The 144,179-nt window shown below is 37.6% G+C and overlaps 2 protein-coding genes and 2 long non-coding RNA genes across 5 annotated transcripts in view; all 4 read right to left on the reverse strand.

Moving 5' to 3' along the window:
• Nucleotides 1–7,421: 7,421 nt before the first annotated feature.
• Nucleotides 7,422–39,394, reverse strand: LOC121400418. 2 transcript variants are annotated; one of them, XR_005965742.1, is made up of 6 exons: nucleotides 39,375–39,394; nucleotides 25,979–25,999; nucleotides 20,003–20,023; nucleotides 13,951–13,971; nucleotides 9,256–9,387; nucleotides 7,422–7,594 (listed from the first exon to the last, which is right to left on the reverse strand). It is a non-coding gene; the product is annotated as an uncharacterized LOC121400418 (long non-coding RNA). The 2 variants fall into 2 exon arrangements; XR_005965743.1 differs by lacking the exon at nucleotides 39,375–39,394 and adding an exon at nucleotides 32,784–32,798.
• Nucleotides 39,395–54,166: 14,772 nt separating this feature from the next.
• LOC121400379 (uncharacterized protein F54H12.2-like) lies at nucleotides 54,167–55,474 on the reverse strand. Its single transcript, XM_041583292.1, has one exon. It carries the CDS (start codon nucleotides 55,472–55,474, stop codon nucleotides 54,167–54,169), a length of 1,308 nt encoding a protein of 435 aa, XP_041439226.1.
• A 40,859-nt stretch (nucleotides 55,475–96,333) lies between these two features.
• LOC121400419 lies at nucleotides 96,334–112,929 on the reverse strand. The gene is made up of 7 exons (XR_005965744.1): nucleotides 112,904–112,929; nucleotides 111,961–111,981; nucleotides 99,224–99,247; nucleotides 98,423–98,440; nucleotides 98,262–98,282; nucleotides 97,299–97,319; nucleotides 96,334–96,355 (listed from the first exon to the last, which is right to left on the reverse strand). It is a non-coding gene; the product is annotated as an uncharacterized LOC121400419 (long non-coding RNA).
• Nucleotides 112,930–133,877: 20,948 nt separating this feature from the next.
• The window catches only part of LOC121400380 (integumentary mucin A.1-like), an 11,601-nt gene continuing 1,299 nt past the window's right edge, over nucleotides 133,878–144,179 (reverse strand). Inside the window, exons 2-4 of the mRNA XM_041583293.1 lie at nucleotides 143,432–143,566; nucleotides 141,866–142,012; nucleotides 133,878–133,921 (exon numbers count right to left, since the gene is read on the reverse strand). Coding sequence (XP_041439227.1) covers nucleotides 133,878–133,921; nucleotides 141,866–142,012; nucleotides 143,432–143,566 — 326 coding nt within the window. The remainder of the gene's footprint in view (nucleotides 133,922–141,865; nucleotides 142,013–143,431; nucleotides 143,567–144,179) is intronic.

Consider the following 144,179-nt stretch of genomic DNA (forward strand, 5'->3'; position numbering starts at 1 on the left):
GGTCTACTTGGCCTTTAAATTCACCGGAGGGCCCCTTACATATACGCTGACATAGTGACCATGGGAAAGATATATTTACCCATTTTTGATTTGCCAGAATCTGCTCTAATAATGTGTCATTTTCTATGGTAAACCTACAGTTAGTGTTATGTTTGTCCTTGAAATCAGAAGTATGCAGTTTTGTGGAGCTGTGCTTTGGAAATTTGGTAGTGTATTGCTTAGAGATTTTGATCGATACAAGTGAGAAATCTCCATAAAACTATATATATTTGGTATTGGTGTGTTCAAGAGACATAGAACTTTCCAAATCTGCTGTGTTCTCATGCATAAAATAAATTATATTTCTGATATGTGATTGTATTATGTAAAACATGATTTTTTTTATTTTTCCAGTTTATTAGACACTTTACAGAAGTGGAATTACACCAAAAGTCTAACATACAGTATATTGAAATATACTGTTTTCCTGGGTAAACTAAAAGACCCCCCCAGGAAAGGCCCTTAAAGTGAATGAGTACAAAATGTCTAAAAACTGCTTGGCAGTAGATGTTCACATTTAGGACAAATCGGCTGGCAGGCAAAGGGTTAAAGAAAAAGTGGCTTTTATTTAGGCCTGCAGCAACAAGTACAAAATAAAGGCAGTTTTTCTTTCCAAAATACAAAAATAGCTTTTGGCAGTAGTATTAGTTCAACAACAACAAAAAGGCAGTGCAATTACAGACCTTCCATACAGGTGACTGTGTTGCATAGGCATATGGGATTCTTTGTCATACCCCCCAACCGTCCCGTTTTCCGCGGGACAGTCCCGTTTTTGGGTGTCTGTCCCGCAGTCCCAAATAGTGGACTCATTTGCCGGCGGAGGGGAGGCGGCGATGGCACGATGGCCTTTGTTATGCGGCAACATGGTGGCGCACACGATAGAATCTCGGCTGCGCACTGAAGCAAACAAGGAAGGTGTTCTGGTTCATTTCCGGTACAGGCGGCACCGCCCACATGCTGGTTACGCGCACTGCTAAGCTTGCAATGAATAGTATGGGAGAATACGCTGGCTGGGATGTTTCGGTAACTGTTCTGTAAAATGTAAGGTTATGTGGTTATGTGGGTTATTTTGCTTAGGGAGCATTATAGAGCTAAAATATATGTATTAATTGGACTCAGTGTCAGATATAATATCAACCCTACAATGCAGAGTGTATAATGTGTGGATGTGTGTGTGTATGTATAATGTATGTGTATGATGTGTGTGTGTGTGTGTCACTGTCTCACTGTATGTATGTGTGTGTCACTGTATGTATGTGTTTCACTGTGTGTGTATCTGTCTGTATGTGTGTTTGTATGTGTGTGTTACTTATTTACAATTTGTAAAATGAACATGGTAATTAAGGGGTGTGGCCACAAAAAAATGGGCGTGGCCAAACACAACTTTTTGCCCCTCTTTTGATTTCCAAAATGTTGGGAGGTATGCCTTTGTGTCAAGATCCCAGACTCTCCCTATGTATCTCTACAGTTTCTCCCACTCAGAGCTTTTGAGAGACTGACCAGCCTGGGTTTTTAAGGAATACTGATTAGCCACCTGAGGCTGATCAAACCCAGCTGGTCAGCCTGTAGCACCTCACTCTACAGTGCCATTTAGATAAAATCAGCTTGTTGGATTTATACTCTGTTTATTCAGCATGGGGAGATCACAAGATACAAATGCAAATCTGTATATTACATACAGGGAAACCTTTGTAAAGGTGAAAATGGCACCTTCCCAGGTGGATTGTTTTGCATAAGCAAATTGACTAAATGTTTATCACAGTTTGTGTTCTCCTGAAAGTAAATAGACTGTACAGTATAGTTGTAAGTATCTGTTATCTACAGTGTATCCTGTGCCTTTTCTCCTTTTTCAGCTTTGAATGGCTGCCCCCATGGCTACACAGCAGCTTGTTTATATAAACTATAGTAGTACTTATCTGTTATCTACTGTATATCCTGTGCTTGAATGGCTGCCCCATGGCTACATAGCAGCTTGTTTATATAAACTATAGTAGTACTTATCTGTTATCTACTGTGTATCATGTGCTTGAATGGCTGCCCCCATGACTACACAGCAGCTTGTTTATATAAACTATAGTAGTACTTATCTGTCATCTACTGTGTATCCTGTTCTTGAATGGCTGCCCCCATGGCTACACAGCAGCTTGTTTATATAAACTATAGTAGTTCTTATCTGTCATCTACTGTGTATCCTGTGCTTGAATGGCTGCCCCCATGCCTACACAGCAGCTTGTTTATATAAACTATAGTAGTTCTTATCTGTCATCTACTGTGTATCCTGTGCTTGATGGCTGCCCCCATGGCTACACAGCAGCTTGTTTATATAAAGTATAGTAGAGTTTCTGCATAAAACACACCAGTTGTACCAGTGCAGGGCAATAGTACATTATATTGTCATTCCTTACTTTTTTTGTGTTACTATTCCTTTAATACAATATTTTACCTATAATATTGTATGTGTAAGACAGAAACAATAAGTAAAAGTTGAACAATTTATTGGGATTTAATCAAGGAAGAATTTCTTTACCCAGACTTGATTATATAAAACATGCAAAATTAAAACTTGTAAAATGTTGCATTCTGATGATATCTCAGCACCTCCAGTCCAGTCGATTTCTGGTACATTCATTATGGGTCAACTAGAAATGTAATAAAAATAGAAATAATTAATCTAAAATGAAATTAAAATATTGGTAGTTAGTAGTTTGTATTTATAACTAGGCAATTTGATGGTATTTTAAATTACTCAGTAAGACTAAGAGAATGTACATGGATTAATTGCACACAGCAATCTCATTACAGTATGTGGCATCTCTCATTTTGTACTGACAACATGTGAAGCGGCTGCTGCATCAGGGAGCGCTATATTGTACAGATCACCCCGCTCCCGAGTACAGAGTCTCGGGAGGAGCCTCAAACCCAGGCTCCCTCAGCCGCTCATAGTATTCTAGGGACTTGGCTGCACCTGTTTTCCCTCTGGCAGAGATTTCCCACTGATGAGCCCAAATTTCCACCTGTACAGAGCGCGATATACAAATAAGGGGGCTTTTCCGGGCGCTGGAGACCTGAATTTGGCTTCTTATTCTTGATGAAGAAGAGGAGGTGGTGTCCATGGATGTGGATTGCTGGCTCATCGGCGTGCTCTGTAGAGTCCCTGCAACGGAGTTGCTTCTCATAGGGGAAGCTGAAGATCGCCGGCTTGGGTTCTCCGTACAAGTCTGCATAACTCTCTATGCATTACTCTGCTTGCCCTATTCTCTTTGGGTGTGCCGTACTCTGCCTGCCCTATGGTCCCTGTGTATGCCAAAATCTGCCTGTGTTTACCATGCTTTGCCTGTTCAACATAAGCCTGGTATAGGTTCTGGGGGTTTGTTAGCATTTTAAAATTATTGTTGTTAGGGGCCTCTAAGGTGTTTAATCATGTGCTGGGGCGGGGTACTGTGTTATCTACAGGGGAGGATGAGTCATATGGATTTCAGGGTATGTCTTAATATGACTTAACTTTTTTCACATATGAGTGATGAGTGGTATCCCTGCAGTGAGCACCAACCATTTAGTTTTTTGGTGTGCTACCATAATTAATGTGGATACGGTCTTGTGGTAACAAGGGAGTGGTCAATACTGGCTTCCACTATGGCCTACAGCATGTAGGCCAGAAAAATTCCGGCCCTCGTTACCACAGAAGTTGGACAGCACTGCACTAGGGCAACAAAAACCTTGAATGTCAGAAAATCTAATTTTAGTGCCTTGAGTGCTAATCTTCAGAGCAAAGATTGGGGCGGCATGTTTTCAGCTAAAACACAGAACAGAATTGGTTTTAGTGGTTTTATTTAAAAAAATATTAAATCATTACTATTCTCATTTTATGTAAATGTAGAAGCACCAAAAATCACCCTATGTGGCTTAATATAGAAGTAAAGAAGTGAAAGGTTTTTAAAAACGACAAGTCTATGGGGGAAAAAGCTGCATTTAATGAGCATAAACGCTATAATAAATGTTGTAAAATGGCAATCTGGAAGGCAAAGTTAGAAAATGAGGAGCACATTGCGGCAGAGGTTAAGTAATAGTAAAAAGATTCAGGTTCAGAGTGTTGCTCCTTTAAATAATGGTACCAGTATGGTTTTAACAGATACAGAAAATGCAAATGTCCTAAATCAGTTTTTTTTCTTCAGTGTATACAATAGAGGAGTCAGAGTCACTTCATAGCTGCACTGTTGGCTCAGCTCAATCTAGTCAGTGGCTGACTAAAGATATGGTTCATAAAAATTAATGTAAACAAAGCCCAAGGGCCAGATGGGATACACCCCTGGTTCTACGAGAGCTTAGTTCAGTTTTAGACCAGCCTCTATTTCTGATTTTCTCAGATTCACTATTATCTGGTATGGCCCCTATGGGTAGGAGGAAAGCTGATATCATTCCAATAATATAGGCCAGTAAGTTTGACATTTGCAGACGGCAAACTATTTGAAGGCTTGTTTAAGGGATCACATTCAAAATTATGTCGTAGTGAATAGCATTATGAGCAGCAATTAGCATGGCTTTATGAAACATAGGTCATGTCAGACAAATTTGATTGCTTTTTATGATGAGGTAAGTAAGATGTTGGACAGTGGGGGAGCAGTAGATTTGGATTTTTCCAAAGCGTTTGACTCCACAAAGGACTGCTTTCTAAACTATGGTCTGTTGGACATAATTAAGCCATTTGCACATGGATAGGAAACTGGCTAAAGGATTGGGTACAGAGGGTGATTGTTAATGGTATATTCCCTACTTGGAGTAAAGTTCTTAGTGTAGTTCCTCAGGGCTCGGTATTGGGTCCTCTTTTATTTAACTTGTGCATTAAGGACTTATGGGAGAGTATTGTAAATAATGTATCAGTGTTTGCAGATGACACAATTATGCAGCCCAATTAATTCCATCCAGGATGTGGCACCCTTGCAACAGGATCTTGACAAACTGGCAATCTGGGCAGCTAAGTGGCAAATGAGATTCAATGTTGATAAATGTAAAGTCATGCACCTGGGATGTAAAAATATCCAAGCCACTTATACCCTAAATATGACTGCACTAGACAAATTCATAATGGAAAAGGACCTTGGAGTCCTTTTATATCATAAACTTGGCTGTAGCAAGCAATGCCAGTCAGCAGCATCAAGGGCAAATAAGGTCTTGAGCTGTATTAAAAGGGCATAGATTTGTTGGAGGAGAGGGTCATTTTTCCACTGTACAGAGTGCTGGTAAGGCCCCATCTAGAATATGCCATACAGTTTTGGTCTCCAGCGCTCAAACAGGACATTTTTGTATTAGAGAGGGTACAGAGAAGGGCAACTAAGCTGGTAAAAGATATGGAAAATCTCAGTTTTTAGGCAAGACTGGCCAAGTTGAGGTGATATGATAACTATGTATAAATATATAAGGATCATATAATAATCTCTCTAATGCTTTATTTACCAGTAGGTCTTTTTAGCTGACACAAGGTCACCCATTCCAATTAGAAGAAAGGAGGTTCTGGCTAAATATTCTGAACGATGAGAGCGGTGGAATTCTCTCCCTGAATCAGTCGTACAGGCTGAAACATTAGATAGCTTTAAGAAGGGTTTGGATGACTTTTAAGCAAGTGAGGGAATACAGGGTTATGGAAGATAGCTCATAGTACAAGTTGATGCAGAGACTGGTCCAATTACTATCTTGGAGTCATGAAGGAATTTCTTCCCCCTTTGAGGCAAATTGGAGATGCTTCCTTCCTCTGGATCAACTAGCAGTAAGGCAGGTTATATATTGTCAGGAGTGCCCAATGGCGCTCCCGTCTCCATCTGTACTGCTCCTGAGATAGCAGCGGCCATGGCCGACACGTGGGTAGTGGTGCTGGTGTGATGACGGCGTGATGACGTCACCCATCCGGCGTTATAATATAAAATAAAAAGACAACGATTATAGGATTTCCTTTAGTGTTTCCTAGGCGCTTCTAAAATTATTCCTAACTGTTTCCTGAACCTTTTGACCCTGCCTGGACTTTGACTTTGATTTTGCTACTCATCTGCCCGCCTATTGATCTTTGCCTGGAATTGACTACGATTACTCCTGATCCCTTATTGATTACCGCAAACTTGGACTTTTCACCCAAAGCTTCTTCCTTGGTCTGGACTTCTCCCGTTGGGAGCCGATAGGCCACCTGACATATATAGACTTAAAAGGTTGAACTTGATGGACATGTATTTTTTTTAAACCTAACTTATTATTTAACTATGTAATTATTGTACTCCAATTCCAGCAATGGCTTTTGTCTTTGATGTTTGGGGATCTAGTTTACCCCTAGCTGAACACTTATAATATAATACCATTTGTCTTGGTGTTGTAGTAAGCCATTACTCCAATCATAAACCAGGCCTCCCATCCAACAGTGTGTCCATGAAGCCTTAGAATTGTATCTAAGGATACCAGATGATGAAATAATAATTGTTGTCAATCAGAAGGAATTAACCAAAATGGACTCATAATCTTATAAGAACTGGCACAGAATGATGTTTAATAAAGAGCCAGGCCAAGATTTACTAGGACTGGGACTCAAGGATGTCTGCTTACCCATAACCCCTAAAAAGCTATAATACTTGTCCTTTAGTAGAATATAAAATGAGTTGACACCATTATAGGACAAGATATAAATCAAGAAATAATTTTCAAATATACTGGTTACAATACATAAAGTAATGGGATATCAAATCAAATTTTCAAGTATCATTTCCCAATGTGCCATTCTCCTTTGCAATTGGTCACAGGATGACATGATCTGCATTGTTTTAACTCAGTGATGCAATTGTTGGCTACTATAACCTTTAAATACTTATGTTAAGTTGGTTACAGGTTGTCAAGTAATGGAGTGATTTCAGATTTGAGGTGTTTGCTTTCTTACCCCTGAAATACAGCTATGTGGTTGGTTCCCTGGAAACAGATCGATGGTCACGGAAAGATATTTCTTAGCGAGGAGTGATTTTTGCTATTACATGCCAAAGCACCTATTTGCAGCAGGACATATTGTATATTTTGGACACATTAGACCCATATATTTTGCATATTAAAGAAGTTTGGATTTGGAGATATGTGGTCTTTTACTATAACTGTAAGAGCAGTAAAGGGCTCAAAATTGCAATTGCAATTTCAATTAAAACACTGTGCAAAAAAAAAAACCAGGATGTTCAGCACAAGCCCTATTCATTGCACTTACAGTTAAACAAGGTAGTATAAAAATGATAATAATATCAATATGTATACAATGATATATCAACAACTGATTTTAATGGAGAGTAACATAAGTGCACTTTTAAGGAATAGATTGAAACAACATTTTCCCAGTAAAATTGTAAATACAAGATAGAATCAATAAGTACATTTAGAATTTTTTTATTTTGGATTTAATCAATGATACAAATGAAGGAAGGATTCCATTAGACAGACTTGATTACATGTAATATACGGAATCAAAACTGAATCATAGTGAAATGTTGTGTTCTGGTGATCAGGTGATGTATATCCAGTCTTTTACGGTACATCCATCATACTAGAGATGTAAAAAATAGAAACAAGTAACTTAAAATGCAATGAGCTTCTTAATTTATAACTAAGCAGTTTGACTGTATCTCAAATTCCAAACAGATAATATTAGAACATAGACATATATTAGATATGCAATAGATCTCAGCATTCTTGTTATAGTGCATTGTAGTGAACTTTCAACCTGAATCTACTAGGGATGCACCGAATGCAGGATTCGGGATTCGGCCAGGATTTGGCCTTTTTCAGCAGGATTCGGATTCAGCCGAAGCCTTCTGCCTGGCCGAACCGAATCCAAATCCTAATTTGCATATGCAATTTAGGGGTGGGGAGGAAAATCACGTGACTTTTTGTCATAAAACAAGGAAGTAAAAAATGTTTTCCCCTTCACAACCCTAATTTGCATATGCAAATTATGATTCGGATCTGGTTCGGTATTCTCTTGCGAATGATTCGGGGGTTCGGCGGAATCCAAAATAGTGGATTCGGTGCATCCCTAGAATCTACCCAACCAGTGGTAAACCCGCATGTCACTACCAGGTAGATATCACTGTGCACTGGAGTCCTTTAGATTTTTGCCTTGATAACAGGTTTCCAGATAAGGGATCTCAAGCAGGTTCACACAGATTAAGGGGTTATTTATCAAAATCTGAAATTTTCTATTTTCTGAAAAATCTAATCTGCATGGATTTTTCCCCACTATTCAGCAATACTTTTTCATGAAAATTTCTTGTTCGGGAAAAGACATTAAAAATCGTGAAAAATCTGAATTGTAATGGAATGGAAATATTTTTTTATAAAAATTAGAATTAATTGCATAAAATAGACTCACTAAAATTGTGAAAAAATCTCAGTTGCACAATTTTTGCAGATTTGTTTCCCCAGTCCTGATAGGCAGTGGAGGGCATCTAGCAGTGTGTTCAGGGTGGGTGGAGGGATAGCGTGAGTCACTTGAGCAGTCGGTTATCGATTGGAGGACACCAGAAGAGGAGTGGTGGATGGGCCCTACTACACTTCGTACAATTTTTGGGCTTGCGCATTTGCACAGGCCTTGCTTGATGCTCTGGAACATGAATTTAGAGACTGTGTGCCAAGGAACTTTCTCATGCACCATGCAGTGCTTTATGGGCTATACACTCACATACTGTATATAAACTATATATACAGATATCTATACTCAGTCTAGATTTTAGTATCACAGTAGTTTTGGGTATCATGTGTCATTAGTGGGGACATAGTAATGGTGAAATAACGATGATAATGATCGTGAGGCATGGATCGGTAGGTCCAATGTGTACTGATATGGAAGGGACATAATTTAAATGCTGTAAAGGCAAAAACTAATTGTGACTTTTTTATGTGATCCTTGAATCATGCAACTTGTTTGATTTACATTATAAAATTAAAACCATGAAGGCAAGAAATATCCTCAAAGTGACATCTGCCTTTGAATTTTACATGATTTCGAAAGGTTTTTCAAATTTAGATTTTAGCAGCTTTGGAGCATAACAAATGTAGAGCACACCTTCTCACTGTTGATTAATTCATTAAAAACACAAGTGGCTGCTGTGGAATAAAGTGTAACACCTCTTAATCATAGGCTTCATTTTAACAGCACTGGCACATCATTACTATACAACAGACATCTCTTTCATTCTGTAGTCTTACTCCAGGTGCACGTAGTTTTGAAGTCTGAACAGCAGTCAGAACGGTTAACGCAATTTGCATCACAGTAGCATCTGCCTCTTCGGCACCTCATCCCTGCTTTACAGCACATTATAGGCAAAGCAGAACAGCGTCCTAAACAAAATAAAGTTATTGAAATTACATTTTACATATACATTGTAAGATTAATCCATTAACCAAGATATGAGTTTAATGTGTTCCATAACATTTAATCCCAGTTATATTTCTAATATGCAATCTATACTAGCGATGAGCGAATTTATTCGGAAGGCATGTGTTCTTGGTGAATTTCCACATTTCGCTGCCTGTGAATGTTTTCGAAACTGCTGCAAAAATTCGCCAACAAAAAGTCTGCCGCGACAAAAAAATTAGTTGCAGGTCTAAATTGTCTCATGCATAAAAATTGTTGTGCGTCAAAATTATTTGGACGTCCATTGACATTAATGCATTTGGACAAAATAGTCACGAAGGACAAAATGATCGCATTTCAAAATTATTTTGATGCCCATTGACTTCAATAAGTTACACCAATTTGCCCATCACTAATCTATACCCTCCAGCTCAGTGGTTGGTTATATTTTTTCTCGAAAAATGATTTTCCCGTTTCAAAACTGGACCAGGGTTTGTTTGCTCTAAATGTTTAAAGAAAGAAGACAGCACATCAGAGTGCCAAGACCAATTTATAAGGCATCTACTGTCAGGAACTCCCTGGTTTGAACCAGGGACCTGTTACATTCTAGGCACTGCTCCTTCTGCTTGAGTGCAGGAGGCATTGTGGTGGCAGCCTGGCTCTGATGGGATGCCTTTTGTTTTGCTGCCTCTGTGTCGGTTTTCCCTAGTCCAAACTCTCTATCCAGTTGAGGGCAAGTGCTCGTTTGAGGGCTATTTAATCCTGATTTTCAGATACCCCAGTGCTGGATTATTGGCTTTACCATTGACTCCAAGCCTCATAACAATCTTGATCTTTATCCTGTTTCAGTTCCTGTTCCTGTATCTGAATATGAATTTTGTCTTGTTCCTGCCCCGTTCCTGTCTGGTCCTTGTTCCCTTTGATATTGAACTCCCGGTTTTGATCTTGGCTTGCTTATTGACTCTGCATGTACTCTGCTTGTCCCAACATTTGGCCTGTCCCTGATACATTTGTCTGCCGCCTGCCTTTGACCCTTGTCCTGAACGCTTACTTGTTTTTGCTGCGTCTTATATCTCTCTGCAGAGATATGTGCACTTTTCTTTTTTTACTTATACAGTACATTGGCTCCTGTCAGTCAATCCTTACATCTGTCCATAATCTCAAGACTTTACAAGGTTAAAGGAACGGTAAAGTGCTTTAAAGTAATGACAATATAAAGCAGTGTTGCCCTGCACTGGTAAAACTGATGTGTTTGCTACAGAAACACTACTATTGTTTATATAAATAAGCTGCTGTGTAGCAATGGGGGCAGCCATTCAAAGGAGAAAAGGCTCAGGTTACACAGCAGATAACATCTGTTATATGTTATTTATTAGTTAACCTGTGCCATATAGCCGTTTTTCAATTTTATTGCTCCAGCAGCTTGTTTATATGAACTAAAGCTGTGTTTCTGAAGCAAACACATCAGTATTACCAGTGCAGGGCAACACTACATGATATTTTCATTACTTTAAAACACTTACATATTTTGGTGTTACTGTTCCTTTAAGGTATTGCTTATTGATCTATATTCTCTTACAGTTTTACAATAGAATGTTTCTAATTCTTTATTAGATTAGAATAAATCATATACAGTAAATAAGAGTTTGCCTCAAGAAATGTTTAGCATGTATTTCACAGCTTACATTTCCTTCAGACTGAATAGAAAGAATCAAAGAATAATATCAGCCAGTGAATATAAAAAGGAATTATGCATAGCCCTTACCTGGTGTAGTTGTTGATGGAGCTAGAATGATGAGTAAAGTAGTAGGGATGCACCGAATCCAATTTTTGGGATTCGGCCGAATCCCTGAATCTTTTGTGAAAGATTCCAGCCGAATCCCGAACCAAATCCTATTTTGCACATGAAAATTAGGGTCAGGAAAGGAAAAAGTGTGAACATTTTTTCACTTCCTTTTTTGTGATGAAAAGTCACATGATTTCCCTCCCCGCCCCTAATTTACATACGCAAATTAGGACTCAGACTCGGTTTTGCCAGATACAAGTTTTTGGCCGAATCTGTATCCTGCTGAAAAAGGCAGAATCATGGCTGAATCCCGAACCGAATCTTGGATTCGGTGCATCCCTATAAAGTAGTGATACCAATGAAGTTTATTGAAATAAACAATTCTCATGAAAATACGGTCAGGCACAAATCATTCTAAAGAAGGTGAAAGTTAATTCAAAACTGCACTGATGATGGACAGTTTCGAAATTACTTCATTAACAATGTTATTTTCAATCTTTAAGATTATAAGATTTGAGCAGGGCCCTCTCTACCTCTTGTATTGGTTGTATTTTTGTTTTCATACATGCTTTTATTGTACAGCATTTATGTTGCCACTGCCACCAGTTATTTTTAATAAATCATATGCAAATAAAAACAATACTACAGCACATACTGTAATTATAATTAAAATCAATGTTTTAATTCAAATTTAAAAATTAAGTGGTTATTTGCAAATCCAAGTACAATTATTTGAACACGGAGCACCAGCAGACTTTATAATCCGTAATTTATTAGGTCTTCATTTAAAAATTAGAGCAGAACATACATTCCCGGGCACGCTTGACGCATTTCGTGGGCTAAGCCACTTTCTGAAAAGCAAAATCCCATGCATAATTATTGGTAAAAAGGTTACTACTTCTGTTAGTTGCAGCCACAGCTTTTGATTCAATGTAGTAGTTTTTTGTGCCAGTGTCACTTGCATGTAATCTGTAAAATCTACTAAACTAGAAATAGCACAACACAATGTTTTATTTATTGGACATGTCACTCAAGGGTCGTACTGTCTGTCTGTGGTTGGAAAGTTTCATGGCTTTGCCAATGTTTTTAGCAAAATGAAACATTGCAAATTTGCTCATCACTAATTGTGAACAATTTTACAAGATTTCAGTAAGTGAGCTTTCTGTTTACAACCCACTTGCACCAATTAGTAATTCAATAACTTTTGTGTGTATAATTCCAACATACCCTGTAGGGCATTCCCCAACCTCTTCACTGTCAACTGAACCACCTATGCTGCTTCAAATGAAAGTTCCGCTGTGACGGAAAAAAAGGGACGCCGGCGTCAAAAAACGGTCACCGGCGTCAAAAAACGAGACGCCGGCGCCGTTTCGCAAATTTTTCACCGCTTAGCGAATTTCACTAATTTTTCGGCGAAGCGAAATGACGCAAATTCACCCATCTATAGTGGAAACCTAAAGCAAAAGCTTTGTCAAGCAAAAATGTATTTGAGTTCAGAATGGTTTTCCACATAAGGGATCTTTCTATAATTTGGATCGCCATACCTTAAGTCTGACAAAAAAATTATTGAAATGTTCAATAAACCCAATAGGATCATTTTGTCACCAATATGGAGTAATGATATGTTAGTTGGGATCAAAAAGCGATGGGAGGAGGCCAGAAAGGTAATGGTTACACTTGGCAAAGAAACTGGAGGCTCAAGACATGCCATGCTGTGGATAATAAACGCTTTTGAGACTGCCCCATTCTTATTACATATATCCTGCTATCTGTCTATAATGACCTCTAATGTACTTGTAATTATTTCCCTTGTAGGCACATTTTTATCCCAGAGAAAACAACTCCAACCGTTATATTATTATGCGGTTTAACTGTCAGAAGTGCTTTAGTAGTCATGTGCACAACATTGTGCATTGCGCCAGATGCAACTCTGTGGTCAGCCACAATGATGCTACAATGTAGGGAAATATATGGTGAACTGAAGTTCATTAGCAGTAAATGCAAGGGTAGGCAAAAAAATTAATCCTAGTTGTACACTTATTAGGCTTGGATTTGAGGCCTGTGTTGGCTCGATCTCTGGATAACTAACTATAGAAAGTCTTGTGTCTTCTTAAACTAAAAAATAGTTAAAATATAATTTGATCCCACTATAGATCCCTTGTTAAGCCTCATCCAAAGCACACAGTAGACATGTTTTGGACACCAAAAAGTTTAAAAACACAGTACTGTCCATAAGAGTTTTTCTCATATTACATACTTTGGGGGTAACAAGAAGACATATAGTTCTGTGAAGTCCTTAGTCTCATTCCTTTATATGGTCACGGTACTTCATGGTGATTTGGAAATTTTAGCGATGAACGAATCTGCTCCATTTTGCTTCGAGGAAAATTCGTGAAACAGTGAAAAAAAAATTCAAAATGGGCGAAAAATTTGCACATCACATTGAAGTCAATAGGCGTCAACATTTTTTATGCTTAATTTTTTTTCTCACTACAAATGCATTAAATTCAATGGGTGTTTTCCTTGTAGCGACTTTTTTGTCTCAGCAACTTTTTGGCCAAATGCAATAAAGTCAATAGGTGCTTTTTCTCATGACAACTTTTCATTAATGTTTTTGCACCGATTAGTTCAAGAAATAATAACCTTTAAATTTTTGTTGTCAAATGAACAGTCATACGACTTGAGGCAGACCCCCAAAAAATGTGGAAACCATGATGTAATGAAAGATCTTTACAAGAGACAAATTATGCATAACCCTTACCTGGAGGAGTAGTTTTTTTAGCTAGAATGATAAATAAAGTACAGATACAAATGAAGTATTGTTGAAATAAATCATTTTCAAATAAATATAGTTAGGCATTAAACCTTATCATTAAGGTTACAAAAATTCATTGTTAAGTTGGGTTGAAAAAAGACCAAAGTCCATACACTTCAACCCCTAAAATGAACCCCAGGACACATACACATACAGATATATCTATACATTCACATATACATATATATACATACATATATATATATATACATATATATATATATATATATATATACACATACATACATATATATATATATATATATATATATATATATATATATATATATATATATATATATATATATATATATATATATATATATATATATATATATATATATATATATATATAGTCAAATACAAGAGTCCTCTGCACTCAACCCATTATCAATATATTTAAGACAGCGACATTTTGTGCATACTGATACTAAAAAATGCCTTACCCTTTAAACAAAACAGGGATTGTTTGTCCATATATTGCAATATATTTAAGCTGGCCAACTACATCAAAGTCATCCCATATCTGGCCAGCCCTATGCTCAATTTTATCTGATTCATTAAGAATTCTATTGCTTCATTATACATTTTACAAAGGGACTTGGTTTTACCTGCAACTTAACTTGCTGCTTTCAAAGTAAACCTCCATACTTGGCTGCCCTTTTATTAGACACCAGTGGGATCACCTGACTATAGTCAGGTGATCCCACTGGTGTCTAATAAAAGGGCACAAATAGTCACAAACAGGCAGTATCAGGATTGGAGAGGATCAGGATAGTCAAGAAGGCAGGCAAGGTCAAACTCAGTAGATAAGATAGGTTTCAAAAGAATAAACACCCAGGAACTTTTTCTAAATAGAACCTAACAACGGGCAATGTGATTTTGCAAAAGCCCCTATAAATACTATTTGAATTTCGCGCCATTACACATGACGTCATCACGCCAGCACATAAACCAGGAAGCACGTTGGCACGCATCATAAGGGAACTATTCACTGAAGAGAAAGGAGCTGTGCAGCGGGCATCCACACCGAAGGAACGACAGTGAACCCGACTGCCAACTAGACCACTAGGGTAAGGTTTCCTTACATTACCCCCCTCTAGGAGGGGCCACTGAACCCTCAAGCTTACCAGGAGACCTTGGATGGGACGGTTTCCTAAGGTGGTCAACCCTGGCATCAGATTTGACCAGACTTTTCACCAACAATGGAGGAGGACATGATAGCTGGTGGACCTGCATGGCTGGTTTTAACACAGAAACATGAAACAGGTTAGACAACATAAATATCTCAGGTAACTCAAGACGGACAGAGGTTGGGTTCACAATTTCCACAATAGGGTATGGACCTATAAATCTGGGCCCCTGCTTAAGAGACGGAATTTTAAGCTTAATATTCCCTGTGGATAGCCAAACCAAGCCCCCAACCTGATATTTGGATACTTCCCATATGGGTCTTATCGGCTGCTCTTTTCTGAGAGGATGTAACTGCCTATAGGGAACTATGTACCCCAGAACGAGACTTAGAGCAATGCTCAACAGAAGAGAGTTTCTCTAGAGAAGTAACTGCCACCATTAGAGTGGAAGCTAGACATGAGTCTTCCGTCATTCAATACCAGAGATGGGCATTATGAGTACCTGGTAATGCCCTTCGGCCTTTACAACGCCCCTATCCTCTTCTAAGAATTTGTGAATGACATCTTCAGAGATTTTTTGGGGCAATCTGTAGTCGTGTACCTGGACGACATTTTAATCTTCTCCAAAGACTTGGAAACTCACCGAACCCGGGTGAAAGAGGTGCTTTCTCGTCTGAGACAAAACTCCCTATTTGCCAAGTTGGAGAAGTGGGTCTTTGAGGTCCCCAAGACTCCATTCCTGGGGTATATCATCTCTCAAGAGGGGTTCGAGATGGACTCTTCCAAGGTCACGGCAATCCAGGACTGGCCTCTCCCCACAAGTACCAAGGCCATCCAAAGATTTGTCGGTTTCACTAACTACTACCGACAATTTATCAAGGGGTTCTCTTCCCGTATTGCTCCTGGCTCCTGGCTCACATCCGGAAGGGAGGAAAGCCTAATGCCTGGCCTCCGCATGCTCTGGAGGCCTTCCAGTCTTCGAAAGATTTGTTTGCTTCGGCTCCTGTCCTTCGACATCCTGACCTTTTGCAACCCTTCTTCATTTAAGTAGATGCGTCCAACGTGGGGGCTGGTGCCATCCTTTCTCAGAAGCAAGTCGCAAATGGAAAATTGCGCCCTTGTGCGTATTTCTCAAAAAAATTCTCTCCAGCAGAGCAAAATTACAATGTGGGGAATCGTGAGCTTTTGGCAGGGAAACTTGCACTTGAGGAGTGGCGACATTTCCTGGAGGGAGCCCCTCAACCTGTGACCAATTACAACAATCACAAAAACTTAAGAGTTCATCCAGACTCTCAAGAGACTGAATCCCAGTCAGGCTCATTTGGCACTCTTCTTCACTCAATTTAATTTTGTCCTTACATATCGTCCTGGCTCCAGAAACCATAAGGCGGAGCCCTATCCACAAGTATTCACCCCGAGGGGCGCATCAATGTAGACCATGAGCCAATTGTTCCTCCTACAAAGATCATTGCTTCCCTATTCCCACAACTGGCCGGTCAGATCCTATCTGTCCAGTCATCTGCTCCTGCTGATATCCCCATTGGTATGGTTCATGTACCACCCGAACTCCGCATACTCATTCTTCAGCAAAGCCACTGTTCCAAGCAAGCTGGACATCCAGGTACTCAGAAGACCTTTGAGCTTATCAGTCGACTCCTCTGGTGGCCTTCCCTACAGAAGGATATGAAGGACTTTGTGGCAGCTTGTGCCATCTGTGCACCATCTAAATCCAGTCACACTCGCCCTAGTGGGCTGTTACAACCCCTACCCATTCCTTCTCATCCTTGGACTCATTTGGCTATGGACTTCATTGTTGAATTACCACCTTCCAAGGGGAACACGTGATTTGGGGGTTATTGACAGCTTCAGCAAGATGGCACACTTTATCCCTCTTCGCAAACTTCCCTCTGCCATTGAACTCTCTCAGTTGTTCATTCAACTTATTTTCCGTCTTCATGGCTTCCAAGCGGCGATTGTATCAGAGTTTCCCAGTTTGTGTCCAAGTTCTGGTTCTCATTGTGTAAAGACTTGGGTATCGCTCTTCAATTCTCCTCTGCCTATCACCCTCAAACCAATGGGGCAGCTGAAAGAGTAAACCAAGCACTGGAAAAGTTCCTGAGAAGTCATGTATCCCTCTGCCAGGATGATTGGTCCGATCTACTTCCCTGGGCGGATTTTACTCACAACAACGCTTGCCATGCCTCTACGGGTAGATCACCCTTCTTGACCCTGTATGGACAACATCCTCAAGTTTTCCCTCAGGACTTCCTCTTATCCGAAGTTCCAGCGGCCGATGATCATGCAGCCCACATGTCAGCCATTTGGTCGGCAACCAAAACCAACTTAGAGATAAGTTCCTTGTCCCACAAGAAGTATGCTGATCAAGGATGAAATTCTTCTCCCTTATATAAAGTAGGGGACAAAGTGTGGCTCTCTTCGAGGAACATTCGTTTCAAGATTCCTTCCCCCCAGTTGGGTCTGAAATTTCTTGGTCAATACTCCATTGTGGAGATCATCAACCCCGTGGCTGTCAGACTTAAGCTTCCCCCTGAGATGCGAATCCCTAATGTGTTCCATGTGTATTTGGTAAAACAAGCCATCTCTAATCGGTTCTCTTCTGAACAATCTCCTCCTTCTACTATCTCCGTAGACGGCCAACAGGAATACGAGGTAGAGAAGATCTTGGACACCAGAATCTCCAGAGGGTCGCTACAATTCCTGATTCACTGGAAGGGTTTTGGCCCCAAAGAGTGTTCCTGGGAGAAACATACCGATGTCCATGCTCCTCGCCTGGTGAGGGAATTTTACAAGCAATTTTCAAAAGAAATCTTGTGAGGGTGGTCCAGTGGCTCCCCCTGGGGGAGGGGGGACTGTCAGGAGTGTCCGATGGCGCTCCTCTCCTCTTTGGCGTCACATCCATGATGGCGGCACCCATGACCCACGTGGTCCGACGTCGGTGCAATGACATCAAACTCATAGAATGAAATTCAAATACTTAAGGACTTCCAGGTCATGGGTTCGATGCCCGATTGTAGGATTTCCTGTTTGTTTCCTGGGTGCTGACTGATTCCTTCCTTCTTGACCCTGCCTGAACTTGGATTTTGCTGTATTCTGCCTGCCTACTGAACCTTGCCTGGAATTTGACAACCATTACTTCTTATCCATTCTGATACTGCGAACCTGGTCCTTCACCCCCAAGCTTCCTCCTTGGTCCCGACAACTCCTTCTGGGAGCTGATTTTATCCCAGAGAAAACAATTCCAACCGTTATATTATTGTGCGGTTTAACCATATGCTTTAGTGGTCATGCGTACAACATTGTGCATTGCGCCAGATGAAACTCTGTAGTTTGCCGCAATGATGCTGCAATGTAGGGAAATATATGGTGAACTGAAGTTCATTAGCAGTAAATGCAAGGGTAGGCAAAAAAATTAATCCTAGTTGTACACTTATTAGACTTGTATTTGAGGCCTGTGTTGGCTCGATCTCTGGATAACTAACTATAGAAAGTGTTGTGTCTACTTAAACTAAAAAATAGTTAAAATATAATTTGATCCCACTATAGATCCCTTGTTAAGCCTCATCAAAGCACACAGCAGACACGTTTTGGACACCAAAAAATTTAAAAACACAGTACCGTCCATAAAAGGTTTTTTTCATATTACATACTTTGGGGGTAACAAGAAGGCACATAGTTCTATGAAGTCCTTAGTTTCATTCCTTTATATGGACATGGTACTTCATGGTGATTGGGAAATTTTAGCGATGAGCAAATCTGCTCCATTTTGCTTTGAGGAAAATTCGTGAAGCAGTGAAAAAAAATTCAACATGGGCGAAAAATTTGCAAATCACATTGAAGTCAATAGGCGTCAACATTTTTTATGCTTAATTTTTTTCTCACTACAAATGCATTAAAATCAATGGGTGTTTTCCTTGTAGCGACTTTTTTGTCTCAGCAACTTTTTTGTCCAAATGCAATAAAGTCAATGGGTGCTTTTTCTCATGGCAACTTTCATTAATGTTTTCGCACCGATTAGTTCAAGTAATAATACCGTATATACTCGAGTACAAGCCGAGTTTTTCAGCATCCAAAATGTGCTGGAAAAGTCTACCTCGGCTTATAATTGAGTCAGTGGGTAGTAGCTGAGAATGCAGTCACTTTTAATCATTCCTATACCAACAGTTGAATTGGGAAGAGACAGCAATATCACACAGCGCCCTCTGTTGGTTATATGAAAGAATTACAGTACATCCTCTGTTGGTTTTATGATAGAATAACAGTGACTGCAATATCACACAGCGCCATCTGTTGGTTATATGAAAGAATAACAGTGACTGCAATATCACACAGCACCCTCTGTTGGTTATATGAAAGAATAACAGTGCGTCCTCTGTTGGTTATATGAAAGAACAACAATGACTGCAATATCACACAGCGCCCTCTGTTGGTTATATGAAGGATTAACAGTGATGGCAATATCACATAGCACCCTCTGCACATGGTAGTGGGGCAGTGGGACAATGCACACAGTAATCCATTTGGCAATTCTCTGTCACCATCAACTTCGCAATGAAGTCCGGTTGATCGCTGGGGGGGTCGCATTCGCGGAATGTGCGCTGCTGGGAGACAGGGCTGTAGTTGTGTCTAGGCTTATACTCAAGTCAATAAGTTTTCCCAGTTTTCGTAGGTAAAATTAGGTACCTCGGCTTATACGCAGGTCGGCTTATACTCGAGTATATACGGTAACCTTTAAATTTTTGTTGTCAAATGAACAGTCATACAACTCGAGGCAGACCCCCAAAAAATGTGAAAACTATGATGGAATGAAAGATGTTTACAAGAGACAAATTATGCATAACCCTTACCTGGAGTAGTTGTTTTTTTAGCTAGAATGATAAATAAAGTATAGATACAAATGAAGTATTGTTGAAATAAATCATTTTCAAATAAATATAGTTAGGCATTAAACCTTATAATTAAGGTTACAAAAATTCATTGTTAAGTTGAGTTGAAAAAAGACCAAAGTCCATACACTTCAACCCCTAAAATGAACCCCAGGACACATACACATACTTATACAGATATATCTATACACTCACATTATATATATATATATATATATATATATATATATATATATATTATATATTAGTTATAGATCACTATATAGCCTTGGATATTATGCCTGTTCAAGAAATCATCCAAGCCACTCTTAAAGGCATTAACAGATTCAGCCATCCAACATTCCCCGTAGTGCATTCCCCAACCTCTTCACTGTCAACTGAACCACCTATGCTGCTTCAAATGAAAGTTCTCTTCCTCTAGTCTAAAGTTCTACAGATCTTTGCTGTTGGAAAGAAGATGTCCCACTGCATACACATTTTATGGTAACTGGTATCGTTGAAGAATACCTTGAGGTGGAAACCTAAAACAAAAGTTTTGTCTGAGAAAAATGTATTTGAGTCCAGAATGGTTTTCCACATAAGGGATCTGTCACGTTCGGCACCCTATATCCAGAACCCAAGCTAGGCTCCCTGGTCTAGGCTCTCACTTCTGCCTTTAACCACCGCCTTTCACCTTGGGAAGAGCCCTCGGCTAATCGCATGCCGCCAGGTCTTATATGAGAGAGGAGCAAAGCTAACAGTTCTGGACGAGCAAAGGGGCACGATCGTCTCACCAGGATACTGAAAGGAAGGACACCACCAGGAACAGGCAGGCCGGGCCAGCACAAGCAGAGAATCTTCAGACAGGCCGGAATCAGGATAGGAGAGCTTAGAATAGTCAGAGTACAGGCAAAAGGTCAGATTGGAGAACTCAGCGTAGTCACAAACAGGCAGTATCAGGATTGGAGAGGATCAGGATAGTCAAGAAGGCAGGCAAGGTCAAACAGAGTAGATCAGATAGGTTTCAAAAGAATAAACACCCAGGAACTTTTTCTAAATAGAACCTAACAACGGGCAATGTGAATTTTGCAAAAGCCCCTTTAAATACTATTTGAATTTTGCGCCATTGCGCATAACTTCATCACGCCAGCACATAAACCAGGAAACACGGTGGCGCGCCATAAGGGAACGGTTCACTGAAGAGAAAGGAGCTGTGCAGCGGGCATCCACACCGAAGGAACGACAGTGAACCCCACTGCCCACTAGGGTAAGGTTTCCTTACATTACCCCCCCCTCTAGGAGGGGCCACTGAACCCTCAAGCTTACCAGGAGACCTGGGATGGGACTGTTTCCTAAGGTGGTCAACCCTGGCATCAGATTTGACCAGACTTTTCACCAACAATGGAGGAGGACATGATAGCTGGTGGACCTGTATGGCTGGTTTTAACACAGAAACATGTATATAGTATAGTATAGGGAACTATGTACCCCAGAACGAGACTTAGAGCAATGCTCAACAGAAGTGAGTTTCTCTAGGGAAGTAACAGCCACCATTAGAGTGGAAGCTAGACATGAGTCTTCCGTCATTCAATACCAGAGATGGGCATTATGAGTACCTGATAATGCCCTTCGGCCTTTACAACGCCCCCATCCTCTTCCAAGAATTTGTGAATGACATCTTCAGAGATTGTTTGGGGCAATCTGTAGTCGTGTACCTGGATGCCATTCTAATCTTCTCCAAAGACTTGGAAACTCACCGAACCCGGGTGAAAGAGGTGCTTTCTCGTCTGAGACAAAACTCCCTAGTTGGAGAAGTGTGACTTTGAGGTTCCCAAGATATCAATTCCTGAGGTACATTATCTCTCAAGAGGGGTTCGAGATGGACTCTTCCAAGGTCATGGCAATCCAAGACTGGCCTGTCCCCACAAGTACCAAGGCCATCCAAAGATTTGTCGGTTTCGCTAACTACTACCGACAATTTATCAAGGGGTCCTCTTCCCATATAGCTCCTGTCCTATTCACCCTGAGGGGATCATCAATGTAGACCATGAGCCAATTGTTCCTCCTACAAAGATCATTGCTTCCCTATTCCCACAACTGGCCAGTCAGATCCTATCTGTCCAGTCATCTGCTCCTGCTGATATCCCCATTGGTAAGGTTTATGTACCACCCGAACTCCGCATACTCATTCTTCAGCAAAGCCACTGTTCCATGCAAGCTGGACATCCAGGTACTCAGAAGACCTTTGAGCTTATCAGTCGACTCCTCTGGTGGCCTTCCCTACAGAAGGATGTGATGGACTTTGTGGCAGCTTGTGCCATCTGTGCCTCATCTAAATCCAGTCACGCTCACCCTAGTGGGCTGTTACAACCCCTACCCACTCCTTCTCATCCTTGGACTCATTTGGCTATGGACTTCATTGTTGAATTACCACCTTCCAAGGGGAACACCGTGATTTGGGTGGTTATTGACAGCTTCAGCAAGATGGCACACTTTATCCCTCTTCGCAAACTTCCCTCTGCCATTGAACTCTCTCAGTTGTTCATTTAATTTATTTTCCATCTTCATGGCTTCCCAGCGGCGATTGTATCAGACAGAGATTCCCAGTTTGTGTCCAAGTTCTGGCACTCATTGTGTAAAGACTTGGGTATCGCTTTTCAATTCTCCTCTGCCTATCACCCTCAAACCAATGGGGCAGCTGAAAGAGTAAACCAAACACTGGAACAGTTCCTGAGAAGTCATGTATCCCTCTGCCAGGATGATTGATCCGATCTACTTCCCTGGGTGGATTTTGCTCACAACAACGCTTGCCATGCCTCTACGGGAAGATCACCCTTCTTGACCCTGTATGGACAACATCCTCAAGCTTTCCCTCAGGACTTCCTCTTATCCGAAGTTCCAGCGGCCGATGATCATGCAGCCCACATGTCAGCCATTTGGTCGGCAACCAAAACCAATTTAGAGAAAAGTTCCTTATCCCAAAAGAAGTATACTGATCAAGTACGAAAGTCTGCTCTGTTATATAAAGTAGGGGACAAAGTGTGGCTCTCTTTGAGGAACATTTGTCTCAAGATTCCTTCCCCCCAGTTGGGTCTGAAATTTGTTGGTCCATACTCCATTGTGGAGATCGTCAACCCCGTGGCTGTCAGACTTAAGCTTCCCCCTGAGATGCGAATCCTTAATGTGTTCCATGTGTATTTGGTAAAACCAGCGATATCTAATCGCTTCTCTTCTGAACAATCTCCTCCTTCTACTATCTCCGTAGACGGCCAACAGGAATACGAGGTAGAAAAGATCTTGGACACCGGAATCTCCAGAGGGTCGCTACAATTCCTGATTCACTGGAAGGGTTTTGGTCCCGAAGAGTGTTCCTGGGAGAAACATATCTATGTCCATGCTCCTCGCCTGGTGAGGGAATTTTACAAGCAATTTCCAAAGAAACCACATGAGGGTGGTTCAGTAGCTCCCCCTGGGAGAGGGGGTACTGTCAGGAGCGTCTGATGGCGCTCCACTCTTCTTTGGCATCACATCCAAGATGGCGGCTCCTATGACCCACGTGGTCCGACGTCGGCGCAATGACCTAAAATGCATAGAGCGAAATTCAAATACTTAAGGACTTCCAGGTTATGGGTTTGATGCCCGATTGTAGGATTTCCTGTTTGGTTCCTGGGTACATCTATAATTCGTGCTGACTGATTCCTGAACTTCTTGACCCTGCCTGAACTTGGAATTTGCTGTATTCTGGCTGCCTACTGAACCTTGCCTGGAATTTGACGACAACTTCTTATCCCTTCTGATACTGCGAACCTGGTCCTTAACCCCCAAGCTTCCTCCTTGGTCCCGACTACTCCTTCTGGGATCCGATAGGCCACCTGACACTGCTATCTTTGAAGAGTACCTTGAGGTGGAAACCTAAAACAAAAGCTTTGTCAGGCAAAAATGTATTTGAGTTCAGAATGGTTTTCCACATAAGGGATCTTTCCATAATTTGGATCGCCATACCTTAAGTCTGACAAAAAATTATTGAAATGTTGAATAAACCCAATAGGATCATTTTGCCACCAATATGGAGTAATTATATCTTAGTTGGCATCAAAAAGCGATGGGAGGAGGCCAGAAGGGTAGTGGTGATGGTTACACTTGGCAAAGAAACTGGAGGCTCAAGACATGCCATGCTGTGGATAATTTAACGCTTTTGAGACTGCCTTTAGCCCTATCATTCTTATTACATATATCCTGCTATCTGTCTATAATGTCCTCTAATGTACTTGTAATTATTTCACTTGTAGGCACATTTTTATCCCAGAGAAAACAACTCCAACCCTAATATTACTGTGCAGTTTAACCATCAGAAGTGCTTTAGTGGTCATGCGTACAACATTGTGCATTGCGCCAGATGCAACTCTGTAGTTTGCCACAATGATGCTGCAATGTAGGAAATATATGGTGAACTGAAGTTCATTAGCAGTAAATGCAAGGGTAGGCAAAAAAATGAATCCTAGTTGTACACTTATTAGACTAGTATTTGAGGCCTGTGTTGGCTCGATCTCTGGATAACTAACTATAGAAAGTGTTGTGTCTTTTTCAATTAAAAAATAGTTAAAATATAATTTGATCCCACTATAGATCCCTTGTTAAGCCTCAACCAATGCACACAGTAGACACGTTTTGGACACCAAAAAGTTTAAAAACACAGTACCGTCCATAAAAGTTTTATTCATATTACATACTTTGGGGGTAACAAGAAGACACATAGGGGCAAATTCACTAAGGCGCGAATCGCCGAACGCTAGCGTTAATTCGCTAGCGTTTGGCATTTTTCGCTACTGCGCAAATTCACTAACGAACGCTGGCATAGTTTCGCTAGTGTTACTTCGCAACCTTACGCCAGGCGAATCTTCGCTATCGACGAAATTACGCAAATTCACTAACTTGCGCAGTGTACTGAACGCTACCTTTTACGCTAGACTTCCTTCGCCACCTCAGACCTGGCAAAGCGCAATAGAGTAGATAGGGATTGTTTAAAAAAAAGTCAATTTTTTTTCTAAATCCCGAAAAAACGCTGGTGTGTTCTCTACATGATGGCTGATAGGCTGAAAAAGATCGAAAAATTTTTGGGGCTCCCCTCCCCCCTACATTTCCTGACTCATGGCAACTTACCTAGACAGTGGGCACATGTGTAAGGCAAAATAAAATTTTAATTTGCTGATTTGAAGGTTTTCTAGGCATTTGTAGTGCAGATACGTGTTCCTCCATTGAAATTTGAATTTCGCGCTGTATGCAAATCAGCCTTCGCTAGCGTAACTTCGCTTTATATAGCGAATCAGCGCTAGCGCAACTTCGCAACCTTACGCTACCCCTGTGCGCAACTTCGGATTTTAGTGAATTTGCGGAGCGCTCGTGAAACTACGCCTGGCGAAGTGCGGCGAAGTTGCGCCTGGCGCAACTTCGCATCTTAGTGAATTTGCCCCATAGTTCTATGAAGTCCTTAGTCTCATTCCTTTATATGGTCATGGTACTTCATGGTGATTGGGAAATATTAGCGATGAGCGAATCTGCTCTATTTTGCTTAGAGTAAAATTCGTGAAGCAGTGAAAATAAATTCAAAATGGGTGAAAAATTTTCACATCACATTGAATTCAATATGCGTCAACATTTTTTATGTGCAACAATTTTTTTCTCACTACTACAAATGCATTAAAGTCAATGGGTGTTTTCCTTGTAGCGACTTTTTTGTCTCAGCAACTTTTTTGTCCAAATCTAATAAAGTCAATGGGCGATTTTTCTCATGACAACTTTTCATTAATGTTTTTGCACCGATTAGTTCAAGAAATAATAACCTTTAAATTTTTGTTGTCAAATGAACAGTCATACGACTTGAGGCAGACCCCCAAAAAATGTGAAAACCATGATGGAATGAAAGATGTTTACAAGAGACAAATTATGCATAACCCTTACCTGGAGTAGTTGTTGTTGTAGCTAGAATGATAAATAAAGTATAGATACAAATGAAGTATTGTTGAAATAAACCATTGTCAAATAAATATAATTAGGCATTAAACATTATAATTAAGGTTACAAAAATTCATTGTTAAGTTGGGTTGAAAAAAGACCAAAGTCCATATACTTCAACCCCTAAAATGAACCCCAGGACACATACACATACTTATACAGATATATCTATACACTCACATTTTATATATATATATAAAAAAAATGTTCAGGTTACAGTTCAACTTCACTGTAGAACATGCAGGGTACAGTTCAGTAAATACACTGCAAAACATTCAGAGTTTTCCCACCTCTGGTCGCTCACCATCAAGGGAAACTCTCTCCCTCTTGCACCTTGAAGTATTTGGGCTTCATACTCAGCCCTGCTGGCCTTACCCTCCTGGGACTCAGACTCACTAGCCTCTGCCAGTCCTTTCCTCTTTCTTTCCCCACAAGGGATTTAGGCTCCAAGCTCTGGAACTTGCTGGCAGAAAAGATCCTTCTGCCCAGCTCTGTCTCTCACAGCACCTCACTTCCCTGGAGAGCCCTGAACTGTGCTCACACAGCCCTTTTACATGGTCAGGTAGATCCTCTCTCAGCTGCCACTTAATTACCTGGCTGAGAGGGAATATTAACCCTACCTGAGCCAAGTATTCCTTTGCAGCACATACAATGCAGTTTAAATGCACTCTTTTATGTGCCTTTTTCTCTAAGACAGTGGTGGTGTTTTCCAAACACCCTGTCACAATAGATCACTATATAGCCTTGGATATTATGCCTGTTCAAGAAATCACCCAAGCCACTCTTAAAGGCATTAACAGAGCCATCCAACATACCCTGTAGTGCATTCCCCAACCTCTTCACTGTCAACTAAACCATCTATGCTGCTTCAAATGAAAGTTCTCTTCCTCTAGTCTAAAGTTCTACAGATCTTTGCTATTGGAAAGAAGATGTCCCACTGCATACACGTTTTATGGTAACTGGTATCTTTGAAGAATACCTTGAGGTGGAAACCTAAAACAAAAATTTTGTCAGAGAAAATGTATTTGAGTCCAGAATGGTTTTCCACATAAGGGATCTGTCACGTTCAGCACCCTATATCCAGAACCCAAGCTAGGCTCCCTGGTCTAGGCTCTCACTTCTGCCTTTAACTGCCGCCTTTCACCTCGGGAGGAGCCCTCGGCTAATCAGATGCCGCCAGGTCTTATTTGAGAGAGGAGAAAAACTAACAGTTCTGGCCGAGCAAAGGGGCACGATCGTCTCACCAGGATACTGGAAGGAAGAACACCACCAGGAACAGGCAGGCTGGGCCAGCACAAGCAGAGAATTGTCAGACAGGCCAGAATCAGGCCTTAGAATAGTCAGAGTACAGGCAAAAGGTCGGATTGGAGAACTCAGCGTAGTCACAAACTGGCAGGATCAGGATTGGAGAGGATCAGGATAGTCAAGAAGGCAGGCAAGGTCAAACTCAGTAGATCAGATAGGTTTAACAAGAATAAACACCCAGGAACTTTTTCTAAATAGAACCTAACAACGGGCAATGTGATTTTTGCAAAAGCCCCTTAAATACTATTTAAATTTCACGCCATTGCGCATGACGTCATCACGCCGGCACATAAACCAGGAAGCACGGTGGCACGCCATAAGGGAAGAGAAAGGAGCTGCGCAGTGGGCGTCCACGCTGAAGGAGTGGCAGTGAACCCCGCTGCCCACTAGACCACCAGGGTAAGGTTTCCTTACATTACCCCCCCCCCTCTAGGAGGGGCCACTGAACCCTCAAGCTTACCAGGAGACCTGGGATGGGACTGTTTCCTAAGGTGGTCAACTCTGGCATCAGATTTGACCAGACTTTTCACCAACAATGGAGGAGGACATGATAGCTGGTGGACCTGTAGGACTGGTTTTAACACAGAAATATGAAACAGGTTAGACAACATAAATATCTCAGGTAACTCAAGACGGACAGAGGTTGGGTTCACAATTTCCACAATAGGGTATGGACCTATAAATCTGGGCCCCCGCTTAAGAGCTGGAATTTTAAGCTTAATATTCCCTGTGGATAGCCAAACCAAGCCCCCAAAGTGATATTTGGATACTTCCCTGTGGGTCCAGCTGCTCTTTTCTGAGAGAATGTAACTGCTGGTAGGGAACTATGTACCCCAGAACGAGACTTAGAACAATGCTCAACAGAAGAGAGTTTCTCTAGGGAAGTAACTGCCACCATTAGAGTGGAAGCTAGACATGAATCTTTGCACTTGGAACCCCACTGAATAAGCACCCCTTTTACCCAATCAATGTGGGGGTTGTGCAGCTGTAGCCATGGTAACCCCAGAATTAATGGGAACGAGGAACCATTGAGAACGTGAAAAGCTAATTTTTCACAATGCATATTGTTCACACACATGGATAATGCCTTGGATTTTTGGGTTACCAGACCTGACCCCAGTGGGCTTTTATCATTAGCAGAAATCCTCATAGGAGGTTTGAGGGGAATAAGGGGAATTTTATACCTTTCTGCGAAGGCAGCATCTAAAAAAATTTCCCCAGTCCAGGAATCTACCAAGGCAGAAACTGTAACTGAACCCCCAGGCCAGGACAAAACTACAGGTACTAAGTTTTTTGAGGTGAATTGGGGAGAGGAGATCTCTCTACCAAAATGGAGCTTCCCTTCTCCACTTATGTTTTGAGAAATTGCAGGCCTCTTGGGACAATTTTTAAGGAAATGCCCCTTATCCCCACAGTATATGCATAGACCCAGGGATCGCCTACGGGCCCTTTCCTCGGTAGACAAGTGTGTAGCCCCCAATTGCATGGGTACCCCCTGAGGGTTAGGAAACGAGGGATTTGGTGACTCGTCATTACATATAATAGGGAAATCTGTATCCCCCTCAGCTCGTCTTTCTCTTTGGCTCCTATCAGTTTGGATGGCTTACCTCATGAGGTCATCCAAAGTGGATGAAAGAGGTTAATTAACCAGGCTGTTTTTAACAGAGCTAGAAAGACCCACCCGGAATTGACTACGAAGAGCTGTATCATTCCACCCCGTCTCAACTGACCAGCGGTGGAATTCTGTACAATACTCTTCAATAACTCCTTACCCTTGAAGGAGTTTACGAATAGCGGAATCGGCAGAGCTAGCACAATCCGGGTCATCGTATAACATGGCCATGGTAGCAAAAAATGCTTCTAGGGATAGACGGGCAGGGTCAGAGGGGGTAATCTTACTGCCCAGACTTGTGCGTCACCTTGTAGTAAGGTCATAACGAACATTACTTCATCCTCACCAGTAGGGAAGTTGTGAGGGAAAAAACTGAGGTATAACTTACATGCCTCTTGAAAAACCAAAAAATGACTCCTATCCCCATTAAACTTATCAGGAAAGGGGATTTTTGGGTCATGAGAAAAACCTCTATTACCCGGAGTAGCAGACTGAACAGAACCTGCAGGAATCTCAGAAGAGGATTGCTGTGCATCCAACCTCTCGGAAAGAGACCACAGACCTTGAATATTAAAGTTCTGTTTTCCCTCTTGTTCATCAAGGTGCTGGAGGAGGGTCGAGTACAGCAGATCATTGGTTTGCGGAATAGCGGGAGCTTCTTCCATTTTCTTCTGTCTCATGGGGCCATTGTACTGTCACGTTCGGCACCCTATATCCAGAACCCAAGCTAGGCTCCCTGGTCTCGGCTCTCACTTCTGCCTTTAACTGCCGCCTTTCACCTCAGGAGGAGCCCTCGGCTAATTGGATGCCGCCACATCTTATTTGAGAGAGGAGCAAAGCTAACGGTTCTGGACATGCAAAGGGGCACGATAATCTCAACAGGATACTGGAAGGAAGAACACCATCAGGAACAGGCAGGCTGGGCCAGCACAAGCAGAGAATCATCAGACAGGCCGGAATCAGGATAGGAGAATAGTCAGAGTACAGGCAAAAGGTCGGATTGGAGAAGTCAGCATGTCACAAACAGGCAGGATCAGGATTTGAGAGAATCAGGATAGTGAAGAAGGCAGGCAAGGTCAAACACAGTAGATCAGGTAGGTTTCACAAGAATAAACACCCAGGAACTTTATCTAAAAAGAACCTAACAACGGCAATGTGAATTTTGCAAAAGCCCCTTTAAATACTATTTGAATTTCGTGGCATTGCATGTGACGTCATCACGCCGGCGTATAAACCAGGAAGCGCAATGGTAAGCGCCATAAGGGAACAGGTCACTGAAGAGAAAGGAGCTGCACAACGGGCGTCCACGCTGAAGGACCCTGCTGCCCACTAGACCACCAGGGTAAGGTTTCCTTACAGGATCTTTCCATAATTTGGATCTCCAAAACTTAAGTCTGACAAAAAATTATTGAAATGTTAAATAAACCCAATAGGATCATTTTGCCACCATATATCTTTGCTGGGATCAAAAAGACATGGGATTGGGCCAGAAGGGTAGTGGTGATGGTTACACTTGGCAAAGAAACTGGAGGCTCAAGACATGCCATGCTGTGGATAATAAACACTTTTGAACCTGCCTTTAGCCATATATCCTGCTATCTGTCTATAATGTAATATAATCTCTAATGTACTTGTAATTATTTCCCTTGTAGACATATGTTTATCCCAGAGAAAACAATCCCAACCATTATATTATTGTGCGGTTTAACGGTCAGAAGTGCTCTAGTGGTCATGTGCACAACATTGTGCATTAGCCAGATCCAACTCTGCAGTCAGCCGCAATGATCCTGCAATGTAGGGAAATATATGGTGAACTGAAGTTCATTAGCAGTAAATGCAAGGAAAGGCAAAAAAATTAATCCTAGTTGTATACTTATTAGACTTGTATTTGAAGCCTGTGTTGGCTGGATCTCTGGATAACTAACTATAGAAAGTGTTGTGACTGAAAAATAGTGAAAAAATAATTTGATCCCACTATAGATCCCTTGTTAAGCCTCATCCATCTAAAGCACACAGTAGACACGTTTTGGACACCAAAAAGTTTAAAAACACAGTACCATCCATAAAAGTTTTTTTTCATATTACATACTTTGGGGGTAAAAAGAAGGTACATAGTTCTATGAGGTCCTTAGTCTCATTCCTTCATATGGTCATGGTTTGTCATGGTGATCGGTAAATATTAGCGATAAGCGAATCTGTAACATTTTGCTTAGAGGAAAATTCATGAAGCAGTGAAAACATTTTCAAAATGGCGACAAATTTGCGCATCGAATTGAAATCAATAGGCATCAAAATTTTTTATGTGAAACAATTTTTTCCTCACTACAAATACATTAAAGTCAATGGGTGTTTTCCTTGTAGCGACTTTTTAAAATAATTGAAATATTAAATAACCCCAAAAGGATTATTTTGCCACCAATATGAAGTAATTATATCTTAGTTGGGATCAAAAATCGATGGGATGAGGCCAGAAGGGTAGCGGTGATTTTTATACTTGGCAAAGGAAGTGGAGGCTCAAGACATGCCATGCTGTGGATAATAAACACTTTGAACCTGCCTTTAGCCCTATGATTCTTATTATATGTATCCTGCTATCTGTCTATAATGTCCTCTTATGGACTTGTAATTATTTCCCTTGTAGGCAAATTTTATCATAGAGAAAACAACCCCAACTGTTATATTATTATGCGATTTAACTGTCAGAAGTGCTCTAGTGGTCATGTGCACAACATTGTGCCAGATGCAACTCTATGGTCAGCCACAATGATGCTGCAATGGAGGTAAATATATGGTGAACTGAAGTTCATTAGCAGTAAATGCAAGGAAAGGCAAAAAAATTAATCCTAGTTGTACACTTATTAGACTTGTATTTCAGGCCTGTGTTGGCTGGATCTCTGGATAACCAACTATAGAAAGTGTTGTGTCTTTTTAAACATAAATAAAGAAAACATAATTTGATCCCGCTATAGATCCCTTGTTAACCCTCATCTAAAGCACACAGTAAACACATTTTGGACACCAAAAAGTTTAAAAACACAGCACTGTCCATAAAAGTTTTTTTTCATATTACATGCTTTGGGGGTAACAAGATGACACATAGTTCTATAAAGTCCTTAGTCTCATTCCTTTATATGGTCACACAATGTCATGGTGATTAGTAAATATTAGTGATGAGCGAATCTGTTCCACTTTGTTCGAGGAAAATTAGTGAAGCATTTTCAAAATGGTGGAAAATTTGAAAATGGCATTGAAGTCCAAATTTTTTATGTGCAACAATTTTTTTCTCACTACAAATGCATTCAAGTCAATGGGTGTTTTCCTTGTAGCGACTTTTTGTCTCAGCAACTTATTGTCCAAGTGCAATAAAGTGAATGGGCGAATGTAGGGAAATATATGGTGAACTGAAGTTCATTAGCAGTAAATGCAAGGAAAGGCAAAAGAATGAATCCTAATTGTACACTTATTAGACTTGTATTTCCGGCCTGTGTTGGCTGGATCTCTGGATAACCAACTATAGAAAGTGTTGTGTCTTTTTAAACTTATAAATAAAGAAAATATAATTTGATCCCGCTATAGATCCCTTTTTAAGCCTCATCTAAAGCACACAGTAGACACGTTTTGGACACCAAAAGTTTAAAAACAAAGTATCGTCCATAAAAGTTTTTTTTCATATTACATACTTTGGGGGTAACAAGAAGGCACATAGTTCTAATATCCTCTAAAATTTTATTGTCAAATGAACAGTCATATGACTCGAGGTGGACCCCCGAACAATGTGAAAACCATGATGGAATGAAAGATCTTTATAAGAGACAAATTATGCATAACCCTTACCTTCAGTAGTTGTTGCAGATAGAATAATAAATAAAGTATAGATACAAATGAACTATCGTTGAAATAAATTGTTTTCATGAAAGTAAATATAATTAGGCATTAAACCTTATAATTAAGGTTAAAAAAATACATTGTTATACAGATTCAAGTCTACTCAGCCGCAATGATGCTGCAATGTAGGGAAATATATGGTGAACTGAAGTTCATTAGCAGTAAATGCAAGGAAAGGCAAAAGAATGAATCCTAGTTGTACACTTATTAGACTTGTATTTCCGGCCTGTGTTGGCTGGATCTCTGGATAACCAAATATAGAAAGTGTTGTGTCTTTTTAAACTTATAAATAAAGAAAATATAATTTGATCCCGCTATAGATCCCTTGTTAAGCCTCATCTAAAGCACACAGTAGACACGTTTTGGCACCAAAAAGATTAAAAACACAGAACCGTCCATAAAAGTTTTTTTTTTCATATTACATGCTTTGGGGGTAACAAGAAGGCACATAGTTCTATTAAGTCCTTAGACTCATTCCTTTATATGGTCACTCTATGTCATGGTGATTAGTAAATATTAGCGTTGATCGAATCTGTTCCATTTTGCTTCGAGGAAAATTAGTGAAGCATTTTCAAAATGGTGGAAAATTTGAAAATGGCATTGAAGTCCAAATTTTTTATGTGCGACAATTTTTTTCTCACTACAAATGCATTCAAGTCAATGGTATGTTCCTTGTAGCGACTTTTTTGTCTCAGCAACTTTTTGTCCAAGTGCAATAAAGTGAAATAGGCGAATGTAGGGAAATATATGGTGAACTGAAGTTCATTAGCAGTAAATGCAAGGAAAGGCAAAAGAATGAATCCTAATTGTACACTTATTAGATTTGTATTTCCGGCCTGTGTTGGCTGGATCTCTGGATAACCAACTATAGAAAGTGTTGTGTCTATTTAAACTTATAAATAAAGAAAATATAATTTGATCCCGCTATAGATCCCTTGTTAAGCCTCATCTAAAGCACACAGTAGATACGTTTTGGAAACCAAAAAGTTTAAAAACAAAGTATCGTCCATACATTTTTTTTTTTCATATTACATACTTTGGGGGTAACAAGAAGGCACATAGTTCTATGAAGTCCTTAGACTCATTCCTTTATATGATCACGCTATTTTATGGTGATTAGTAAAAACTAGCAATGAGCGAATTTGTTCCATTTTGCTTCGAGGAAAATTATTGAAGCATTTTCAAAATGGCGAAAAATTTGAATATGGCATTGAAGTCCAAATTTTTTATGTGCAACAATTTTTTTCTCACTACAAATGCATTAAAGTCAATGGGTGTTTTCCTTGTAGCGACTTTTTGTCTCAGCAACTTTTTGTCCAAGTGCAATAAAGTGAATGGGTGATTTTTCTCATGTCAACTTTTCATTTTTGTTGTTACACCGATTAGTTCAAGAAATAATATCCTCTAAATTTTTGTTGTAAAATGAACAGTGATACGACTCGTGGTGGACCCCCGAACAATGTGAAAACCATGATGGAATGAAAGATCTTTATAAGAGACAAATTATGCATAACCCTTACCTTCAGTAGTTGTTGCAGTTAGAAAAATAAAAAAAAGTATAGATACAAATGAAGTATCGTTGAAATAAATCGTTTTCATGAAAGTAAATATAGTTAGGCATTAAACCTTATAATTAAGGTTACAAAAATACATTGTTATACAGATTCCTTGTAGCGACTTTTTGGCTCAGCAACTTTTTGTCCAAGTGCAATAAAGTGAATGGGCGATTTTTCTCATGTCAACTTTTCATTTTTGTTTTTGCACCGATTAGTTCAAGAAATAATATCCTCTAAATTTTTGTTGTCAAATAAACAGTCATACGACTCGAGGTGGACCCCCGAACAATGTGAAAACCATGATAGAATGAAAGATCTTTATAAGAGGCAAATTATGCATACCCCTTACCTTCAGTTTTGTTGTTCCACTTGGCCACCCTTAATGTTTTTGCTGCTGTAATTATATGTGTCGCTAGTTTATTTGATTCAGAAGTTTTCAAAGTTTTAAGAGGCAGGCCCAGAAGAAATGACAGAGGCTCTGGCTCAATTTGTTGTTTGAAAATAGCTGACAAGGTGTGGGCTACCATTCTCCAGAAAGCTTTAACTATCTTGCAGGTCCACCACATGTGGTAGAATGTACACCGCTCTCCACATCCACCAAAACATTGCGGGGAGAGGGTGCTTTTGGATAGGTGGGCCAGTCTCGAGGGGGTATAGTACCATCTGAATATCAGTTTATAGGCCTTCTCCAGTATTATGGTACAGATTGATGTCTTACTAGCCTTCTCCCAGATCGTCTGCCACTTTTCGTGTCAATTGTCTCCTGTACATCCACTTCCCATTTGGCCATATACTTTTGTGCTAGAGTGGTATTGTCTTCAGAGAGCCTATTGTACAGTCTTGAGATCAGGTGAGTAGATTGATTTGAAGAGTTGCACAAGAGTTCGAATTGCGAAGGGGCTGGAGGTGATGCATTACCTTGCAAGAAGGTATGAGATATAAAATGGCGTATTTGTAAGTAACGGAAGAGTTGGCTATTTGGTATCTGGAGGCTGTCTTTGAGGTCCTGAAAGGTATGTATCTCTCGCCCTTTGACTAAGGTAGTACATAGGTAAGCGTTATTTTCGGTCCAGGGAAGAAAGTCTCGTATTTCTACCCCTGGTGGAAACTTTTTGTTTCCCAGAAATGTGCAGTATATTGCGTTGCGTTGGGATAAATGTAGTTTTTCCCTGTACTTGTCCCAGATTTGTAGTGAGTGTATAATTGTAGGGGGAAGTTGGCCAGGAATATTCCTGTCTTTTTCAGGGATCCAAATGATGTGATTCAGTGCCAATGAAGCCAGACCCGCATTTTCGACATCTAGCCATGGCATAGTCGGAGTTCTGTGCATAGCCACTATTTCAGATAATCTCGCTGCCATGTAATATCTAAATATATGTGGTACTCCTATTCCCCCAATGCTTGTTGGCTTCGTCATTATATCCAATTTGATTCTGGGACGTTTATTATCCCAAATGAATTGAGTGATAGCTTTTTGTAGGGAGTTAGCCATTTTTTCTGAGAAATGTACTGGCAGGACTCTGAAAAGGTACAATATCCTAGGAAGTATTGTCATCTTCACTGCTGAAATGCGGCCGAACCAAGATAGCCCATATTTGCTCCAAGTCTGTAAACTTGATTTCAAGGAAGCGAGTAATGTTGTTATCATAGAGAGAGTCATATTTGGCAGTTAATTGTATTCCGAGGTATTTAATTGCTCTTTCCTGCCATTGGAAGTCAAAATTGGTCTGAAGCAGTTTTCTCTCCATAGGATGCATTTTGATTGATAATGCCTGTGATTTGGAGTTGTTGATCTTAAACCCGGATATAAGACAAAATTGTTCCAGCAGCTCGTTAAGGTGTGGTAGTGAGGTCTGAGGCGAACTTAGGGTCAGGAGAATATCGTCAGCATATAAACTAATTTTATGGTTCATTTCCCCTACTCTGATGCCTCTAATTTGTGGATGGTTTTTTATAGCGTTGGCTAGAGGCTCCAAAGAAAGGGTGAACAAAAGGGGGGAGAGTGGGCATCCTTGTCTTGTTCCCCCTCTATCTTGATCTCCCCTGAAAGTATGCCCATCAGTCTCATTCCTTTTTATGGTCACGCTATGTCATGGTGATTAGTAAATATTAGCGTTGAGCGAATCTGTTCCATTTTGCTTGGAGGAAAATTAGTGAAGCATTTTCAAAATGGCCAAAAATTTGAACATGCCATTGAAGTCCAAATTTTTTATGTGCAACAATTTTTTTCTCACTACAAATGCATTAAAGTCAATGGGTGTTTTCCTTGTAGCGACTTTTTGTCTCAACAACTTTTTGTCCAAGTGCAATAAAGTGAATGGGCAATTTTTCTCATGTCAACTTTTCATTTTTGTTGTTGCAACGATTAGTTCAAGAAATAATATCCTCTAAATTTTTGTTGTAAAATGAACAGTCATACGACTCGTGGTGGACCCGCGAACAATGTGAAAACCATGATGGAATGAAAGATCTTTATAAGAGACAAATTATGCATAACCCTTACCTTCAGTAGTTGTTGCAGCTAGAATAATAAATAAAGTATAGATACAAATGAAGTATCGTTGAAATAAATCGTTTTCATGAAAGTAAATATAGTTAGGCATTAAACCTTATAATTAAGGTTACAAAAATACATTGTTATACAGATTCAAGTCTACTCAGCCGCAATGATGCTGAAATGTAGGGAAATATATGGTGAACTGAAGTTCATTTGCAGTAAATGCAAGGAAAGGCAAAAGAATGAATCCTAGTTGTACACTTATTAGACTTGTATTTCCGGCCTGTGTTGGCTGGATCTCTGGATAACCAAATATAGAAAGTGTTGTGTCTTTTTAAAATTATAAATAAAGAAAATATAATTTGACCCCGCTATAGATCCCTTGTTAAGCCTCATCTAAAGCACACAGTAGACACGTTTTGGACACCAAAAAGATTAAAAACACAGTACCGTCCATAAAAGTTTTTTTTTCATATTACATGCTTTGGGTGTAACAAGAAGGCACATAGTTCTATGATGTCCTTAGACTCATTCCTTTATATGGTCACGCTTTGTCATGGTAATTAGTAAATATTAGCGATGAGCGAATCTGTTCCATTTTGCTTCGAGGAAAATTATTGAAGCATTTTCAAAATGGCGAAAAATTTGAACATGGCATTGAAGTCCAAATTTTTTATGTGCAACAATTTTTTTCTCACTACAAATGCATTAAAGTCAATGGGTGTTTTCCTTGAAGCGACTTTTTGTCTCAGCAACTTTTTGTCCAAGTGCAATAAAGTGAATGGGCGATTTTTCTCATGTCAACTTTTCATTTTTGTTTTTGCACCGATTAGTTCAAGAAATAATTTCCTCTAAATTTTTGTTGTCAAATGAACAGTCATAAGACTCGAGGTAGACCCCCGAACAATGTGAAAATCATGATGGAATGAAAGATCTTTATAAGAGACAAATTATGCATAACCCTTACCTTCAGTAGTTGTTGTAGCTAGAATAATAAATAAAGTATAGATACAAATGAAGTATCGTTGAAATAAATCGTTTTCATGAAAGTAAATATAGTTAGGCATTAAACCTTATAATTAAGGTTACAAAAATACATTGTTATACAGATTCAAGTCTACTCAGCCGCAATGATGCTGCAATGTAGGGAAATATATGGTGAACTGAAGTGGTGGACCCCCGAACAATGTGAAAACCATGATGGAATGAAAGATCTTTATAAGAGACAAATTATGCATAACCCTTACCTTCAGTAGTTGTTGTAGCTAGAATAATAAATAAAGTATAGATACAAATGAAGTATCGTTGAAATAAATCGTTTTCATGAAAGTAAATATAGTTAGGCATTAAACCTTATAATTAAGGTTACAAAAATACATTGTTATACAGATTCAAGTCTACTCAGCCGCAATGATGCTGCAATGTAGGGAAATATATGGTGAACTAAAGTGGTGGACCCCCGAACAATGTAAAAACCATGATGGAATGAAAGATCTTTATAAGACACAAATTATGCACAACCCTTACCTTCAGTAGTTGTTGCAGCTAGAATAATAAATAAAGTATAGATACCAATGAAGTATCGTTGAAATAAATCGTTTTCATGAAAGTAAATATAGTTAGGCATTAAACCTTATATTTAAGGTTACAAAAATACATTGTTATACAGATTCAAGTCTACTCAGCCGCAATGATGTTGAAATGTAGGGAAATATATGGTGAACTGAAGTTCATTAGCAGTAAATGCAAGGAAAGGCAAAAGAATGAATCCTAGTTGTACACTTATTAGACTTGTATTTCCGGCCTGTGTTGGCTGGATCTCTGGATAACCAATTATAGAAAGTGTTGTGTCTTTTTAAACTTATAAATAAAGAAAATATAATTTGATCCTGCTATAGATCCTTTGTTAAGCCTCATCTAAAGCACACAGTAGACAGGTTTTGGACACCAAAAAGATTAAAAACACAGTACCGTCCATAAAAGTTTTTTTTCCATATTACATGCTTTGGGGGTACCAAGAAGGCACATAGTTCTATGAAGTCCTTAGACTCATTCCTTTATATGGTCACGCTATGTCATGGTGATTAGTAAATATTAGCTATGAGCGAATCTGTTCCATTTTGCTTCGAGGAAAATTAGTGAAGCATTTTCAAAATGGCAAAAAATTTGAACATGGCATTGAAGTCCAAATTTTTTATGTGCAACAATTTTTTTCTCACTACAAATGAATTAAAGTCAATGGGTGTTTTCCTTGTAGCGACTTTTTGTCTTAGCAACTTTTTGTCCAAGTGCAATAAAGTGAATGGGTGATTTTTCTCATGTCAACTTTTCATTTTTGTTGTTACACCGATTAGTTCAAGAAATAATATCCTCTAAATTTTTATTGTAAAATGAACAGTCATACGACTCGTGGTGGACCCCGAACAATGTGAAAACCATGATGGAATGAAAGATCTTTATAAGAGACAAATTATGCATAACCCTTACCTTCAGTAGTTGTTGCAGCTAGAAAAATAAAAAAAAGTATACTGTAGATACAAATGAAGTATCGTTGAAATAAATCGTTTTAATGAAAGTAAATATAGTTAGGCATTAAACCTTATAATTAAGGTTACAAAAATACATTGTTATACAGATTCAAGTCTACTCAGCTGCAATGATGCTGCAATGTAGGGAAATATATGGTGAACTAAAGTGGTGGACCCCCCGAACAATGTGAAAACCATGATAGAATGAAAGATCTTTATAAGAGACAAATTATGCATAACCCTTACCTTCAGTAGTTGTTGTAGCTAGAATAATAAATAAAGTATTGATACAAATGAAGTATAGTTGAAATAAATCGTTTTCATGAAAGTAAATATAGTTAGGCATTAAACCTTATAATTAAGGTTACAAAAATACATTGTTATACAGATTCAAGTCTACTCAGCCGCAATGATGCTGCAATGTAGGGAAATATATGGTGAACTGAAGTTCATTAGCAGTAAATGCAAGGAAAGGCAAAAGAATGAATCCTAGTTGTACACTTATTAGACTTGTATTTCAGGCCTGTGTTGGCTGGATCTCTGGATTACCAATTATAGAAAGTGTTGTGTCTTTTTAAACTTATAAATGAAGAAAATATAATTTGATCCCGCTATAGATCCTTTGTTAAGCCTCATCTAAAGCACACAGTAGACAGGTTTTGGACACCAAAAAGATTAAAAACACAGTACCGTCCATAAAAGTTTTTTTTCCATATTACATGCTTTGGGGGTACCAAGAAGGCACATAGTTCTATGAAGTCCTTAGACTCATTCCTTTATATGGTCACGCTATGTCATGGTGATTAGTAAATATTAGCGATGAGAGAATCTGTTCCATTTTGCTTCAAGGAAAATTAGTGAAGCATTTTCAAAATGGCAAAAAATTTGAACATGGCATTGAAGTCCAAATTTTTTATGTGCAACAATTTTTTTCTCACTACAAATGCATTAAAGTCAATGGGTGTTTTCCTTGTAGCGACTTTTTATCTCAGCAACTTTTTGTCCAAGTGCAATAAAGTGAATGGGCAATTTTTCTCATGTCAACTTTTCATTTTTGTTGTTGCAACGATTAGTTCAAGAAATAATATCCTCTAAATTTTTGTTGTAAAATGAACAGTCATACGACTCGTGGTGGACCCCCGAACAATGTGAAAACCATGATAGAATGAAAGATCTTTATAAGAGACAAATTATGTATAACCCTTACCTTCAGTAGTTGTTGTAGCTAGAATAATAAATAAAGTATAGATACAAATGAAGTATCGTTGAAATAAATCGTTTTCATGAAAGTAAATATAGTTAGGCATTAAACCTTATAATTAAGGTTACAAAAATACATTGTTATACAGATTCAAGTCTACTCAGCCGCAATGATGTTGAAATGTAGGGAAATATATGGTGAACTGAAGTTCATTAGCAGTAAATGCAAGGAAAGGCAAAAGAATGAATCCTAGTTGTACACTTATTAGACTTGTATTTCAGGCCTGTGTTGGCTGGATCTCTGGATAACCAATTATAGAAAGTGTTGTGTCTTTTTAAACTTATAAATAAAGAAAATATAATTTCATCCCGCTATAGATCCTTTGTTAAGCCTCATCTAAAGCACACAGTAGACATGTTTTGGACACCAAAAAGATTAAAAACACAGTACCGTCCATAAAAGTTTTTTTTTCATAATACATGCTTTGGGTGTAACAAGAAGGCAGATAGTTCTATGAAGTCCTTAGACTCATTCCTTTATATGGTCACGCTATGTCATGGTGATTAGTAAATATTAGCGATGAGCAAATCTGTTCCATTTTGCTTCAAGGAAAATTAGTGAAGCATTTTCAAAATGGCAAAAAATTTGAACATGGCATTGAATTCCAAATTTTTTATGTGCAACAATTTTTTTCTCACTACAAATGCATTAAAGTCAATGGGTGTTTTCCTTGTAGCGACTTTTTGTCTCAGCAACTTTTTGTCCAAGTGCAATAAAGTGAATGGGCAATTTTTCTCGTGTCAACTTTTCATTTTTGTTGTTGCAATGATTAGTTCAAGAAATAATATCCTCTAAATTTTTGTTGTCAAATGAACAGTCATACGACTCGTGGTGGACCCCCGAACAATGTGAAAACCATGATAGAATGAAAGATCTTTATAAGAGACAAATTATGCATAACCCTTACCTTCAGTAGTTGTTGCAGCTAGAATAATTAAAAAAAAGTATAGATACAAATGAAGTATCGTTGAAATAAATCGTTTTCATGAAAGTAAATATAGTTAGGCATTAAACCTTATAATTATGGTTACAAAAATACATTGTTATACAGATTCAAGTCTACTCAGCCGCAATGATGCTGAAATGTAGGGAAATATATGGTGAACTGAAGTTCATTAGCAGTAAATGCAACGAAAGGCAAAAGAATGAATCCTAGTTGTACACTTATTAGACTTGTATTTCAGGCCTGTGTTGGCTGGATCTCTGGATAACCAAATATAGAAAGTGTTGTGTCTTTTTAAAATTATAAATAAAGAAAATATAATTTGACCCCGCTATAGATCCCTTGTTAAGCCTCATCTAAAGCACACAGTAGACACGTTTTGGACACCAAAAAGATTAAAAACACAGTACCGTCCATAAAAGTTTTTTTTTCATATTACATGCTTTGGGTGTAACAAGAAGGCACATAGTTCTATGATGTCCTTAGACTCATTCCTTTATATGGTCACGCTTTGTCATGGTAATTAGTAAATATTAGCGATGAGCGAATCTGTTCCATTTTGCTTCGAGGAAAATTATTGAAGCATTTTCAAAATGGCGAAAAATTTGAACATGGCATTGAAGTCCAAATTTTTTATGTGCAACAATTTTTTTCTCACTACAAATGCATTAAAGTCAATGGGTGTTTTCCTTGAAGCGACTTTTTGTCTCAGCAACTTTTTGTCCAAGTGCAATAAAGTGAATGGGCGATTTTTCTCATGTCAACTTTTCATTTTTGTTTTTGCACCGATTAGTTCAAGAAATAATTTCCTCTAAATTTTTGTTGTCAAATGAACAGTCATACGACTCGAGGTAGACCCCCGAACAATGTGAAAATCATGATGGAATGAAAGATCTTTATAAGAGACAAATTATGCATAACCCTTACCTTCAGTAGTTGTTGTAGCTAGAATAATAAATAAAGTATAGATACAAATGAAGTATCGTTGAAATAAATCGTTTTCATGAAAGTAAATATAGTTAGGCATTAAACCTTATAATTAAGGTTACAAAAATACATTGTTATACAGATTCAAGTCTACTCAGCCGCAATGATGCTGCAATGTAGGGAAATATATGGTGAACTAAAGTGGTGGACCCCCGAACAATGTAAAAACCATGATGGAATGAAAGATCTTTATAAGACACAAATTATGCACAACCCTTACCTTCAGTAGTTGTTGCAGCTAGAATAATAAATAAAGTATAGATACCAATGAAGTATCGTTGAAATAAATCGTTTTCATGAAAGTAAATATAGTTAGGCATTAAACCTTATATTTAAGGTTACAAAAATACATTGTTATACAGATTCAAGTCTACTCAGCCGCAATGATGTTGAAATGTAGGGAAATATATGGTGAACTGAAGTTCATTAGCAGTAAATGCAAGGAAAGGCAAAAGAATGAATCCTAGTTGTACACTTATTAGACTTGTATTTCCGGCCTGTGTTGGCTGGATCTCTGGATAACCAATTATAGAAAGTGTTGTGTCTTTTTAAACTTATAAATAAAGAAAATATAATTTGATCCTGCTATAGATCCTTTGTTAAGCCTCATCTAAAGCACACAGTAGACAGGTTTTGGACACCAAAAAGATTAAAAACACAGTACCATCCATAAAAGTTTTTTTTCCATATTACATGCTTTGGGGGTACCAAGAAGGCACATAGTTCTATGAAGTCCTTAGACTCATTCCTTTATATGGTCACGCTATGTCATGGTGATTAGTAAATATTAGCTATGAGCGAATCTGTTCCATTTTGCTTCGAGGAAAATTAGTGAAGCATTTTCAAAATGGCAAAAAATTTGAACATGGCATTGAAGTCCAAATTTTTTATGTGCAACAATTTTTTTCTCACTACAAATGAATTAAAGTCAATGGGTGTTTTCCTTGTAGCGACTTTTTGTCTTAGCAACTTTTTGTCCAAGTGCAATAAAGTGAATGGGTGATTTTTCTCATGTCAACTTTTCATTTTTGTTGTTACACCGATTAGTTCAAGAAATAATATCCTCTAAATTTTTATTGTAAAATGAACAGTCATACGACTCGTGGTGGACCCCGAACAATGTGAAAACCATGATGGAATGAAAGATCTTTAGAAGAGACAAATTATGCATAACCCTTACCTTCAGTAGTTGTTGCAGCTAGAAAAATAAAAAAAAGTATACTGTAGATACAAATGAAGTATCGTTGAAATAAATCGTTTTAATGAAAGTAAATATAGTTAGGCATTAAACCTTATAATTAAGGTTACAAAAATACATTGTTATACAGATTCAAGTCTACTCAGCTGCAATGATGCTGCAATGTAGGGAAATATATGGTGAACTAAAGTGGTGGACCCCCCGAACAATGTGAAAACCATGATAGAATGAAAGATCTTTATAAGAGACAAATTATGCATAACCCTTACCTTCAGTAGTTGTTGTAGCTAGAATAATAAAAAAAGTATTGATACAAATGAAGTATCGTTGAAATAAATCGTTTTCATGAAAGTAAATATAGTTAGGCATTAAACCTTATAATTAAGGTTACAAAAATACATTGTTATACAGATTCAAGTCTACTCAGCCGCAATGATGCTGCAATGTAGGGAAATATATGGTGAACTGAAGTTCATTAGCAGTAAATGCAAATAAAGGCAAAAGAATGAATCCTAGTTGTACACTTATTAGACTTGTATTTCAGGCCTGTGTTGGCTGGATCTCTGGATAACCAATTATAGAAAGTGTTGTGTCTTTTTAAACTTATAAATAAAGAAAATATAATTTCATCCCGCTATAGATCCTTTGTTAAGCCTCATCTAAAGCACACAGTAGACATGTTTTGGACACCAAAAAGATTAAAAACACAGTACCGTCCATAAGTTGTTTTTTTTCATATTACATGCTTTGGGGGTAACAAGAAGGCACATAGTTCTATGAAGTCCTTAGACTCATTCCTTTATATGGTCACGCTATGTCCTGGTGATTAGTAAATATTAGCGATGAGCAAATCTGTTCCATTTTGCTTCAAGGAAAATTAGTGAAGCATTTTCAAAATGGCAAAAAATTTGAACATGGCATTGAAGTCCAAATTTTTTATGTGCAACAATTTTTTTCTCACTACAAATGCATTAAAGTCAATGGGTGTTTTCCTTGTGGCGACTTTTTGTCTCAGCAACTTTTTGTCCAAGTGCAATAAAGTGAATGGGCAATTTTTCTCATGTCAACTTTTCATTTTTGTTGTTGCAACGATTAGTTCAAGAAATAATATCCTCTAAATTTTTGTTGTCAAATGAACAGTCATACGACTCGAGGTGGACCCCCGAACAATGTGAAAATCATGATGAAATGAAAGATCTTTATAAGAGACAAATTATGTATAACCCTTACCTTCAGTAGTTGTTGTAGCTAGAATAATAAATAAAGTATAGATACAAATGAAGTATCGTTGAAATAAATCATGTACATGAAAGTAAATATAGTTAGGCATTAAACCTTATAATTAAGGTTACAAAAATACATTGTTATACAGATTCAAGTCTACTCAGCCGCAATGATGTTGAAATGTAGGGAAATATATGGTGAACTGAAGTTCATTAGCAGTAAATGCAAGGAAAGGCAAAAGAATGAATCCTAGTTGTACACTTATTAGACTTGTATTTCAGGCCTGTGTTGGCTGGATCTCTGGATTACCAATTATAGAAAGTGTTGTGTCTTTTTAAACTTATAAATGAAGAAAATATAATTTGATCCCGCTATAGATCCTTTGTTAAGCCTCATCTAAAGCACACAGTAGACAGGTTTTGGACACCAAAAAGATTAAAAACACAGTACCGTCCATAAAAGTTTTTTTTTCCATATTACATGCTTTGGGGGTACCAAGAAGGCACATAGTTCTATGAAGTCCTTAGACTCATTCCTTTATATGGTCACGCTATGTCATGGTGATTAGTAAATATTAGCGATGAGAGAATCTGTTCCATTTTGCTTCAAGGAAAATTAGTGAAGCATTTTCAAAATGGCAAAAAATTTGAACATGGCATTGAAGTCCAAATTTTTTATGTGCAACAATTTTTTTCTCACTACAAATGCATTAAAGTCAATGGGTGTTTTCCTTGTAGCGACTTTTTATCTCAGCAACTTTTTGTCCAAGTGCAATAAAGTGAATGGGCAATTTTTCTCATGTCAACTTTTCATTTTTGTTGTTGCAACGATTAGTTCAAGAAATAATATCCTCTAAATTTTTGTTGTAAAATGAACAGTCATACGACTCGTGGTGGACCCCCGAACAATGTGAAAACCATGATAGAATGAAAGATCTTTATAAGAGACAAATTATGTATAACCCTTACCTTCAGTAGTTGTTGCAGCTAGAATAATTAAAAAAAAGTATAGATACAAATGAAGTATCGTTGAAATAAATCGTTTTCATGAAAGTAAATATAGTTAGGCATTAAACCTTATAATTATGGTTACAAAAATACATTGTTATACAGATTCAAGTCTACTCAGCCGCAATGATGCTGAAATGTAGGGAAATATATGGTGAACTGAAGTTCATTAGCAGTAAATGCAAGAAAGGCAAAAGAATGAATCCTAGTTGTACACTTATTAGACTTGTATTTCAGGCCTGTGTTGGCTGGATCTCTGGATAACCAATTATAGAAAGTGTTGTGTCTTTTTAAACTTATAAATAAAGAAAATATAATTTGATCCCGCTATAGATCTTTTGTTAAGCCTCATCTAAAGCACACAGTAGACACGTTTTGGACACCAAAAAGATTTAAAACGCAGTACCGTCCATAAAAGTTTTTTTTTCATATTACATGCTTTGGGTGTAACAAGAAGGCACATAGTTCTATGAAGTCCTTAGACTCATTCCTTTATATGGTCACGCTATGTCATGGTGATTAGTAAATATTAGCGATGAGCGAATCTGTTCCATTTTGCTTCAAGGAAAATTAGTGAAGCATTTTCAAAATGGCAAAAAATTTGAACATGGCATTGAAGTCCAAATTTTTTATGTGCAACAATTTTTTTCTCACTACAAATGCATTAAAGTCAATGGGTGTTTTCCTTGTGGCGACTTTTTGTCTCAGCAACTTTTTGTCCAAGTGCAATAAAGTGAATGGGCAATTTTTCTCATGTCAACTTTTCATTTTTGTTGTTGCAACGATTAGTTCAAGAAATAATATCCTCTAAATTTTTGTTGTCAAATGAACAGTCATACGACTCGAGGTGGACCCCCGAACAATGTGAAAATCATGATGGAATGAAAGATCTTTATTAGAGACAAATTATGTATAACCCTTACCTTCAGTAGTTGTTGTAGCTAGAATAATAAATAAAGTATAGATACAAATGAAGTATCGTTGAAATAAATCATGTACATGAAAGTAAATATAGTTAGGCATTAAACCTTATAATTAAGGTTACAAAAATACATTGTTATACAGATTCAAGTCTACTCAGCCGCAATGATGTTGAAATGTAGGGAAATATATGGTGAACTGAAGTTCATTAGCAGTAAATGCAAGGAAAGGCAAAAGAATGAATCCTAGTTGTACACTTATTAGACTTGTATTTCAGGCCTGTGTTGGCTGGATCTCTGGATTACCAATTATAGAAAGTGTTGTGTCTTTTTAAACTTATAAATGAAGAAAATATAATTTGATCCCGCTATAGATCCTTTGTTAAGCCTCATCTAAAGCACACAGTAGACAGGTTTTGGACACCAAAAAGATTAAAAACACAGTACCGTCCATAAAAGTTTTTTTTCCATATTACATGCTTTGGGGGTACCAAGAAGGCACATAGTTCTATGAAGTCCTTAGACTCATTCCTTTATATGGTCACGCTATGTCATGGTGATTAGTAAATATTAGCGATGAGAGAATCTGTTCCATTTTGCTTCAAGGAAAATTAGTGAAGCATTTTCAAAATGGCAAAAAATTTGAACATGGCATTGAAGTCCAAATTTTTTATGTGCAACAATTTTTTTCTCACTACAAATGCATTAAAGTCAATGGGTGTTTTCCTTGTAGCGACTTTTTATCTCAGCAACTTTTTGTCCAAGTGCAATAAAGTGAATGGGCAATTTTTCTCATGTCAACTTTTCATTTTTGTTGTTGCAACGATTAGTTCAAGAAATAATATCCTCTAAATTTTTGTTGTAAAATGAACAGTCATACGACGCGTGGTGGACCCCCGAACAATGTGAAAACCATGATAGAATGAAAAATCTTTATAAGAGACAAATTATGTATAACCCTTACCTTCAGTAGTTGTTGTAGCTAGAATAATAAATAAAGTATAGATACAAATGAAGTATCGTTGAAATAAATCGTTTTCATGAAAGTAAATATAGTTAGGCATTAAACCTTATAATTAAGGTTACAAAAATACATTGTTATACAGATTCAAGTCTACTCAGCCGCAATGATGTTGAAATGTAGGGAAATATATGGTGAACTGAAGTTCATTAGCAGTAAATGCAAGGAAAGGCAAAAGAATGAATCCTAGTTGTACACTTATTAGACTTGTATTTCAGGCCTGTGTTGGCTGGATCTCTGGATTACCAATTATAGAAAGTGTTGTGTCTTTTTAAACTTATAAATAAAGAAAATATAATTTGATCCCGCTATAGATCCTTTGTTAAGCCTCATCTAAAGCACACAGTAGACAGGTTTTGGACACCAAAAAGATTAAAAACACAGTACCGTCCATAAAAGTTTTTTTTCCATATTACATGCTTTGGGGGTACCAAGAAGGCACATAGTTCTATGAAGTCCTTAGACTCATTCCTTTATATGGTCACGCTATGTCATGGTGATTAGTAAATATTAGCGATGAGAGAATCTGTTCCATTTTGCTTCAAGGAAAATTAGTGAAGCATTTTCAAAATGGCAAAAAATTTGAACATGGCATTGAAGTCCAAATTTTTTATGTGCAACAATTTTTTTCTCACTACAAATGCATTAAAGTCAATGGGTGATTTCCTTGTAGCGACTTTTTATCTCAGCAACTTTTTGTCCAAGTGCAATAAAGTGAATGGGCAATTTTTCTCATGTCAACTTTTCATTTTTGTTGTTGCAACGATTAGTTCAAGAAATAATATCCTCTAAATTTTTGTTGTCAAATGAACAGTCATACGACTCGAGGTGGACCCCCGAACAATGTGAAAATCATGATGGAATGAAAGATCTTTATAAGAGACAAATTATGTATAACCCTTACCTTCAGTAGTTGTTGTAGCTAGAATAATAAATAAAGTATAGATACAAATGAAGTATCGTTGAAATAAATCGTTTTCATGAAAGTAAATATAGTTAGGCATTAAACCTTATAATTAAGGTTACAAAAATACATTGTTATACAGATTCAAGTCTACTCAGCCGCAATGATGTTGAAATGTAGGGAAATATATGGTGAACTGAAGTTCATTAGCAGTAAATGCAAGGAAAGGCAAAAGAATGAATCCTAGTTGTACACTTATTAGACTTGTATTTCAGGCCTGTGTTGGCTGGATCTCTGGATAACCATTATAGAAAGTGTTGTGTCTTTTTAAACTTATAAATAAAGAAAACATAATTTCATCCCGCTATAGATCCTTTGTTAAGCCTCATCTAAAGCACACAGTAGACATGTTTTGGACACCAAAAAGATTAAAAACACAGTACCGTCCATAAAAGTTTTTTTTTCATATTACATGCTTTGGGTGTAACAAGAAGGCACATAGTTCTATGAAGTCCTTAGACTCATTCCTTTATATGGTCACGCTATGTCATGGTGATTAGTAAATATTAGCGATGAGCAAATCTGTTCCATTTTGCTTCAAGGAAAATTAGTGAAGCATTTTCAAAATGGCAAAAAATTTGAACATGGCATTGAAGTCCAAATTTTTTATGTGCAACAATTTTTTTCTCACTACAAATGCATTAAAGTCAATGGGTGTTTTCCTTGTAGCGACTTTTTGTCTCAGCAACCTTTTGTCCAAGTGCAATAAAGTGAATGGGCAATTTTTCTCGTGTCAACTTTTCATTTTTGTTGTTGCAACGATTAGTTCAAGAAATAATATCCTCTAAATTTTTGTTGTCAAATGAACAGTCATACGACTCGTGGTGGACCCCCGAACAATGTGAAAACCATGATAGAATGAAAGATCTTTATAAGAGACAAATTATGCATAACCCTTACCTTCAGTAGTTGTTGCAGCTAGAATAATTAAAAAAAAGTATAGATACAAATGAAGTATCGTTGAAATAAATCGTTTTCATGAAAGTAAATATAGTTAGGCATTAAACCTTATAATTAAGGTTACAAAAATACATTGTTATACAGATTCAAGTCTACTCAGCCGCAATGATGTTGAAATGTAGGGAAATATATGGTGAACTGAAGTTCATTTGCAGTAAATGCAAGGAAAGGCAAAAGAATGAATCCTAGTTGTACACTTATTAGACTTGTATTTCAGGCCTGTGTTGGCTGGATCTCTGGATAACCAATTATAGAAAGTGTTGTGTCTTTTTAAAATTATAAATAAAGAAAATATAATTTAACCCCGCTATAGATCCCTTGTTAAGCCTCATCTAAAGCACACAGTAGACACGTTTTGGACACCAAAAAGTTTAAAAACACTGTACCGTCCATAATATTTGTTTTTTTTCTTATTACATACTTTGGGGGTAACAAGAAGACACATAGTTCTATGAAGTCCTTAGTCTAATTTCTTTATATAGTCACGCTATGTCATGGTGTTTAGTAAATATTAGCGTTGAGCGAATCTGTTCCATTTTGCTTCGAGGAAAATTAGTGAAGCATTTTCAAAATGGCAAAAAATTTGAACATGGCATTGAAGTCCAAATCATTTATGTGCAACAATTTTTTTCTCACTACAAATGCATTAAAGTCAATGGGTGTGTTCCTTGTAGCGACTTTTTGTCTCAGCAACTGTTTGTCCAAGTGCAATAAAGTGAATGGGCGATTTTTCTCATGTCAACTTTTCATTTTTGTTTTTCCACTGATTAGTTCAAGAAATAATATCCTCTAAAATTTTATTGTCAAATGAACAGTCATATGACTCGAGGTGGACCCCCGAACAATGTGAAAACCATGATGGAATGAAAGATCTTTATAAGAGACAAATTATGCATAACCCTTACCTTCAGTAGTTGTTGCAGATAGAATAATAAATAAAGTATAGATACAAATGAACTATCGTTGAAATAAATCGTTTTCATGAAAGTAAATATAATTAGGCATTAAACCTTATAATTAAGGTTAAAAAAATACATTGTTATACAGATTCAAGTCTACTCAGCCGCAATGATGCTGCAATGTAGGGAAATATATGGTGAACTGAAGTTCATTAGCAGTAAATGCAAGGAAAGGCAAAAGAATGAATCCTAGTTGTACACTTATTAGACTTGTATTTCCGGCCTGTGTTGGCTGGATCTCTGGATAACCAAATATAGAAAGTGTTGTGTCTTTTTAAACTTATAAATAAAGAAAATATAATTTGATCCCGCTATAGATCCCTTGTTAAGCCTCATCTAAAGCACACAGTAGACACGTTTTGGCACCAAAAAGATTAAATACACAGAACCGTCCATAAAAGTTTTTTTTTTCATATTACATGCTTTGGGGGTAACAAGAAGGCACATAGTTCTATTAAGTCCTTAGACTCATTCCTTTATATGGTCACTCTATGTCATGGTGATTAGTAAATATTAGCGTTGATCAAATCTGTTCCATTTTGCTTCGAGGAAAATTAGTGAAGCATTTTCAAAATGGTGGAAAATTTGAAAATGGCATTGAAGTCCAAATTTTTTATGTGCAACAATTTTTTTCTCACTACAAATGCATTCAAGTCAATGGTATGTTCCTTGTAGAAACTTTTTTGTCTCAGCAACTTTTTGTCCAAGTGCAATAAAGTGAAATAGGCGAATGTAGGGAAATATATGGTGAACTGAAGTTCATTAGCAGTAAATGCAAGGAAAGGCAAAAGAATGAATCCTAATTGTACACTTATTAGACTTGTATTTCCGACCTGTGTTGGCTGGATCTCTGGATAACCAACTATAGAAAGTGTTGTGTCTTTTTAAACTTATAAATAAAGAAAATATAATTTGATCCCGCTATAGATCCCTTGTTAAGCCTCATCTAAAGCACACAGTAGACACGTTTTGGCACCAAAAAGATTAAAAACACAGAACCGTCCATAAAAGTTTTTTTTTTCATATTACATGCTTTGGGGGTAACAAGATGGCACATAGTTCTATTAAGTCCTTAGACTCATTCCTTTATATGGTCACTCTATGTCATGGTGATTAGTAAATATTAGCGTTGATCAAATCTGTTCCATTTTGCTTCGAGGAAAATTAGTGAAGCATTTTCAAAATGGCAAAAAATTTGAACATGGCATTGAAGTCCAAATCATTTATGTGCAACAATTTTTTTCTCACTACAAATGCATTAAAGTCAATGGGTGTGTTCCTTGTAGCGACTTTTTGTCTCAGCAACTGTTTGTCCAAGTGCAATAAAGTGAATGGGCGATTTTTCTCATGTCAACTTTTCATTTTTGTTTTTCCACTGATTAGTTCAAGAAATAATATCCTCTAAAATTTTATTGTCAAATGAACAGTCATATGACTCGAGGTGGACCCCCGAACAATGTGAAAACCATGATGGAATGAAAGATCTTTATAAGAGACAAATTATGCATAACCCTTACCTTCAGTAGTTGTTGCAGATAGAATAATAAATAAAGTATAGATACAAATGAACTATCGTTGAAATAAATCGTTTTCATGAAAGTAAATATAATTAGGCATTAAACCTTATAATTAAGGTTAAAAAAATACATTGTTATACAGATTCAAGTCTACTCAGCCGCAATGATGCTGCAATGTAGGGAAATATATGGTGAACTGAAGTTCATTAGCAGTAAATGCAAGGAAAGGCAAAAGAATGAATCCTAGTTGTACACTTATTAGACTTGTATTTCCGGCCTGTGTTGGCTGGATCTCTGGATAACCAAATATAGAAAGTGTTGTGTCTTTTTAAACTTATAAATAAAGAAAATATAATTTGATCCCGCTATAGATCCCTTGTTAAGCCTCATCTAAAGCACACAGTAGACACGTTTTGGCACCAAAAAGATTAAATACACAGAACCGTCCATAAAAGTTTTTTTTTCATATTACATGCTTTGGGGGTAACAAGAAGGCACATTGTTCTATTAAGTCCTTAGACTCATTCCTTTATATGGTCACTCTATGTCATGGTGATTAGTAAATATTAGCGTTGATCAAATCTGTTCCATTTTGCTTCGAGGAAAATTAGTGAAGCATTTTCAAAATGGTGGAAAATTTGAAAATGGCATTGAAGTCCAAATTTTTTATGTGCAACAATTTTTTTCTCACTACAAATGCATTCAAGTCAATGGTATGTTCCTTGTAGCAACTTTTTTGTCTCAGCAACTTTTTGTCCAAGTGCAATAAAGTGAAATAGGCGAATGTAGGGAAATATATGGTGAACTGAAGTTCATTAGCAGTAAATGCAAGGAAAGGCAAAAGAATGAATCCTAATTGTACACTTATTAGACTTGTATTTCCGGCCTGTGTTGGCTGGATCTCTGGATAACCAACTATAGAAAGTGTTGTGTCTATTTAAACTTATAAATAAAGAAAATATAATTTGATCCCGCTATAGATCCCTTGTTAAGCCAGTAGTATAACGTATAGCCCTTTCGTCAAACTTAATTTGACAGGTCGACACGCCCCTTTCCCCGCCCATAACCCCGCCCACCCCTCCCACAACCCCGCCCATTCAACCTTCCCACACCACGCCTAAAGTACGCCCCTTTCTAATATCAAACAGCCTCAATTTCTAGCTTATCCCTTTGTGAAGCCAAGATACATCCTTATAGTGAAAAAAATTGCAATCATATTGGTTTTAATCAAAATATTTTTATTAGTGGTTCAACGCAACGGATTTGTAACATCGCAGTATGACATGCAGGTTTGTGTGTAATTACAACAACGTATACGTAATCTCAGCAGCCTCTTAGTTACAAAGTCACGTACAAAGCGGTCGTTTTTTCTAAAGTCATTTGTAAATCTTTTTAATACATTTTCAAAAGAAAGGCCTTTAGCAATACAATGTAAGATATAGATACAGTAATAACCGCAGACCGAACTAATTGCGTCCTGTATCTGCCTGTTTTGATACCTTATAAGCGTAGAATTTTTAGACAAAAATTTCATAAATTCACCGGGAAATAGTTCATTCGCCGGTGATAATCCATAGCTATCAAAAAAATTGACACGTCATTTGCGCATAATATAATTAAAACCCAGTGCTTCCCCCGCTGCTGTGATTTGTCCGTATTTACAATATAGGCCGCCGGTCTGTCTATAATTGCATTTCTCGGTAATAAATCACAAGGAAATACGCCTTTAAATATGCGTCATGAATGAAAGTCCGCTTTGATAACGTTGGTAATTTCATAGTTATTCATTGTTACTGAAAATCATATAAAACCTCCCTTCTATTATTAATTTCAATAATGTTCTCATGAACGGCGTAAACAATCATGTTAATAGTGTTTAACACCGGTTCAGCAAATCTAATTTCGGCTCTGAGGTTTCCAGTTTTTACTAGAGAGAAATGTCCGCCAGGTTCTTGATCCGGTGACAAATCAAAAGCGAACAAGGTGTAACCGTTCAAAAATTCAGACCGATCCACGGATAAAGCGTTGTCAGCCTTTTGTTTACCCGAAATATGCACGAGTGACATATATTCCCGAACAGCTGATTCGCCTTGAAAATTGGATTGAAAAGGCTTTGCGGGTATTTGTTGACCGTCCAAATATAAAGCTGCGTAATTCACATTATAGTGATTGAAGCACAAAGGGTTTTTTTGATAATTCCCCGAAAATGCGTCGTTGTCCACAAACGCTAGTATTACCGTTTTTGGAATGTTTCCGAGAAAGAGGTTTTCATGGTTGGATATGCGGGTGCCTGCCGGTATACTGTACACTTTAAGCGACGCTCGATCGATCGAATACTTAGCGTTAGCGGTTAACAGGGCACGACTGTGGCCGATTCTCACAGCTGGAGATACTTGAACTCTTTTGACAAACAGCGATGCGTGCTGTATCTGGACTTTAAAATGACCCGCCTCGGCAGACATAATACAGAAAGAGTCTTTATTTCTGGTCAACTTTATCTTTAGATCTAGCCCGTTCAGTATTAGCTTAGGTTGATTAAATATATCACCGTAAATGGGCCCCATTAATTCCACACTTCTGGAGCGTGCGGTATACTGCGAGCGCTTGTTGAAACCAGTGTTTCGACCGTCGAGAGCCCGGTCATCATGATGACCGGCTGTGTCTTTATAGAATAAACCGGCCGTAAATTGCGCCGCCAAAGTTTGTGAATTATAATTTATTAGGGATTCAATATAGGCTCTATACGTATACAGGTTGTCACTTCGGGAAATCAACGTGTCGCCCAGCGTTATGTCCAATTGGTTAAAAAGGCTAGCAATAGGGTAGTTAATAAGTGTAACGCGGGATCCGTCAGGTATGGGTGTGTTATCCGGGTTAACGATTCGGCAAACGACGTGTAACAGAGTGTTATTGAGGTCATAATAATATTCACCGCTGCCAGAGATGAAGAACTCCAAAGGAGCGTTATCGGCAAGGGCAGTGATTGGTTGTACCTCCACATAAAGCGATTTTTCTATGCTTGTCTGCGTAGGTGGTATTTGAAATATATCCAACTCTGATTTTGCGTACTCAACGGAGGTGTCATGCACAAAAGCCATAGCTCACGATTAGAAGATGTCGTCTGGTGAACGACTTCTTGTTTTCTGGCGACGACGTCTCTTAGGCGCAGACACTTTATTCATAAAAGGGGGTAGGATTATGCCGTCGTGGGTTCGTTTTCTTTTCCGCCTTTTTTTACGAATTTGCACCACACCAGAACCCTCCTGACCATGATTGGATCTATTTATGCGATCCATAACGGCGGTTGATGTCGTAGCTATGACATCTTTAGCGATGTTTCTAGCCGCTGTTTTTACATGAGGCTTTACTAGTTCCACGCCTTTCTTGAATAGCGGAACGACTCGCCGGAATAGACCACGAAACAGACCAGCGAGCCCAGAACCGTGCATGAATTCTGCGCCTTGAAAACCGTCCAAGCCATGACCCGCTTGTGTTATGTAATAATGTGTATACGCAACCGGGTCTCCGTACACTCTCTGGGACAGCATTTTTAATGTGTCGTCCCTGATCGCGGTCTAAAGTGTAATCGTGCGATTTTCCCGTATTTGAATTTAACAGGCTTGGCCTGGTCCGTGAGTATCGTTATTGTAATGTTATCAAAGTGTTGTTTGCAGAGCGGTATATAGTCCGGTCTGTTATACTTCTGCGTGACTACATCACCGTTTTTGCCGCTTATCTCAACAGTTCTTAAAAGCTGTACGTAGCTATCACCAACAAGTTGGTGTTGGATTATATCAGTATAAACAAACATTGTATAGAACCCTGCTTTGATATCCGGATTAATTTTTTTCTTTATAAGTAAAGTCTCATTCTCTACAGCATCAACAGACGTTAAATCAACGTTGATACCCTCTAAAAACGGCGAGCCAGACTCGTCGTATCGCATAATGTATTGCAACGGGCTGCCGACAATCTTGTTTGACCAATCGCTTTTGTTTGACCCACCACGCACAAGATGCGGCAGCCCCAATATAACACCCAACTTTTCACACGGAACAAACTTGTAAACGTCCGATTTAGTAACATAAACAGTTCTCTCAATATCGTCGTATCTTAGTCGCAGTTGATCGGGAGGTATTTTACCAGACTCAAGTTTGTTATTAACGGCTTTGACCAGATCATTCATGTGATTGTAATAACCGGGTTTGATATAAAATTCCTTGATAGGCTCACCCTTTGTCAAGATGTAAAAAAGACCATCTCCCGCCTCAAAGGTATTCCATGTGAGAGGGTACTGGATCTCTACTAACGCCACTTCATAAGGTCCTCGTAGATTGACGGCTTTTGCTAATTTTGTGGTGTAGTCAGCGATGGTGTTGTCGGGGTAAAGCTTAGCTGAAGAGTTGCAGGGTAGTGTAATAAAAAACGATTCATCTTCCATAGTTTACAAGCTCAACAGTTGTTTTTCAGATACCCAAGCGTTAAACTTTTCGGGATAACCGACCCACTTTACAAAATACAAAGTGTCTCCTCTAACTTTCTTCTTTTTGACAATTTTTTCTATCCTGTAAACGCGATGCTTATCGAGGGGGACTTTTTGAACCTCTTCAGCGTAGAAGGACCCTTCAATGAGATCGTCAGACAGGTCTTTCAACTTATAAAGGGGCCTCAGCCCTTTAGTGTTTATAGCATAGATGGTAAATATTTCATCTGTGTAGGTTTGTTCATAACCCTTTGTAAATGGGCCCTTATAGCGTACAATTCTAACGTGATCGCCTATTTTCAGTAAAGGTTTAACTTTCTTAACAGCAGCGTAATCACCGTAAATATTTTTCCAAATGATCAAAAAATTCTCTTTTGACACATCAACAGGTCGACAACGTATAGATCTGTGATACGAGTGATTATAACTATGCACAAGGTCTTGCAACTTGTCAATGTATCTGTAGGTGTTTTGCTCTCTAAGATAACGCCACATCCGTGTTTTCAGAGTTCTATTAAAACGTTCCACTAACGAAGCTTTGACCGTATTTGTAGTTAAAAAATGATGTATTTTAAAGTCGGCACAAAGTTTTCTCATAGGTTTGTTTATAAACTCTCTACCACGATCCGTCTGAAGCTTTCTGGGGGTCCGACCGCTGAGTCTAAATATCTGCTCGAAAGCGGCAGCTACTGTTGTTCCCGATTTATTTAAAATTCCAGAAACCCAAGCATATTTTGAAAGAATATCAATAACAGTTATCAAGTATTTAACACCGTTGTTTTCTTTTGAAAAGTCTATCATTGACACAAGATCAGCCTGCCACTGACTGTCTATATCAGACACAAGGACTTTGTTTCTTTTAAATGATTTTTTCACCGGTTTGTACAACGTGTAAGTGTCCTCATTGTTTAGCCAATTTTTTACAGAGTCTCTTCTTACACCAAATTTCCTGGCTTCTCTGAATAAGGCATCGACACCGCCGTACGATCCAGCCGCTTTTTGTGTGTAATACTGTTTTCTCAATATTTCAGCATTTGCCATCATTTTACCACCTTTTCTAATAATGTCTAACGGTCTACGCTGTCAAAAGACGTCTGCAACTATATCTTTTCAAGTTAATTGATTTATTCGCATCTATACATATAACTTATAAAAAAGGAGGACTACATTTTAGTAAAAAATTATGTTTTTATTAAAAAAATCAACATTCAAAAGGTATAGCATACAAAGATAGATATATTTATATACAATCAAAGTAAAATTTACAACGTTAACCAAGTCATCTGTGCCAGCGGCATAGTGCGCTTTTTAGGTAATAAAGTTCCACGCGTCACACCCACCGGTGTAGCGAACAGCGAACGACCAAGAGGGCTGTGAATAGATTCAAAAGATTCAGCTTGCGCGCCCCTTTTTAAATTATCGAGAAGTTCTCTTGTTTTTGTATTACCGATTACCGTAGAGGGTACGTTCAGCTCCGCTATGGTGTCCAAGAAGAAATCCCAACCACGAGGTACTTTAGCTTTAATTAAGCCATGACTCTGTGTCGCTGTGCGAATGAGATCGATAATGTTGGACCCTGGTATGGTTTGGTCTTTGTAAATGAATTCACCCCTAGCGTTCCAAGAGCTCTTGTTGCCTGCCCGCAGCAGTTTATTCAGCAAAAGTTCTGCGTTTTTCCTATACCTTATATTTACATTGTCGAGTATCTCTTTTACATCATCGCCTGTAGAAGAATCATTTGACAATTGTTGTTGAACAGTTTGCGGTTGTGTAATCAAAGTTAAGGTTGACATCTCTTTCTGTTTGGTGAGCGCTAGGTATCTCTGTAACACGTTTGTGTATTTCTTAATTTTTTCATCATCTGAAAGATCATTTCTGTTAAGTATCTCGCTAATTTCCCCATCTAAACGTTGTGTAGTGGTTTGGCGTATATCGGTTGTTTCCGCAACAGGTTTTTTTAACCTGTCCAATTCTTGTTTGGAAACCAAGAACATTTTCTCAGCGTACTCCATTACGAACCACCGGTTCTATTAGCTATAAGACTGGTAATTAAAGGGATTGCAAAGCTCAACAGCGCTCCTATAAAACCGCCGCTCTGGTTCACAATGCGCTTCTTGCCCTTAATGGAGTATGTTTTATCGCTTAATTTCTTTATAGCTCTACGCCACTTTTTAAGTATATTTTTCTGACGTTCTCTAAGAGGAATCTTTCCTTTAAGGATGTTAAGAGCGATCTCACCAATAGCTGAAATCAAATCATTACTGGCGTTGCGTAAGATGGATTTTCGCACCGTCGGTTTTGTTTTAACCAACGTCTTTAGAAGATCCCAATTACGATGGATCCTGCTAGACATCTTTACAGTAACAACGTTGTTACCAAGAATGACCTTTGTGATGAGAAAATTACTTTTTAGAGCTTCTTTTTGCACACATAAGCCGTCGGAAGATCTGGCGGGAACAAGCCGGTTCTTAGTCGCAGTTCCTCGGGTGTATCAGATCTTAAATCTACGAGTAGATATCCGTAAGGCTGATGCGTGGCATCTTCAAAAGCTTCTAAAAAGAAACGTGTTTTACCGGGGTACATTTGCCGAGCCAGCGTAATAACCTGTAATTTATCACGCGGGTTCTTAAACAGGACCATGTATTTAGTGTTTAAATTTATGGTTCGGCTTTTCTTACCCTGACAAAACACGTTTTGAACGAGATACATAATGCTCAAATTTCTGTGGTGTACATATTTGGTGAATGCGTTTTGTATTTCAAGGTTTTCACAAGCCGCCTCCATAAGATCATCAACAACTGCCAAATTTACCTTGTCCGACGGGAATAGATCGTCGTCTGTAAAATTTTGCGGTATCCCCTCGATAAACCTGATATTTGTAAATAGGTTGTTGAGATCATCATACAATTTTTGCCAACATGCATAAAACCAAATGACATTATCAGGTTTGTGCGACATTAACGTATCTGAGTGTATCAACAATTGTTTTACAAAAAAACTCTTTCCGGAATTTGATGGACCGGCTAAAATACAAGAAAAAGGGTGTTGAAATTGAGTCATCATGTCTAATAGCCAAAAGGCACCGTCGTAAAGTCTGCCAGCAGTTGTCTCTTTGTGTAGACACACTTTTGAGTTTTACGTAACGGTCTTGTCTCAATGTCCCAGCGCTTCCTATTTCTGACAATTCCGTTTTGTTCTATACCTATTGTTTTCTGGTTCTTGGGATCTGAATTGCGTGAGTAGTCCAGCACAAGGTCTTTTAAACTGTCAAAATTAACAAGTTGTGTGTTAGCAGTATTGAGTGTTATACCCTTAACCTTTAGTACAGTTTTCTCGGTGTTGAGTTTGTAACCATAGGTGTTTATATAGGAATTTGGCCTGGATACCCCCGCCTACTAATGAAGCATTATCATATTCATTAGCAAGCTTTTTTTTTTTTTTCAGGACGGTCTGATATGTGTACATTTAAGATACTTTGACTATATTATAGATTATTTAATAACAACAGTGTAATAGCAGTTACATTTTGATTTATATGTCTTATTTTTGGTTCAATGCTATACAATAACGGTGCAAGAGTTCGCTATTGGGCATCGGTAAAAGCATAATTCAAAATGTATTTGATTTTTCTACTGAATAGTTTATGTTTAACCTCTAAAGACCTTTTAGTTAACATTTTATAATACTAGGTAAAGCGAGTTTTAGCTTGATAGAATAAGCTTACACACTTTTCCGCATGCCGCTAAATAAGTATATTTTTTCTTATTTTATGTTCAATACTATATGTTGACACTACAAGAGTTTGCTATTGCATATCTATAAAAAGTCTAATTCAAAATGTATTTTAGCCGCACTAGAACAAACTTATGCACAATGTTATGTATGATGTTCATGAGATTATTATTGAAATAAATAATAGAAGGGTGATTTTATATGATTTTCCAAACACATATGTCTAATTAAATTTTGGAGGTTGATTTGTCTTTACAACCTGAGTACACAGATGACTAATGGTATTTCAACAGATCTGTTGCCCAACAGCTAATGTTTTTACACCATGTGTCCAACAACTGTCTCTTTTCAGTCTGGGTTACACAGACACCTATTTGTTTTTCAAAACAGATCAGTTACATACAAAGCCATTAGTGAGCTTCTGTCTTATTGACAACAAAAACAGCTAATGTTTTTACAACATGTGTCCAACAACTGTCTCTTTTCAGTCTGGGTTACACAGATGCCTATTTGTTTTTTCAAAACAGATCAGTTACATACAAAGCCATTAGTGAGCTTCTGTCTTATTGACAACAAACAAACTCTACATGTTTCACACAATTAGCTGTATACCAATAGCTATTTTATTTGAGATATGACATCTGTATTTTACAGCTGCCTCTCAAAATGAAATGCTCACAGATGGTTAATGTTTACATGTGTAACAACATCTACCTAAAACAAAACAATGACCAGTCTGTGGATGTATAATGACTTCAGTGTGTGAAATCATGAACCTTTCACAGTACAGACCAATTGATACAAAAATGTGATACAGAAGCATCCAAGCCCTCTGTCACTAAATATTGTCATTAGTGGATAAACTACTACATTTCCTGTACATGCCCAGACTTGTTTTACTGAAACAATATGGTTGCAATTTTTTTCACTATAAGGATGTATCTTGGCTTCACAAAGGGATAAGCTAGAAATTGAGGCTGTTTGATATTAGAAAGGGGCGTACTTTAGGCATGGTGTGGGAAGGTTGAATGGGCGGGGTTGTTGGAGGGGTGGGCGGGGTTATGGGCGGGGAAAGGGGCATGTCGACCTGTCAAATTAAGTTTGACGAAAGGGCTATACGTTATACTACTTAAGCCTCATCTAAAGCACACAGTAGATACATTTGGAAACCAAAAAGTTTAAAAACAAAGTATCGTCCATACATTTTTTTTTTTCATATTACATACTTTGGGGGTAACAAGAAGGCACATAGTTCTATGAAGTCCTTAGACTCATTCCTTTATATGATAACGCTATGTTATGGTGATTAGTAAAAACTAGCAATGAGCGAATCTGTTCCATTTTGCTTCGAGGAAAATTATTGAAGCATTTTCAAAATGGCGAAAAATTTGAATATGGCGAAAAATTTGAATATGGCATTGAAGTCCAAATTTTTTATGTGCAACAATTTTTTTCTCACTACAAATGCATTAAAGTCAATGGGTGTTTTCCTTGTAGCGACTTTTTGTCTCAGCAACTTTTTGTCCAAGTGCAATAAGGTGAATGGGTGATTTTTCTCATGTCAACTTTTCATTTTTGTTGTTACACCGATTAGTTCAAGAAATAATATCCTCTAAATTTTTGTTGTAAAATGAACAGTGATATGACTCGTGGTGGACCCCCGAACAATGTGAAAACCATGATGGAATGAAAGATCTTTATAAGAGACAAATTATGCATAACCCTTACCTTCAGTAGTTGTTGCAGCTAGAAAAATAAAAAAAAGTATAGATACAAATGAAGTATCGTTGAAATAAATCGTTTTCATGAAAGTAAATATAGTTAGGCATTAAACCTTATAATTAATGTTACAAAAATACATTGTTATACAGATTCAAGTCTACTCAGCCGCAATGATGCTGCAATGTGGGGAAATATATGGTGAACTAAAGTGGTGGACCCCCGAACAATGTAAAAACCATGATGGAATGAAAGATCTTTATAAGACACAAATTATGGACAACCCTTACCTTCAGTAGTTGTTGCAGCTAGAATAATAAATGAAGTATAGATACAAATGAAGTATCGTTGAAATAAATAGTTTTCATGAAAGTAAATATAGTTAGGCATTAAACCTTATAATTAAGGTTACAAAAATACATTGTTATACAGATTCAAGTCTACTCAGCCGCAATGATGCTGAAATGTAGGGAAATATATGGTGAACTGAAGTTCATTAGCAGTAAATGAAACGAAAGGCAAAAGAATGAATCCTAGTTGTACACTTATTAGACTTGTATTTCAGGCCTGGGTTGGCTGGATCTCTGGATAACCAATTATAGAAAGTGTTGTGTCTTTTTAAACTTATAAATAAAGAAAATATAATTTGATCCCGCTATAGATCCCTTGTTAAGCCTCATCTAAAGCACACAGTAGACACGTTTTGGACACCAAAAAGATTTAAAACACAGTACCGTCCATAAAAGTTTTTTTTTCATATTACATGCTTTGGGTGTAACAAGAAGGCACATAGTTCTATGAAGTCCTTTGACTCATTCCTTTATATGGTCAAGCTATGTCATGGTGATTAGTAAATATTAGCGATGAGCGAATCTGTTCCATTTTGCTTCAAGGAAAATTAGTGAAGCATTTTCAAAATGGCAAAAAATTTGAACATGGCATTGAAGTCCAAATTTTTTATGTGCAAAAATTTTTTTCTCACTACAAATGCATTAAAGTCAATGGGTGTTTTCCTTGTAGCGACTTTTTGTCTCAACAACTTTTTGTCCAAGTGCAATAAAGTGAATGGGCAATTTTTCTCATGTCAACTTTTCATTTTTGTTGTTGCAACGATTAGTTCAAGAAATAATATCCTCTAAATTTTTGTTGTAAAATGAACAGTCATACGACTCGTGGTGGACCTGCGAACAATGTGAAAACCATGATGGAATGAAAGATCTTTATAAGAGACAAATTATGCATAACCCTTACCTTCAGTAGTTGTTGCAGCTAGAATAATAAATAAAGTATAGATACAAATGAAGTATCGTTGAAATAAATCGTTTTCATGAAAGTAAATATAGTTAGGCATTAAACCTTATAATTAAGGTTACAAAAATACATTGTTATACAGATTCAAGTCTACTCAGCCGCAATGATGCTGAAATGTAGGGAAATATATGGTAAACTGAAGTTCATTAGCAGTAAATGCAAGGAAAGGCAAAAGAATGAATCCTAGTTGTACACTTATTAGACTTGTATTTCAGGCCTGTGTTGGCTGGATCTCTGGATAACCAACTATAGAAAGTGTTGTGTCTTTTTAAACTTATAAATAAAGAAAATATAATTTGATTCCGCTATAGATCCCTTGTTAAGCCTCATCTAAAGCACACAGTAGACAAGTTTTGGATACCAAAAAGATTAAAAACATAGTACTGTCCATAAAAGTTTTTTTTTTCATATTACTTGCTTTTGGGGTAACAAGAAGGCACATAGTTCTATGAAGTCCTTTGAATCATTCCTTTATATGGTCACGCTATGTCATGGTGATTAGTAAATATTAGCGATGAGTGAATCTGTTCCATTTTGCTTCGAGGAAAATTAGTGAAGCATTTTCAAAATGGCAAAAAATTTGAACATGGCATTGAAGTCCAAATTATATATGTGCAACAATTTTTTTCTCACTACAAATGCATTAAAGTCAATGGGTGTTTTCCTTGTAGCAACTTTTTGTCTCAGCAGCTTTTTGTCCAAGTGCAATAAAGTGAATAGGTGATTTTTCTCATGTTACCTTTTCATTTTTGTTTTTGCACCGATTAGTTCAAGAAGTAATATCCTCTAAATTTTTGTTGTCAAATGAACAGTCATATGACTCGTGGTGGACCCCCGAACAATGTGAAAACCATGATGGAATGAAGGATCTTTATAAGAGACAAATTATATATAACCCTTACCTTCAGTAGTTTTTGTAGCTAGAATAATAAATAAAGTATAGATACAAATGAAGTATGGTTGAAATAAATCGTTTTCATGAAAGTAAATATAGTTAGGCATTAAACCTTATAATTAAGGTTACAAAAATACATTGTTATACAGATTCAAGTCTACTCAGCCGCAATGATGCTGAAATGTACGGAAATATATGGTGAACTAAAGTGGTGGACCCCTGAACAATGTAAAAACCATGATGGAATGAAAGATCTTTATAAGAGACAAATTATGCATAACCCTTACCTTCAGTAGTTGTTGCAGCTAGAATAATAAATAAAGTATGGATACAAATGAAGTATCGTTGAAATAAATCGTTTTCATGAAAGTAAATATAGTTAGGCATTAAACCTTATAATTAAGGTTACAAAAATACATTGTTATACAGATTCAAGTCTACTCAGCCGCAATGATGCTGAAATGTAGGGAAATATATGGTGAACTGAAGTTCATTAGCAGTAAATGCAAGTAAAGGCAAATGAATGAATCCTAGTTGTACACTTATTAGACTTGTATTTCAGGCCTGTGTTGGCTGGATCTCTGGATAACCAATTATAGAAAGTGTTGTGTCTTTTTAAACTTATAAATAAAGAAAATATAATTTGATCCCGCTATAGATCCCTTGTTAAGCCTCATCTAAAGCACACAGTAGACATGTTTTGGACACCAAAAAGATTAAAAACACAGTACCGTCCATAAAAGTTTTTTTTTCATATTACATGCTTTGGGTGTAACAAGAAGGCACATAGTTCTATGAAGTCCTTAGTCTAATTTCTTTATATGGTCACGCTATGTCATGGTGATTAGTAAATATTAGCGATGAGCGAATCTGTTCCATTTTGCTTCAAGGAAAATTAGTGAAGCATTTTCAAAATGGCAAAAAATTTGAACATGGCATTGAAGTCTAAATTTTTTATGTGCAACAATTTTTTTCTCACTACAAATGCATTAAAGTCAATGGGTGTTTTCCTTGTACCGACTTTTTGTCTCAGCAACTTTTTGTCCAAGTGCAATAAAGTGAATGGGCAATTTTTCTCATGTCAACTTTTCATTTTTGTTGTTGCAACGATTAGTTCAAGAAATAATATCCTCTAAATTTTTGTTGTCAAATGAACAGTCATACAACTCAAGGTGGACCCCCAAACAATGTGAAAATCATGATGGAATGAAAGATCTTTATAAGAGACAAATTATGTATAACCCTTACCTTCAGTAGTTGTTGTAGCTAGAAAAATAAATAAAGTATAGATACAAATAAAGTATCGTTGAAATAAATCGTTTTCATGAAAGTAAATATAGTTAGGCATTAAACCTTATAATTAAGGTTACAAAAATACATTGTTATACAGATTCAAGTCTACTCAGCCGCAATCATGTTGAAATGTAGGGAAATATATGGTGAACTGAAGTTCATAAGCAGTAAATGCAAGGAAAGGCAAAATAATGAATCCTAGTTGTACACTTATTAGACTTGTATTTCAGGCCTGTGTTGGCTGGATCTCTGGATAACCAATTATAGAAAGTGTTGTGTCTTTTTAAACTTATAAATAAAGAAAATATAATTTAATCCCGCTATAGATCCCTTGTTAAGCCTCATCTAAAGCACACAGTAGACATGTTTTGGACACCAAAAAGATTAAAAACACAGTACCGTCCATAAAAGTTTTTTTTTCATATTACATGCTTTGGGTGTAACAAGAAAGCACATAGTTCTATGAAGTCCTTAGACTCATTCCTTTATATGGTCACGCTATGTCATGGTGATTAGTAAATATTAGCGATGAGCGAATCTGTTCCATTTTGCTTCAAGGAAAATTAGTGAAGCATTTTCAAAATGGCAAAAAATTTGAACATGGCATTGAAGTCCAAATTTTTTATGTGCAACAATTTTTTTCTCACTACAAATGCATTAAAGTCAATGGGTGTTTTCCTTGTACCGACTTTTTGTCTCAGCAACTTTTTGTCCAAGTGCAATAAAGTGAATGGGCAATTTTTCTCATGTCAACTTTTCATTTTTGTTGTTGCAACGATTAGTTCAAGAAATAATATCCTCTAAATTTTTGTTGTCAAATGAACAGTCATACAACTCAAGGTGGACCCCCAAACAATGTGAAAATCATGATGGAATGAAAGATCTTTATAAGAGACAAATTATGTATAACCCTTACCTTCAGTAGTTGTTGTAGCTAGAATAATAAATAAAGTATAGATACAAATAAAGTATCGTTGAAATAAATTGTTTTCATGAAAGTAAATATAGTTAGGCATTAAACCTTATAATTAAGGTTACAAAAATACATTGTTATACAGATTCAAGTCTACTCAGCCGCAATGATGTTGAAATGTAGGGAAATATATGGTGAACTGAAGTTCATTAGCAGTAAATGCAAGTAAAGGCAAAAGAATGAATCCTAGTTGTACACTTATTAGACTTGTATTTCAGGCCTGTGTTGGCTGGATCTCTGGATAACCAATTATAGAAAGTGTTGTGTCTTTTTAAACTTATAAATAAAGAAAATATAATTTGATCCCGCTATAGATCCCTTGTTAAGCCTCATCTAAAGCACACAGTAGACATGTTTTGGACACCAAAAAGATTAAAAACACAGTACCGTCCATAAAAGTTTTTTTTTCATATTACATGCTTTGGGTGTAACAAGAAGGCACATAGTTCTATGAAGTCCTTAGACTCATTCCTTTATATGGTCATGCTATGTCATGGTGATTAGTAAATATTAGCGATGAGCGAATCTGTTCCATTTTGCTTCAAGGAAAATTAGTGAAGCATTTTCAAAGTGGCAAAAAATTTGAACATGGCATTGAAGTTCAAATTTTTTATGTGCAAAATTTTTTTCTCACTACAAATGCATTAAAGTCAATGGGTGTTTTCCTTGTAGCGACTTTTTGTCTCAACAACTTTTTGTCCAAGTGCAATAAAGTGAATGGGCAATTTTTCTCATGTCAACTTTTCATTTTTGTTGTTGCAACGATTAGTTCAAGAAATAATATCCTCTAAATTTTTGTTGTAAAATGAACAGTCATACGACTCGTGGTGGACCCCCGAACAATGTGAAAACCATGATGGAATAAAAGATCTTTATAAGAGACAAATTATGCATAACCCTTACCTTCAGTAGTTGTTGCAGCTAGAATAATAAATAAAGTATAGATACAAATGAAGTATCGTTGAAATAAATCATTTTCATGAAAGTAATTATAGTTAGGCATTAAACCTTATAATTAAGGTTACAAAAATGCATTGTTATACAGATTCAAGTCTACTCAGCTGCAATTATGCTGAAATGTAGGGAAATATATGGTGAACTGAAGTTCATTAGCAGTAAATGCAAGGAAAGGCAAAAGAATGAATCCTAGTTGTACACTTATTAGACTTGTATTTCAGGCCTGTGTTGGCTGGATCTCTGGATAACCAATTATAGAAAGTGTTGTGTCTTTTTAAACTTATAAATAAAGAAAATATAATTTGATCCCGCTATAGATCCCTTGTTAAGCCTAATCTAAAGCACACAGTAGACACGTTTTGGACACCAAAAAGATTAAAAACACAGTACCGTCCATAAAAGTTTTTTTTTCATAATACATGCTTTGGGTGTAACAAGAAGGCACATAGTTCTATGAAGTCCTTAGACTCATTCCTTTATATGGTCACGCTATGTCATGGTGATTAGTAAATATTAGCGATGAGCGAATCTGTTCCATTTTGCTTCAAGGAAAATTAGTGAAGCATTTTCAAAATGGCAAAAAATTTGAACATGGCATTGAATTCCAAATTTTTTATGTGCAACAATTTTTTTCTCACTACAAATGCATTAAAGTCAATGGGTGTTTTCCTTGTAGCGACTTTTTGTCTTAGCAACTTTTTGTCCAAGTGCAATAAAGTGAATGGGCAATTTTTCTCATGTCAACTTTTCATTTTTGTTGTTGCAACGATTAGTTCAAGAAATAATATCCTCTAAATTTTTGTTGTAAAATGAACAGTCATACGACTCGTGGTGGACCCCCGAACAATGTGAAAACCACGATGGAATAAAAGATCTTTATAAGAGACAAATTATGCATAACCCTTACCTTCAGTAGTTGCAGCTAGAATAATAAATAAAGTATAGATACAAATGAAGTATCGTTGAAATAAATCATTTTCATGAAAGTAAATATAGTTAGGCATTAAACCTTATAATTAAGGTTACAAAAATGCATTGTTATACAGATTCAAGTCTACTCAGCCGCAATGATGCTGCAATGTAGGGAAATATATGGTGAACTGAAGTTCATTAGCAGTAAATGCAAGTAAAGGCAAAAGAATGAATCCTAGTTGTACACTTATTAGACTTGTATTTCAGGCCTGTGTTGGCTGGATCTCTGGATAACCAATTATAGAAAGTGTTGTGTCTTTTTAAACTTATAAATAAAGAAAATATAATTTGATCCCGCTATAGATCCCTTGTTAAGCCTCATCTAAAGCACACAGTAGACATGTTTTGGACACCAAAAAGATTAAAAACACAGTACCGTCCATAAAAGTTTTTTTTTTTCATATTACATGCTTTGGGTGTAACAAGAAGGCACATAGTTCTATGAAGTCCTTAGACTCATTCCTTTATATGGTCACGCTATGTCATGGTGATTTGTAAATATTAGCGATGAGCGAATCTGTTCCATTTTGCTTCAAGGAAAATTAGTGAAGCATTTTCAAAGTGGCAAAAAATTTGAACATGGCATTGAAGTCCAAATTTTTTATGTGCAAAATTTTTTTCTCACTACAAATGCATTAAAGTCAATGGGTGTTTTCCTTGTAGCGACTTTTTGTCTCAACAACTTTTTGTCCAAGTGCAATAAAGTGAATGGGCAATTTTTCTCATGTCAACTTTTCATTTTTGTTGTTGCAACGATTAGTTCAAGAAATAATATCCTCTAAATTTTTGTTGTAAAACGAACAGTCATACGACTCGTGGTGGACCCCCGAACAATGTGAAAACCATGATAGAATGAAAGATCTTTATAAGAGACAAATTATGCATAACCCTTACCTTCAGTAGTTGTTGTAGCTAGAATAATAAATAAAGTATAGATACAAATGAAGTATCGTTCAAATAAATCGTTTTCATGAAAGTAAATATAGTTAGGCATTAAACCTTATAATTAAGGTTACAAAAATACATTGTTATACAGATTCAAGTCTACTCAGCCGCAATGATGCTGAAATGTAGGGAAATATATGGTAAACTGAAGTTCATTAGCAGTAAATGCAAGGAAAGGCAAAAGAATGAATCCTAGTAGTACACTGATTAGACTTGTATTTCAGGCCTGTGTTGGCTAGATCTCTGGATAACCAATTATAGAAAGTGTTGTGTCTTTTTAAACTTATAAATAAAGAAAATATAATTTGATCCCGCTATAGATCCCTTGTTAAGCCTCATCTAAAGCACACAGTAGACACGTTTTGGACACCAAAAAGATTAAAAACACAGTACCGTCCATAAAAGTTTTTTTTTCATATTACATGCTTTGGGTGTAACAAGAAGGCACATAGTTCTATGAAGTCCTTAGACTCATTCCTTTATATGGTCACGCTATGTTATGGCGATTAGTAAATATTAGCGATGAGCGAATCTGTTTCATTTTGCTTCAAGGAAAATTAGTGAAGAAATTTCAAAATGGCAAAAAATTTGAACATGGCATTGAAGTCCAAATTTTTTATGTGCAACAATTTTTTTCTCACTACAAATGAATTAAACTCAATGGGTGTTTTCCTTGTAGCGACTTTTTGTCTTAGCAACTTTTTGTCCAAGTGCAATAAAGTGAATGGGTGATTTTTCTCCTGTCAACTTTTTATTTTTGTTGTTACACCGATTAGTTCAAGAAATAATATCCTCTAAATTTTTATTGTAAAATGAACAGTCATACGACTCGTGGTGGACCCCCGAACAATGTGAAAACCATGATGGAATGAAAGATCTTTAGAAGAGACAAATTATGCATAACCCTTACCTTCAATAGTTGTTGCAGCTAGAAAAATAAAAAAAAGTATACTGTAGATACAAATGAAGTATCGTTGAAATAAATCGTTTTAATGAAAGTAAATATAGTTAGGCATTAAACCTTATAATTAAGGTTACAAAATACATTGTTATACAGATTCAAGTCTACTCAGCCGCAATGATGCTGCAATGTAGGGAAATATATGGTGAACTAAAGTGGTGGACCCCCGAACAATATGAAAACCATGATAGAATGAAAGATCTTTATAAGAGACAAATTATGCATAACCCTTACCTTCAGTAGTTGTTGTAGCTAGAATAATAAATAAAGTATAGATACAAATGAAGTATCGTTGAAATAAATCGTTTTCATGATAGTAAATATAGTTAGGCATTAAACCTTATAATTAAGGTTACAAAAATACATTGTTATACAGATTCAAGTCTACTCAGCCGCAATGATGCTGCAATGTAGGGAAATATTTGGTGAACTGAAGTTCATTAGCAGTAAATGATAGTAAAGGCAAAAGAATGAATCCTAGTTGTACACGTATTAGACTTGTATTTCAGGCCTGTGTTGGCTGGATCTCTGGATAACCAATTATAGAAAGTGTTGTGTCTTTTTAAACTTATAAATAAAGAAAATATAATTTGATCCCGCTATAGATCCCTTGTTAAGCCTAATCTAAAGCACACAGTAGACATGTTTTGGACACCAAAAAGATTAAAAACACAGTACCGTCCATAAAAGTTTTTTTTTCATATTACATGCTTTGGGTGTAACAAGAAGGCACATAGTTCTATGAAGTCCTTAGACTCATTCCTTTATATGGTCACGCTATGTCATGGTGATTAGTAAATATTAGCGATGAGCGAATCTGTTCCATTTTGCTTCAAGGAAAAAATAGTGAAGCATTTTCAAAATGGCAAAAAATTTGAACATGGCATTGAAGTCCAAATTTTTTATGTGCAACAATTTTTTTCTTACTACAAATGCATTAAAGTCAATGGGTGTTTTCCTTGTAGCGACTTTTTGTCTCAGCAACTTTTTGTCCAAGTGCAATAAAGTGAATGGGCGATTTTTCTCATGTCAACTTTTCATTTTTCTTTTTGCACCGATTAGTTCAAGAAATAATATCCTCTAAATTTTTGTTGTAAAATGAACAGTCATACGACTCGTGGTGGACCCCCGAACAATGTGAAAACCATGATGGAATAAAAGATCTTTATAAGAGACAAATTATGCATAATCCTTACCTTCAGTAGTTGCAGCTAGAATAATAAATAAAGTATAGATACAAATGAAGTATTGTTGAAATAAATCATTTTCATGAAAGTAAATATAGTTAGGCATTAAACCTTATAATTAAGGTTACAAAAATGCATTGTTATACAGATTCAAGTCTACTCAGCCGCAATGATGCTGCAATGTAGGGAAATATATGGTGAACTGAAGTTCATTAGCAGTAAATGCAAGTAAAGGCAAAAGAATGAATCCTAGTTGTACACTTATTAGACTTGTATTTCAGGCCTGTTTTGGCTGGATCTCTGGATAACCAATTATAGAAAGTGTTGTGTCTTTTTAAACTTATAAATAAAGAAAATATAATTTGATCCCGCTATAGATCCCTTGTTAAGCCTCATCTAAAGCACACAGTAGACACGTTTTGGACACCAAAAAGATTAAAAACACAGTACCGTCCATAAAAGTTTTTTTTTCATATTACATGCTTTGGGGGTACCAAGAAGGCACATAGTTCTATGAAGTCCTTAGACTCATTACTTTGTATGGTCACGCTATGTCATGGTGATTAGTAAATATTAGCGATGAGCGAATCTGTTTCATTTTGCTTCGAGGAAAATTAGTGAAGCATTTTCAAAATGGCGAAAAATTTGAACATGGCATTGAATTCCAAATTTTTTATGTGCAACAATTTTTTTCTCACTACAAATGCATTAAAGTCAATGGGTGTTTTCCTTGTAGCGACTTTTTGTGTCAGCAACTTTTTGTCCAAGTGCAATAAAGTGAATGAGAAATTTTTCTCATGTCAACTTTTCATTTTTGTTGTTGCAATGATTAGTTCAAGAAATAATATCCTCTAAATTTTTGTTGTAAAACGAACAGTCATACGACTCGTGGTGGACCCCCGAACAATGTGAAAACCATGATAGAATGAAAGATCTTTATAAGAGACAAATTATGCATAACCCTTACCTTCAGTAGTTGTTGTAGCTAGAATAATAAATAAAGTATAGATACAAATGAAGTATCGTTCAAATAAATCATTTTCATGAAAGTAAATATAGTTAGGCATTAAACCTTATAATTAAGGTTACAAAAATACATTGTTATACAGATTCAAGTCTACTCAGCCGCAATGATGCTGAAATGTAGGGAAATATATGGTAAACTGAAGTTCATTAGCAGTAAATGCAAGGAAAGGCAAAAGAATGAATCCTAGTTGTACACTTATTAGACTTGTATTTCAGGCCTGTGTTGGCTGGATCTCTGGATAACCAATTATAGAAAGTGTTGTGTCTTTTTAAACTTATAAATAAAGAAAATATAATTTGATCCCGCTATAGATCCCTTGTTAAGCCTCATCTAAAGCACACAGTAGACACGTTTTGGACACCAAAAAGATTAAAAACACAGTACCGTCCATAAAAGTTTTTTTTTCATATTACATGCCTTGGGTGTAACAAGAAGGCACATAGTTCTATGAAGTCCTTAGACTCATTCCTTTATATGGTCACGCTATGTCATGGCGATTAGTAAATATTAGCGATGAGCGAATCTGTTCCATTTTGCTTCAAGGAAAATTAGTGAAGCATTTTCAAAATGGCAAAAAATATGAACATGGCATTGAAGTCCAAATTTTTTATGTGCAACAATTTTTTTCTCACTACAAATGAATTAAACTCAATGGGTGTTTTCCTTGTAGCGACTTTTTGTCTTAGCAACTTTTTGTCCAAGTGCAATAAAGTGAATGGGTGATTTTTCTCCTGTCAACTTTTTATTTTTGTTGTTACACTGATTAGTTCAAGAAATAATATCCTCTAAATTTTTATTGTAAAATGAACAGTCATACGACTCGTGGTGGACCCCCGAACAATGTGAAAACCATGATGGAATGAAAGATCTTTAGAAGAGACAAATTATGCATAACCCTTACCTTCAGTAGTTGTTGCAGCTAGAAAAATAAAAAAAAGTATACTGTAGATACAAATGAAGTATCGTTGAAATAAATCGTTTTAATGAAAGTAAATATAGTTAGGCATTAAACCTTATAATTAAGGTTACAAAAATACATTGTTATACAGATTCAAGTCTACTCAGCCGCAATGATGCTGCAATGTAGGGAAATATATGGTGAACTAAAGTGGTGGACCCCCGAACAATGTGAAAACCATGATAGAATGAAAGATCTTTATAAGAGACAAATTATGCATAACCCTTACCTTCAGTAGTTGTTGTAGCTAGAATAATAAATAAAGTATAGATACAAATGAAGTATCGTTGAAATAAATCGTTTTCATGAAAGTAAATATAGTTAGGCAATAAACCTTATAATTAAGGTTACAAAAATACATTGTTATACAGATTCAAGTCTACTCAGCCGCAATGATGCTGCAATGTAGGGAAATATTTGGTGAACTGAAGTTCATTAGCAGTAAATGATAGTAAAGGCAAAAGAATGAATCCTAGTTGTACACTTATTAGACTTGTATTTCAGGCCTGTGTTGGCTGGATCTCTGGATAACCAATTATAGAAAGTGTTGTGTCTTTTTAAACTTATAAATAAAGAAAATATAATTTGATCCCGCTATAGATCCCTTGTTAAGCCTCATCTAAAGCACACAGTAGACACGTTTTGGACACCAAAAAGATTAAAAACACAGTACCGTCCATAAAAGTTTTTTTTTCATATTACATGCTTTGGGTGTAACAAGAAGGCACATAGTTCTATGAAGTGCTTAGACTCATTCCTTTATATGGTCACGCTATGTCATGGTGATTAGTAAATATTAGCGATGAGCGAATCTGTTCCATTTTGCTTCAAGGAAAAAATAGTGAAGAATTTTCAAAATGGCAAAAAATTTGAACATGGCATTGAAGTCCAAATTTTTTATGTGCAACAATTTTTTTCTTACTACAAATGCATTAAAGTCAATGGGTGTTTTCCTTGTAGCGACTTTTTGTCTCAGCAACTTTTTGTCCAAGTGCAATAAAGTGAATGGGCAATTTTTCTCATGTCAACTTTTCATTTTTGTTGTTGCAACGATTAGTTCAAGAAATAATATCCTCTAAATTTTTGTTGTCAAATGAACAGTAGAGATGTCGCGAACTGTTCGCCGGCGAACTTGTTCGCGCGAACATCGGGTGTTCGCGCTCGCCGGAAGTTCGCGAACGTCGCGCGACGTTCGCCATTTTGGGTTCGCCATTGTTGGCGCTTTTTTTTGCCCTCCCACCCCAGACCAGCAGGTACATGGCAGCCAATCAGGAAGCTCTCCCCTGGACCACTCCCCTTCCCTATAAAAACCGAAGCCCTGCAGCGTTTTTTCACTCTGCCTGTGTGTGCTGAAGAGATAGTGTAGGGAGAGAGCTGCTGCCTGTTAGTGATTTCAGGGACAGTTGAAAGTTTGCTGGCTAGTAATCGTTTTGATACTGCTCTGTTATTGGAGGGACAGAAGTCTGCAGTGGTTTGAGGGACATTTAAGCTTAGGTAGCTTTGCTGGCTAGTAATCTACCGTCTACTGCAGTGCTCTGTATGTAGCTGCTGTGGGCAGCTGTCCTGCTTCTGATCTCATCTGCTGACTGCTGCAATAACAGTAGTCCTTGTAAGGACTGCTTTTATTTATTTTTTTGTTGTTTTACTACTACTACTACTACTACTATAAGAGCCCAGTGCTATTAGTCTAGCAGTGTTGGGGAGTGGGACTGGTGTGCTAATCTGCTGCTCCTAGTAGTTCAGCAGCACCAACTTTAATTTTTTTTTTAATATTCATTTTTTTTTATTTTACTTTTTTTTATTTTACTACCGCTGTAGTAGTGTATAAGTTGACCTTTTAGGCATTATTTGCCCTGTAGGCACTTTTTGCCCAGTGTGTTATTCAACCAACTGCCATCTAGCTGTGTGACCTTGTTCACATTCTGTCTAAATATCCATAATATTACCGTCTCCAGAAAAAACACCGGAGTGACTTTTTTCAAGCAGCCATAATATATTTTACGTAATCCGTATCCACCGCTGTAGTAGTGTATACGTTGACCTTGTAGGCATTATTTTCACAGTGTTTTCTTCAACCCGCCATCTAGCTGTGTGAGCTTGTTCACATTTTGTCTAAATATTGATAATATTATCGTCTCTAGAAAAACCACTTGAGTTACTTTTTTTCAAGCAGCATTCATATATTTTACGTAATCCGTATCCACCGCTGTAGTAGTGTATACGTTGACCTTGTAGGCATTGTTTGCCCAGTTTTTTTGGCCGCAGCCACTGAAGCACAGAGGCCAGAAAAAATATGCCATATAAATGCTGAAAATAGTCATTTTTTGCCATACGTTGACTCAACGTATATGGCAAAAAATGACTATTTTCAGCATTTATATGGCATATTTTTTCTGGCAACTGTGCTTCAGTGGCTGCGACCAAAAAAACTGGGCAAACAATGCCTACAAGGACAACGTATGGCAAAAAATGACTATTTTCAGCATTTATATGGCATATTTTTTCTGGCAACTGTGCTTCAGTGGCTGCAACCAAAAAAACTGGGCAAACAATGTCTACAAGGTCAACGTATGGCGAAAAATTACTATTTTCAGCATTTATATGGCATATTTTTTCTGGCAACTGTGCTTCAGTGGCTGCGTCCAAAAAAACTGGGCAAACAATGCCTACAAGGTCAACGTATGGCAGTTGTTTAAAGAGAACAGTAGATTACTAGCCAGCAAAGCTACCTAAGCTAAAATGTCCCTCAAATCCCTGCAGACTTCTGTCCCTCCAATACAGAGCAGTATCAAGCAGATTACTAGCCAGCAAACTTACTATCATCTGTCCCTGAAATCACTAACAGCTCTCCCCCTACACTATCTCTTCCAAGCACACACAGGCAGATTTTTCAGATACATTTTTGCCCTTGATCCCCCTCTGGCATGCCACTGTCCAGGTCGTTGCACCCTTTAAACAACTTTAAAATCATTTTTCTGGCCAGAAATTTTTTTTTAGATGTTAAAGTTCGCCTTCCCATTGAAGTCTATGGGGTTCGCGAACCGTTCGCGAACCGCTCGCATTTTTGCGCCAGTTCGCGAATATGTTCGCGAACTTTTTTTCCGACGTTCGCTACATCCCTAATGAACAGTCATACGACTCGTGGTGGACCCCCAAACAATGTGGAAACCATGATGGAATGTAAGATCTTTATAAGAGACAAATTATGCATAACCCTTACCTTCAGTAGTTGTTGCAGCTAGAATAATAAATAAAGTATAGATACAAATGAAGTATCGTTGAAATAAATCGTTTTCATGAAAGTAAATATAGTTAGGCAATAAACCTTATAATTAAGGTTACAAAAATACATTGTTATACAGATTCAAGTCTACTCAGCCGCAATTATGCTGAAATGTAGGGAAATATATGGTGAACTGAAGTTCATTAGCAGTAAATGCAAGGAAAGGCAAAAGAATGAATCCTAGTTGTACACTTATTAGACTTGTATTTCAGGCCTGTGTTGGCTGGATCTCTGGATAACCAATTATAGAAAGTGTTGTGTCTTTTTAAACTTATAAATAAAGAAAATATAATTTGATCCCGCTATAGATCCCTTGTTAAGCCTCATCTAAAGCACACAGTAGACACGTTTTGGACACCAAAAAGATTAAAAACACAGTACCGTCCATAAAAGTTTTTTTTTCATATTACATGCTTTGGGGGTACCAAGAAGGCACATAGTTCTATGAAGTCCTTAGACTCATTACTTTGTATGGTCACGCTATGTCATGGTGATTAGTAAATATTAGCTATGAGCGAATCTGTTTCATTTTGCTTCGAGGAAAATTAGTGAAGCATTTTCAAAATGGCGAAAAATGTGAACATGGCATTGAATTCCAAATTTTTTATGTGCAACAATTTTTTTCTCACTACAAATGCATTAAAGTCAATGGGTGTTTTCCTTGTAGCGACTTTTTGTGTCAGCAACTTTTTGTCCAAGTGCAATAAAGTGAATGGGAAATTTTTCTCATGTCAACTTTTCATTTTTGTTGTTGCAATGATTAGTTCAAGAAATAATATCCTCTAAATTTTTGTTGTAAAACGAACAGTCATACGACTCGTGGTGGACCCCCGAACAATGTGAAAACCATGATAGAATGAAAGATCTTTATAAGAGACAAATTATGCATAACCCTTACCTTCAGTAGTTGTTGTAGCTAGAATAATAAATAAAGTATAGATACAAATGAAGTATCGTTCAAATAAATCGTTTTCATGAAAGTAAATATAGTTAGGCATTAAACCTTATAATTAAGGTTACAAAAATACATTGTTATACAGATTCAAGTCTACTCAGCCGCAATGATGCTGCAATGTAGGGAAATATATGGTGAACTAAAGTGGTGGACCCCCGAACAATGTGAAAACCATGATAGAATGAAAGATCTTTATAAGAGACAAATTATGCATAACCCTTACCTTCAGTAGTTGTTGTAGCTAGAATAATAAATAAAGTATAGATACAAATGAAGTATCGTTGAAATAAATCGTTTTCATGAAAGTAAATATAGTTAGGCAATAAACCTTATAATTAAGGTTACAAAAATACATTGTTATACAGATTCAAGTCTACTCAGCCGCAATTATGCTGAAATGTAGGGAAATATATGGTGAACTGAAGTTCATTAGCAGTAAATGCAAGGAAAGGCAAAAGAATGAATCCTAGTTGTACACTTATTAGACTTGTATTTCAGGCCTGTGTTGGCTGAATCTCTGGATAACCAATTATAGAAAGTGTTGTGTCTTTTTAAACTTATAAATAAAGAAAATATAATTTGATCCCGCTATAGATCCCTTGTTAAGCCTCATCTAAAGCACACAGTAGACACGTTTTGGACACCAAAAAGATTAAAAACACAGTACCGTCCATAAAAGTTTTTTTTTCATATTACATGCTTTGGGGGTACCAAGAAGGCACATAGTTCTATGAAGTCCTTAGACTCATTACTTTGTATGGTCACGCTATGTCATGGTGATTAGTAAATATTAGCTATGAGCGAATCTGTTTCATTTTGCTTCGAGGAAAATTAGTGAAGCATTTTCAAAATGGCGAAAAATGTGAACATGGCATTGAATTCCAAATTTTTTATGTGCAACAATTTTTTTCTCACTACAAATGCATTAAAGTCAATGGGTGTTTTCCTTGTAGCGACTTTTTGTGTCAGCAACTTTTTGTCCAAGTGCAATAAAGTGAATGGGAAATTTTTCTCATGTCAACTTTTCATTTTTGTTGTTGCAATGATTAGTTCAAGAAATAATATCCTCTAAATTTTTGTTGTAAAACGAACAGTCATACGACTCGTGGTGGACCCCCGAACAATGTGAAAACCATGATAGAATGAAAGATCTTTATAAGAGACAAATTATGCATAACCCTTACCTTCAGTAGTTGTTGTAGCTAGAATAATAAATAAAGTATAGATACAAATGAAGTATCGTTCAAATAAATCGTTTTCATGAAAGTAAATATTGTTAGGCATTAAACCTTATAATTAAGGTTACAAAAATACATTGTTATACAGATTCAAGTCTACTCAGCCGCAATGATGCTGAAATGTAGGGAAATATATGGTAAACTGAAGTTCATTAGCAGTAAATGCAAGGAAAGGCAAAAGAATGAATCCTAGTTGTACACTTATTAGACTTGTATTTCAGGCCTGTGTTGGCTGGATCTCTGGATAACCAATTATAGAAAGTGTTGTGTCTTTTTAAACTTATAAATAAAGAAAATATAATTTGATCCCGCTATAGATCCCTTGTTAAGCCTCATCTAAAGCACACAGTAGACACGTTTTGGACACCAAAAAGATTAAAAACACAGTACCGTCCATAAAAGTTTTTTTTTCATATTACATGCCTTGGGTGTAACAAGAAGGCACATAGTTCTATGAAGTCCTTAGACTCATTCCTTTATATGGTCACGCTATGTTATGGCGATTAGTAAATATTAGCGATGAGCGAATCTGTTCCATTTTGCTTCAAGGAAAATTAGTGAAGCATTTTCAATATGGCAAAAAATTTGAACATGGCATTGAAGTCCAAATTTTTTATGTGCAACAATTTTTTTCTCACTACAAATGAATTAAACTCAATGGGTGTTTTCCTTGTAGCGACTTTTTGTCTTAGCAACTTTTTGTCCAAGTGCAATAAAGTGAATGGGTGATTTTTCTCCTGTCAACTTTTTATTTTTGTTGTTACACCGATTAGTTCAAGAAATAATATCCTCTAAATTTTTATTGTAAAATGAACAGTCATACGACTCGTGGTGGACCCCCGAACAATGTGAAAACCATGATGGAATGAAAGATCTTTAGAAGAGACAAATTATGCATAACCCTTACCTTCAGTAGTTGTTGCAGCTAGAAAAATAAAAAAAAGTATACTGTAGATACAAATGAAGTATCGTTGAAATAAATCGTTTTAATGAAAGTAAATATAGTTAGGCATTAAACCTTATAATTAAGGTTACAAAAATACATTGTTATACAGATTCAAGTCTACTCAGCCGCAATGATGCTGCAATGTAGGGAAATATATGGTGAACTAAAGTGGTGGACCCCCGAACAATGTGAAAACCATGATAGAATGAAAGATCTTTATAAGAGACAAATTATGCATAACCCTTACCTTCAGTAGTTGTTGTAGCTAGAATAATAAATAAAGTATAGATACAAATGAAGTATCGTTGAAATCAATCGTTTTCATGAAAGTAAATATAGTTAGGCAATAAACCTTATAATTAAGGTTACAAAAATACATTGTTATACAGATTCAAGTCTACTCAGCCGCAATGATGCTGCAATGTAGGGAAATATTTGGTGAACTGAAGTTCATTAGCAGTAAATGATAGTAAAGGCAAAAGAATGAATCCTAGTTGTACACTTATTAGACTTGTATTTCAGGCCTGTGTTGGCTGGATCTCTGGATAACCAATTATAGAAAGTGTTGTGTCTTTTTAAACTTATAAATAAAGAAAATATAATTTGATCCCGCTATAGATCCCTTGTTAAGCCTCATCTAAAGCACACAGTAGACACGTTTTGGACACCAAAAAGATTAAAAACACAGTACCGTCCATAAAAGTTTTTTTTTCATATTACATGCTTTGGGTGTAACAAGAAGGCACATAGTTCTATGAAGTGCTTAGACTCATTCCTTTATATGGTCACGCTATGTCATGGTGATTAGTAAATATTAGCGATGAGCGAATCTGTTCCATTTTGCTTCAAGGAAAAAATAGTGAAGAATTTTCAAAATGGCAAAAAATTTGAACATGGCATTGAAGTCCAAATTTTTTATGTGCAACAATTTTTTTCTTACTACAAATGCATTAAAGTCAATGGGTGTTTTCCTTGTAGCGACTTTTTGTCTCAGCAACTTTTTGTCCAAGTGCAATAAAGTGAATGGGCAATTTTTCTCATGTCAACTTTTCATTTTTGTTGTTGCAACGATTAGTTCATGAAATAATATCCTCTAAATTTTTGTTGTCAAATGAACAGTCATACGACTCGTGGTGGACCCCCGAACAATGTGAAAACCATGATGGAATGTAAGATCTTTATAAGAGACAAATTATGCATAACCCTTACCTTCAGTAGTTGTTGCAGCTAGAATAATAAATAAAGTATAGATACAAATGAAGTATCGTTGAAATAAATCATTTTCATGAAAGTAAATATACAGTAGTTAGGCATTAAACCTTATAATTAAGGTTACAAAAATACATTGTTATACAGATTCAAGTCTACTCAGCTGCAATGATGCTGACATGTAGGGAAATATATGGTGAACTGAAGTTCATTAGCAGTAAATGCAAGGAAAGGCAAAAGAATGAATCCTAGTTGTACACTTATTAGACTTGTATTTCAGGCCTGTGTTGGCTGGATCTCTGGATAACCAATTATAGAAAGTGTTGTGTCTTTTTAAACTTATAAATAAAGAAAATATAATTTGATCCCGCTATAGATCCCTTGTTAAGCCTCATCTAAAGCACACAGCAGACATGTTTTGGACACCAAAAAGATTAAAAACACAGTACCGTCCATAAAAGTTTTTTTTCATATTACATGCTTTGGGTGTAACAAGAAGGCACATAGTTCTATGAAGTCCTTAGACTCATTCCTTTATATGGTCACGCTATGTCATGGTGATTAGTAAATATTAGCGATGAGCGAATCTGTTCCATTTTGCTTCAAGGAAAATTAGTGAAGCATTTTCAAAATGGCAAAAAATTTGAACATGGCATTGAAGTCCAAATTTTTTAAGTGCAACAATTTTTTTCTCACTACAAATGCATTAAAGTCAATGGGTGTTTTCCTTGTAGCGACTTTTTGTCTCAGCAACTTTTTGTCCAAGTGCAATAAAGTGAATGGGCGATTTTTCTCATGTCAACTTTTCATTTTTGTTTTTGCACCGATTAGTTCAAGAAATAATATCCTCTAAATTTTTGTTGTCAAATGAACAGTCATACGACTCGAGGTGGACCCCCGAACAATGTGAAAATCATGATGGAATGAAAGATCTTTATAAGAGACAAATTATCCATAAGCCTTACCTTCAGTAGTTGTTGAAGCTAGAATAATAAATAAAGTATAGATACAAATGAAGTATCGTTGAAATAAATCGTTTTCATGAAAGTAAATATAGTTAGGCATTAAACCTTATAATTAAGGTTACAAAAATACATTGTTATACAGATTCAAGTCTACTCAGCCGCAATTATGCTGAAATGTAGGGAAATATATGGTGAACTGAAGTTCATTAGCAGTAAATGCAAGGAAAGGCAAAAGAATGAATCCTAGTTGTACACTTATTAGACTTGTATTTCAGGCCTGTGTTGGCTGGATCTCTCGATAACCAATTATAGAAAGTGTTGTGTCTTTTTAAACTTAGAAATAAAGAAAATATAATTTGATCCCGCTATAGATCTCTTGTTTAGCCTCATCTAAAGCACACAGTAGACACGTTTTGGACACCAAAAAGATTAAAAACACAGTACCGTCCATAAAAGTTATTTTTTCATATTACATACTTTGGGGGTAACAAGAAGGCACATAGTTCTATGAATTCCTTAGTCTCATTCCTTTTTTTTTTTATTTAGAAATTTTTATTTTCTGTAAAACGTTTACAAACATATCATTAGTACACGTATGATCATATAAATTGTGATTCTAGGTACATTATCATAGATTGGCATGTTAAGTACTTAGGCATTTTTGAAAATATAACCTTCATAAGTATTAAGCAAGCAGATTGTTGTCTTTATTATCATTGCCTTCTTTCATGTAATCTGTGTCATGTGATCAGTGTTGCCTAATCCAACAATGGTGCTTTTCTATAATTCTCAGAGGGGAGAAGAGAAGAAAGTCGAAAGAGGTAAATGGGGGGAGGGACAGAGGGTGAATGCAGAGGAGCCAGGTCCATGAGTCAGTTCATTTCTGCCTGGGCTGTCTCAAATTCAGCCCAGGGGAGCCATAGTAACCCATTTTGGTAGTCTTTGCCCTGTAAATTTGCTCTGATAGTTTCCATGTTTCTTATCCATTTAACTTTGGTGAGGAGAGCTTGTTGGGTTGGCAGAGAGGTGCTCTTCCACTTGGCCACCCTTAATGTTTTTGCTGCTGTAATTATATGTGTCGCTAGTTTATTTGATTCAGAAGTTTTCAAAGTTTTAAGAGGCAGGCCCAGAAGAAATGACAGAGGCTCTGGCTCAATTTGTTGTTTGAAAATAGCTGACAAGGTGTGGGCTACCATTCTCCAGAAAGCTTTAACTATCTTGCAGGTCCACCACATGTGGTAGAATGTACCCCGCTCTGCACATCCACCAAAACATTGCGGGGAGAGGGTGCTTTTGGATAGGTGGGCCAGTCTCGAGGGGGTATAGTACCATCTGAATATCAGTTTATAGGCCTTCTCCAGTATTATGGTACAGATTGATGTCTTACTAGCCTTCTCCCAGATCGTCTGCCACTTTTCGTGTCAATTGTCTCCTGTACATCCACTTCCCATTTGGCCATATACTTTTGTGCTAGAGTGGTATTGTCTTCAGAGAGCCTATTGTACAGTCTTGAGATCAGGTGAGTAGATTGATTTGAAGAGTTGCACAAGAGTTCGAATTGCGAAGGAGCTGGAGGTGATGCATTACCTTGCAAGAAGGTATGAGATATAAAATGGCGTATTTGTAAGTAACGGAAGAGTTGGCTATTTGGTATCTGGAGGCTGTCTTTGAGGTCCTGAAAGGTATGTATCTCTCGCCCTTTGACTAAGGTAGTACATAGGTAAGCGTTATTTTCGGTCCAGGGAAGAAAGTCTCGTATTTCTACCCCTGGTGGAAACTTTTTGTTTCCCAGAAATGTGCAGTATATTGCGTTGCGTCGGGATAAATGTAGTTTTTCCCTGTACTTGTCCCAGATTTGTAGTGAGTGTATAATTGTAGGGGGAAGTTGGCCAGGAATATTCCTGTCTTTTTCAGGGATCCAAATGATGTGATTCAGTGCCAATGGAGCCAGACCCGCATTTTCGACATCTAGCCATGGCATAGTCGGAGTTCTGTGCATAGCCACTATTTCAGATAATCTCGCTGCCATGTAATATCTAAATATATGTGGTACTCCTATTCCCCCAATGCTTGTTGGCTTCGTCATTATATCCAATTTGATTCTGGGACGTTTATTATCCCAAATGAATTGAGTGATAGCTTTTTGTAGGGAGTTAGCCGTTTTTTCTGAGAAATGTACTGGCAGGACTCTGAAAAGGTACAATATCCTAGGAAGTATTGTCATCTTCACTGCTGAAATGCGGCCGAACCAAGATAGCCCATATTTGCACCAAGTCTGTAAACTTGATTTCAAGGAAGCGAGTAATGTTGTTATCATAGAGAGAGTCATATTTGGCAGTTAATTGTATTCCGAGGTATTTAATTGCTCTTTCCTGCCATTGGAAGTCAAAATTGGTCTGAAGCAGTTTTCTCTCCATAGGATGCATTTTGATTAATAATGCCTGTGATTTGGAGTTGTTGATCTTAAACCCGGATATAAGACAAAATTGTTCCAGCAGCTCGTTAAGGTGTGGTAGTGAGGTCTGAGGCGAACTTAGGGTCAGGAGAATATCGTCAGCATATAAGCTAATTTTATGGTTCATTTCCCCTACTCTGATGCCTCTAATTTGTGGATGGTTTTTTATAGCGTTGGCTAGAGGCTCCAAAGAAAGGGTGAACAAAAGGGGGGAGAGTGGGCATCCTTGTCTTGTTCCCCCTCTATCTTGATCTCCCCTGAAAGTATGCCCATCAGTCTCATTCCTTTTTATGGTCACGCTATGTCATGGTGATTAGTAAATATTAGCGTTGAGCGAATCTGTTCCATTTTGCTTGGAGGAAAATTAGTGAAGCATTTTCAAAATGGCCAAAAATTTGAACATGGCATTGAAGTCAAAATTTTTTATGTGCAACAATTTTTTTCTCACTACAAATGCATTAAAGTCAATGGGTGTTTTCCTTGTAGCAAGTTTTTGTCTCAGCAACTTTTTGTCCAAGTGCAATAAAGTGAATGGGCGATTTTTCTCATGTCAACTTTTCATTTTTGTTTTTGCACCGATTAGTTCAAGAAATAATATCCTCTAAATTTTTTGTTGTCAAATGAACAGTCATACGATTCGAGATGGACCCCCGAACAATATGAAAACCATGATGGAATGAAAGATCTTTATAAGAGACAAATTATGCATAACCCTTCCCAACAGTAGTTGTTGTTGCAGCTAGAATAATAAATAAAGTATAGATACAAATGAAGTTTTGTTGAAATAAATCGTTTTCATGAAAGTAAATATAGTTAGGGATTAAATACATTGTTATACAGATTCAAATCTTCTCAGCCGCAATGATGCTGCAATGTAGGGAAATATATGGTGAACTGAAGTTCATTAGCAGTAAATGCAAGGAAAGGCAAAAGAATGAATCCTAGTTGTACACTTATTAGACTTGTATTTCAGGCCTGTGTTGGCTGGATCTCTGGATAACCAACTATAGAAAGTGCTGTGTCCTTTTTAACTTATAAATAAAGAAGATATAATTTGATCCCACTATAGATCCCTTGTTAAGCCTCATCTAAAGCACACAGTAGACAAGTTTTGGACACCAAAAAGTTTAAAAACACTGTACCGGGAGGGCGCATGCGCGTCATGACTAGGTGAAGACGTTTGTTTCCGGAGCTCCGCAGTGAGAGGCCATAATCCCCCGAATTTAAGCCACATTCAGCTTACAGAAGATCGGGGAATCTTCAGACTCGGAAGGGAACTTATGGGGAAAAAGAAGAACCGCGAAACAGCAGGTACGCTGACGCCATTTCTGCAGAAACGCTTGGCTGCAGATAAGCTCCGCAAGATCCAAGATGGTGGCGCCACTCCGGACATAACACGGGCCCCAACCCAACGCTCCCCGACAGCTTCCCTCAACTCAACGCCCCAGCCACTCAAGTCAACTGCGGTAGAGAAACTGTGTAGGGCGAGGGATAGCTGTGAGGAACTGGACACGGGAAGCGCATCTACCTCCAGCTCCCCCGCAAGCTTACTTCCACACAGCCCTTCTCAGCTTCTGGCAGCCTTACCAGAGGAGCTTTCTGGGATAAGGGGAGACAGCGACTAACCCGACCCTGGGCCCTCCTCGTTGTCTAGCTCTCCAAGTGCCGTAAGCTCCCAGGCTACTACGCCACACGGGCACAGAGCTATGGAGCAGAGGCCTGATTACAAAGATGGCGGAGATGACTCGGAACTGGAGCGCAGCCCTAAGTCCACCACAGCTGCCGAACTCCACACACCTGAGCACCAGCCTGAACTGCACACTCGTGAAGTAAGTGATCTTCGAGTGTCCATTCCTGTTACTGCTGATATAGTAGCCCAACAACTCTCTGCCTTGCACAACTCACTGTCGGCAACCATAGCAGGGGCTGTTAAAGAGGCTGTCCACGAGTTTAAGACTGAACTGCACGCAATGGGACAGAGGGTTGATAAATTAGAGACTATTACTGACAACTTAATACTGAGACATAACACTCTGGAAGACGACCAACTCACTTTGCAAGACGAGTTGGCCAATCTTAAATCATACTGCGAGGACTTGGAAAATAGGAACCGCAGACAAAATAGAGGTGTCCCAGAAAGTGTTTTACCAAAGGACATCAGACAGCATTTAAGAGCCCTGTTCTCCAAGTTATGTCCAGATCTACCTACGGAAGCATGGAGATTTGACCGAGCACACAGAGCCTTGGGCCCTAGGAAACCGGGCCAATCAAGCCCCAGAGACATTATACTGTGCTGCCATTATTTTGAGAGCAAAGAGAAAATCATTATGGCAACTAGAAACTCTACGCACATTGACTTCCAGGGTGCATAACTACAAATTTATAATGATATTTCTCCTATCACCTTGGCCAAGAGGAGAGATCTCAGACCGGTCACTCAGCTCCTGAGGGCACATGAAGTTCCTTACCGATGGGGATTCCCATTCAAGTTAATGGTTTCGATGAAAGGTCAGCAGTATATCCTTTCCGATCCTCGGAAAGGTAACAAATTTCTCACCGACCTCGGATTACCACCAATGCCAACAGCCGGGGATTCTCCCAAAGCAGGCCTACCCAGACTTGCTCCAGAATGGGAGACAACCAGTCCACGCCGGAGCCCGACTGCTGCTTCGCTGATGCCTACCTTTCCTAACTGATCACTGGTCCGACGATGGAAGAATGTGTTTTCTCTTTTTCCCAGATTTTCAATTTTTGATACTCTAGGTTTTGCCCTAACGTTGACGTTGTTAGCTTTATTGAGCCTTTCCTGCGGGGGTCCGATTCTTCTCACCTGGTTGTCTCTGCCTGGATGCTCCACAGGACTCTGGTACTTGGGTATCATTTCCCGATAGGGTCCCTGGTTACCGAAAGTCAGGTAACACCAATGTGCATACTAATATTTTGCTTACTCTTGTTAATGTTTATTTTTGGTTTGGCTGTTTTGGATTTTGTTTTTTTTTTCTATCTCCAACCACACAACCCAGCTGGATGACCCACATGAATCACCCTTTCGGTTTCTTCATGCAACCAGCTTCAAGGATTCCTTCTCTTTCTTACCCACTCCTCCTACCAAGTGGGCTTTCAGAGAATAATCTCGATTTTTCTGGTTTGTTCGAGGCTCTTCCAGCCAATAGCCAAATCGGACAGAACAACTTTGGGTCTAGCACAAGAAGCTCCTCTATCCTAACTGGTATACTGCTAATTATACAAATGATTTCCAAGAATGTTGATATTGATCAGTGTTTGGGGGTTATGCCGGTGTATGAGCCCTGCAGATTAGCTTTCTTACATATATTGCTAAAATGATTCGCTTAATATCTTTAAATGTGAAGGGACTGAATAGCCCCAGGAAAAGAACACTAGCCCTTAAGGAAATTCAAAGATTTCAGGCGGATATTGCCTTCTTTCAGGAGACTCATTTTAAGGCCTCAGATAATTGTAGACTCAACTCCCGTCTCTATACCAGAATCTACCAGGTATCAGGTCCCCACAAAAAAGCTGGGGTTATGATTCTGATCCATAAGGATTGCCCTTTCACAGTTTCTAAGCAAATTGCGGACCCACAGGGCCACTATATACTTCTGCAGGGCTCCTACGTTGGTACCCCGGTTACTTTGCTTAATGTGTATATTCCTAATGTTAAGCAGATACGTATGGTACGCAAAACTTTGGCTTTGACAAATAAGTACTCTTCCGCAACTCTGATAGCGGGTGGCGATTACAATTTAGTGTTTTCTGAGAACTTGGACAGAGATACCCTTTCATCTTGCACTTCCCAAGTTCCACAGAAAGCCAAGCAATTTTGATCTGTGATCAGGTCTCATGCCCTCTTTGACCCTTGGCGAATTAATAATCCTAGGGATAAACGGTTCACGTTTTACTCCTCCCCCCACCAGACATCTATGAGATTAGACTATTTTTTTGTTTCCCAGAGTTGTTTGAAATTCCCTATTACTACCTCTATTCAAGCTATCTCGTGGTCCGATCATGCCCCCATAACACTGAATATCTCGATCCCCCCAATGATGCAGAGACAGACACATTGGAGATTGAATGAAACTATTTTAAATGACATCAGCTCAAGGGATGTTATCGGGGAACATTTGAAAGAGTACTTCACTCATAACAAAGGATCAATTTCTTCGTTAGCCGTTATGTGGGAAGCTCATAAGGCGGTTATTAGGGGCCATATCATATCACTGTTTACTGCCAAGAGACAAAATAAAAGAAAGGAAACATACGATATAGAGACTAACCTACGTAAACTAGAAGCTACCTACTCATATAACCCAGACCCTACAATAGCTCAAGAGATTCAGAGGTTACGTTCCTCATTAAAACAAATAGCAACCCAGAATGCAGAAAAGACATTACTCTGGACGAAACGGAGATATTACCAAATGGGTAACAAAGCCCATACTATTCTAGCAAATCAACTTCGTCAACGTACTAGGCAGTCCCAAATTTTAACGATTCAATCTCATAATGGGGAACCCCTACACAACCCTATCGAAATTTCACAGGCCTTCCATGCTTATTACTCCACACTCTACAATCTCTTCCCGGAAACCGCTCAAATGACCAGTACTAAAACAAAGCAAATAGCCCAGTTCTTAGAAGGGTGTCATTTAACTAAATTAACGGAAGAAGAACTAGAAGGCCTTAATAAAGCTATTACACAAGATGAAATAATTAGTGTGCTGCACTCTCTTCCGCTCCATAAATCTCCGGGACCCGACGGGTTCTCTAACTCCTATTATAAGACCTTTCAAGGGATCCTGGCACCAATACTTACTGAACTATTTAATGCCTTTTTGCAAGGGGGGGAAAAATACCTGACACCATGCTTGCCTCCTACATAACGGTCTTGCCAAAAGAAGGTAAAGACCCCTCACTTTGTGGGAATTACAGGCCCATAGCACTTTTGAATAGCGACCTAAAAATCTTCACGAAATTATTAGCCCAAAGACTGACACCATTATTGCCCAGAATAATCAATAGTGACCAGGTGGGTTTTGTGGGGCAGGCAAGCAGGGGACAACACACGCAGAGCAATAGATTTAATTGATATTATTCAATCCCAGGGCATCTCCTCTGTCATGTTGAGCTTAGACGCGGAGAAAGCCTTTGACAGGCTAGACTGGACTTCCATGACCCAGATGCTTCAGCACATGGGCTTTCAGGGCTCCTTTTTGCAAGCAATCAATCTTCTTTATTCTACTCCCTTAGCCTATCTAAAATTGAATGGAGATGTAGGGGCACCAATCCATATCAGGAATGGGACCAGGCAGGGCTGTCCTCTCTCCCCTTTGCTCTATGCCCTCAGTATAGAACCCCTAGCATCCAAAATAAAGAGAACATCCTGATATATCTGGAATAGCAGTAGGCAAGGGGGAATACAAGATATCTTTCTTTGCAGACGACGTCCTATTGACCCTTAGTAACCCGCTAATATCCCTACCCAATCTCCATAACACCTTATCAGATTATAGTAAAGTTGCAGGATACAAAATAAATTGGGCGAAATCGGAAGCACTTATATTCCATACTGAGGGAAATATCCGGAGGGCTTTCCAAGAAAATTTCCAATACAAATGGCACAAGACCCATATTAATTACTTGGGTATCAAACTAACCCCTCATTATCACCAGCTGTTTCAAACAAATTTTTCACCTATGGTGAAACAAATCACAAAGGACCTCCAAGATTGGCAGCAATACCATATTTCGTGGCTCGGGCGTATTGCTGCAATTAAAATGACTATACTGCCCAAGTTATTGCATTTGTTTGAAACCATTCCACTCCCAATCCCACCATCACAACTGGGCCACATTCAAAAGCTCATATTTAAATTCATCTGGGGTTCAACGAAGGCTAGATTTCCACGCTCGGTCCTCATGACAGGGAGGAACCAAGGGGGCCTGGCAGTACCAGACTTGGGGAAATATTATGAAGCTACTCATCTCCGCCAAACTCTAGCGTAGCTACAAACCTCTCCTCCAACTAAATGGGCTCAATTAGAGGCCACGTGGACATCTCCCCTTCACATAAGCAATTTGATACTATCTGATAGGCCCAAAATACAGCTTTCGACTCTGGCCCCAAAACCCATCAAATTCACGTGTACTATATGGAAACAGTGCCAAAGAAAATATAAGATTAGCCATCACCCATCAGCCCTAACACTAGGGATGTAGCGAACGGCGGAAAAAATGTTCGCGAACATATTCGTGAACTTGCGTCAAAAATGCGAACGGTTCGCGAACGTCGCGAACCCCATAGACTTCAATGGGAAGGCGAATTTTAAAAGCAAGAAAAGACATTTCTGGCCAGAAAAATGATTTTAAAGTTGTTTAAAGGGTGCAACGACCTGGACAGTGGCATGCCAGAGGGGGATCAAGGGCAAAAATGTATCTGAAAAATACATTGTTGACACAGCGCTGTGTTTTGTGCTGTAAAGGGCAGAAATCACACTACGTCACTCAGGTGATGTTTCTGGACACGGAATGTGAAAAAGCTCACACAGCTAGGTGGCACTTGGTTAAAGACTGGGCAAACAATGCCTGCAAGGGCAACGTATACAGTAGTGGATACGGAATATATTATTGCTGCTGTAAAAACATCACTCAGGTGATGTTTACGGACACGGAATTATTATTGTTATTTAGACAGAATGTGAAAAAGCTCACACAGCTAGGTGGCACTTGCATACCTCCCAACTGTCCCTCTTTTGACCACTCAACCCCCTGTCCCTCTTTTGTACTGGAAAGTCCCTCTTTTCTCTGCACTGAACAGCCAGAAAAAAAACAGTTTCTAACTTAATTAGCTTTTGGCAGAGAGCTCAGAACAGCTAACAGGTGCAAATAAGATACTTTGTAACAATTTTGACTCTGGTTGGTGCTGGTGGTGGTGAACTACTAGAAGGAGCAGCACACCAGTCCCTCTTTTCTCTGAACTGAACAGCCAGAAAAAAAAACAGTTTCTAACTTAATTAGCTTTTGGCAGAGAGCTCAGAACAGCTAACAGGTGCAAATAAGATACTTTGTAACAATTTTGACTCTGGTTGGTGCTGGTAGTGGTGAACTACTAGGAGGAGCAGCACACCAGTCCCACTCCCCAACACAGCTAGACTAATAGCACTGGGCTCTTATAGTAGCAAAGTAAAAAAACAAAAAAGAAAATAAAAGCAGTCCTTACAAGGACTATTGGGTTACAGGCAGCAGTCAGCAGATGAGAGATCAGAAGCAGTGCCCACAGCAGCTACATACAGAGCACTGCAGTAGAAGGTAGATTACTAGCCAGCAAAACTACCTAACCTAAAATGTCCCTCAAATCCCTGCAGAGTTCTGTCCCTACAATACAGAGCAGTATCAAGTAGATTACTAGCCAGCAAAGTTACTATCAACTGTCCCTCAAATCACTCAACAGCTCTCTCCCTACACTAGCTCTTCCAAGCACACACAGGCAGAATGAAAAAACGCTGCAGGGCTTCAGTTTATATACGGAAGGGGAGTGGTCCAGGGGGTGTGGGGGTGGTCCAGGAGGGAGAGCTTCCTGATTGGCTGCCATGTATCTGCTGGTCTGGGGTGAAAGGGCAAAAATAAGCGCCAGCTAAGGCGAACCCAAATTGGCGAACGTCACGCGACGTTCGCGAACATTCGGCGGACGCGAACAGTCGATGTTCGCGCGAATTAGTTCGCGGGTGAACAGTCCGCGACATCCCCATTCCCTACCTAACACCCCTTCAAGGGAATCCAGACTTCCAGCCGGGTCAGAGACCAACTTTCCAATCTCATTGGGCTGCCTTTAATTTTCGGAGAATTATTGATTTCATAGATCCACTAAGGCATAGGCTCTATACATATCAGGAACTCGCTAATAGATGTAAATGGAGATCAGGGAAAGAGATGGAATTCCTCCAGATTAAACATTATATTACCACTCTCTTTGGACAGCAATCTCTGATTCGGTTAACCCCCTTTGAGAAAATATTGGGTGGCATATTCCCGTATAAAGGTCTAATCTCACATCTATACAACTTATTGAACACCCTGCCAGAAGACCCCTTCCCTAAACACTCATACATGCATTATTGGGAGTCTATGTGGGAACCAGGCTTAACCTTAGCCCAATGGGGCAAAATATGGGAAAATGCCCGCAAAATAACAACTTGTGTACAACAAAAAGAAAGTATATATAAAACGTTGATGAAATGGTACCTCACCCCAGATAGACTTTCTAAGATGTTTCCACAGGGCAGCCCTCTGTGCTGGAGAGGGTGTAGCCATAAAGGCACGCTTCATCACATTTTATGGGCATGTCCTAAACTGACTGAGTTCTGGCAGGAAATTGTCAATTTGATAATAGCAGTCTTCAAAACTCCTTTGAAAATCGACATGCCTCATTTGCTTTTAGCTCTCCCTATTCCGGGATTGAAAAACGCGGCCCAAAAGTGGGTCAACCAGGTGACTACTGTAGCCAGATTGGCAATAACCTCCAAATGGAAATCCTCCACCATCCCAACCATTCAAGAAATAATCCTTAGGCTTGAAAATAATAAGAGATTTGAGGAAATGACAGCCCGTATAAACAATTTATTACAGTTTCATAATAATGTTTGGAGCAACTGGAATTATTATCTAACAACTAGAGATGTCTGATTTTAATTCACTTCTGGTTTACAACATAGCTTGGAATTCGAAATGTAACTCTTGGCTGATTCTTCCCCTTCTTATGCTATCTCTTGTGTTGGTTTTTTATTTTTCTCCCTCTCCTCACTCTCCCAACTTCTACTCTTTTCCTTTTTTTTATTTCTTTATCATTACGGTTGTGACATTTTACTACTTTTATATAATTCTACATACAGTCTGTAACATAATTTGGAAACTATTGAATGGTACAGAACAGAATGCTTTGAATGTTGACATTAGACTTCTGTTATTGACTATGTAAGTTTATTGTGAAACCCAATAAAATCTAAGTTACAAAAAAAAAAACACTGTACCGTCCATAAAAGTTTTTTTTCATATTACATATTTTGGGGGTAACAAGAAGGCACATAGTTCTATGAAGTCCTTAGTCTCATTCCTTTATATGGTCACGCTATGTCATGGTGATTAGTAAATATTAGCGTTGAGCGAATTTGTTCCATTTTGCTTCGAGGAAAATTAGTGAAGCATTTTCAAAATGGCCAAAAATTTGAACATGGCATTGAAGTCCAAATTTCTTATTTGCAACAATTTTTTTCTCACTACAAATGTATTAAAGTCAATGGGTGTTTTCCTTGTAGCGACTTTTTGTCTCAGCAACTTTTTGTCCAAGTTCCATAAAGTGAACGGGCGATTTTTCTCATGTCAACTTTTCATTTTTGTTTTTGCACTGATTATATTAAGAAATAATATCCTCAAAATTTTTGTTGTAAAATGAACAGTCATACGACTCGAGGTGGACCCCCAAACAATGTGAAAACCATGATGGAATGAAAGATCTTTATAAGAGACAAATTATGCATAACCCTTACCTTCAGTAGTTGTTGTTGCTGTAGCTAGAATAATAAATAAAGTATAGATACAAATGAAGTATCGTTGAAATAAATCGTTTTCATGAAAGTAAATTTAGTTAGGCATTAAACCTTATAATTAAGGTTACAAAAATACATTGTTATACAGATTCAAGTCTACTCAGCCGCAATGATGCTGCAATCTAGGGAAATATATGGTGAACTGAAGTTCATTAGCAGTAAATGCAAGGAAAGGCAAAAGAATGAATCCTAGTTGTACACTTATTAGACTTGTATTTCAGGCCTGTGTTGGCTGGATCTCTGGATAACCAACTATAGAAAGTGTTGTGTCCTTTTAAACTTATAAATAAGGAAGATATATTTTGATCCCGCTATAGATCCCTTGTTAATCCTTTATCTAAAGCACACAGTAGACAAGTTTTGGACACCAAAAAGTTTAAAAACACAGTACCGTCCATAAAAGTTTTCTTTCATATTACATATTTTGGGGGTAACAAGAAGGCACAAAGTTCTATGAATTCCTTAGTCTCATTCCTTTTTATGGTTATGCTATGTCATGGTGATTAGTAAATATTAGCGTTGAGCGAATCTGTTCCACTTTGCTTCGAGGAAAATTAGTGAAGCATTTTCAAAATGGCAAAAAATTTGAACGTGGCATTGAAGTCAAAATTTTTTATGTGCAACAATTTTTTTCTCACTACAAATGCATTAAAGTCAATGGGTGTTTTCCTTGTCGCAACTTTTTGTCTCAGGAACTTTTTGTCCAAGTGCAATAAAGTGAATGGGCGATTTTTCTCATGTCAACTTTTCATTTTTCTTTTTGCACCGATTAGTTCAAGAAATAATATCCTCTAAATTTTTGTTGTCAAATGAACAGTCAGACGACTCGAGGTGGACCCCCGAACAATGTGAAAACCATGATGGAATGAAAGATCTTTATAAGAGACGAATTATGCATAACCCTTACCTTCAGTAGTTGTTGTTGCAGCTAGAATAATAAATAAAGTATAGATACAAATGAAGTATCGTTGAAATAAATCGTTTTCATGAAAGTAAATATAGTTAGGCATTAAACCTTATCATTAAGGTTACAAAAATACATTGTTATACAGATTCAAGTCTACTCAGCCGCAATGATGCTGCAATGTAGGGAAATATATGGTGAACTGAAATTCATTAGAAGTAAATGCAAGGAAAGGAAAAAGAATGAATCCTAGTTGTACACTTATTATACTTGTATTTCAGGCCTGTGTTGGCTGGATCTCTGGATAACCAACTATAGAAAGTGTTGTGTCTTTTTAAACTTATATATAAAAAAAATATAATTTGATCCCGCTATAGATCCCTTGTTAAGCCTCATCTAAAGCACACAGTAGACACGTTTTGGACAACAAAAAGTTTAAAAACACAGTACCGTCCATAAATTTTTTTTTTTCATATTACATTCTTTGGGGGTAACAAGAAGGCACATAGTTCTATGAAGTCCTTAGTCTCATTCCTTTATATGGTCACACTATGTCATGGTGATTAGTAAATATTAGCGTTGAGCGAATTTGTTCCATTTTGCTTCGAGGAAAATTAGTGAAGCATTTTCAAAATGGCCAAAAATTTGAACATGGCATTGAAGTCCAAATTTCTTATTTGCAACAATTTTTTTCTCACTACAAATGTATTAAAGTCAATGGGTGTTTTCCTTGTAGCGACTTTTTGTCTCAGCAACTTTTTGTCCAAGTTCCATAAAGTGAACGGGCGATTTTTCTCATGTCAACTTTTCATTTTTGTTTTTGCACTGATTATATTAAGAAATAATATCCTCAAAATTTTTGTTGTAAAATGAACAGTCATACGACTCGAGGTGGACCCCCAAACAATGTGAAAACCATGATGGAATGAAAGATCTTTATAAGAGACAAATTATGCATAACCCTTACCTTCAGTAGTTGTTGTTGCTGTAGCTAGAATAATAAATAAAGTATAGATACAAATGAAGTATCGTTGAAATAAATCGTTTTCATGAAAGTAAATTTAGTTAGGCATTAAATCTTATAATTAAGGTTACAAAAATACATTGTTATACAGATTCAAGTCTACTCAGCCGCAATGATGCTGCAATCTAGGGAAATATATGGTGAACTGAAGTTCATTAGCAGTAAATGCAAGGAAAGGCAAAAGAATGAATCCTAGTTGTACACTTATTAGACTTGTATTTCAGGCCTGTGTTGGCTGGATCTCTGGATAACCAACTATAGAAAGTGTTGTGTCCTTTTAAACTTATAAATAAGGAAGATATAATTTGATCCCGCTATAGATCCCTTGTTAATCCTTTATCTAAAGCACACAGTAGACAAGTTTTGGACACCAAAAAGTTTAAAAACACAGTACCGTCCATAAAAGTTTTCTTTCATATTACATATTTTGGGGGTAACAAGAAGGCACAAAGTTCTATGAATTCCTTAGTCTCATTCCTTTTTATGGTTATGCTATGTCATGGTGATTAGTAAATATTAGCGTTGAGCGAATCTGTTCCACTTTGCTTCGAGGAAAATTAGTGAAGCATTTTCAAAATGGCAAAAAATTTGAACGTGGCATTGAAGTCAAAATTTTTTATGTGCAACAATTTTTTTCTCACTACAAATGCATTAAAGTCAATGGGTGTTTTCCTTGTCGCAACTTTTTGTCTCAGGAACTTTTTGTCCAAGTGCAATAAAGTGAATGGGCGATTTTTCTTATGTCAACTTTTCATTTTTCTTTTTGCACCGATTAGTTCAAGAAATAATATCCTCTAAATTTTTGTTGTCAAATGAACAGTCAGACGACTCGAGGTGGACCCCCGAACAATGTGAAAACCATGATGGAATGAAAGATCTTTATAAGAGACGAATTATGCATAACCCTTACCTTCAGTAGTTGTTGTTGCAGCTAGAATAATAAATAAAGTATAGATACAAATGAAGTATCGTTGAAATAAATTGTTTTCATGAAAGTAAATATAGTTAGGCATTAAACCTTATCATTAAGGTTACAAAAATACATTGTTATACAGATTCAAGTCTACTCAGCCGCAATGATGCTGCAATGTAGGGAAATATATGGTGAACTGAAATTCATTAGAAGTAAATGCAAGGAAAGGTAAAAGAATGAATCCTAGTTGCACACTTATTATACTTGTATTTCAGGCCTGTGTTGGCTGGATCTCTGGATAACCAACTATAGAAAGTGTTGTGTCTTTTTAAACTTATATATAAAAAAAATATAATTTGATCCCGCTATAGATCCCTTGTTAAGCCTCATCTAAAGCACACAGTAGACACGTTTTGGACAACAAAAAGTTTAAAAACACAGTACCGTCCATAAATTTTTTTTTTTCATATTACATTCTTTGGGGGTAACAAGAAGGCACATAGTTCTATGAAGTCCTTAGTCTCATTCCTTTATATGGTCACACTATGTCATGGTGATTAGTAAATATTAGCGTTGAGCGAATCTGTTCCATTTTGCTTCGAGGAAAATTAGTGAAGCATTTTGAAAATGATCAAACATTTGAACATGGCATTGAAGTCAAAATTTTTATGTGCAACATTTTTTTTCTCACTACAAATGCATTAAAGTCAATGGGTGTGTTCCTTGTAGCGACTTTTTGTCTCAGCAGCTTTTTGTCCAAGTGAAATAAAGTGAATGGGCGATTTTTCTCATGTTAACTTTTCATTTTTGTTTTTGCACTGATTATATCAAGAAATAATATCCTCTAAATTTTTGTTGTCAAATGAACAGTCATACAAATCGAGGTGGACCCCAAAACAATGTGAAAACCATGATGGAATGAAAGATCTTTATACGAGACAAATTATGCATAACCCTTACCTTCAGTAGTTGTTGTTGCAGCTAGAATAATAAATAAAGTATAGATACAAATGAAGTATCGTTGAAACAAATCGTTTTCATGAAAGTAAATTTAGTTAGGCATTAAACCTTATAATTAAGGTTACAAAAATACATTGTTAAACAGATTCAAGTCTACTCACCCACAATGATGCTGCAATCTAGGGAAATATATGGTGAACTGAAGTTCATTAGCAGTAAATGCAAGGAAAGGCAAAAGAATGAATCCTAGTTGTACACTTATTAGACATGTATTTCAGGCCTGTGTTTCCTGGATCTCTGGATAACCAACTACAAAAATTGTTGTGTCCTTTTAAACTTATAAATAAAGAAGATATAATTTGATCCCGCTATAGATCCCTTGTTAAGCCTCATCTAAAGCACACAGTAGACAAGTTTTGGACACCAAAAAGTTTAAAAACACAGTACCGTCCATAAAAGTTTTTTTTCATATTACATACTTTGGGGGTAACAAGAAGGCACATAGTTCTATGAATTCCTTAGTCTCATTCCTTTTTATTGTCATGCTATGTCATGGTGATTAGTAAATATTAGCGATGAGCGAATCTGTTCCATTTTGCTTCGAGGAAAATTAGTGAAGCATTTTAAAAATGGCAAAAAATTTGAACATGGCATTGAAGTCCAAATTTTTATGTGCAACAATTTTTTTCTCACTACAAATGCATTAAAGTCAATGGGTGTTTTCCTTGTAGCAAGTTTTTGTCTCAGCAACTTTTTGTCCAAGTGCTATAAAGTGAATGGGCGATTTTTCTCATGTCAACTTTTCATTTTTGTTGTTGCACCGATTAGTTCAAGAAATAATATCCTCTAAATTTTTGTTGTCAAATGAACAGTCATACGACTCGAGGTGGACCCCGAAACAATGTGAAAACCATGATGGAATGAAAGATCTTTATAAGAGACAAATTATGCATAACCCTTACCTTCAGTAGTTGTTGCTGCTGTAGCTAGAATAATAAATAAAGTATAGATACAAATGAAGTATCGTTGAAATAAATCGTTTTCATGAAAGTAAATTTAGTTAGGCATTAAACCTTATAATTAAGGTTACAAAAATACATTGTTATACAGATTAAAGTCTACTCAGCCGCAATGATGCTGCAATCTAGGAAAATATATGGTGAACTGAAGTTCATTAGCAGTAAATGCAAGGAAAGGCAAAAGAATGAATCCTAGTTGTACACTTATTAGACTTGTATTTCAGGCCTGTGTTGGCTGGATCTCTGGAAAACCAACTCTAGAAAGTGTTGTGTCTTTTTAAACTTATAAATAAAGAAAATATAATTTGATCCCGCTATAGATCCCTTTGCTAAGCCTCATCTAAAGCACACAGTAGACATGTTTTGGACACCAAAAATTTTAAAAACACAGTACCGTCCATAAAAATTTTCTTTTTCATATTACATTCTTTGGGGGTAACAAGAAGGCACATAGGGGGCGTGGCCTGGACATGGAGGGATAGAGACGCGTCCTGCAGAGGCTCCGGGGGCTTAGACTGTTAAACCCGATCTAATACAGCCAACAGTGCGCGACATTGTCGAAATGGGGAAGCATAAGAAACACAAGGCTTCTCCCGGTCAACAACCCGCTACTGACCGGAACGCCATAGCGCAACTTTTCAAAAAACAACATCGAGCGGGGACCGGGAAAGACGCAACCAAAATGGCGGCGGCGGACCAGGCCGCAGAACCGGAAGATCGTAGTGATTCCGACCAGGTCAGTTGGTCCCCGCCGACCCAGAGAGCTGCCCACTCACCTCCACCTCCAGCGGAGCAATCCCTCCCATCAAAGACCCCGAACAATATAAAGCTGAATAAACCCCAGGGGAAACCTGCTCGGGGTGGAATGCATGCTGACACGCAAGTGCAGTCAGAAGCGCCCATTAATAGCGCAACGTCAGAAGACTCCCCTAACGACATGAGTGATGATGAGGAATGGGATCTGAGGGCTCATCTCCGCACATTGCCTACTAAAAAGGACCTGGAACAGCTCATACGGAAAATAGAGGAAGCTCACAAGGCTGATATCCAGGAGGTGAAATCCGATCTCCAAAACATGGCGACTCAGATTGCTGAACTAGAGCAGACAGACGCCTCTACACTGGACACGGTGAGCCAACTCCGTGCTATGGTCCAGAAACAATCAACTCAGATACAGAACCTGTGTTCGCATGTAGAGGACCTGGTGAACCGACAGAGGCGCAATAACATCAGGATTAGGGGCCTCCCGGAAGCTGAGGATCGGGAAGATTTGAAAGAGTCGGTGAGACTGATTGTCAATACTTTACTGGACAGACCCCTCACGGACTCTGTGTTATTGGACCGTGCTCATAGAGCATTGAAACCTAAAGGTCTTGCTAATAACGCCCCTAGAGACATTATTTGCAGGGTCCACGACTATAGCCTTAAAGAGAGGATCATGAACACAGCGTGGAGGACCAAAGAATTCGTCTACGATGGGGTGAGACTACATTTTTTCCCTGACCTCTCCAGAGAGACACTCTATAAGAGGAAATTGCTTAAACCTCTTTTGGAAAAACTTCAGGAACAGCAGATAACCTACAGATGGGGTTATCCTTTTCTTTTTTTTTTAATATGAAAATTTTTTATTGGGTTTAACAAGTTAGTCCAATAGACATAGAATCATAAAATTTCTTACAATCCAGCAGCGACAGAATCATCTGTAAAACAGTAGGTAAAGCCATGTCTATGGAAGGGAAAAATAGTTAGAAAGACATAGAAAAGGCAGAAAGGTAAGAGAGAGGGGGAAGAAAGAAAGTGGAAGGGGATGTGGCCACCAGCTGGATATGGCATCGCCGACATAGGTAGGGGATGAAGAGACGGGCATCAGCGGATGGAGGGTCACATAGTGTCCTTACTCTCCTTTGAGCATCATGCATTGTCTGGAGAACCATTGCCCTGGCGGAACCGGGAAGTCTTGCATAAATTAGGGAGTAGGAGGTAAGTAGTGGGACGTTTTCCATTTCTCCCACAGGTGTTTGGAATGCATACAATTTTTGTTCAATTGACCAGGCCCCAATGACAGCTGTTCATACGTAAGATTAGAGTCTATAAGTGCAACGAATTCCTGTTTATGAGGGACTTTCTTTGTCTTCCAGTATTTTGGTATCAAAAGTCTGGCTGCTGTTAAAACATGAAATGTAAGATGTCGAAATGCTTTAGGGAAGGTATCCAGACTATGGTTTAGCAAGGCTAATGGTAGAGACAATTTCAAATTTAAGAGAGTTGCTTGCCTTAGTATGTCTTCAGTATGGGACCATAAAGTAGAGATCCGTGGACAGTGCCACCAGATATGGGTTAAAGTTCCAATGCTGTTGCATTCCCTCCAGCATGCAGACGTTGCACCCGGGTAGTATTTATGTAGTAAGTGCGGAGTTTTGTACCACCTATAGAAGAGTTTCCTCGCATTTTCAAGATGATTAGTGCATTTTGAATATTTAAACGCCATATTAGCCATTTTGGTCCATTGGTCTAAGTCCAAGTCTAGGTTTAGCTCCTGCTCCCATTTCCGTACGTGAACTGGTTTCTCCAGTGTAGACGATTCAGTTAGTAGTTTGTAGATTGTGGCAATTCCACGTTTGCTACGGGGATACTGAGAAGCAAGCTTCTCAAAGCTGGTAGGTTGGAGTCCAGCAAAGTTCTCTGTATTTTTCAAGAAGTGCCGAATTTGTAAATATTTATAGAACTCCTGCCTTGGGATATCAAACTCTAACATCAGTGTGTCAAAGGGCTTGAGAGAGGAGTCCGCATATAGTTGGCCAATGGTTGTCACACCGTGAGTACGCCATCTCGACAGATTAAGATGAGGGATAACCACCTCTAGCATCTCTAAAGTCGCCTTTTGGGCTGGAGACCGGATAAGGGAATGCTTACCATTAACTTTGGACCAAATATGTAAAGCCGTCTGAAGGGTATGATTGGTTAGAATGTGGTTGATGGGGAGAGCTCGAGGGTGTACCCACAATAGTCCTCTAAGCGGCAGCGGTTTAATAGAAGCTTGTTCCAACTGCAGCCAGTGTAAATTGTCAGCGGGAAGGTTCCACGCCCTGATTTGGTCTAGGATCGTTGCCTGGTAGTAGGCCTCCAAGTTAGGGACTCCAAAACCCCCAGCAGCAGTCGCTCTCTGAAGGTATGTTTGCTGGATTCTCGGTCTTCGATTGGCCCAAATATAGGTCTGGATTATTCGTTGGGCTTTATGGAAGTAGGGACATGGAACCATCAGGGGCAAAGTCCGAAATAAGTATATAAATTTGGGTAAGATCATCATTTTGACAGTGGCAATCCTACCAAGCCAAGACGTGTACAATGGGGCCCACTTTGACAAAAGATCTTGTGCTGTACTCAGCATCTTAGGGTAATTGGCGTCGTAAGTCTTGGATATAGAACTGCTTAATTCGATTCCCAGGTAAGTTATGGAATGGGACTGCCATTGAAATGGATGGTTTGCCTGCAAGCGTGCTACAGCAATAGGGGACATCCCCAGTGGAAGGATCTGCGATTTGGAATCATTGAGCTTGTAATAGGAAATTGCACTAAAATCTTGTATAATTCGAATAGCTGCCGGTAATGATACTTCTGGATTCGTCAAGGTGAGAATAATATCGTCCGCAAACATAGCCATCTTATGGGTGATACCTTCTACCTGTATGCCTGCAACATCTACCGCTTTCCGAATCGACCTGGCAAGTGGTTCCAAAGTTAAGTTGAAGATTAAGGGCGACAGGGGGCACCCTTGTCTAGTGCCATTTGAAATCCGAAAGGGGCTGGAAAGGAATCCCATATTGTTAACTTGTGCGGTGGGGTTGGAGTAGAGGGACAAGATTGCATGTTTAATAGGGCCACATAGTCCAAAATAGTGAAGTGTTTGATCAAGGTATCCCCAGTCAACCCTGTCAAAGGCCTTTTCGGCATCCAAACTAAATAGCACAGTGGGTTCTTTCCTCCTGGAAGACAATTCTATTAATGCCAACAACTTCCTAGTATTATCTGGTCCCTGCCGTCCCTTTAAAAACCCAGTTTGGTCTAAGTGCAGTAAGGAGGGCATAATTAACATCAACCTAGAAGAGATTACTTTAGCATAAAGTTTGAGGTCTGCATTTAATAGGGAAATGGGTCTGTAATTGGCACACTCTTCTGCATTTTCCCCCGGTTTTGGTATTGTAGTAATCGTTGCCGATAACATTTCAGTAGGGAAGGAGCCACCGTGTAGGACACAGTTAAATAGTGTGACGAGATGTGGAAGCAGTATGTCTTGGAAATGTTTATAATAGCCAGCGGTGAGACCATCAGGGCCTGGTGCCTTCCCTGTTGGGGTGGATTTTATGGCCTCTTTTATCTCATCCACTGTAATATCTGCATTGAGTTGTTGTAACTGTGAACGTGAGAGTTGTGGTACAGTATATCAGCAGCTGCAAGGAAAGCATGAATGGCCTCCATGGAAGGTTGTGGCGTTGCTGCATCATGTTTAAGATTATATAAAGAGGCGTAATATTCAGCGAATCTGTTAGCTATCGCTTTCGGATTAGTAATGGGTTGGCCTTTAGCTGACATTACTTGAGCGATGGAATGGGCTATTTGTCGTTGCTTGATAGTGGTGGCCAGTAGCCTGCTGGCTTTGTTGCCTTTGGTGTACTTATGGAGGTTCAGGCGTCGGAGTTGCCATTCTACTTTTTTATTATCTAGGCATAATATTTGGTTTCTCAACTCTTGAATAAATTTTGATCTAGTGCGGGTCGGGTATTGTTTGTTCAAGGCCTCTAAGTTGGAAAGTTGTTGTGTAAGGTGTTTCATGGCGGCTTCATTGTTGCGTTTGGTAGAAGCAGCAATTTTAATTAAATGACCTCTAATGACCGCTTTATGGGCACACCACAGCGTAGCTTGGGAAACAATTGGAGTGCCGTTCATATGAAAATAATCACGCAAAACCGTCTTACAAAGCTCTAAGTTTGAGTGGTTGTGCAGAAGGGAGTCGTTGAGACGCCAATGCGGACGGGACCTCAAGTATTGGTTAATATCAAGTTCTATGGTTATTGGAGCGTGGTCGGCCCAAGTGTTGATTCCAATTCCAGAACTTGTTACAGCTTGCAATACGGTTTTGTCAACCAGAAAATAGTCTATCCGAGAATATTTAACATGAACATGGGAGAAAAAGGTATAGTCTCTTTCCGAGGTATGTTGTGTTCTCCATACATCGTAAAGCGCCCGTTGTGACAGGAGTTTTTTCAGTGTTTTGGCCTGGGAGACGATGCCCCGAGGACTAGAGGCTGACCTGGATATACTCGTGTCTATCTCATAGTTCAGTGGGACATTGAAGTCGCCTCCAATGATGAGCGGACCGGTGGCAGCTTTATCTATTGTTTTAAAAAGCATGTTGTAGAATTTTGCCTGACGCTGGTTTGGGGGTTATCCTTTTCAACTGACAGCCAGAGCCCAAGGCAAAGCTGCAATCCTGAAAACACACAAAGATTTGCAGCCATTCCTCAACACTTGGGATCTACCGGAGATGGACTTACCAGACTGGCAGGATATACAATCACCACCACCGATGCCACAAAGACCTCAATGGCAAGAAGCATACCGAAAGAGACACCGACCTCCTCCAACGCAGCTCCCGACCCCAAGGAAGGGCAAGGAAGTACCCCAGCCATCCTGACTTCGCGGCTCACTGTGAAGCTACACCCAGCTCTCCGTTACCGACAGTGGTAACTATGATGATACTAACTGTACCTGGCTGATTTTCTAATTACTTTTCCTTATTGCCCCCCCCCAGCCCTCGCCCACTCTGTTGCTTCATGACCCCGCCACCCCCCATGGATCTAACGTGCCGTTTGGACACACCCTTGGACGCTGGGGATACAATGGGGACACAACATCTGTACCACTGCAATAGTCACTACCCTAACGGTGATCATCTGCTTAGAGTACATATGCCCCTACAACCCCACCACAGCGTATTATGTTTTTTTGTTTGAATGTTCACAATTTTGTGTTTTGTTTGCAAATGTTGAAGCAGGTTGTGTTCAGGATTGTATCTCAATTTTATTGGGAATGATGGCGCCATTATCTGGTGAATCTGAGGGTAAATATAGAACCTTTTCCTCTGGGACTTGAAATATGCCTAAACTGATATCACTGAATGTCAAAGGCCTCAATACGCCGCGTAAACGATATTTAACCCTAAGAGAGGCCAAATGTCACCAAGCTGACATTGTCTTCTTACAAGAGACTCATTTCTCTAAGTTGAAATCGAATAGTATTTCATCAAAACTTTACCCTCAGATCCACTACGCCTCAGGTCACACTAAGAAAGCAGGGGTAGCCATCCTATTTCATAAAAATCTACCCTTTTCCCCAATAGAGACCCTTAAGGATCCACACGGGAGATTTTTGATTTTGAGGGGCGTGATAGAGAACATGGAGATTGTTCTGGTAAATGTGTACTGTCCGAACAGTGGTCAAAGTCGATATCTAGAGAAGGTGTTGGCTAAACTAACTTACTCAACGAACACCCCTTTGATTATTGCAGGGGATTTTAATATGGCCTGGTCAGCAATCCGGGATAGGTCTAAATGTACAACCCAAGCAGAGCACATAGCCAAGGCCTTTCGGCAGCAAATTAGAACCAAAAAGCTCTATGACCCCTGGCGCATCCAGCATCCAAAAGAAAGGGCATATACATTTTATTCCCCTCCGCATGACACCCACACCCGCATTGATTATGTCTTCCTGAATCAAGCTGCTATGAGGTTTACGTATTCTACCGAGATACATCATATTACGTGGTCGGATCATGCTCCCATTGAATTAGTTATTCAGTTTGCACGACCCAAACCAAAAGCATATTTTTGGAGGTTAAATGACACCCTATTGAGCGATGAGCAAACTAAATCTCAGATTGAGAAAGCGCTAAAGGAATTTTTCGTATTGAACAAAGATTCAGTTACTTCTAAAGCAATAATATGGGAGGCCCATAAAGCAGTAATCCGGGGAGAATTTATAGCAAAAGCCTCCAGACGTAAAAAGGATATGGAATCCACCAGATTAGGATTAACGAAGGCCCTTAGGGAAGCGGAAAAACGGCTCTACGAAAGACCTACCATAGCCAAACTGACCAAAGTAATTTCTTATAGAAATCAATTGAAAGACCTAGATATTACTCAGATAGAGAAACTGATGACCTGGACCAAGCATACATACTATGAATATGGGAATAAAGCCCACACCCTACTGGCAAAAAAACTGAGGGACCAAAAACTGGCCAGGGGAATAATGTCTATTAGAAATAAGCAAGGGAAGTTAGAACATACCACTGAGAATATCACTGAGGTCTTCTACCACTATTATAAATCCCTCTATAATCTAGATCCTCATTCGCAAAGGGATGTACCTCAACTTAGGAGGGTACTCAAGACTAAACTGAAAGCCTGGCTACCAAAAGATGCCCTGACTACCCTCCTAGAAGGAGATAAACCACCTCTCAACCAAGATATAAGTGAAGCGGAAATAGCCCAGGTCCTTAAGGATGCCCCAGGGAAAAAAACTCCGGGACCTGATGGTTTCTCCTATGGCTATTACAAGACATTTCAATCCATTCTCACTCCACATCTATTAGACTTGTACAATGGGTTCTGAAAGGGGAGTACTATACCTCAAACTATGGCCCTCTCTCATATCACTTTAATACACAAAGAAAGGAAAGATCCCCTAGAATGTACTAATTATAGGCCCATATCCCTGATCAATGTGGATCTAAAGATATTTAGTAAGATTCTGGCAAACAGACTGGTCCATATTTTGCCCCGCCTCATAGATAGTGATCAGGTGGGATTTATAATGACCCGACAAGCAGGTGATAATACTAGAAGGACTGTTGACCTAATCGATGTGGTAAATGCCAACCCTCAACCTACGCTACTGTTAAGTCTAGATGCGGAGAAGGCTTTCGATCGTCTAGACTGGAATTATATGATGGCTTTGTTAGAGTTAATGGGTTTTGAGGGGAATTTCCTCCTGGCAGTGGGAGCCTTATACAGTCAACCTACAGCGGCTGTCAAAATAAATAATAACCTCTCCACTGAGTTCAGAATCACTAATGGTACTAGACAGGGATGCCCTCTATCGCCCCTTCTCTACGCATTATGCATAGAACCACTGGCAGTAGCCATAAGACATAATCCAGATGTCAAGGGGATCCGATTTCCGCATAAATCCTATAAACTTTCCCTGTTTGCGGACGACGTCCTTCTGACGCTTACTCAACCGTATACATCCCTCCCAAACTTACATAAAACGCTTCAGGAATATGGTTCCTTTTCAGGGTATAAGATTAATGAGCATAAGACTGAGGCCCTTCCGCTACACTTTCCACAACATATGTTGAAGACCCTGCAATTAAACTTCAACTATGCATGGAAATCTGACTCAATCAAATATCTGGGAATCCACATATCTAAGAAATATGAAAATCTTTATGCCTGTAATTTTCCCCCTCTTTTACATCAAATTAGAAAGGATCTGGAAAGGTGGAATAGGGGCACTTTGTCTTGGTTTGGGAGAATGGCTTCTATAAAAATGAACGTGTTACCGCGCTTATCCTATATACTAACCGAAGGCCTATCTATGTCCCGAGTGGAGGGGAGGCAGATGCGCACGCAACTTCGGTTAGGATCTATGAGATGCGCGCGCAACTTCAGCCGAAATACATAGATGCGGCCTTCGATTAGCAGATGTGCTGGAAGGTTAGGATCAGAACAGGTTAGGATCGGGGAGGCAGATGCGCTGGAAGGTTAGGATCTAGGGAGGCAGATGCGCTCACCGTCTCCTTCTGCCTCCCGCCGCATCTTCTTTCCTGCTCACTCAGGCGGCGACCGCTGGAAGGTTAGGATCTAGGGAGGCAGATGCGCTCACCGTCACACTAGGGGAACCGGTTGCGTACCTGCACGAAAGTCTGTATAAGCGTCGGCCATCTTGCTACTCCTCTGCGACTTTGTCATCCGCCCACTGCCAAATCCGCCCACTAAAGTCTGTATAAGCGTCGGCCATCTTGCTACTCCTCTGCGCGTTTGTCATCCGCCCACTAAAGTCTGTATAAGCATCGGCCATCTTGCTACTCCTTTGCAAGTTTGTCTAATGGCGGCGCTAGCGTCACTCTAGGAGGGGAACCGGTTGCGTACCTGCACGAAAGTCTGTATAAGCGTCGGCCATCTTGCTACTCCTCTGTGAGTTTGTCATCCGCCCACTAAAGTCTGTATAAGCGTCGGCCATCTTGCTACTCCTTTGCAAGTTTGTCTAATGGCGGCGCTAGCGTCACTCTAGGAGGGGAACCGGTTGCGTACCTGCGTGGGTGGCCATTTTTAGCAAAACGGGCTATATTATCTCCAAAAAATATTGATGTTGACATGATAAACAACCAAGTGATTGCATTACTTCCTGGACAAAGCTGTGTCTTTCTGAGTACTGACTGTATTGATTCTGAAGACGAAAGTGAGAAACTTAACTTCCCATTAGAATATTTAAACACTATCAACAATGCTGGATTACCACAACACAATCTTATACTCAAAGTAGGAACAATAGTCATGCTGTTAAGAAACCTTAAGGGTAGGGGCACACGGCGCGATTTCGCCGCGATTCTGCGCTAAGCGAGTTGTCGCTGCGTTTTTTAAGCCGAAATAGCTTTGCTAACTTTGGCGCTGGCGTCAATGCAAATCGCGGCAAAATCGCTGCGCTAATTCACACGCGGCGATTCGTTTTCTATTGTCGTCCGAAGTTGCCTCGCTGAGCGTTTCCGGGCGACAGTAGAAAAAGAATCGCCGCGTGTGAATTAGCGCAGCGATTTCGCCGCGATTTGCATTGACGCCAGCGCCAAAGTTAGCAAAGCTATTTCGGCTTAAAAAACGCAGCGACAACTCGCCCAGCGCAGAATCGCGGCGAAATCGCGCCGTGTGCCCCTACCCTAACACTAAGCAAGGTTTATGTAACGGTACACGGTTGGTTGTGAAGAGCATGAGACAAAATGTTATCAAGGCAGAAGTGCTTACAGGATCCCATAGCGGTGATACTGTTTTGATTCCCAGAATTGACCTTACCAGTTCTGACCAGGAATTACCTTTTAAACTTAAACGACGACAATTCCCCATTAAGGCTGCATTTGCCATGACAATCAACAAATCACAAGGACAAACATTGGATAAAGTCGGCATTTACCTATCTGAGCCTGTGTTTGGTCATGGTCAACTTTATGTTGCATTTTCAAGAGTGCAGCGTTCATCTGATGTTAAAGTCAAGATTTTAAGTACAGCTCACCAGGGAGAACTCATTCAAGGACAGGAGAACATTTTCACAAAAAATGTTGTTTATAAAGAAATTTTTCAGTAACACTTTACTACCAATAAACTCAAAATTTAAGAATTCTAATAGCAGATAGGTAATAACAAGCAATAGGCACAGATTCACTCTACATCCCCACAAATTAGCGTCGCCAGTTGCTGCCTGGGGATGCCGAGTGAATCAGCACCCATCGCATTTTGCTGCCTCACTGTTGTTACCATTCTTTCATTAACGATTCTTTAGAGAATCGGGGGTTTACTGGTTGTACCTATTTGAAACGCTCCCCATTGAAGTGCCCACTGTAACTTTGAAAAACATACAATCCATGTTTACTAAATTTATATGGGCTTACCGTAAACCCAGAATTAATAAAGATGTGCTACTCAGGAAGTTGTCGCAGGGCGGTCTCTCAGTCCCGGACATTAAAAAATATTATTGGGCATGTCAGGCAACTGATTCACTGGACAGCTAGTAGCCATATCAATAAATGGTCCGAACTGGAGGGTGCAGCTGTCTGCCCATTTCATCTGACCAACATGGTATGGGGTTCGGGAGGGATACCGAAAGGGACGACCTACCCTCTACATACTATCGACTTTACCAGAAAAATATGGAAGGCAGCCCAGTCCCAACATACCTTACAATCCCAGTCCTCCCCCTTACGGAGCATATTAGGGAATCCAGAATTTCCCCCGGGTTGTAACCTAGATTTTGGGCAGAACTGGGGCCATCCTACTGTATTCCATATCTGGGATCTATGGGACTTTGTTAAGCGAATGCCCGTGGACTTAGCAACTTTGAAAACAAGATCTGGGAACGTGGATATCCCCCTTTACCAGTACCTGCAAGTCTCACACTATCTTAGACCCCAAATGAAAACGAGTACGAAGCAGGCTTTCTCTTCCTTTGAAAAACTATGTTACACGGGCCCAGGTCAAAAACAGGTTATATCTCATATCTATGATGTATTGATACAGTTGCCCATTGATGACTTCCCGAAACATAAATATATGAAATATTGGGAGGATAACTTCCCGGCAGAGATAAGTTATAGAAACTGGGAAGGTATATGGGATAATGCTAAGAAAAGCTCAACTTGTGTCCAATATAAAGAAAATATTTATAAGATTCTGTTGAACTGGTACTATACCACGGAGAAACTCCATAGAATCTACCCATCAACCCCAGATAGATGTTGGCGGGATTGTGGGCAAAGGGGGACACTGCCACATATTTTATGGGACTGCCCCAGGATTATACCCTACTGGGACATGGTGAGAACACTTTTGCAAACAGTGTTACGCACCACTATACAAAGGGAGCCATGGACTCTTCTCTTGGGGAAACCTAATCTTAATCTCACTAAGGCAGCCAGGAAGTTAATGAATCATCTCCTATCGGCAGCCAGGAGGCTGATCTGTCAAAAATGGAAGCAAAAAGCCACCCCACAGGAAAGGGAATTGAAGGATAAAATAGAGGAGGTGAAACGGATGGAGTATCTTGCGGCCCTATGCAACAGATCGCTCCCTCAATTTGATGAAATATGGGGAAACTGGATCTTTTCCTTCCCCCCCTGATCACTGAAATTACTGAATAACTAGAACCGATATAATTAGGTGTCCACTTTGTCAAAACTGAACCCTTCTCTGTTCACAATCTGCAATTCCTTGTTTTTCTGTTTTGTTTTTCTTTCATTCTTTTTCTTTTTTGTGAGAATTGATATTATACGCGAATTTGATCTGTGATGACTGCTTACCGCATGAAATGTATAAATGGTAGATGGAAAGTGATAATGTCATCTATGTCACATGTAATAATTGCATTTTGAAAATTCAAAAAAATTAAGTTTAAAAAAAAAAGAAGGCACATAGTTCTATGAAGTCCTTAGACTCATTCCTTTATATGGTCACGCTATGTCATGGTGATTAGTAAATATTGGCGTTGATCGAATCTGTTCCATTTTGCTTTGAGGAAAATTAGTGAAGCATTTTCAAAATGGAAAAAAATTTGAACATGGCATTGAAGTCCAAATTTTTTATGTACAACAATTTTTTTCTCACTACAAATGCATTAAAATCAATGGGTGTTTTCCTTGTAGCAACTTTTTGTCCAAGTGCAATAAAGTGAATGGGCGATTTTTCTCATGTCAACTTTTCATTTATGTTTTTGCACCGCTTAGTTCAAGAAACAATATCCTCTAAATTTTTGTTGTCAAATGAACAGTCATACGACTCGAGGTAGACCCCGAACAATGTAAAAACCATGATGGAATGAAAGATCTTTATAAGAGACAAATTATGCATAACCCTTACCTTCAGTAGTTGTTGTTGCAGCTAGAATAATAAATAAAGTATAGATACAAATGAAGTATCGTTGAAATAAATCGTTTTCATGAAGTAAATATAGTTAGGCATTAAACCTTATAATTAAGGTTACAAAAACACATTGTTATACAGATTCAAGTCTACTCAGCCGCAATGATGCTGCAATGTAGGGAAATATATGGTGAACTGAAATTCATTAGCAGTAAATGCAAGGAAAGGCAAAAGAATGAATCCTAGTTGTACACTTATTAGACTTGTATTTCAGGCCTGTGTTGGCTGGAACTCTGGAAAACCAACTATAGAAAGTGTTGTGTCTTTTTAAACTTAAAAATAAAGAAAATATAATTTGATCCCACTATGGATCCCTTGTTAAGCCTCATCTAAAGCACACAGTAGACATGTTTTGGACACCAAAAAGTTTAAAAACACAGTACCGTCCATAATTTTTTTTTCATATTACATGCTTTGGGGGTAACAAGAAGGCACATAGTTCTATGAAGTCTTAGTCTCATTCCTTTATATGGTCACGTTATGTCATGGTGATTAGTAAATATTGGCGTTGATCGAATCTTTTCCATTTTGCTTCGAGGAAAATTAGTGAAGCATTTTCAAAATGGAAAAAAATTTGAACATGGCATTGAAGTCCAAATTTTTTATGAACAACAATTTTTTTCTCACTACAAATGCATTAAAATCAAAGGGTGTTTTCCTTGTAGCAACTTTTTGTCCAAGTGCAATAAAGTGAATGGGCGATTTTTCTCATGTCATCTTTTCATTTTTGTTTTTGCACCGATTAGTTCAAGAAATAATATCCTCTAAATTTTTGTTGTCAAATGAACAGTCATACGACTCGAGGTGGACCCCGAAACAATGTGAAAACCATGATGGAATGAAAGATCTTTATAAGAGACAAATTATGCATAACCCTTACCTTCAGTAGTTGTTGCTGCTGTAGCTAGAATAATAAATAAAGTATAGATACAAATGAAGTATCGTTGAAATAAATCGTTTTCATGAAAGTAAATTTAGTTAGGCATTAAACCTTATAATTAAGGTTACAAAAATACATTGTTATACAGATTCAAGTCTACTCAGCCGCAATGATGCTGCAATCTAGGAAAATATATGGTGAACTGAAGTTCATTAGCAGTAAATGCAAGGAAAGGCAAAAGAATGAATCCTAGTTGTACACTTATTAGACTTGTATTTCAGGCCTGTGTTGGCTGGATCTCTGGAAAACCAACTCTAGAAAGTGTTGTGTTTTTTTAAACTTATAAATAAAGAAAATATAATTTGATCCCGCTATAGATCCCTTGCTAAGCCTCATCTAAAGCACACAGTAGACATGTTTTGGACACCAAAAATTTTAAAAACACAGTACCGTCCATAAAAATTTTCTTTTTCATATTACATTCTTTGGGGGTAACAAGAAGGCACATAGTTCTATGAAGTCCTTAGACTCATTCCTTTATATGGTCACGCTATGTCATGGTGATTAGTAAATATTGGCGTTGATCGAATCTGTTCCATTTTGCTTTGAGGAAAATTAGTGAAGCATTTTCAAAATGGAAAAAAATTTGAACATGGCATTGAAGTCCAAATTTTTTATGTACAACAATTTTTTTCTCACTACAAATGCATTAAAATCAATGGGTGTTTTCCTTGTAGCAACTTTTTGTCTCACCAACTTTTTGTCCAAGTGCAATAAAGTGAATGGGCGATTTTTCTCATGTCAACTTTTCATTTTTGTTTTTGCACCGCTTAGTTCAAGAAACAATATCCTCTAAATTTTTGTTGTCAAATGAACAGTCATACGACTCGAGGTGGACCCCCGAACAATGTGAAAACCATGATGGAATGAAAGATCTTTATAAGAGACAAATTATGCATAACCCTTACCTTCAGTAGTTGTTGTTGCAGCTAGAATAATAAATAAAGTATAGATAAAAATGGAGTATTGTTGAAATAAATCGTTTTCATGAAACTAAATATAGTTAGGCATTAAACCTTATAATTAAGGTTACAAAAATACATTGTTATACAGATTCAAGTCTACTCAGCCGCAATGATGCTGCAATGTAGGGAAATATATGGTGAACTGAAGTTCATTAGCAGTAAATTCAAGGAAAGGCAAAAGAATGAATCCTAGTTGTATACTTATTAGACTTGTATTTCAGGCCTGTGTTGGCTGGATCTCTGGATAACCAACTATAGAAAGTGTTGTGTCTTTTTAAACTTATAAATAAAGAAAATATATTTTGATCCCGCTATAGATCCCTTGTTAAGCCTCATCTAAAGCACACAGTAGACACGTTTTGGACACCAAAAAGTTTAAAAACACAGTACCGTCCGTAAAAGTTTTTTTTCATATTACATACTTTGGGGGTAACAAGAAGGCACATAGTTCTATGAAGTCCTTAGACTCATTCCTTTATATGGTCACGCTATGTCATGGTGATTAGTAAATATTAGCGATGAGCGAATCTGTTCCATTTTGCTTCAAGGAAAATTAGTGAAGCATTTTCAAAATGGCAAAAAATTTGAACATGGCATTGAAGTCCAAATTTTGTAAGTGCAACAATTTTTTTCTCACTACAAATGCATTAAAGTCAATGGGTGTTTTCATTGTAGCGACTTTTTGTCTCAGCAACTTTTTGTCCAAGTGCAATAAAGTGAATGTGCGATTTTTCTCATGTCAACTTTTCATTTTTGTTTTTGCACCGATTAGTTAAAGAAATAATATCCTCTAAATTTTTGTTGTCAAATGAACAGTCATACGACTCGAGGTGGACCCCCGAACAATGTGAAAATCATGATGGAATGAAAGATCTTTATAAGAGACAAATTATGCATAAGCCTTACCTTCAGTAGTTGTTGAAGCTAGAATAATAAATAAAGTATAGATACAAATGAAGTATCGTTGAAATAAATTGTTTTCATGAAAGTAAATATAGTTAGGCATTAAAGGAGAAGGAAAGATTAAAACTAAGTAAGCCTTATCAGAAAGGTCCATCTAAATATACCAGTAAATCCCCAAAGTAATGTTGCTCTGAGTCCCCTGTCAAAAGAAACACTGCTTTTCTTTCCTTCTATTGTGTATACATGGGCTTCTGTATCAGACTTCCTGTTTCCAGCTTAAACCTCATTGCCCTGGGCAAGAGCATGCTCAGTTTGCTCCTCTTCCCCCCCCCTCCCTTCTCTACTGTAATCTGAGCCTAGAGCAGGGAGAGACTCAGGGAGGAAGTGATGTCACACCATGTTAATACTGCAGCTCCTATCCTAAACAAACAGAGAGTTTCTAGAGCTTTTTACTCAGGTATGGTAAAACATTCTACATAATAAATATAGCATTCTAGCTTGCACTATTGCAGCTAATCTATTGGCAATAAAATGCCTCCGTAGCTTTCCTTCTCCTTTAAACCTTATAATTAAGGTTACAAAAATACATTGTTATACAGATTCAAGTCTACTCAGCCGCAATTATGCTGAAATGTAGGGAAATATATGGTGAACTGAAGTTCATTAGCAGTAAATGCAAGGAAAGGCAGTAAATGCAAGGAAAGGCAAAAGAATGAATCCTAGTTGTACACTTATTAGACTTGTATTTCAGGCCTGTGTTGGCTGGATCTCTGGATAACCAATTATAGAAAGTGTTGTGTCTTTTTAAACTTATAAATAAAGAAAATATAATTTGATCCCGCTATAGATCCCTTGTTAAGCCTCATCTAAAGCACACAGTAGACACGTTTTGGACACCAAAAAGTTTAAAAACACAGTACCGTCCATAAAAGTTTTTTTTCATATTACATACTTTGGGGGTAACAAGAAGGCACATAGTTCTATGAAGTCCTTAGTCTCATTCCTTTATATGGTCACGCTATGTCATGGTGATTAGTAAATATTAGTGTTGAGCGATTCTGTTCCATTTTGCTTTGAGATAAATTAGTGAAGCATTTTCAAAATGGCAGAAAATTTGAACATGGCATTGAAGTCCAAATTTCTTATGTGCAACAATTTTTTTCTAACTACAAATGCATTCAAGTCAAAGGGTGTTTTCCTTGTAGCAACTTTTTGTCCTAGTGCAATAAAGTGAATGGGTGATTTTTCTCATGTCAACTTTTCATTTTTGTTTTTGCACCGATTAGTTCAAGAAATAATATCCTCTAAATTTTTGTTGTCAAATGAACAGTCATACGACTCGAGGTAGACCCCGAACAATGTAAAAACCATGATGGAATGAAAGATCTTTATAAGAGACAAATTATGCATAACCCTTACCTTCAGTAGTTGTTGTAGCTAGAATAATAAATAAAGTATAGATACAAATGAAGTATCGTTGAAATAAATCGTTTTCATGAAAGTAAATATAGTTAGGCATTAAACCTTATAATTAAGGTTACAAAAACACATTGTTATACAGATTCAAGTCTACTCAGCCGCAATGATGCTGCAATGTAGGGAAATATATGGTGAACTGAAATTCATTAGCAGTAAATGCAAGGAAAGGCAAAAGAATGAATCCTAGTTGTACACTTATTAGACTTGTATTTCAGGCCTGTGTTGGCTGGAACTCTGGAAAACCAACTATAGAAAGTGTTGTGTCTTTTTAAACTTAAAAATAAAGAAAATATAATTTGATCCCACTATGGATCCCTTGTTAAGCCTCATCTAAAGCACACAGTAGACATGTTTTGGACACCAAAAAGTTTAAAAACACAGTACCGTCCATAATTTTTTTTTTCATATTACATGCTTTGGGGGTAACAAGAAGGCACATAGTTCTATGAAGTCTTAGTCTCATTCCTTTATATGGTCACGTTATGTCATGGTGATTAGTAAATATTGGCGTTGATCGAATCTTTTCCATTTTGCTTCGAGGAAAATTAGTGAAGCATTTTCAAAATGGAAAAAAATTTGAACATGGCATTGAAGTCCAAATTTTTTATGAACAACAATTTTTTTCTCACTACAAATGCATTAAAATCAATGGGTGTTTTCCTTGTAGCAACTTTTTGTCCAAGTGCAATAAAGTGAATGGGCGATTTTTCTCATGTCATCTTTTCATTTTTGTTTTTGCACCGATTAGTTCAAGAAATAATATCCTCAAAATTTTTGTTGTCAAATGAACAGTCATACGACTCGAGGTGGACCCCGAAACAATGTGAAAACCATGATGGAATGAAAGATCTTTATAAGAGACAAATTATGCATAACCCTTACCTTCAGTAGTTGTTGCTGCTGTAGCTAGAATAATAAATAAAGTATAGATACAAATGAAGTATCGTTGAAATAAATCGTTTTCATGAAAGTAAATTTAGTTAGGCATTAAACCTTATAATTAAGGTTACAAAAATACATTGTTATACAGATTAAAGTCTACTCAGCCGCAATGATGCTGCAATCTAAGAAAATATATGGTGAACTGAAGTTCATTAGCAGTAAATGCAAGGAAAGGCAAAAGAATGAATCCTAGTTGTACACTTATTAGACTTGTATTTCAGGCCTGTGTTGGCTGGATCTCTGGAAAACCAACCCTAGAAAGTGTTGTGTTTTTTTAAACATATAAATAAAGAAAATATAATTTGATCCCGCTATAGATCCCTTGCTAAGCCTCATCTAAAGCACACAGTAGACATGTTTTGGACACCAAAAATTTTAAAAACACAGTACCGTCCATAAAAATTTTCTTTTTCATATTACATTCTTTGGGGGTAACAAGAAGGCACATAGTTCTATGAAGTCCTTAGACTCATTCCTTTATATGGTCACGCTATGTCATGGTGATTAGTAAATATTGGCGTTGATCGAATCTGTTCCATTTTGCTTTGAGGAAAATTAGTGAAGCATTTTCAAAATGGAAAAAAATTTGAACATGGCATTGAAGTCCAAATTTTTATGTACAACAATTTTTTTCTCACTACAAATGCATTAAAATCAATGGGTGTTTTCCTTGTAGCAACTTTTTGTCTCACCAACTTTTTGTCCAAGTGCAATAAAGTGAATGGGCGATTTTTCTCATGTCAACTTTTCATTTTTGTTTTTGCACCGCTTAGTTCAAGAAACAATATCCTCTAAATTTTTGTTGTCAAATGAACAGTCATACGACTCGAGGTGGACCCCCGAACAATGTGAAAACCATGATGGAATGAAAGATCTTTATAAGAGACAAATTATGCATAACCCTTACCTTCAGTAGTTGTTGTTGCAGCTAGAATAATAAATAAAGTATAGATAAAAATGGAGTATTGTTGAAATAAATCGTTTTCATGAAACTAAATATAGTTAGGCATTAAACCTTATAATTAAGGTTACAAAAATACATTGTTATACAGATTCAAGTCTACTCAGCCGCAATGATGCTGCAATGTAGGGAAATATATGGTGAACTGAAGTTCATTAGCAGTAAATTCAAGGAAAGGCAAAAGAATGAATCCTAGTTGTATACTTATTAGACTTGTATTTCAGGCCTGTGTTGGCTGGATCTCTGGATAACCAACTATAGAAAGTGTTGTGTCTTTTTAAACTTATAAATAAAGAAAATATATTTTGATCCCGCTATAGATCCCTTGTTAAGCCTCATCTAAAGCACACAGTAGACACGTTTTGGACACCAAAAAGTTTAAAAACACAGTACCGTCCGTAAAAGTTTTTTTTCATATTACATACTTTGGGGGTAACAAGAAGGCACATAGTTCTATGAAGTCCTTAGACTCATTCCTTTATATGGTCACGCTATGTCATGGTGATTAGTAAATATTAGCGATGAGCGAATCTGTTCCATTTTGCTTCAAGGAAAATTAGTGAAGCATTTTCAAAATGGCAAAAAATTTGAACATGGCATTGAAGTCCAAATTTTGTAAGTGCAACAATTTTTTTCTCACTACAAATGCATTAAAGTCAATGGGTGTTTTCATTGTAGCGACTTTTTGTCTCAGCAACTTTTTGTCCAAGTGCAATAAAGTGAATGTGCGATTTTTCTCATGTCAACTTTTCATTTTTGTTTTTGCACCGATTAGTTAAAGAAATAATATCCTCTAAATTTTTGTTGTCAAATGAACAGTCATACGACTCGAGGTGGACCCCCGAACAATGTGAAAATCATGATGGAATGAAAGATCTTTATAAGAGACAAATTATGCATAAGCCTTACCTTCAGTAGTTGTTGAAGCTAGAATAATAAATAAAGTATAGATACAAATGAAGTATCGTTGAAATAAATTGTTTTCATGAAAGTAAATATAGTTAGGCATTAAACCTTATAATTAAGGTTACAAAAATACATTGTTATACAGATTCAAGTCTACTCAGCCGCAATTATGCTGAAATGTAGGGAAATATATGGTGAACTGAAGTTCATTAGCAGTAAATGCAAGGAAAGGCAGTAAATGCAAGGAAAGGCAAAAGAATGAATCCTAGTTGTACACTTATTAGACTTGTATTTCAGGCCTGTGTTGGCTGGATCTCTGGATAACCAATTATAGAAAGTGTTGTGTCTTTTTAAACTTATAAATAAAGAAAATATAATTTGATCCCGCTATAGATCCCTTGTTAAGCCTCATCTAAAGCACACAGTAGACACGTTTTGGACACCAAAAAGTTTAAAAACACAGTACCGTCCATAAAAGTTTTTTTTCATATTACATACTTTGGGGGTAACAAGAAGGCACATAGTTCTATGAAGTCCTTAGTCTCATTCCTTTATATGGTCACGCTATGTCATGGTGATTAGTAAATATTAGTGTTGAGCGATTCTGTTCCATTTTGCTTTGAGATAAATTAGTGAAGCATTTTCAAAATGGCAGAAAATTTGAACATGGCATTGAAGTCCAAATTTCTTATGTGCAACAATTTTTTTCTAACTACAAATGCATTCAAGTCAAAGGGTGTTTTCCTTGTAGCAACTTTTTGTCCTAGTGCAATAAAGTGAATGGGTGATTTTTCTCATGTCAACTTTTCATTTTTGTTTTTGCACCGATTAGTTCAAGAAATAATATCCTCTAAATTTTTGTTGTCAAATGAACAGTCATACGACTCGAGGTGGACCCCGAAACAATGTGAAAACCATGATGGAATGAAAGATCTTTATAAGAGACAAATTATGCATAACCCTTACCTTCAGTAGTTGTTGCTGCTGTAGCTAGAATAATAAATAAAGTATAGATACAAATGAAGTATCGTTGAAATAAATCGTTTTCATGAAAGTAAATTTAGTTAGGCATTAAACCTTATAATTAAGGTTACAAAAATACATTGTTATACAGATTCAAGTCTACTCAGCCGCAATGATGCTGCAATCTAGGAAAATATATGGTGAACTGAAGTTCATTAGCAGTAAATGCAAGGAAAGGCAAAAGAATGAATCCTAGTTGTACACTTATTAGACTTGTATTTCAGGCCTGTGTTGGCTGGATCTCTGGAAAACCAACTCTAGAAAGTGTTGTGTTTTTTTAAACTTATAAATAAAGAAAATATAATTTGATCCCGCTATAGATCCCTTGCTAAGCCTCATCTAAAGCACACAGTAGACATGTTTTGGACACCAAAAATTTTAAAAACACAGTACCGTCCATAAAAATTTTCTTTTTCATATTACATTCTTTGGGGGTAACAAGAAGGCACATAGTTCTATGAAGTCCTTAGACTCATTCCTTTATATGGTCACGCTATGTCATGGTGATTAGTAAATATTGGCGTTGATCGAATCTGTTCCATTTTGCTTTGAGGAAAATTAGTGAAGCATTTTCAAAATGGAAAAAAATTTGAACATGGCATTGAAGTCCAAATTTTTTATGTACAACAATTTTTTTCTCACTACAAATGCATTAAAATCAATGGGTGTTTTCCTTGTAGCAACTTTTTGTCTCACCAACTTTTTGTCCAAGTGCAATAAAGTGAATGGGCGATTTTTCTCATGTCAACTTTTCATTTTTGTTTTTGCACCGCTTAGTTCAAGAAACAATATCCTCTAAATTTTTGTTGTCAAATGAACAGTCATACGACTCGAGGTGGACCCCCGAACAATGTGAAAACCATGATGGAATGAAAGATCTTTATAAGAGACAAATTATGCATAACCCTTACCTTCAGTAGTTGTTGTTGCAGCTAGAATAATAAATAAAGTATAGATAAAAATGGAGTATTGTTGAAATAAATCGTTTTCATGAAACTAAATATAGTTAGGCATTAAACCTTATAATTAAGGTTACAAAAATACATTGTTATACAGATTCAAGTCTACTCAGCCGCAATGATGCTGCAATGTAGGGAAATATATGGTGAACTGAAGTTCATTAGCAGTAAATTCAAGGAAAGGCAAAAGAATGAATCCTAGTTGTATACTTATTAGACTTGTATTTCAGGCCTGTGTTGGCTGGATCTCTGGATAACCAACTATAGAAAGTGTTGTGTCTTTTTAAACTTATAAATAAAGAAAATATATTTTGATCCCGCTATAGATCCCTTGTTAAGCCTCATCTAAAGCACACAGTAGACACGTTTTGGACACCAAAAAGTTTAAAAACACAGTACCGTCCGTAAAAGTTTTTTTCATATTACATACTTTGGGGGTAACAAGAAGGCACATAGTTCTATGAAGTCCTTAGACTCATTCCTTTATATGGTCACGCTATGTCATGGTGATTAGTAAATATTAGCGATGAGCGAATCTGTTCCATTTTGCTTCAAGGAAAATTAGTGAAGCATTTTCAAAATGGCAAAAAATTTGAACATGGCATTGAAGTCCAAATTTTGTAAGTGCAACAATTTTTTTCTCACTACAAATGCATTAAAGTCAATGGGTGTTTTCATTGTAGCGACTTTTTGTCTCAGCAACTTTTTGTCCAAGTGCAATAAAGTGAATGTGCGATTTTTCTCATGTCAACTTTTCATTTTTGTTTTTGCACCGATTAGTTAAAGAAATAATATCCTCTAAATTTTTGTTGTCAAATGAACAGTCATACGACTCGAGGTGGACCCCCGAACAATGTGAAAATCATGATGGAATGAAAGATCTTTATAAGAGACAAATTATGCATAAGCCTTACCTTCAGTAGTTGTTGAAGCTAGAATAATAAATAAAGTATAGATACAAATGAAGTATCGTTGAAATAAATTGTTTTCATGAAAGTAAATATAGTTAGGCATTAAAGGAGAAGGAAAGATTAAAACTAAGTAAGCCTTATCAGAAAGGTCCATCTAAATATACCAGTAAATCCCCAAAGTAATGTTGCTCTGAGTCCCCTGTCAAAAGAAACACTGCTTTTCTTTCCTTCTATTGTGTATACATGGGCTTCTGTATCAGACTTCCTGTTTCCAGCTTAAACCTCATTGCCCTGGGCAAGAGCATGCTCAGTTTGCTCCTCTTCCCCCCCCCTCCCTTCTCTACTGTAATCTGAGCCTAGAGCAGGGAGAGACTCAGGGAGGAAGTGATGTCACACCATGTTAATACTGCAGCTCCTATCCTAAACAAACAGAGAGTTTCTAGAGCTTTTTACTCAGGTATGGTAAAACATTCTACATAATAAATATAGCATTCTAGCTTGCACTATTGCAGCTAATCTATTGGCAATAAAATGCCTCCGTAGCTTTCCTTCTCCTTTAAACCTTATAATTAAGGTTACAAAAATACATTGTTATACAGATTCAAGTCTACTCAGCCGCAATTATGCTGAAATGTAGGGAAATATATGGTGAACTGAAGTTCATTAGCAGTAAATGCAAGGAAAGGCAGTAAATGCAAGGAAAGGCAAAAGAATGAATCCTAGTTGTACACTTATTAGACTTGTATTTCAGGCCTGTGTTGGCTGGATCTCTGGATAACCAATTATAGAAAGTGTTGTGTCTTTTTAAACTTATAAATAAAGAAAATATAATTTGATCCCGCTATAGATCCCTTGTTAAGCCTCATCTAAAGCACACAGTAGACACGTTTTGGACACCAAAAAGTTTAAAAACACAGTACCGTCCATAAAAGTTTTTTTTCATATTACATACTTTGGGGGTAACAAGAAGGCACATAGTTCTATGAAGTCCTTAGTCTCATTCCTTTATATGGTCACGCTATGTCATGGTGATTAGTAAATATTAGTGTTGAGCGATTCTGTTCCATTTTGCTTTGAGATAAATTAGTGAAGCATTTTCAAAATGGCAGAAAATTTGAACATGGCATTGAAGTCCAAATTTCTTATGTGCAACAATTTTTTTCTAACTACAAATGCATTCAAGTCAAAGGGTGTTTTCCTTGTAGCAACTTTTTGTCCTAGTGCAATAAAGTGAATGGGTGATTTTTCTCATGTCAACTTTTCATTTTTGTTTTTGCACCGATTAGTTCAAGAAATAATATCCTCTAAATTTTTGTTGTCAAATGAACAGTCATACGACTCGAGGTAGACCCCGAACAATGTAAAAACCATGATGGAATGAAAGATCTTTATAAGAGACAAATTATGCATAACCCTTACCTTCAGTAGTTGTTGTAGCTAGAATAATAAATAAAGTATAGATACAAATGAAGTATCGTTGAAATAAATCGTTTTCATGAAAGTAAATATAGTTAGGCATTAAACCTTATAATTAAGGTTACAAAAACACATTGTTATACAGATTCAAGTCTACTCAGCCGCAATGATGCTGCAATGTAGGGAAATATATGGTGAACTGAAATTCATTAGCAGTAAATGCAAGGAAAGGCAAAAGAATGAATCCTAGTTGTACACTTATTAGACTTGTATTTCAGGCCTGTGTTGGCTGGAACTCTGGAAAACCAACTATAGAAAGTGTTGTGTCTTTTTAAACTTAAAAATAAAGAAAATATAATTTGATCCCACTATGGATCCCTTGTTAAGCCTCATCTAAAGCACACAGTAGACATGTTTTGGACACCAAAAAGTTTAAAAACACAGTACCGTCCATAATTTTTTTTTTCATATTACATGCTTTGGGGGTAACAAGAAGGCACATAGTTCTATGAAGTCTTAGTCTCATTCCTTTATATGGTCACGTTATGTCATGGTGATTAGTAAATATTGGCGTTGATCGAATCTTTTCCATTTTGCTTCGAGGAAAATTAGTGAAGCATTTTCAAAATGGAAAAAAATTTGAACATGGCATTGAAGTCCAAATTTTTTATGAACAACAATTTTTTTCTCACTACAAATGCATTAAAATCAATGGGTGTTTTCCTTGTAGCAACTTTTTGTCCAAGTGCAATAAAGTGAATGGGCGATTTTTCTCATGTCATCTTTTCATTTTTGTTTTTGCACCGATTAGTTCAAGAAATAATATCCTCAAAATTTTTGTTGTCAAATGAACAGTCATACGACTCGAGGTGGACCCCGAAACAATGTGAAAACCATGATGGAATGAAAGATCTTTATAAGAGACAAATTATGCATAACCCTTACCTTCAGTAGTTGTTGCTGCTGTAGCTAGAATAATAAATAAAGTATAGATACAAATGAAGTATCGTTGAAATAAATCGTTTTCATGAAAGTAAATTTAGTTAGGCATTAAACCTTATAATTAAGGTTACAAAAATACATTGTTATACAGATTAAAGTCTACTCAGCCGCAATGATGCTGCAATCTAAGAAAATATATGGTGAACTGAAGTTCATTAGCAGTAAATGCAAGGAAAGGCAAAAGAATGAATCCTAGTTGTACACTTATTAGACTTGTATTTCAGGCCTGTGTTGGCTGGATCTCTGGAAAACCAACCCTAGAAAGTGTTGTGTTTTTTTAAACATATAAATAAAGAAAATATAATTTGATCCCGCTATAGATCCCTTGCTAAGCCTCATCTAAAGCACACAGTAGACATGTTTTGGACACCAAAAATTTTAAAAACACAGTACCGTCCATAAAAATTTCTTTTTCATATTACATTCTTTGGGGGTAACAAGAAGGCACATAGTTCTATGAAGTCCTTAGACTCATTCCTTTATATGGTCACGCTATGTCATGGTGATTAGTAAATATTGGCGTTGATCGAATCTGTTCCATTTTGCTTTGAGGAAAATTAGTGAAGCATTTTCAAAATGGAAAAAAATTTGAACATGGCATTGAAGTCCAAATTTTTATGTACAACAATTTTTTTCTCACTACAAATGCATTAAAATCAATGGGTGTTTTCCTTGTAGCAACTTTTTGTCTCACCAACTTTTTGTCCAAGTGCAATAAAGTGAATGGGCGATTTTTCTCATGTCAACTTTTCATTTTTGTTTTTGCACCGCTTAGTTCAAGAAACAATATCCTCTAAATTTTTGTTGTCAAATGAACAGTCATACGACTCGAGGTGGACCCCCCGAACAATGTGAAAACCATGATGGAATGAAAGATCTTTATAAGAGACAAATTATGCATAACCCTTACCTTCAGTAGTTGTTGTTGCAGCTAGAATAATAAATAAAGTATAGATAAAAATGGAGTATTGTTGAAATAAATCGTTTTCATGAAACTAAATATAGTTAGGCATTAAACCTTATAATTAAGGTTACAAAAATACATTGTTATACAGATTCAAGTCTACTCAGCCGCAATGATGCTGCAATGTAGGGAAATATATGGTGAACTGAAGTTCATTAGCAGTAAATTCAAGGAAAGGCAAAAGAATGAATCCTAGTTGTATACTTATTAGACTTGTATTTCAGGCCTGTGTTGGCTGGATCTCTGGATAACCAACTATAGAAAGTGTTGTGTCTTTTTAAACTTATAAATAAAGAAAATATATTTTGATCCCGCTATAGATCCCTTGTTAAGCCTCATCTAAAGCACACAGTAGACACGTTTTGGACACCAAAAAGTTTAAAAACACAGTACCGTCCGTAAAAGTTTTTTTTCATATTACATACTTTGGGGGTAACAAGAAGGCACATAGTTCTATGAAGTCCTTAGACTCATTCCTTTATATGGTCACGCTATGTCATGGTGATTAGTAAATATTAGCGATGAGCGAATCTGTTCCATTTTGCTTCAAGGAAAATTAGTGAAGCATTTTCAAAATGGCAAAAAATTTGAACATGGCATTGAAGTCCAAATTTTGTAAGTGCAACAATTTTTTTCTCACTACAAATGCATTAAAGTCAATGGGTGTTTTCATTGTAGCGACTTTTTGTCTCAGCAACTTTTTGTCCAAGTGCAATAAAGTGAATGTGCGATTTTTCTCATGTCAACTTTTCATTTTTGTTTTTGCACCGATTAGTTAAAGAAATAATATCCTCTAAATTTTTGTTGTCAAATGAACAGTCATACGACTCGAGGTGGACCCCCGAACAATGTGAAAATCATGATGGAATGAAAGATCTTTATAAGAGACAAATTATGCATAAGCCTTACCTTCAGTAGTTGTTGAAGCTAGAATAATAAATAAAGTATAGATACAAATGAAGTATCGTTGAAATAAATTGTTTTCATGAAAGTAAATATAGTTAGGCATTAAACCTTATAATTAAGGTTACAAAAATACATTGTTATACAGATTCAAGTCTACTCAGCCGCAATTATGCTGAAATGTAGGGAAATATATGGTGAACTGAAGTTCATTAGCAGTAAATGCAAGGAAAGGCAGTAAATGCAAGGAAAGGCAAAAGAATGAATCCTAGTTGTACACTTATTAGACTTGTATTTCAGGCCTGTGTTGGCTGGATCTCTGGATAACCAATTATAGAAAGTGTTGTGTCTTTTTAAACTTATAAATAAAGAAAATATAATTTGATCCCGCTATAGATCCCTTGTTAAGCCTCATCTAAAGCACACAGTAGACACGTTTTGGACACCAAAAAGTTTAAAAACACAGTACCGTCCATAAAAGTTTTTTTTCATATTACATACTTTGGGGGTAACAAGAAGGCACATAGTTCTATGAAGTCCTTAGTCTCATTCCTTTATATGGTCACGCTATGTCATGGTGATTAGTAAATATTAGTGTTGAGCGATTCTGTTCCATTTTGCTTTGAGATAAATTAGTGAAGCATTTTCAAAATGGCAGAAAATTTGAACATGGCATTGAAGTCCAAATTTCTTATGTGCAACAATTTTTTTCTAACTACAAATGCATTCAAGTCAAAGGGTGTTTTCCTTGTAGCAACTTTTTGTCCTAGTGCAATAAAGTGAATGGGTGATTTTTCTCATGTCAACTTTTCATTTTTGTTTTTGCACCGATTAGTTCAAGAAATAATATCCTCTAAATTTTTGTTGTCAAATGAACAGTCATACGACTCGAGGTGGACCCCGAAACAATGTGAAAACCATGATGGAATGAAAGATCTTTATAAGAGACAAATTATGCATAACCCTTACCTTCAGTAGTTGTTGCTGCTGTAGCTAGAATAATAAATAAAGTATAGATACAAATGAAGTATCGTTGAAATAAATCGTTTTCATGAAAGTAAATTTAGTTAGGCATTAAACCTTATAATTAAGGTTACAAAAATACATTGTTATACAGATTAAAGTCTACTCAGCCGCAATGATGCTGCAATCTAGGAAAATATATGGTGAACTGAAGTTCATTAGCAGTAAATGCAAGGAAAGGCAAAAGAATGAATCCTAGTTGTACACTTATTAGACTTGTATTTCAGGCCTGTGTTGGCTGGATCTCTGGAAAACCAACTCTAGAAAGTGTTGTGTTTTTTTAAACTTATAAATAAAGAAAATATAATTTGATCCCGCTATAGATCCCTTGCTAAGCCTCATCTAAAGCACACAGTAGACATGTTTTGGACACCAAAAATTTTAAAAACACAGTACCGTCCATAAAAATTTTCTTTTTCATATTACATTCTTTGGGGGTAACAAGAAGGCACATAGTTCTATGAAGTCCTTAGACTCATTCCTTTATATGGTCACGCTATGTCATGGTGATTAGTAAATATTGGCGTTGATCGAATCTGTTCCATTTTGCTTTGAGGAAAATTAGTGAAGCATTTTCAAAATGGAAAAAAATTTGAACATGGCATTGAAGTCCAAATTTTTATGTACAACAATTTTTTTCTCACTACAAATGCATTAAAATCAATGGGTGTTTTCCTTGTAGCAACTTTTTGTCTCACCAACTTTTTGTCCAAGTGCAATAAAGTGAATGGGCGATTTTTCTCATGTCAACTTTTCATTTTTGTTTTTGCACCGCTTAGTTCAAGAAACAATATCCTCTAAATTTTTGTTGTCAAATGAACAGTCATACGACTCGAGGTGGACCCCCGAACAATGTGAAAACCATGATGGAATGAAAGATCTTTATAAGAGACAAATTATGCATAACCCTTACCTTCAGTAGTTGTTGTTGCAGCTAGAATAATAAATAAAGTATAGATAAAAATGGAGTATTGTTGAAATAAATCGTTTTCATGAAAGTAAATATAGTTAGGCATTAAACCTTATAATTAAGGTTACAAAAATGCATTGTTATACAGATTCAAGTCTACTCAGCCGCAATGATGCTGCAATGTAGGGAAATATATGGTGAACTGAAGTTCATTAGCAGTAAATTCAAGGAAAGGCAAAAGAATGAATCCTAGTTGTACACTTATTAGACTTGTATTTCAGGCCTGTGTTGGCTGGATCTCTGGATAACCAACTATAGAAAGTGTTGTGTCTTTTTAAACTTATAAATAAAGAAAATATATTTTGATCCCGCTATAGATCCCTTGTTAAGCCTCATCTAAAGCACACAGTAGACACGTTTTGGACACCAAAAAGTTTAAAAACACAGTACCGTCCGTAAAAGTTTTTTTTCATATTACATACTTTGGGGGTAACAAGAAGGCACATAGTTCTATGAAGTCCTTAGACTCATTCCTTTATATGGTCACGCTATGTCATGGTGATTAGTAAATATTAGCGATGAGCGAATCTGTTCCATTTTGCTTCAAGGAAAATTAGTGAAGCATTTTCAAAATGGCAAAAAATTTGAACATGGCATTGAAGTCCAAATTTTGTAAGTGCAACAATTTTTTTCTCACTACAAATGCATTAAAGTCAATGGGTGTTTTCATTGTAGCGACTTTTTGTCTCAGCAACTTTTTGTCCAAGTGCAATAAAGTGAATGTGCGATTTTTCTCATGTCAACTTTTCATTTTTGTTTTTGCACCGATTAGTTAAAGAAATAATATCCTCTGAATTTTTGTTGTCAAATGAACAGTCATACGACTCGAGGTGGACCCCCGAACAATGTGAAAATCATGATGGAATGAAAGATCTTTATAAGAGACAAATTATGCATAAGCCTTACCTTCAGTAGTTGTTGAAGCTAGAATAATAAATAAAGTATAGATACAAATGAAGTATCGTTGAAATAAATTGTTTTCATGAAAGTAAATATAGTTAGGCATTAAACCTTATAATTAAGGTTACAAAAATACATTGTTATACAGATTCAAGTCTACTCAGCCGCAATTATGCTGAAATGTAGGGAAATATATGGTGAACTGAAGTTCATTAGAAGTAAATGCAAGGAAAGGCAAAAGAATGAATCCTAGTTGTACACTTATTAGACTTGTATTTCAGGCCTGTGTTGGCTGGATCTCTGGATAACCAATTATAGAAAGTGTTGTGTCTTTTTAAACTTATAAATAAAGAAAATATAATTTGATCCCGCTATAGATCCCTTGTTAAGCCTCATCTAAAGCACACAGTAGACACGTTTTGGACACCAAAAAGTTTAAAAACACAGTACCGTCCATAAAAGTTTTTTTTCATATTACATACTTTGGGGGTAACAAGAAGGCACATAGTTCTATGAAGTCCTTAGTCTCATTCCTTTATATGGTCACGCTATGTCATGGTGATTAGTAAATATTAGTGTTGAGCGATTCTGTTCCATTTTGCTTTGAGATAAATTAGTGAAGCATTTTCAAAATGGCAGAAAATTTGAACATGGCATTGAAGTCCAAATTTCTTATGTGCAACAATTTTTTTCTAACTACAAATGCATTCAAGTCAAAGGGTGTTTTCCTTGTAGCAACTTTTTGTCCTAGTGCAATAAAGTGAATGGGTGATTTTTCTCATGTCAACTTTTCATTTTTGTTTTTGCACCGATTAGTTCAAGAAATAATATCCTCTAAATTTTTGTTGTCAAATGAACAGTCATACAACTCGAGGCGGACCCCCGAACAATGTGATAACTATGATGGAATAAAAGATCTTTATAAGAGACAAATTATGCATAACCCTTAACTTCATAGTTACATAGTTACATAGTTAAATTGGGTTGAAAAAAGACAAAGTCCATCAAGTTCAACCCCTCCAAATGAAAACCCAGCATCCCTACATACACCCATCCCTACTTTTAATTAAATTCTATATACCCATACCTATACTAACTATAGAGCTTAGTATCAGAATTGCCTTTGATATTATGTCTGTCCAAAAAATCATCCAAGCCATTCTAAAAGGCATTAACTGAATCAGCCATCACAACATCACCCGGCAGTGCATTCCACAACCTCACTGTCCTGACTGTGAAGAACCCCCTACGTTGCTTCAAATGAAAGTTTTTTTCTTCTAGTCTAAAGGGGTGGCCTCTGGTACGGTGATCCACTTTATGGGTAAAAAGGTCCCCTGCCATTTGTCTATAATGTCCTCTAATGTACTTGTAAAGTGTAATCATGTCCCCTCGCAAGCGCCTTTTTTCCAGAGAAAACAACCCCATGTCACGGTCGGCACCCTAAACCAGAACTAATGCCAAGCTCCCTGTGTCAGGACTGCCAGAAGTACCCGACGGCGCTGTTTACATTCCCGGCGGTCACAGTGAAGATCCAAGATGGCGGCGCCTATGCTGAACACATGGCTGCAGCGTCGCTGCATGATGATGTCATCACTGGCAAAAGAATGAATCCTAGTTGTACACTTATTAGACTTGTATTTCAGGCCTGTGTTGGCTGGATCTCTGGATAACCAATTATAGAAAGTGTTGTGTCTTTTTAAACTTATAAATAAAGAAAATATAATTTGATCCCGCTATAGATCCCTTGTTAAGCCTCATCTAAAGCACACAGTAGACACGTTTTGGACACCAAAAAGTTTAAAAACACAGTACCGTCCATAAAAGTTTTTTTTCATATTACATACTTTGGGGGTAACAAGAAGGCACATAGTTCTATGAAGTCCTTAGTCTCATTCCTTTATATGGTCACGCTATGTCATGGTGATTAGTAAATATCAGCGATGAGCAAATCTGTTCCAGTTTGCTTTAGTAAAATTAGTGAAGCAGTGAAAAAATGTTCAAAATGGCGAAAAATGTGCACATCACATTGAAGTCAATAGGCGTCAAATTGTTTCATGAATAACAATTTTTTTTTCTCACTACAAATTCATTAAAGTCAATGGGTGTTTTCCTTGTTGCAACCTTTTTGTCTCAGCAACTTTTTTGTCCAAATGCAATAAAGTCAATAGAATTTTCATGAAAATAAATATAGTTAGGCATTAAACCTTTTAATTAAGGTTACAAAAATACATTGTTAAAATCGGTTGAAAAAAACCCAAAGTCCATCCACCCAATAGGTGTGGGTGAATTTGACCGGCTCGCTTCACCAAAAATTTGCCACCGGTGAAATGTCGCCGGGGCTCATTAAAGTCTATGGGCGTCAAAAAATGTTTTGATGCGCAACTTATTTTTTGACGAACAATGCCATACAAGTCTATGGGCTTCATTTCTGTGGTGAAAAAAGTTATGCGTAGATCGAGACAACACAGGCCTCAATTACAAGACTAATAAGTGCACAACTAGGATTAATTTTCTTGCCTTTCCTTGCATTTACTGCTAATGAATAGGCTTGGGTGAATTTGATCTGTTTCGCTTCACCAAAAATTTGCTGCAGTTGAAATGTTGCCGAGGCCCATTAAAATCTATGGGCGTCAAAAATGTTTTGACTTGAGCCCTTTTTTTTTTACTTACAACGCCATACAAGTCTATGGGCTTCATTTCGGTGGCGAAACAAGTTGAAAAAATTCACCCAACCCTACATTGCAGCATCATTGTGGCTAACCACAGAGTTGCATATTGAGCAATGCACAATGTTGTGCACATGACCACTAGAGCACAATAATATAACAGTGGGGGTTGTTTTCTCTGGGATAAAAATATGCCTACAAGGTAAATAATTACAAGTACATTAAAAGACATTATAGACAGATAGCACTATATATGTAATAAGAAGATATGGCTAAAGACAGGCTCAAAAGTATGGGGATCCAAATCATGTCAACTGAACCACCTATACTGCTTCAAATGAAAGTTCTGTTCCTCTAGTCTAAAGTTGTACAGATCTTTGCTATTGGAAAGAAGATGTCCCACTGCATACACGTTTTATGGTGACTGGTATCTTTGAAGAATACCTTGAGGTGGAAACCTAAATCAAAAGCTTTGTCAGAGAAAAATGTATTTGAGTCCAGAATTGTTTTCCACTTAAGAGATCTTTCCATAATTTGGATCTCCATACCTTAAGTCTGACAAAAAAATAATGAAATGTGAAATAAACACAATAGGATCATTTTGCCACCAATATGGAGTAATTATATCTTAGTTGGGATCAAAAAGCGATGGGAGGAGGCCAGAAGGGTAGGGTTGATGGTTACACTTGGCAAAGAAACTGGAGGCTCACGACATGCCATGCTGTGGATAATAAACACTTTTGAGCCTGCCTTTAGTCCTATCATTCTTATTGTATATATCCTGCTTTCTGTCTATAATATCCTCTAATGTACTTGTAATTATTTCCCATTGTAGGCACCTTTTTTCCTGAGAGAAAACAACCCCAACCCTTATATTATTGTGCGGTTTAATTGTCAGAAGTGCTCTAGTGGTCATGCACACAACATTGTTCATTGCGCCAGATGCAACTCTGTGGTCAGCCGCAATGATGTTGCAATGTAGGGAAATATATGGTGAACTAAAGTTCGTTAGCAGTAAATGCAAGGATAGGCAGAAAAATGAATCCTAGTTGTATACTTGTATTTGAGGCCTGTGTTGGCTGGATCTCTGGATAATTCGTATTCAAGACTTTGCAAGGACTGCACCCCTCCGCCCTTTGCAAGGACTGGAACTCTCTTCCAACCTTTCTGCTTTCAAGAAATCTCTTAAAACGCACTTCTTTCAAGAAGCCTACCCTCACTCTTATTAACTACCAAACGCAACACCACATACAGTACCACATTTCTCATCCACTTAATTCGATCTTGCCCACTCCCACACCTTGTGTATTACTCCCTTCCCTTTAGAGTGTATGCCTATGCATAGGGCCTTTCTCACCTTTTTGTACCTGTATTGATTGTGATGTATGTAACTCCATATGTTCTATGTATATAATTCATGTGATTTAGTTGCATAATCACATTTACTTTGCAGTGCTATGCAATATGTTGGCGCTATATAAATACATGTTAATAATAAAATAATAATAATAATAACTAACTATAGAAAGCGTTATGACTGCACCCCTCCCCCCTTTGCAAGGACTGGAACTCTCTTCCAACCTTTCTGCTTTCAAGAAATCTCTTAAAACTCACTTCTTTCAAGAAGCCTACCTTCACTCTTATTAACTACCAAACGCAACACCACATACAGTACCACATATCTCATCCACTTAATTCGATCTTGCCCATTCCCACACCTTGTGTATTACTCCCTTCCCTTTAGAGTGTATGCCTATGCATAGGGCCTTTCTCACCTTTTTGTACCTGTATTGATTGTGATGTATGTAACTCCATATGTTCTATGTATATAATTCATGTGATTTAGTTGCATAATCACATTTACTTTGCAGTGCTATGCAATATGTTGGCACTATATAAATACATGTTAATAATAAAATAATAATAATAATAACTAACTATAGAAAGCGTTGTGTCTTCTTAAACTAATAAATAATGAAAATATAATTTGATTCCACCATAGATCCCTTAAAAGAAACAAATTATGCATAACCCTTACCTGGAGTAGTTGTTGTTGTTGTTGAAGCTAAAATTATGAATAAAGTATTGAAACAAATGAAGTATTATTGAAATAAATCATTTTCATGAAAATAAATATAATTAGGCATTAAACCTTATAATTAAGTTAAGTTGGGTTGAAAAAAGACCAAAGTACATCCACATACTAACTAGCTGTAGATCACTATATAGCCTTGGATATTTTGCCTGTTCAAGAAATCATCCAAGCCACTCTTAAAGGCATCAGGGAAATCACTAAACCTTAATCCCTATTAGTCTGTGATCCCTACACTACAAGCCAGTGTTGCATGAGGGGAGAGCTACCTCCTTGCTATTCCTCCTAGTTGGAGCACAGGCTGCTCTTGCTCACTGGTTCTACAGTATTTGCCTCACTTTGGAAGTGGAAGGCAAAAGAGGAAGCCCTACTCTCTGCCCAGCACTTTACTGATGTGTGCCAGCCAATTTGTCCTAAATGCGAACATCTACTGCCAAGCAGTTTTTAGGGGTTTTTTTTGTAGTCTTTCTCTTTAAGGGCTTTTCTGGGGGGGGGGTGTCTTTTAGTTTTCCTAGGAAAACAAAATATTGTTTTATTCAGGACAACCTCAACAATTTGGTGTAAAAAGATATAGGCTTCTAAGTGTCTAATAAAATGGAAAAAAAAATATGTTTCACATATTACAATCACATATATCAGAAACATTATTGATTTTATGTATGAGAAAACAGCTGATTTGGAAAGGTAGATGTTTCTTGAACACACCAAATATATATAGTTTCATGGAGATTTCTCACTTGTATCGATCAAAATCTCTAAGCAGTACACCAAATTTCCAAAGCATCCCTCCACAAAACAGCATACTTCTGATTTCAAGGGCAAACACTCCACTAACAGTAGGTTAACCCTATAAAACAATGCATTATTAGAAAGAGCAGATTCTGGCAAATCAAAAATGGTTAAATACATCAAAGTATGCTACCAACTACCAAGTTGTAATTCTTTCCTAAAATTATAATTTTTTATAGAAATTGGTGTATTTTTTGAAAAATTACCTCAAAGCTTCCAATCTACAGCATTATATTTCCCACAAATTATTAGGCACCAATTTAAAACACCCTGAATATTATTGCAAGGAGTCCACTGAGCAGTTTGATACCCAATATGTATAGGTTTACCTAAGCATGTGGCATATAGGGACCCCAAAGTGTAGACAACCCACTTGAGCTATCAGTTCTGTAATTCCAGATACTGCAAAATCAACATATTTACATAGTTTTGGGGGGGGGGACAAAGGTAGAAAAAAAGTACATCCACCCCAGAAAACCATATATTTTCGGAAAGTACAGATTTCCCCAAATCCAAATTGGGTATGTATGTCTTTTTACTCCAAAGCACCAAACCTCAAACCTTTCCTAAATTCCAAAAATCACCTCAAAATGTCCGTCCACCTTCAGCATCTTTTTTCCACACATACTTTTAGGTGTCAAAACAAATCACCCCATTATGATATATGAAAGCCTAGGGTCCTCTGAACAGTTTTATGCCAATATGTATAGGTTTACTTAAGCACGTGGCATATAGGGTCCCCAGAATGAAGACCCCCCTCCATACGGTCTGTCATTTGAGATACTGCAAAATCAACACATTTACATAGTTTTTGAGTGGGCAGAGGTAGAAAAAAGCAGTTCACCCCAGAAAACCATATATTTTCGGAAACACATTCCCCAAATCCAAATTGGGTATGCATGTCTTTCTACTCCAAAGCACCAAGCCACAAACCTTTCCTAAATATGGCGATTTTGGTGACATTTCCAAAAATCACCTCAAAATTTCCACCTGCAGCATCGTATTTCCACACATACTTTTAGGTATCAAGATAAATCACCCCAAATTTGAAAGCCTGTGGTCCTCTGAACAGTTTCATGTCCAATATGTATAGGTTTACCTAAGCATGTGGCATATAGGGGCCCTAAAATTAAGACCCCCCATATGGTCTTTCATTTCAGGTACTGCAAAATCAACACATTTACATAGTTTTGTGGGGGGGCAAAGGTAGAAAAAAAGTACGTTCACCCCAGAAAACCATATATTTTCGGAAAGTACACATTCCCCCAAATCCAAATTGGGTATGCACGTCTTTCTACTCCAAAGCATCAAGCTGCAACCTTTCCTAAATGTGGCGATAAAGGCAGAGGTTTTTACATCTCTGAAAATTGTTTAAAATATTGCAATTGGCCACATTTATCTCACCCAATTTCTTACATACAATTTGTATGAACAAAGGTCCGTGACTTCGTTTTATGTGCCACAAGACCATGCTAACAACACAAAGACCCCCCCAAATCTACAGTATATATTTTTGGAAAGTACACATTCAGATTAATCCAACAAAGATAAAGATGTCTTTCTACACCAAACTGCAAAGCTTTTCTAAACGTAGAGGTTTTTACGACATTTCTGAAATTCACTTAAAATTATTGCAATTGGCCTCATTTATCTCAAACAATTTCTTACATACAAATGTAAAACACCCTAAATATTGAAGCCAAGTGTCTACTGAACAGTTTGATGCCCAATATGCCCAGATATACCAAAGCAGCTGGCATTTACAGACCCCAAATAAAAAAAGCGCATATGAATTTTCTAGGCTGCCAATTCTCCTTCTATGAACAAAGTTCTGTGACTTAGTTTTATGTGCCACAAGACCATCCTAACATCACAAAGACCCCCCCCCAAAACTACAGTATATATTTTTGGAAAGTACACATTCTGATAAATCCAACAAAGATAAAGATGTCTATCTACACCAAACTGCAAAGCTTTTCTAAACGTAGAGGTTTTTACAACATTTCTGAAAATCCCAAAAAATTATTGTATTTGGCCTCATTTATCTCAACCAATTTCTTACATACAACTGGAAAACACCCTAAATATTGAGGCCAAGGGTCTATGGAACAGTTAGATAGCCAATATGCACAGATAAACCAAAGCAGTTGGCATGTACTGAGCCCAAATAAAAATGGTGCATATGAATTTTCTCTGCTGACAATTCGCCTTCTGTGAACAAAGACCAGTGACTACGCATTGTGTGCCACAAGACCCTCCTGACAGCACAAAGACCCCCCAAAACTATATATTTTTGGAAAGGATACATTCTGACGAACCCAACAAAGATAAAGATGTCTATCTACACCAAACTACCAAACTGTAGAGGTTTTTATGACATTTCTGAAAATCTCCTAAAAATGTTGCAGTTTGCCGCATTTATCTCACACAATGTGTTCCAAAGAAAAATCACCCTAAATATGGACTTCAGAGGTCTACTGAATAGTTTTATGCCTAATATGCATAGATTTACCAAAGCATGTGGTATGTACAGACCCCAAATGAATATGAATTTTCACGCTGGCCAACTCAGCTGCTGAAAACAGACCCCCCGATGTGTTATGTGCCATAAGACCCCCAAACTGTAAAAAGTCCCCCAGAAAATCACATATTTTTGGAAAGAACATATTCTGATGGATCAAACAAGATAAAATGCATCTTTCTATACTAAAGCACCAAACAGCAAAACTATACTAAACTTACATAAGGAACAATAATGCAGGGATAAAATTGCAATAAAGTCACAAAAATTGTGTAAATCAATGAAATAACAAAATAGCTGATCCAAAAGCGTGGCCAAAATAGATTATCCAATAGTCATGCTACCAAAATAAACAGTTTTTAGGGGTAAAAAAACACAAATTGGTAAAATAAAAAAGTTAAAAAATTAAATGTGTATACATGTGTGTAAACTTCCAAAAATTGTGTGACAGTGTGTATATAAGTGCATATAAGTGTATATAAGTGTAAAATAAAAAATGCAAAAAAAAAAGTATTTTTTACTAAAATATGTGTGCAAGAGTGTATAAATGTATGTAAGTGTATGTAAGTGTATAAAATAAAGGAAGTGTGTGCATTGCAGATCAGCAGGAGGTAAGAGAAGGAGGAAGCAGAGCAGCAAGGCAGACGTGCAATCCGATTCATCTGCCTTTTTAAAGTTGGCCCTGCAACAACCCTGTCGCAGGACTGACATGACAGCCCGCCAGCCTTGTTGCCCAGGCGGCTATTAATGCTGCTAAAGCTCTGCAGAGCTGATGCAGAGTACAGCGCCTATAACTGCAAACACTTACATTGTATGTGCTTGGCAGTTAAAGCCCTTGCCTGCCAGAACGTACGCCGTACGTGCTTGGCAGGCAAAGGGTTAAAATAGTGTCGGAGTAGGTTAAAGCAGGACAGTCAGACAAGCGCACTAGTGGAGCCCAATTTCTGGGTTAAAATGGACTTTCACCCAGCAATTAGAGAACAAGGTCCCGACGTGTATATTTTAAACCTCGAGACTCATACAGTCTGATTAAAAGCAATAAGTGAATGAAAACAACACCAAAAAAAATAGAAAGGAATAAGGTCAGAACTACACGGCAGACTTACCTGTGTTGTCGGCGGATCCGACACTGATCGCCAAAACGGATGCGAAAGGAACAAGGTAAAGTAATAGGAAGTTGGATGGTCTCGTAGCTTTGATCTGATGCAACACGACTGTTGAAAATGATGAAAATGCTACAAGCTGCGTCCTCATCCGACACTTTACCTTACTTTACGTTGTTCCTGTCGCATCCAACTCGTCGCATCCCTTTTGGCGCTCAGCGTCGGATCCACCGAAAATGCAGGTAAGTCTGCCATGTAGTTCTGCCCTTAGGTATATACTTACTTGCAGCTGTTGTTGTTGTTGTTGTTGTTGCTATGGTTGTTGTAACTAAAATCAATTGATAAACAATATTGTTCAACTCAACAGATCTCATGGAAATAATCAAAGTTCAACAGAAAATTTTAGTACATAAGGATATTGGTAGTCACCTCAGAGTCCAATGACTATAAATTCACCTGGCTTATATTATTAAGCATTTATATGTTCACAGAGCTCCCTGGTGAATATATCAACACTCTTATTTACATATTATTAAATTATATCTTATCTTATAATAGTGACATGAATCAGACGAGACTGTGGAAGGTGATGTGGAATTGTAATATTGGTGTGTAGGTGCATCTCAGGCCATTTTGCCTGGTCACGTGATTTCAGAAAGAGCCAATGCTGCACTATGGAACTGCTTTCTGATAGGCTATTGTTTCTCCTACTCAATGTAACTGAAGGTGTCACAGTGGGACATGGGTTTTTAATATTGAGTGCTGTTCTTATATCCAGCGAAATATGATGCCAATAGACTTAGATACAGTAGAGCATTCTTTTTTTGTCACTCAAAATATAGGCAGTCATAAAAGTATTACATACATTTCACATGCTGGGTTTCATTCATGCCAGTTTGTTTTGGCAATTTTTAGAAGTACAATTATAGCCAACAAAATGAACAGATTTTGGGACCCTTAACAATATCAACAAAGAAAGTAATAGTAAGAAGAACCTGGAATTACTATTGTTATACCTTAGCCTGGTATGTCTTGGTTTCTGTGTTTACAACTTAAGACTCAACACATTACACAAAATTGCAGATTGGCTGCTTTCACCTGACTGTGGGAAATTTCCAGTCGGACTTATGTTATGTTATGGCAGAAAAATATGATACACATGGGGACCAGGTCTGTTCTTCAATTTGGGTTGTGTTAGATATATAAACATGGTTTTTGTTATTATTCACTTTAGAAATAACCTCTGTTATGGTGGGTATCATTTCTAATTTCCATTTAGACACAAGTATTAGCCTTGCTGCTGTCGTGATATAGTTAATTAATTTCTGGGCTGAGTGCTTAATTTTCAGGATAGGTTGTCACAATTATAAGTGTGTCGGTTTAACAAGTAAGGGTGTTGCCAGTACTGATTGTATGAGATCATTCCTCCAGAATGACTCTATTCGTGGGCATAGCAAGAATATATGGTAGAAGGACCCTGTTCCCTTGCAGCCTCTCCAACATTGCACTTTCTGTTTGCTGAGTGCATACCAGCATTTTGCGTGTGTTATCCCAAATTCTGGCCCATGCTGTCATTGATATTTCCTCCCCCAGAGCCTCTTCCCAATATTACATGTATTTATGCTTAGGAAAAGGATCTTCAGGCAGTGCTACCATCAGTTTGTATTGGTGTGAGATCAAGCCCTTGTATGGGAATGGGGATCTTAAAAACTTTTCATATGGGGTTAAAGAAACCTTCATAGAATTACAGAGAATGGACGTTATAAAGTGCTTAACCTGGAGGTATTCCATAGACCTGTCCCCTTGCCATTTGATTTTTTTTTGCAGTTTGTTATAACGGTAGAGCTTTTTGGTCAAGGGATCTATAAAATCAATAAGTTTGCCCATTTTAGCTGATAACCAAATTTCTTTGTGTCTTTGGGTAAGTCCCGGAGGGAACTTGGGATTGGTCAATACCGGAGTCAGTGGAACGGAGGCCCCGCATATACTGTATTTCTTGTTACATTTGTTCCAGATACTTATTGTGAACCTTATTGTATTTGGTGTGGAATTGTGTAAAGGTATTTTAACTTCAGAAGAGCACATTCTAATCTAATATTATTCACAAATTGGCACCACCAGTGTATTATCCTTTCCTTGTCCTTTATATATTGTAATTGCCAGCGTGAAAGCAAAACACCTTCTAAAAAATGGCAAGTGAGAAAAATTAAGTATGAAGAAAATGACTTCTACTTAAAGTAAAAAATTTTAACACCCAGCAGTTCATTTTCAATGTGTTTAAATGTTGTGATGTTGGTTGTTGCTTTAGCCCCCAGCCCAACACATAAATGATCAATATACAGGTATGGGACCTGTTCTCCAGAATGCTCGGGACCTGTAATTTCTTTGCGTAATTTGGAACTTTATACCTTACGTCTTCTAGAAAATCATGTAAACTTTAAATAAACACAATAGGTTGATTTTGCTTCCAATAAGGATTAATTATATCTTAGTTGGGATTAAGTACAAACTACTGTTTTATTATTACAGAGAAAAAGGAAATCATTTTTTAAAATTTGGATTGTTTGGATAAAATGGAGTCTATGGGAGATGGGCTTTCCATAATTCGGATCTTTCTGGATAACAGGTATCCAGATAATGAATCCCATACTTGTACAAACACAAGTGAAGTGAGACAAATGCAATTTTGAGCACACTTTCCATGCATTTTCACTCTCATTCCAGTGTAATTGCGGTCACAAGGTGGAGTTGTGCCTGATGCAATTGGAGCTGACATCAAAGTTTGAGCAGATACACTTGCAGTTCAGTACAAATTACATGCCATTGTGATGACAATTTTCTAAGCAGAATTACTGGCACTTGCAGTCAAGTGACATATGGGACCTTTAAACACAACCGCACCATGGTGATTAGCACAGGCTGCTTTGGCAACCCTGAAACTACTGCCTGTTTCTGAGGTGGCAGTAGCTCCAGGGTTTTTTTTTTTTATAAATAGGTGCAAAAGTACTTTATTCATAAAGAGACATTATTTATTCATAAAGAGACACTGAGTGCAACTATGTGGATGGATGAGGTTATTTGTACAACTGACTGTGGGGAAATGTGTGGCCTAGAAACTGTAATATATGTTCCTACCGCACACTCGCCTTTCCTCTCACTGCGTTGGTGGTGCTGGTTTCTCCGTTGACCCCGGCCAGGTCCCTTAGCAACAGCAAACAAGAAACGGATCCGCACACACGCTATGATCAGCAGTTGGGGGGACACCCCTCTTTATTATATCACCTCGTGATCAACGTTTCGGGGGGATAAACCTCCCTTCATCATGAAGGGAGGTTTATCCCCCCGAAACGTTGATCACGAGGTGATATAATAAAGAGGGGTGTCCCCCCAACTGCTGATCATAGCGTGTGTGCGGATCCGTTTCTTGTTTGCTGTGGCCTAGAAACTGTGCATGTGGCCATAAATAAGCCTCAGTGTTTCTACAATGTGCACAATGGAAAGTACCTGTACGTGTGTAGCACCATTTAACTCCAACAATACTAGAATCAAAACAGCATCCATTTTGCTTGCATTGCTTCTCTGTTATTCCTGGAAATCCACAGTCTTTTCTCTTATAAGGATCCCCACTGCATTCCAGTTTCTTGAGTGGACCTGCAACAGAAATGGACAAAAACATATGCAGGGTCAGATACATAGCATTTAAAATACTTTTGATCTCTTTATCTGTAAACTTCCTAGCATCAAGCATGTTATTTCAATGTATCCCAATCTGCAGTTAGTTTCCACAGTCTCTAAGAAGGAGACTTGCCCAAATTTCTTTGATTTGATTTAACATGTTAGATATGTATTTCTTGAAGCAGAAATCTGCTTCAAATAAGATTGCTAATCCTTTTCCCCCCCCATCAGCCCATCAGCAGAACAATGGAAAGGTAACCGGATAACAGCTCCATGGTCAGAGCCGGGCCAGACCAGGCAGGCGCCTTAGGCAACCTGCCCGGGCACAGCGCCGGCTAAGAGAGCGCATGCGTGAATTGGTGACCTTCTGCACATGCGCATGTTCACGCTTGCGCAGATCGTAATGTGCACATGAGCAGAAGCGCGAATCGGAGCACGCGCATGCGCGGTAGCACAAGTAGATGCTAAAATGCCACACTTAGTCGGGGAGAGTACCGGACATGGGGTAGGTGACAGAGCATGTACGTGCCTGGCGCCCCCCCCCCAACTTTGTGCCCTAGGCACGTGCCTACTCTGCCTACCCCTAGTTCCAGCCCTGTCCATGGTAAATATAAGAACATGTTGTCTGCTTTCTAGGACCCCCAGTCATGTGACTTGTGCTCTAATAAACTTCAGCCACTCTTTACTGCTGTACTGCAATTTGGACCGATATCACCCCCTCACTCCACTTCAAGCAGCCCATCAGCAGAACAATGGGAAGGTAATCAGATAACAGCTCCCTGGTAGATACAAGAGCAGCACTCAATAGTAAAAATCCATGTCCCACTGAGACACCTTCAGTTACATTGAGTAGGAGAAACAACAGTCTGTCAGAAAGCAGTTCCATAGTGAAGCGCTGGCTCTTTCTGAGAACACATGACCAGGCAAAATGACCTGAGATGCACCTACATACCAATATTACAACTAAACAAATATGCTTGTTGGTTCAGGACTGAAATTTTATATGGTTGGGTGAATTATTTGCAGTGTAAACAGTGTGATTTAGAAATAAAACTACACCATAAAAATCATAACAGAATCCCTTTAACATTACATAGCAACCATATAACATCACATTTATATACATAATGAACCAACCCTGGACTTCTGTCTGTCTGCCCTTCAGATATACAGTGTCTACTAGCAACACACCTAGCTCAGTGAACATGCTAAACACAATCCATTTGAGAGCAATCCAATGTACTAGTGCATTATCCTATCCTATCAATCCCTTCCTTCTAAGCTATGCTGATATAAAGGGCTTACTTTAGGTAAAATATATTTCTTACACTACTTGAAGACATTTTTGTTCCTAAAACACAGTATAATATCTTCTGCTTAAATAAAGGCAAATACCTTCTGAGGCTTTGTAGAAGCACCATTTAACATTAATGATACTGGAATCAAAGCAGCAACTCTTTGCTTTACAGTCAGCCTCAGTAATCGATGGATACCCGCAGTCAACTCTTTCAGCTGGAGTCACCGCACAGTCTTCGTTCCATAAAAACAAAATATTTTAATATGTCATACTGGAAAAATGTACTTTAATGTCACATCTGCATTTGCTACAATGTAGTCATTTGATAATCCTTATATTTGTATATTCTTTATTATTTCCCCTATAATTTCAAATTTGCCAAAACATGGACAATTTGCAAAAAAAGGACATCAAGTTTTGTTCTATTAACTTTGCATTGTTGGAAATTTGTGCCCTTTCAGCATGTGTAATTGCAACTCGTCACCACTTCATTTATTTTTAAAGGAGAAGGTAAGGCTTTGTGCACTTGGGGTGCCAAATGTTAGGCACCCCCAAGTGATTGTATTGACTTACCTGAAACCCAGGGCCGGTGCTCCTATCAGCAGAAAACTGCACCGGCTTCTTCTTTTTTCAAATTTCCCGGGGCAAACACATGCGCAGTTGAATGAAATAGCCGACTTTTTAGTTAAAGTTTGGCTTTTCGTTCAACTGTGCATGTGCAGCAGCGTGAAGGAAAGAGAAAGAAGGAAGAGGATCGCTCTGTGGTGCTCACTGGTATAACCCAGGGTTGTGCTTAAAGGAGCACCAGCCTGGGGTTTCAGGTAAGTCAATACAATCACTTGGGGG

This window comes from Xenopus laevis, chromosome 2S, assembly GCF_017654675.1.
Source record: "Xenopus laevis strain J_2021 chromosome 2S, Xenopus_laevis_v10.1, whole genome shotgun sequence".
In the NCBI taxonomy this organism is placed as follows: Eukaryota; Metazoa; Chordata; class Amphibia; order Anura; family Pipidae; genus Xenopus; species Xenopus laevis.

What these genes read in the sequence shown, in the direction of transcription:
- LOC121400379 (XM_041583292.1), bottom strand. Translation starts at nt 55,474, where the DNA reads ATGGCTTTTGTGCATGACACCTCCGTTGAGTACGCAAAATCAGAGTTG.